This window comes from Gigantopelta aegis, chromosome 2 (genome assembly GCF_016097555.1).
Source record: "Gigantopelta aegis isolate Gae_Host chromosome 2, Gae_host_genome, whole genome shotgun sequence".
NCBI lineage: Eukaryota > Metazoa > Mollusca > Gastropoda > Neomphalida > Peltospiridae > Gigantopelta > Gigantopelta aegis.
The window spans coordinates 4,287,741-4,431,919 of NC_054700.1; the positions used below are offsets into that span (position 1 = coordinate 4,287,741).

The 144,179-nt window shown below is 36.5% G+C and overlaps 3 protein-coding genes and 1 long non-coding RNA gene across 8 annotated transcripts in view; 2 read left to right on the forward strand and 2 right to left on the reverse strand.

Moving 5' to 3' along the window:
* Positions 1-1,891: 1,891 nt before the first annotated feature.
* On the forward strand, positions 1,892-38,700 carry LOC121380111. Its single transcript, XM_041508885.1, has 8 exons — positions 1,892-1,965; positions 6,785-6,888; positions 25,787-25,822; positions 29,488-29,593; positions 30,576-31,497; positions 33,212-33,359; positions 35,715-35,771; positions 38,283-38,700. Exons 2-8 carry the CDS (start codon positions 6,861-6,863, stop codon positions 38,408-38,410), a joined length of 1,425 nt encoding a protein of 474 aa, XP_041364819.1. The 5' UTR covers positions 1,892-1,965; positions 6,785-6,860; the 3' UTR covers positions 38,411-38,700.
* A 5,096-nt stretch (positions 38,701-43,796) lies between these two features.
* Positions 43,797-45,566, reverse strand: LOC121380121. Its single transcript, XR_005958883.1, has 2 exons — positions 44,293-45,566; positions 43,797-44,203 (listed from the first exon to the last, which is right to left on the reverse strand). It is a non-coding gene; the product is annotated as an uncharacterized LOC121380121 (long non-coding RNA).
* A 4,337-nt stretch (positions 45,567-49,903) lies between these two features.
* LOC121380125 (eukaryotic translation elongation factor 2-like) lies at positions 49,904-85,913 on the reverse strand. Its single transcript, XM_041508906.1, has 21 exons — positions 85,785-85,913; positions 83,160-83,374; positions 81,248-81,435; positions 80,338-80,546; positions 79,011-79,361; positions 78,398-78,732; positions 77,276-77,414; positions 73,059-73,178; positions 71,936-72,187; positions 70,905-71,114; positions 70,281-70,463; positions 68,722-68,854; positions 67,977-68,098; positions 57,100-57,128; positions 56,060-56,198; positions 55,493-55,612; positions 54,584-54,835; positions 53,397-53,606; positions 52,380-52,562; positions 51,655-51,787; positions 49,904-50,295 (listed from the first exon to the last, which is right to left on the reverse strand). Exons 1-21 carry the CDS (start codon positions 85,785-85,787, stop codon positions 50,102-50,104), a joined length of 3,720 nt encoding a protein of 1,239 aa, XP_041364840.1. The 5' UTR covers positions 85,788-85,913; the 3' UTR covers positions 49,904-50,101.
* Positions 85,914-90,420: 4,507 nt separating this feature from the next.
* LOC121380133 (amyloid-beta A4 precursor protein-binding family A member 2-like) overlaps positions 90,421-144,179 on the forward strand; it is a 202,846-nt gene continuing 149,087 nt past the window's right edge. For 4 of the 5 annotated variants that reach the window (XR_005958886.1, XM_041508916.1, XM_041508928.1 and 1 more), the window contains exons 1-7: positions 90,421-90,534; positions 97,913-99,484; positions 103,178-103,365; positions 122,299-122,408; positions 125,336-125,425; positions 136,291-136,599; positions 142,472-142,584. Coding sequence is in view for 4 of the 5 variants with exons in the window: in XM_041508916.1 (XP_041364850.1) it covers positions 97,964-99,484; positions 103,178-103,365; positions 122,299-122,408; positions 125,336-125,425; positions 136,291-136,599; positions 142,472-142,584 (2,331 nt within the window). In the remaining variant the exon portion in view is untranslated. The remainder of the gene's footprint in view (positions 90,535-97,912; positions 99,485-103,177; positions 103,366-122,298; positions 122,409-125,335; positions 125,426-136,290; positions 136,600-142,471; positions 142,585-144,179) is intronic. The other variant, XM_041508944.1, reaches the window with a different exon arrangement.

Consider the following 144,179-nt stretch of genomic DNA (forward strand, 5'->3'; position numbering starts at 1 on the left):
GTAAACAACTGTGTGTTATCAAAAATAACGCATGGTGTTTTCACCAACGGGTGTGTAAAAAAAATAAGTTACACTACCTACTTCTAGAATGATTTGTGCTTGTGTGTCGTTAAACATCTACTCGTATTCCATTTTATACTATTCCATTCCATTCCATTCTATTCTAGACTTATATACTGAACTCCACTGAAAACCAGTCAGATAGGTAGTTGTACTACTATCTGGTTACCGAAGTGTTTCTGGTCATCCTGGTGTTTCTAATAGCACGTGCAACTGAGAAGTAACGGTTATGGAGTCGAGTTTTAGTCTATTTTAAAGGGTATTTCACCGTTTTAATGTCACAGACTCTTGTTTCACTCTGTTGTAACGTTATCCAAATGTGTTACAGGTTTGTAATTAATCAAACTTGGTGTCCATGTTTACGGGTTTAAACTAGGGCCTGCCACTTTAAACTGTTTCTGATTTTAGCTCCTTTTTAAAATTATTATTATTATTATTATTATTATTATTATTATGTTTGTAGTAGCCCAAACTGGATATTACCTTCCAATAAGGAAGGAAATGTTTTATTTAACGACGCACTCAACACATTTTATTTACGGTTATACAGCGTCGGACATATGGTTAAGGACCACACGGATATCGAGGGAGGAAACCTGCTGTCGCCACTTCATGGGCTACTCTTATCGATTAGCAGCAAGGGATCTTTTGTATGCACCATCCCATAGACAGGATAGCACATACCACGGCTTTTGATGTACCAGTCGTGGTGCACTGGCTGGAGCAAGAAATAGCTCAATGGGCCCACCGACGGGGATCGATCCCAAACCGACCGCGCATCAATCGAGCGCTTTACTACTGGGCTACGTCTCGGCCCCCTGGTTATTAAAGTCTGCTGGCAAAACTTTCTTTACAGATAGGTCTACTTGCCCAAAAATATATGGTCCTTATATGTTTTAACATATCTATCTTTTTGGATATCTGTTTATATATTTATTAAAACTCAGAATGCAGCTTATATTATTAATCAAACAATTTTACCATTATAACCATTAATTTGCTCAACTTATAACACGATTGCAAGACATAAGAGTTGTTATATTCGTTTTTCTAAAATGTTGTCTGTTAACATTGGTTCTCGAGGACTCCATTTTTAGTTTTCAGTGGCATTGGAAGGTGCCAAAAAGTGTGTGTGGGAGGGGGGGGGGGGCACACTTTTATATTTACACACTTTTGCTTAAAATATTAAAATATCTTTTATAAATTATTGTAAATACATGTTTTGATAAAACACTGAAAAGTTTTGTTGGAAAGTTTTGACTGTAAGACTGTAAACGTTTTACTCGCCAAAACAGGTAACGTAGTTAACAATATTTATGGCTGACGCAAGACAAATGCGGTAAACTTAGCTACTTTAGTGCTCATTTGAAGCGTAGTAATAAAAAGGTAGCTATTTAGATAACAATTGTGTGTTTATAAATATTGATTATCCATATTTATAAACATTCAGTGAAATGCTTTGGAACCGAATGCTTATGCTCACCGAAACTACTTCCCCATTGACGTAGGTCTAATCAAAATTATATTTTAAGGGTGGTTGTAAATTACGATTGTGTTTCGTTAAATAAAACATTCCTGTCTTCCTTCCTTAAATTATGCTTTTAATCTATATAATAATTTTGACCACACCCACGGATAGGAATATTAGATGATATAATAAAAAATAAAAAAAATAAAAAGTCTTTATATACGTATATATCTATTGATAACATAAACACTTCAAAAATCGAGGCTAAACCTGGGGTGTTTTACATTTTGTTAAACGAAGTCTCAATGGTTGACCTCTACACGCCAGCCAATGAAATCCATGTACACATAGCACAATAATAGATGAACTCATAGGGCCAACTGTTAACTTGTTTGCGTTGATATTGGTGTTCTGTTTTAATTACGTTTGTTAATCTGGTGAGTGCTGAGTATTTACACTTTAATTAGATTCTTTAATAATTCGTCTAAACTATAATTAAAACAACAATGGGAATATTTATCATTGTAAGATAATAAACTGGGTCAAACAAGGAAGTACTTTGCGTTGTGGTGTCACTGTCGTGACTGCGATCGTGACAGCGATGTCGGTGTCAACCTGGCAATGTTTATTATTATTTTTGTTTAATATAAATTTATTTTCTTTTAACAAAATGTTTTTGTTAATAACGGGTTTCAACTGTAAATTCCAATGTGTTTTTGAAAGTTTTGTTTTGGATATTCTTTTGTTTTTATCTTAAGTTAGATTTTAAATTATTAAATTGGTTTAAAAATTGGAATTCAGTTGTCTAACGTAACCCTACCTTGTCCCGCCCCACACAAACAACAGAATCATTGAAAATAGCCGAGTATTGTAAATTCAAGACTCACCCATTTCCTTTCACACTAACATTATTGTTGAAAACTGAGAGGAAAAAAAATAGTTGTTGACAATGCCATGAAGTGGAATAAAAATCTTCATATCAAACATAGAGAATTCCACCAAGGAATTAATTTTATTCAGTTTGTTAATGACTGCATACATTTGTAATTGATTTATTTAATTTAACAAATATATGATCTTATTAATTGAGCTGATAATGACATGTACAGTTAGACAAGTGGACATGGAAGGAAGGAAGGAAATTTTTATTTAATGACACACTCACACATTTTTTTTTACGGTTATATGGCGTCAGATATATGGTTACGGACCACACAGATATTGAGAGAGGAAACCCGCTGTCGCCACTTCATGAGGTACTCTTTTTGATTTGCAGCAAGGGATCTTTTATATGCATCATCTCATAGACAGGATAGCATATACCACGGCCTTTGATATACCATTCGTGGTGCACTGGCTGGAGTGAGAAATAGCCCAATGTGTCCACTGACAGGGATCAATCCCAAACCGGCCGCGCATCAAGTGAGCGCTTTACCACTGGGCTACATCTCGCCCCAAGTGGACATGGATTATTAAAGGAAATTGATGTTTAATAGCACCACAAAACACTATTTAATTGATTTGTCACATCATCACACGGGCTACAGATTGCGAAGAGATACCCACTGTTGCCATGTCGGGAACAGGAACTTTTTTAATATTTAAAATAACGATTATTACATGCACTTTATTTGCCAGATTAAAATAAAATTTGCCAATTGTTTTTAAAATTCGTAATTCAGGGCACAATATTTCACGCGAACCGCCGCTCTGTTCGCGTGTCGGTTACGCAAAATTAAATTTACGTGAACCGCAAATCGGTTACGTCGTGACCTGTAGACGTTCAGAAATTAAAACTTGCCGACTTCACAATTACAGTAAGTTTATTCATGCAGACATACTACTAGTATTCCGACAAATGTTTTAGACTGATTTTTAGATACTTGATGTACAGCAAACCAGTAGCCAACGGTATATTGCAACGGTTGTAACTTGTGACCGAAGACTCAGTATAGAGTCGAGCCAAAAGTTTTAAAGAAATGTGCACGGACCGCTTAGGCGCCTAAATTATCTGCTGCTATTCTATCTCTAAAGGAATATATGTAGACATAATACTGGATTGCCTATAATTTTAGAAAGGTTGAAAACGGTTTTAACAAAAACAAAAATGCAAAAATGTCACAAAAGCTGAAAAATACTAACATCGCATAATGAGCTTTAAATAACAAACATTTGGAACGTCACTGTAGTATAGAAGTACCAGCGATAAAGTGAAAGTAGCATCACCACCGCAAAATATCGGTGTCAAATTGTGGTCTTTCTTTTTATGTTATTATAAGATTTATGTTTATTAATCTAATCATGCACCAATGAGTAGCCTGTTTTATAGTTCAGAGGAACTGGACATTTGTTGCTTGGGTTTTTGGTGGGTGTTTTTTTTTTTTTTTTTTTCAGTCTGCTGTATACTAAATTTTACATATCAGTGACAAATGGTAGCCTTTATTTGTTATTTATAAAATAAAATTATTAGTCTAATCATACACCAGGGAATGGGCATTTTTCCTCCAAATGTGTCTATTTTGTTTCAGTACTGGGCTGATATTTAGTCATTTTACAATAGCGTTAACTTCCGCAAGATGCACAGAGGTTATAGAATACGGTGGCCCGATGTCCGAGGACAGTGGTTTTTAGATTTGGGCAACTAAAAATTACTCTTTGCGATCCCGATGGCAAATGGTGAATAATAATAATAATAATAATAAATCTACAACGCTACGATTGTACGAAAACAAAACAAACATCTACAAGTCACTTCTTTCGATTTGCGAGCATTAAAGAAACTGTTCTATAAAACGTTTTCTTTTGTATTTTGTTTTAACTTTATGTTTGAGCTAAAAATTATGTATTTAAATATAATTTCAACGTAACTTTGAGGTAACCGATCAGGTAATCCACAGGTTACGCAAATATAATTCACGTAACCGAACAATTGGTTAACTAGGTAAAAACCACGTGAACCGACTTCCAGTTACCTCAGATTTTGAAATATTGTCCCCTGTAATTGGTGAAATTTGGTGAGAGGCAGAGATAGCTCTGATTGCAGAAGGATTTTTATAAGCTTTTTCAGTCATTCCAGCCAATGCTCCACATATGGTGAAAAAAAGGCTGTTGTATGTACTATCCTGTCTGTGGGATAGTGCTTACAAATGTATAAAAGATCCCATGATGCTAATTGAAAAGAGTAGCCTATAGTCATTATTAGTGTGGTGGCAATGGGTTTCCTCTCTTATTACCTGTGTGGTCGGTCACCATATAACGATAAAGAAAATTAGTTAAATAAGGCGTATCATAAAATATTGTTTGTTTCCGGTTACCCGACCGACCCTAATTTGAACCTGCCGACCCTAAAACCTTTTTTGTATATCCAAAAACGATTTCCACGAAAACATTCCAAAACTATCACAAGCACTAATTTGTGGTCATTTAGGGGATAACCCAACTGTGTTTTCCGATTTGCGGACGTATATCGGTGGTTTTACTGTCGCAAATTTAGTTTTATTGGTGACCCGTTAGCCACGAAATGTTTTCTTCTAACAATTGATTGATGGAGTTACTTTCCTTCAAATTGAAGTTCGGTAACTTTCGTGAGATATCAGGTGAAGAGTTGGAAAATTGTTTTCACGGATATATATGCAATCTTTTCCGATTTACTCTACATCTAGCGTAGCGAGGTGTTCCGATTAATAATAATAATAATATTAATAATAATTATATTTAATGATTTACTCCAGCGACAAACTGGCCTTGTAGAAATTTAGTGACCTGATGATAAACTAGGGAAGGGAATGTTTACCGATACTGATGGAGTTTACTGCCAAATCAAATGATTAAATATGTCAGTAAGATCTCAATGCATTTCGTTATTTTTTGTAAGTGGTCACTGGGAACTTCGCGGGTTTCCGCTAAAAACAGTGTCAGAATGACCATGTGTTTGACGTCCAATAGCCGATGATATTAAAGATAAAAATCAATGTGCTCTAGTAGCGTCGTTAAATAAAACAAACTTTACTTTTCAACATTCGTTTGAGCATCGTGAGCATTTGTACTGCATTTCTATTCAGTGGACCAATTGACTGCTTCAAACCAAGTGTGTACTTTAATACTGGATGCATACAGAATAAAACTAACATTGCAAATTATAAAATTGGTAAGTCTACTATTTCTTAGATACACTAGGAAAGATAATATTCATAACATTTTTTTTAAATGTTATTGTTGGACAAATAAATATAGAACCCTTCTTTTCAGTTTTCATTAAAAGAAATTGTTATAACTTATTTACTGGTTTCTATCCAATTAAGGTTCAACCAAGTCTGTCCTGGACCAGTACAGAAGTTAAGTGTTAGTATGAGAGTAAACCTTCTGCCTATTATTAAACAGCAAGGGGTCTTTTGTATGTACTCTCCCACAGATAGGTTAGCACCATGTTGCCCTCAAAATCAAAATGCCTTGCCTTTTATAAATTTATACGTTGCCCATGTAAAAAGAAGCCTTTATACACACCTATGTGGATAGTACTACATATTTCCTTTTTTTAATTAAGTTATGAAATAGATATAAAAAATAAAATGGCCATACGGTTTTTGTCCTTTTGAAAATTGTATAATGGAAAAAAAGCCCTTATATTTAAAACTGCACATAAAATATGCCCCCAAAACGTCACTTTACCATGCCTTACTTCATTTCTAGGGAAAACACTGTGATGAATGGTATTGTTGGTTTGCATAATGCATTTCTATACATGCAGAGGTTATTTTGGATACCGGTAGTCAACACCTTTATTTAATATCCATAAATAAAATTATTTTCCAAAATAAATCTTTTTCCTACCTACCTACCCTATATTTTTCCAGCATGTAATAGGAAACAAGTTTTAAAAAAATTCCAGCCTTAAAACCTTTCTTTCTTTCTTTCTTTGTTGTTTTTTGTTTCTTTGTTTCTTGTACTTTCTCATGGAATTAAGATGGGTACTCGGTAGCACATCACCCTGTTCAACACCAGTCACAAAGCACTGGTTAAAATGAGAAAATCACAAATGTTATGTTTTCTTTATTGAGGCTGTTGAATTTAAAAGACACACCTTACACTGATTTTAGTTTGATGCATGTAGACAATATTCTATTAACAAAAATTATCTTACTTGTAACAATGTATAATTTATGAATAGGGCTTACAGTATAAATATATTTGACATCACCTCTATTGTGGAACCAATAAGTTAAATAATAAAAGAAATCATAACATTTATTTTTGCAGAGAACTGACCTTCACTTATGTGTCTACCTGAAGTGTAACTATAGATTTTGGCTGCGAGTGTCGTATTGGACAGGACATGGAGCCGAACGAAGTCACTGTTGTTGGTGAGTGAATTTTAAAGCTCTGCATAATAAACTTTTAACCTTAATTTGATAAGATTTGTGTTTCGCCCCAGTGAAGTGAAGACTGAGTGATGTGACATGTCACCAGAGGGTCAAACACCACCACCCCCACCCTTTGTAATTATTATTATTTTTACTTCTTTGTTTTGAAAAAAATATCTAATATTATTAGCCATAAAATGTAGTACATGCAGTTCATTATAAAAAACAAACTTTTAAAAATATTCCATGTGATTCCATGGGTGGTGGGTGGGACATTCGCCTGATGCGTGGTCGATCTAGGATCGATCCCTGTCAGTAAGACCGTTGGGCTATTTCTCGTTCCAGTCACTGCACCACAACAGGTGTATCAAAGGCTGTGGTATATGCTATCCTGTCTGTGGGATGGTGCATAGATCCCTTGCTACTAATGGAAAAAATGTGGCAGGTTTCCTCTCCCAAGACCATATGTCCAGTTTAGACAGGTTTCACCGTATTTGATTTTAAATGATATATTTTACCTGTTTATTAACCATTACTGTAATACGTGAATTTATACACATGCCAGTATACATTGTACAAGTACATACAACCTTTATTAGAATCCTAGAAGGTAGTCTTTGTTTCCCTGTGTACATGATGTATAGGTCAGAGATCACAGGTGGTCGTTTGTTATCACAACATTGATATACACGTAGCTACACGTTTGTATGTACATGTATCTGTAGCTTCACTTCCACTGATTCAAGCTTATAACAAGCTTAGTGAGTGTTAACGGATAATGTGCCATGAAATTAATGTACCTGGGGCCTAATTCACAAAGGTCTCTTAGGCTCTGCTAGACAACAAAGCATCCTCTTTGCAAGTCTTTTAGCATTGCGAGAGTTTAGTGCATTAGGCCCCTGATCTGTGATACTTAGTATAATTGCTTTTTAGTTGATGAAAACTAACCTTATCAAATCCTTATGAAACCATCCTTGGAAGCCATGATGATTATGATCATGATAATGATGTTGATATATATTAATATTCATGAAATCATGTGAACCCAGTCCTCGCTAAGAATGGCGAGTGACCACTTGGTCTCTCTCTCTCTCTCTCTCTCCCCCCCCCCCCCCCCAACACTCACCTGGAAAGATTTAGGAGAGCTGCAAACTGACTACCTTGAAATAACATGCAGGACTTCTAGATTATGGTAGCCCGACTCCCATGGCTACAGTAGTGATATTCAATGTTGGGCTAGTAAATAACATGCAGGGCTTCTAGATCATGGTAGCCCGACTCCCATGGCTACAGTAGTGATATTCGATGTTGGGCTAGTAAATAACATGCAGGGCTTCTAGATCATGGTAGCCCGACTCCCATGGCTACAGTAGTGATATTCGATGTTGGGCTAGTAAATAACATGCAGGGCTTCTAGATCATGGTAGCCCGACTCCCATGGCTACAGTAGTGATATTCGATGTTGGGCTAGTAAATAACATGCAGGGCTTCTAGATTATGGTAGCCCGACTCCCATGGCTACAGTAGTGATTTTCGATGTTGGGCTAGTAAATAACATGCAGGGCTTCTAGATTATGGTAGCCCGGCTCCCATGGCTACAGTAGTGATATTCTATGTTGGGCTAGTAAATAACATGCAGGGCTTCTAGATTATGGTAGCCCGACTCCCATGGCTACAGTAGTGATATTCGATGTTGGGCTAGTAAATAACATGCAGGGCTTCTAGATCATGGTAGCCCGACTCCCATGGCTACAGTAGTGATATTCGATGTTGGGCTAGTAAATAACATGCAGGGCTTCTAGATTATGGTAGCCCGACTCCCATGGCTACAGTAGTGATTTTCAATGTTGGGCTAGTAAATAACATGCAGGGCTTCTAGATTATGGTAGCCCGACTCCCATGGCTACAGTAGTGATATTCAATGTTGGGCTAGTAAATAACATGCAGGGCTTCTAGATTATGGTAGCCCGACTCCCATGGCTACAGTAGTGATATTCAATGTTGGGCTAGTAAATAACATGCAGGGCTTCTAGATCATGGTAGCCCGACTCCCATGGCTACAGTAGTGATATTCAATGTTGGGCTAGTAAATAACATGCAGGGCTTCTAGATCATGGTCGCCCCACTCCCATGGCTACAGTAGTGATATTCAATGTTGGGCTAGTAAATAACTAGCCCGAGTACTCTGACTGTAAGAGAGCTAGACAGACATTTGGACAGTTATACGCTCTCATTACAGTCAGAGACCAACCTATATATTTTTTGGCAATTTCTGACAACCAAAAAGTTGGCAAAGATTCCCGCTCTAATACCACACCAATCCTATGTTTGACGTCAAATACCTTTACATCGATCATTTTCGAGTTAACTGATAAAAAAAAATCCACATATTAATCACTAATACACATACTACAGAAAGAAATCCGACAGCACCCACATTCAGCTACGCTTCGTGACACTCCATCGCCATAATTACAAAGCTCGGCGATCTATTTCGAGACGTAGATCACGTGGTCGCCCACTGGGCGATTCCGCCTTGTGCAGCAGTTACAGGGGCCGTCTCATACCAAGCGACATTACAACATGGATTAGTTTCGTTTTGTGTTTCTGCGATAGAATGTGCATGCTGTAAAGAACGTTTCGAGGATAAAAGTGGACGGTTGCGTGGAACAGGAATTTGTACACAATAAAAAAATTGAAAAGTTAAAAAACCAGCCACCCCAAGTGCCCGACAAACACCAAAGTGACTGAGAGTGGTACACACGCCAAGCAGGCATACCAGTCGTAGATCATAGACTTTTTCACCTGGAGAAAAGTTGAATATAATATTGATTCTGTGTGTGTGTGTGTGTGTGTGTTACCTTTACAAGTTTTAGATTAGTGTAACTTCATTGTAACGTCGCTTGATATGAGACGGCCCCTGTAACTGCTGCACAAGGCGGAATCGCCCAGTGAGCGATCACGTGATCTACGTCTCGAAATAGATCGCCGGCTTTGTAATTATGGCGACGGAGTGTCACAAAGCGTAGCTGAATGTGGGTGCTGTCGGATTTCTTTCTGTAGTATGTGTATTAGTGATTAATATGTGGATTTTTTTTTATCAGTTAACTCGAAAATTATCGATGTAAAGGTATTTGACGTCAAACATAGGATTGGTGTGGTATTAGAGCGTGAATCTTTGCCAACTTTTTAGTTGTCAGGAATTGCCAAAAAAATACATAGGTTGGTCTCTGACTGTAATGAGAGCGTATATCTGTCCAAATGTCCGCCTAGCTCTCTTACAGCCAGAGTACTCGGGCTAGTAAGTAACATGCAGGGCTTCTAGATTATGGTAGCCCCACTCCCATGGCTACAGTAGTGATATTCAATGTTGGGCTAGTAAATAACTACTATTGCCATGCCCGACGGCTAATGAAAAAAAAGTTGTTAAATGCTGGATGTAAGTCTATTTTGTAAATATCCTGCCCCCACATCCACACCTTAATGTTTTTAATATCAATCTCACTCTAATATAGGTAATATATCAGATTATTACTGTTAGTCAAACTGTATTAAGTAAAGTACCCGGCATGTTCGGGACCTGCCTGAAATGAAAAAAAAAAAAATTAAGTAAAGTAGGGCTGGTGAATTTTAAATCGTGTCTAGTACATTTTTTAAATCTTTAGATGCTCAATTAATGTTCAATTAATGTTAATAAACCTATGATTACTCCTATTTACATTAATTTTAAATCATGTTATCATTAGGGTGGGGAGGTCAAATCCCCCTTCCCTACTCTAAGTGATTTGTTTTCAATATATACTCTTCAAAAAAAGAAACGCAAAAGGGTACAAATGGGTTATAACTCCGATTTTATGTTTCCTACCGGTTCATGCTTTGTGAATATACGGTCATTGCATGTCTCAAACACATTCCCACGGTTACATTCGATAAAACGCAGCTACTGTACAATAAAGTTCCAAAATGTGAATATTCGCAAAAACGCAGCCACGTGCAAACCATGTCACCACTGCACGTGCGTTGTCTGCACGTGCAACATGAACACCGACAATATAAAAGTGCAGGGTGTTCGCTTGCCTGGCCTCTGTATCTGGCCGACAGTTGACAATCCAGGACATGCCACGTCTCAGTGAACCGCAGAGAAACAATGCCATCGGCCGACTAGACGCAGGCGAATCCAGAACGGCCGTTGCCAGGGCATTCCATGTGTCCCCAAGCACCATCTCCAGACTGTGGGACCGTTACCAGCAACATGGATCAACACGTGACCTCCCTAGATCCGGTCGACCACGGGTCACTACCCCCGGGCAGGACCGCTACATCCGGGTACGCCACCTTCGGGAACGATTGACTACTGCCACCTCCACAGCCGCAGCAATACCAGGTTTGCGCAGGATATCCGACCAGACCGTACGGAACCGCCTACGTGAGGTAGGAATTCGTGCCAGACGTCCAGTTCGAGGTGTCATCTTAACACCACAACACCGTCGACTCCGACTGCAGTGGTGCCAGATTCATCGACAATGGCCTCAACTGCGATGGAGACAGGTGTGGTTCAGTGACGAGTTCCGATTTCTGCTCCGACGTCATGATGGAAGATGTCGCGTGTATAGGCGTCGTGGTGAACGTTATGCGGCAAACTGCGTGCAGGAAGTGGACAGATTCGGCGGGGGTAGTGTCATGGTGTGGGCAGCCATCTCACACACTGGCAGAACTGACCTGGTCCACGTGCAGGGCAACCTGAATGCACAGGGCTACATTGACCAGATCCTCCGGCCACACATCATTCCAGTTATGGTCAACGCCAACGCAGTGTTCCAACATGACAACGCCAGGCCTCACACAGCACGTCTCACAACGGCTTTCCTACAGAACAACAACATTAATGTCCTTCCTTGGCCATCGATATCACCGGATTTGAACCCAATTGAGCATCTATGGGACGAGTTGGACCGACGCCTCCGACAGCGACAACCACAGCCCCAGACCCTGCCCGAGCTGGCAGCAGCCTTGCAGGCCGAGTGGGCCACCATCCCCCGGGACGTCATCCGTACTCTGGTTGCTTCAATGGGCAGGCGGTGCCAGGCAGTTGTCAACACACGCGGAGGCCACACCCGGTATTGACTCCAGATGACCTTGACCTTGGTGGTGTGTCCTATCACTTACTCACAATGGACTAGAGTGAATTGTGAACAATCCTGCAACATTTGGTAATTATCGAACTCACCATTCAATAATTAAATCAATTCTCCAAATGTTACGACAATGTGGTTTTGCGTTTCTTCTTTTGAAGAGTATATTTCCATGGGGATCATAACTTGACCACCCACCCTACCCCCATCCCTTGAAGATGTGATTGAATAATTTCATAAATTTTATTTTAAAACAATTGGTGAACAATTGACAGTATCGCGCTCACATACGTGCTAAGCCCCGACTGTGGGTGAGGTGGAATGTGTCTGTTTAAATTGAACGTACTGAGTTTAAAGCATTTTTTGGCTACTCCAGGCCCATTGCTAGTGGTTATTGAAAAGTAAGTTCCATATTTTTAAAAATTTAAATTAAACTCATCATTTTTTTTATTTAGCTATGACACAAAATGTAACATGAAGCATGCTTGTTGTACAGGTTGCTATAAAGTTTAAACACAGCTGTCTATCACATTTCTATTTTTATTAAATGGCATCCGTATCCAACAAATTGCATAGGCTTGAGTCCAAAGAAAGAAAGAAGTGTTTTATTTAACGATGCACTCAACACATTTTATTTACGGTTATATGGCGTCAGACATATGGTTAAGTACCACACATATTTTTTTAGAGGAAACCCGCTGTTGCCACATAGGCTACTCTTTTTTACGACAGGCAGCAAGGGATCTTTTATTTGTGCTTCCCACAGGCAGGATAGCACAAACCATGGCCTTTGTTGAACCAGTTATGGATCACTGGTCGGTGCAAGTGGTTTACACCTACCCATTGAGCCTTGCGGGGCACTCACTCAGGGTTTGGAGTCGGTATCTCGATTAAAAATCCCATGCCTCGACTGGGATCCGAAGCCAGTACTTACCAGCCTGTAGACCGATGGCCTGCCACAATGCCACTGAGGCCGGTAGGCTTGAGTCCAATGCCATAAGGTGAAATATTTTTTGTCTGAGAAATTTGATAAAAGCAAGTTGCCTTCGTGCCCCTCTTTTGAAGGAAAAATTTGCCTTGGTGCCCCTCCAGATTGCCTTGCATGGTGCCCTAATCTTTTTTATTAAACCGAAGGCAACATTTGCCGTGTCCCCCCTCCCAAATTGAAATTCAACCCCTGTATATATACTCTTCAAAAAAGTAGGGGAACCTGAAATATTAATGTTAATATCAACTATTAGACCAAACATACTTTTTAACCTCAGACATCCTAGTAAAGAACGTTCAGGTCTGTTTATCAACACACTGAAACACATTCCATAGTTTGCATATGTATCACTCAGTGCATGGGGTGTCATTCTCGATTTTGACAATTTCCAGGAAGGTCCATTAATCACGGTGGAACATTATTTCTGTCAATCGTTTTCATTCTGTTGATCATACAGTTGTTATTGTTTTGTTTTTAGTCATTTTTATTGTTTGAATTTGCAATTTACTGATTACAAAACGTCTACTTTCAAATTTCACTTCTGACCCCAATCGTCTTTCAAGATATTCGGTGGTCATAAAACCTACTGTAATACTGAACTACCGGTTGTAATGTTTGCCCAATTAATTCACTATTATCATATAACCATTTCCCACAGCTAATATACCTTACAATTTTGGCAATTGTAAATTCTTATTAGAGTTCCCCTACCTTTTTTTTAAAGAGTATATATAGACACAAATAGAAATGAAGATTATTGCATTAATGTGACACCATGTGTAACATACATATATTTACCTCAGGAGTTTATCGATTACAAAGCTCTTGGATTAGCAGCATGAATGTACTTTGTTGTTCAATATCGACCCTAAGAGCCGTTAACCGTTTGACCTCTGCTGTTCTGAATACAGTTCTATTCTGCTGACACATAAGTGGTAAATCTAAATGGGTGTTGAATATTGTGGACTGTTTTTTATTGTTTAGAAGATTATTGGATTAGGCCATGCATACATGTATTTATATGGTGTTTAAATATGTCCTGAGTTATAAATATACAACGTACATTCATTTTTCTTTGATTTTGTCTATAAAAACAACTTCTAAACCAGTTTCTAAACCAGTTTCAGTATATATACATTTATGTTTGCCTAAAGGTAGCCATTTAATTATACGTGTATAATGGGCTATTTTTACAAAAACTTGAAAAGGGGCAAATAATGCCAAAAACCACTCACAAAAACATAAGTTTCTTAAAAACTACACTGCATACAACTTTAAGTTGCACCTTTTATTTTATTTTTTTGTCTTTACCATTATATTATCTACAAAAAGGACCAAAAATAAAGATTAGTTTGAAAGTTACCCACCAGATGGCGCTGTCTCATTTAGGTCCAGCTAAGATGTTAAGTACATGAATACTAGCTGGGTATCTTTATAGTATAGGCAAGTTATTTTTAATTGTTACAAACTGGTTTTCAATGTCACACTTATTGTCTGTCTTTACTGTTAGTTTAATAAAGTATTCTAGAAGCATGAGAAACCCATCATTTAAATTTTTTCATTCAGTAAATCTGTATTTAAAAGTCACTTGCATGATTGCATTACTAAGTATATTGCAGATGGCACAAATACCATGTCATGTGTCTTTGCCAAATGTTACAATTTTTGTCTTTACCTTTACCGTTATCTGTGTTGAATAATGAAAAAGACAGATTTGGCACTTTTTCACAATCATCCAGTCAGGCAAATTTAGATCCAAATAAGGTTCAAGCACACTGTCCTGGGCACACACCTCGGCTATCTGGGCAGTCTGCTAATGTCTGTCGATGTAGTGGCCCTACACCTCCCCAATGAGCCATTAAAACTCCCAGGCCCTATACCGATTTGTTTTGTTTTGTGGGGGGGGGGGGTGTGTGTGGTTGTGATGGTTGTATATCTCCTGGAAAAGGACCTTTGGCTTTGTTAATGTTGAGATCGTAAAAGATAGTCACTGTTGTAAATCTTTCTTTTTGAAGTGGACCTCTTGGTCCATGTGTGGGTGAGTGTGGGTGTGTGGGTGTGGGTGAGTGTGTGTGTGTGTGTGCCTTATGCACTCCCTGGATACGTGCTTGGGTCATCCTCTCTCCTTATACATCAAAAATGTTGATTTGTGAACAATATTAATTTTATATTAATCAGTGTATTCAAGGCTGGAAATTCATTTTGTGAATTGGGAAGCATATTAGGTAAATACTTCATCTAACAAAACTGTCAAAAGTTGATTATGAAAAAGTGCAGTATATCTGTAATACAGTTTTTTTTAATAACCAACATTCTGTATTTATATACATACAGGTACATATATACCAAATAAAGTATCAACTTAAGCTTTGAAAAAAACAATTAAATGAAGTAATATACTGTTGCATTGTTAATGACATGGTATGCATGTGTTTGCATAACACAATGTGTGTCTAGAGAAATCTAGTTTCACATGTGAATTAAGTTATTACCAACCATCAGTTCTAATTTTACATATGGTATAAGATATCAATGAAGGTTTTGCATGTTGCCATGGTGGTATATCATTAAGGTTTACAACGGTGTGAATGACATGAGAGATTTTTGTTGTCGGAGCTTGGTTAAAACTGCAGATCATGTGTATTGTGTGCGTATGAGCGAGACATAACCCAGTGGTAAAGCACTTGCCTCATGTGCGGTCGGTCTATGGTCAATCAGTCAGTGGGCTATTTATGTTGTTGTCGGAGCTTGGTTAAAACTGCAGATCATGTGTATTGTGTGCGTATGAGCGAGACATAACACAGTGGTAAAGCACTTGCCTCATGTGCGGTCGGTCTATGGTCAATCAGTCAGTGGGCTATTTATGTTGTTGTCGGAGCTTGGTTAAAACTGCAGATCATGTGTATTGTGTGCGTATGAGCGAGACATAACCACAGTGGTAAAGCACTTGCCTCATGTGCGGTCGGTCTATGGTCAATCAGTCAGTGGGCTATTTATGTTGTTGTCGGAGCTTGGTTAAAACTGCAGATCATGTGTATTGTGTGCGTATGAGCGAGACATAACCCAGTGGTAAAGCACTTGCCTCATGTGCGGTCGGTCTATGGTCAATCAGTCAGTGGGCTATTTATGTTGTTGTCGGAGCTTGGTTAAAACTGCAGATCATGTGTATTGTGTGCGTATGAGCGAGACATAACACAGTGGTAAAGCACTTGCCTCATGTGCGGTCGGTCTATGGTCAATCAGTCAGTGGGCTATTTATGTTGTTGTCGGAGCTTGGTTAAAACTGCAGATCATGTGTATTGTGTGCGTATGAGCGAGACATAACACAGTGGTAAAGCACTTGCCTCATGTGCGGTCGGTCTATGGTCAATCAGTCAGTGGGCTATTTATGTTGTTGTCGGAGCTTGGTTAAAACTGCAGATCATGTGTATTGTGTGCGTATGAGCGAGACATAACACAGTGGTAAAGCACTTGCCTCATGTGCGGTCGGTCTATGGTCAATCAGTCAGTGGGCTATTTATGTTGTTGTCGGAGCTTGGTTAAAACTGCAGATCATGTGTATTGTGTGCGTATGAGCGAGACATAACACAGTGGTAAAGCACTTGCCTCATGTGCGGTCGGTCTATGGTCAATCAGTCAGTGGGCTATTTATGTTGTTGTCGGAGCTTGGTTAAAACTGCAGATCATGTGTATTGTGTGAGTATGAGCGAGACATAACACAGTGGTAAAGCACTTGCCTCATGTGCGGTCGGTCTATGGTCAATCAGTCAGTGGGCTATTTATGTTGTTGTCGGAGCTTGGTTAAAACTGCAGATCATGTGTATTGTGTGCGTATGAGCGAGACATAACACAGTGGTAAAGCACTTGCCTCATGTGCGGTCGGTCTATGGTCAATCATCGTCAGTGGGCTATTTATGTTGTTGTCGGAGCTTGGTTAAAACTGCAGATCATGTGTATTGTGTGCGTATGAGCGAGACATAACACAGTGGTAAAGCACTTGCCTCATGTGCGGTCGGTCTATGGTCAATCAGTCAGTGGGCTATTTATGTTGTTGTCGGAGCTTGGTTAAAACTGCAGATCATGTGTATTGTGTGCGTATGAGCGAGACATAACACAGTGGTAAAGCACTTGCCTCATGTGCGGTCGGTCTATGGTCAATCAGTCAGTGGGCTATTTATGTTGTTGTCGGAGCTTGGTTAAAACTGCAGATCATGTGTATTGTGTGCGTATGAGCGAGACATAACCCAGTGGTAAAGCACTTGCCTCATGTGCGGTCGGTCTATGGTCAATCAGTCAGTGGGCTATTTATGTTGTTGTCGGAGCTTGGTTAAAACTGCAGATCATGTGTATTGTGTGCGTATGAGCGAGACATAACACAGTGGTAAAGCACTTGCCTCATGTGCGGTCGGTCTATGGTCAATCAGTCAGTGGGCTATTTATGTTGTTGTCGGAGCTTGGTTAAAACTGCAGATCATGTGTATTGTGTGCGTATGAGCGAGACATAACACAGTGGTAAAGCACTTGCCTCATGTGCGGTCGGTCTATGGTCAATCAGTCAGTGGGCTATTTATGTTGTTGTCGGAGCTTGGTTAAAACTGCAGATCATGTGTATTGTGTGCGTATGAGCGAGACATAACCCAGTGGTAAAGCACTTGCCTCATGTGCGGTCGGTCTATGGTCAGTCACCGTCAGTGGGCTATTTATGTTGTCGGAGCTTGGTTAAAACTGCAGATCATGTGTATTGTGTGCGTATGAGCGAGACATAACACAGTGGTAAAGCACTTGCCTCATGTGCGGTCGGTCTATGGTCAATCAGTCAGTGGGCTATTTATGTTGTTGTCGGAGCTTGGTTAAAACTGCAGATCATGTGTATTGTGTGCGTATGAGCGAGACATAACACAGTGGTAAAGCACTTGCCTCATGTGCGGTCGGTCTATGGTCAATCAGTCAGTGGGCTATTTATGTTGTTGTCGGAGCTTGGTTAAAACTGCAGATCATGTGTATTGTGTGCGTATGAGCGAGACATAACACAGTGGTAAAGCACTTGCCTCATGTGCGGTCGGTCTATGGTCAATCATCGTCAGTGGGCTATTTATGTTGTTGTCGGAGCTTGGTTAAAACTGCAGATCATGTGTATTGTGTGCGTATGAGCGAGACATAACACAGTGGTAAAGCACTTGCCTCATGTGCGGTCGGTCTATGGTCAATCACCGTCAGTGGGCTATTTATGTTTTAGCTAGTGCTCTACATCTGGTATATCAAAGGTTGTGGTATGTGCTATCCTGTTTGTGGGATGGTGCATATAATTATAAAAGATCCCATGCTACTAAGGGAGAAATGTAGCTGGGCCCATATTTTGGAAGCTCTCTTAGTGCTACGAAATAGTAAAACCATCGTAGGGTGTGACGTCACTACAGCACACGCCATAGTGACATCATAGCTTACGATAATTTTACGATTTCGTAGGCTAAGATTGCTTCGAAAATATGGGCCCTGGTCTCCTCTCTAAGACTGTCAGAATTACCAAATCTTTGACATCGAATAACTGATGATTAATAAATCAATGTGCTCTTAAACAAAATAAATTTTCACTTTGTATTGTATGGACTCATTTATGTTTCATCAATAATGAACACATGTTAAAATCACATATATTGTAAAAGTTGAAATTTAAAATCTCTGTGGAAACAAGTAATTGGTCTGTGGCTAAATTCTTGTATATGTAGTCCTGGTTAAGATTTCTTTCATGTCAGCCAGGACACTGTCTTAAAAGACAATCTGCACATTCCAGGTGCCAGGGTAAACAGTGGTAAACTGATATATTGATACAAGTGTCAAAACTGTTTACTCACTGGATCACACTGCAGTTCGTTTACACTTGAACAGATGACACAAAATATCTGTGTTTAATGAGAAAACCTTTTTTTCTTCTTTAGCTGTTGACTTTGATGCACATTTAAAATTTTCAATATCCGAGAGGAAGGTGTAAAGCCTACATGTATAATGTACACTCTGAGGCCACAATAAAATTAAGCTTTGTTTTGTTTAACGACACCACTAGAGGACATTAATTTAATTAATCCTCGGCTTTTGGATGTCAAACATTTGGTAATTTTGACATATAGTCTTAGAGAGGAAACCCACTACATTTTTCCATTAGTAGCAAGGGATCTTTTATATGCACCATCCCACAGCCAGGATAGCACATACCACAGCCTTTGATATACCAGTTATGGTACACTAGAGCGAGAGTACAATGCACTGACAATCTCATTTTGTAAAACAAAATTAGATCAAAACATACATGTAGTGTTTAGTTTTTTATCGCCTTAAGGTCATTTTAGAAATGATAATATGGCTGCCAGTGGGAAGTACTGAAGATACCTTTTTATTCTGCAATCACTGTATAAGCTGGCAAGATGTGATGACTAGATAAATTTCTATATTTTTGAACACCAAAAATATAGGTCACGTAATAAAAGTCTGACTCAACTTTCAGACTAGATGGTAAAGGAAGGACTCACCTGATGCATGGTCAGTCTGGGATCAATCCCTGTCAGTGGCCCCATTGGGCTATTTCTCATTCCTGCCAGTGCTCCATAACTGGTACATATATCAGTGGCCGTGGTATGTGCTATCCTGTCTGTTGGATGGTGCATATAAAAGACCTCTTTCTACTAATTATGGAAAAATGTAGGTTTGCTCTCTAGGACTATTCATGCATGTCAACATTAATAAATGTTGAACATGCAGTAGCCAATGATTAATAAATCAATGTGCTCTAGTGGTATCAAACGAAACAAACTTTTAAACTTTACGTTATTTGTTTTAGTACAGTATCTATACAAATAATGTTTAGTGTCACAATAAAGATACAAGACTTGTATATTTATTTATGAATTAGTTTAGAACCATATTTGAATGTGACAGAATGTAGCTAGTGTCTTACAAAGAATGATGTCATGTATTATGTATCTTGTATGACATCATACTGCAAAAGGCTTGCTAGGTTGATGATACTTGATTTGCATACAAAAACTGGAATAAAAAATGATTTTCCAAATATTCCAGTTGGATTGCAGAATAAATAAAATAACTGGTTGCTGTTTTAAGATATCAGCTTTATCCTAATGAAGATTAAGTGTCGGGATAAAGCCGATATCTTAAAGGGGAACTAAACTCAAACGTGAACCTTATGTGTTGAAAAGATGCATACCCGGACCACTAATACACACTGACACTTTAAGAAATGAACAACACGTAATTTTAGAGTTAAAGTAATTATTGCTGCTAACTGGGGCCAACCATTTTCTTTTGTTTTCGTTGTGTCCGGTATTCTAGCTTGGGGCGAAGTGATGTCAGCTCCTACCAACTCCTGTATGCACAGTGTAAACAAAGGCAGTCATTTATGACAAGGCACTTCTCTTTCATTAACCTGACTTGTAAAACAACATAAATGACTTTATAATATAATAAACTATTTAACTAAATATATTTCAAGTTGCATTAATAGAATGAAATGGGGTTATAGTATTTTTCTCTCTTTAAAAATGCATACTATTACGTAGGCCTATTGGTAGGGTACGTTGGAGCAAAAACAACCACTCACGATACCCAAGTGATAATGTTCTTTTCTTTGGGACTACGTAATTGGTCAGTTCTGTTATTTTAGATGGGAAAGTCTACTTAATCAAGAGTTTTACAGAATGATTTACAGTAATAAAGCATGATGGCTGATAATGTCCATTACCATTTTAGGGGTGGCAGGTATATCCCAATACCCTGTGATGTTAAACAAAATACCGTCTGTACCTAATTTTGGGTCTAGACGGTGGCGGTAATTAATGGCTTGTCTACCTGCCAAATATACACCTGCCAATCAGGAATCACAGGTGGAGGCCGCTGAAAGTACTGGTGTAGACCAATTAAGAAAACACTCTGGTTATCATTTTACTATGTAGGTTTTTGCATGGACAAAACATGAGACAGTTATTTCAACACTTTGACAATGGTGGTTTATTTTGTATTATAAAATAATATATACTTATTGCTGGCTTACTGGGATGGATATTATTATAGAACATTGCGCAGAAATCAGGTAAATTTGTTTCTTCAGTTCTAAGACTAATTCCTGACGTGATGTGTTAAATATTATGTAACTACCGGCTCGCTAGAGGGTGTATTCACTGGGATGGTACAAAATGGCTGCGCCTGTTATATATAATAGCTGTCACATTTAACCATTTTGTTAATTAAATATAATAATATACTTGTGTTTTTTAGTTGGTTTGTGTGTTTTCCCTTCATATTAGTCAACAAGTTTCTCCTTATATGTGGGTTAGTAATTATAGTGGAAAAACAGTTTTAGCATTTTTGGAATTCTTCATTCTCATTTCTCATTAACTTGTCAGTCACAGTAAATTATTGTGACAGCATTCTCTGGCAATGTTGTGTGTGTAGGTCACACAGCCAACTTTGATGTTTTAATTAATCTGCACTCGCTATTATCATTATCATATACTACCAGTTTTTGTACTAGTATGCATGTATCACTGTGCACATTTCATACAACAGGTATATATACTGCCAGACATTGGGTGCATTGTATATATGTAATGTACCGATATGCATCTATACATTAGCTATACATCTATATATTATCTATACATCTATACATTGACATCACTGAACTGCTGTATTATATATAGATCTGTAAGATCCATATCCATTAACGTAAATTTAAGAAAAATGTAATTTTGCTACAGCATGGTGTAGCTTATATCACACTAAGTACAGTACAGAAACTTTGTAAAATCCCGTTCAATGGAAATATAGATCACATTTTGACACATTGAACTTTATTCTTATATTACACACACACACACACACACACACACACACCTGTGTGTTTGTGTGTGTGTGTGTGTGTGTATTTGTTTGTTTTTGCATGTATATACAGTCACACCTCTCATGTATTTAAGTGTCATTCAGCTCTGGAACGATATAGTTATTTGGATCACAGGATTGACCCCCCTTAGGACAAATATGTCCATCTGTTAGGTATTTGACATCCAATAGCCAATGATTAATTAATCAATGTGCTCTATTGGTGTTGTTAAACAACAAAAGCAAAACCTATTAAGTAAGGACTAGCTGTCCCAGTTTTGATTGCAAGGGGAGCTAGGGCACCACGATTATTATTTTAAATGTGCATGTGCCTGTTCGGTCCACTACCTTGAGTAGTGACACGGGCAGGTTTCTTGTCACATTATCTGGAGCAGGTTTCAGTAAGACAGCCACCAGCTGCATGTTAAACTGTGAACTGTTTGCGTGTTGAACACTCCTTGCCCTTAATTCACAGGTATTAATGTCGCTGACTTGGCAGAAAATTACTCAATAACCTGTTGTCGAGTAATTCCTTGGTATTTGCCTAACAATTAACAATCTTAGTGCATTTCAAAGAACTATAATTTACGTAGTTATTGTCAAAGTGATACTGAAATTATTCGGCCAAATTTACGAAGCCTGTTTATGTCTTACACACGTCTAACTACATGAATTTACAATACTTAGACACCTACAATTAAGAAAAACAAGACTTTGTAAATTCGGCCCATTGTGTGTGTGTGTGTGTGTGTGTGTGTCGGGGTCCTTTAATTGTGTGGTCTACTTCAGATCTGCTGTATAAATTATTAACATGTTAGTGTCTGTTTTAGTGTTATCACTTTGACTCTGCATTGTTCTTTGTTTAACTTAGTACTATATATTTGTAGTGTGGTGACACCTGCAATAAAGGAGAACCTAAACTTCCTTTGTGTTCATGAGGGGTGAACATGGATCAAAACAGTAACTTAGACATAAATTACATTGAAAAATGTAGTTAATTTAAAATACAGCTGTTAACAAATAAATCACAATTCCCACTACCCACAAAATGTATTACAAAATTTGTTAATTTGGTGTGTTTTTGCTTAAAATGTGGGATTAAAAAACCCCACTATTTTTTTGGTTTAATATGTCTCTCGAGATCTCCACTCTACTCCCCTCTTATTATGTAATAATTTCCAGGTTGTGACATGCCATACTTGATTTTACGATTGTTTTGTTTAATATGTCTCTCGAGATCTCCACTCTACTCCCCTCTTATTATGTAATAATTTCCGGGTTGTGACATGCCATACTTGATTTTACTACTGTTTTGTTTAATTTGTCTCTCGAGATCTCCACTCTACTCCCCTCTTATTATGTAATAATTTCCAGGTTGTGACATGCCATACTTGATTTTACTACTGTTTTGTTTAATATGTCTCTCGAGATCTCCACTCTACTCCCCTCTTATTATGTAATAATTTCCAGGTTGTGACATGCCATACTTGATTTTACTACTGTTTTGTTTAATTTGTCTCTCGAGATCTCCACTCTACTCCCCTCTTATTATGTAATAATTTCCGGGTTGTGACATGCCATACTTGATTTTACTAATGTTTTGTTTAATATGTATCTCGAGATCTCCACTCTACTCCCCTCTTATTATGTAATAATTTCCGGGTTGTGACATGCCATACTTGATTTTACTACTGTTTTGTTTAATTTGTCTCTCGAGATCTCCACTCTACTCCCCTCTTATTATGTAATAATTTCCAGGTTGTGACATGCCATACTTGATTTTACAATTGTTTTGTTTAATATGTCTCTCGAGATCTCCACTCTACTCCCCTCTTATTATGTAATAATTTCCAGGTTGTGACATGCCATACTTGATTTTAAGATTGTTTTGTTTAATATGTCTCTCGAGATCTCCACTCTACTCCCCTCTTATTATGTAATAATTTCCAGGTTGTGACATGCCATACTTGATTTTACTACTGTTTTGTTTAATATGTCTCTCGAGATCTCCACTCTACTCCCCTCTTATTATGTAATAATTTCCAGGTTGTGACATGCCATATTGATTTTAAGATTGTTTTGTTTAATATGTCTCTCGAGATCTCCACTCTACTCCCCTCTTATTATGTAATAATTTCCAGGTTGTGACATGCCATACTTGATTTTACTACTGTTTTGTTTAATATGTCTCTCGAGATCTCCACTCTACTCCCCTCTTATTATGTAATAATTTCCAGGTTGTGACATGATATACTTGATTTTACGATTGTTTTGTTTAATTTGTCTCTCGAGATCTCCACTCTACTCCCCTCTTATTATGTAATAATTTCCAGGTTGTGACATGCCATACTTGATTTTACGATTGTTTTGTTTAATATGTCTCTCGAGATCTCCACTCTACTCCCCTCTTATTATGTAATAATTTCCAGGTTGTGACATGCCATACTTGATTTTACTACTGTTTTGTTTAATATGTCTCTCGAGATCTCCACTCTACTCCCCTCTTATTATGTAATAATTTCCAGGTTATGACATGATATACTTGATTTTACGATTGTTTTGTTTAATTTGTCTCGAGATCTCCACTCTACTCCCCTCTTATTATGTAATAATTTCCAGGTTGTGACATGCCATACTTGATTTTACGATTGTTTTGTTTAATATGTCTCATCAGATCTCCACTCTACTCCCCTCTTATTATGTAATAATTTCCTGGTTGTGACATGCCATACTTGATTTTACGATTGTTTTGTTTAATATGTCTCTCGAGATCTCCACTCTACTCCCCTCTTATTATGTAATAATTTCCAGGTTGTGACATGCCATACTTGATTTTACGATTGTTTTGTTTAATTTGTCTCTCGAGATCTCCACTCTACTCCCCTCTTATTATGTAATAATTTCCGGATTGTGACATGCCATACTTGATTTTATGATTGTTTTGTTACTTGTCACTATGTATAAAGTCCTTACAAGATTGTATTCCTCCCTTATGTACTGTTATGACGGTTATTGACGTTGGGGTTAAAAGGTCATTAGGTGTGGACCAACTGCATATATACATACATACATACATACATACATACATACATACATACATACATACATTCATGTATGCACAAGAACATGTATGTTTCATCACCTAAGTGCTGCTAAATTGTACAGCTTACTGTAATTATAATAATGATGCATGGATGGTAAAATGTACTTTACTCGGTGAGCTGTTTTCAGTGTTTGCCAGGACCAAAATCAAGGTGAGCTGTAGATCACTCTCCTAAAACGGTGCTAGGCGAGCAGTCACTTAGTTGAATGTTAAAATAAAATGCATTGTACAATTTGTTGGAAGGTGATCAATTTGACACTCTCCTAAAACAGTGCTAGGCGAGTGTGGAGGAGAGCAGGGGTGATCACTCACCTTACCTGGTGGAGACTGGTTCTTGTATACTGAATTATATACATGTATGTAGCATGTGCTGGCATATGTATTACGCAGGACTTCTAGAATTTTGTTTTTAATTTACTAGCCACAATTAAAAATTCACTAGCCCTACTTTACTTTAAAGTTAATGCAATTTTACTAAATAATAGTAATAATAAGATATGTCACATAAAGAGGGAGATAGAGCTTAAAACACTAACATTGGGGGTTGGGGTGGGTCAGGATATTCATATTTACAAAATAGACTTAACTGCAATATTGACCCCCCCCCCCCCCCCCCCCCCCCCCCCCCGAAAATGCACTATCCGTCGGGCATGGCAATAGTAGTTATTTACTAGCCCAACATTGAATATCACTAGCCATGGGAGTGGGGCTACCATAATCTAGAAGCCCTGCGTACGTACAGCTGATTCGTCACTTTCTAACAGTATATTTTTAATTTTGTCTTTTCAGTTCATGGTGCACGTGGTCTTAAAGGGAAAAAACATGGTACGTTATTTTCTCCATATCTCACTAATGCTTCTGTGACGATAAAGTCACAAGACCATTGTTCTTACAGGTATATTGCTAAGACCAGTTCTAAAATTGGTTGTGGGCGTGAGGAGACGAGGAAATAACAATGTTCCCTGTGTACATGTACCCACTTCTCATATCATAAAATAAAATAATTCGGCTTTTAGTTTTAATATTTTTTTTATTTAAAATACCTCTGCATGTAGTGCCTGAATTTCAGTGACTCATTTGAACCCAACCCATAATACTTTTTATTTTTTTAAATGTTATACATGTAATTACTAAATTGTTAAATTATGTGCATACCATATAATGATGCAGTCTTGTCGAATAGTATAGCTCTCATAGACATATATACTGGTATAGGTTTACGGGATACTATCAGTGGTATTAGTTACAATGACAAGTACTACCAGTATGTGTATACAGTGTTATATAAACAGGTAGCTCTCATAGACGTACTTGGTATAGGTTTTCGGGATACTATCAGTGGTATTAGTGAGGAGCTTGCGTTGTAGGATCAAACCACCTAAGTGGACCCATTGCATCTCTGGTTGGTTTTTCTCTTGTCAAAATCAGTGAACCATGTGTTGTCCTGTCTGTTGGAAAATGCACATAAGACTGTTCTCTAGTGTTGTCGTTAAACAAAACAATCTTTTAACTTTTTCATTGAAGTACAGGTACCTGGCTATACAAACAGCAGGTAACAGAAACATTTGATTTGCAAAAACAGATAATTTATTAGAAATAAGTTGTAAAAATGTAAGATTTGATTTAAACAATATTTATTTTTATAAAGATGACAGAAATGATAGTTGTAAAATAAAATTTCTCTATTGGCTAATAAGAAGGGTAGACAAAGAAAGAGAAGTCGGGGTGGGGGGGGGGGGATGTAAAGAGCTACTAACAGTTTAAATGAGGAATGGTTAATTAATCTTGAAATGCTTGCTATTAATTTAATAAGGATCAATGTTTTGATCAAATTCAAATATAGAAATATTTTCTTGGACACTAAGTTTTAGGTCATCAAATAGTAAAGTATGGTACATGTAGTGAAAATTAATGGTCAGAACGCTGTGAGGGCAAATCTAGGGCCAGTGCCTTTAATGGTCAGAACGCTGTGAGAGCAAATCTAGGGCCAGTTCCTTTAATGGTCAGAACGCTGTGAGAGCAAATCTAGGGCCAGTGCCTTTAATGGTCAGAACGCTGTGAGAGCAAATCTAGGGCCAGTGCCTCTAATGGTCAGAACGCTGTGAGAGCAAATCTAGGGCCAGTGCCTCTAATGGTCAGAACGCTGTGAGAGCAAATCTAGGGCCAGTACCTCTAATGGTCAGAACGCTGTGAGAGCAAATCTAGGGCCAGTGCTTTTAATAGTCAGAACGCTGTGAGAACAAATCTAGGGCCAGTGCCTTTAATAGAAAATCCTGTATAAAAAACAACTCAATAATAATAATAATATAATAATAATAGATAGAGGATTCGTCACGAGTGTCTTTTAATGTGGAAAATATCTACTGAGTCTATGTTAATCGGTATTTGTCAAGGCTCTGCCGAGACAAATATCGATTAACTAGACGAGGTTGATATTTTACATATTAAAAAACACGAGTAGCAAATTCTGTTTATCCTATAAAAAACCTAAACTAACATTTTAATTCAAGTTTTAGTAAACCACAGTACTAAAATAACCACCATCGGTAATATGACGTCATCACGATTCACACAAATTAGTTTGACATCACGCATTTTAACTAAATCTCTGAAAACGTTACGCTCACGTACACAGGTCTTGTTGGCATGTAAGCAAATGACACAACCACAGCAACACATTACCTAGAGACCTTGCAAATTTGCATACCATTATTAACTGGGTTAATACACTAAAATTATCACATGGGTTTATGACATGGATATCATGGGTAAGTTATAGGATAATAATAATGATAATAATAGTAATAATAATAAAATTCTTTATTTTCAGAGGGTAAATATATTCAGTACAAGTTGACTGGTCTCCCATGAGGCCCTCTCTAATCTATACATGATATTATACATACATACATACATGTACATTCATACATTCATACAAACAACATCAACATACATGTAATATATGTATAGCAATGCATGAGAAACACAGTAGAAGGAACAATAGCACATATTATGAATATTTAAATAATATTTAAATACATTTTTTTAAGCAACTTGAGTCAGTGATAACTCAATACATCATAATTATATTAACAAACACATCAACATCAACAATAAATGTACATCTTAAAGGAACATGCCCTAGTTTTTAAACACTAAGGCATATGTTTCACTATTAGAGCCGTTTCTGATCAGTGATATCAAACATTACTTATATTTTATTCCTTAAGGTTATCTATTTCCAATCGAAATGTTTCTGGTTATCCTGGTGTTTCTATACCACAAAATGCTTTTTTCATATTTTTAAAAACGCACATGCATCTAAGAAGTAACTGTTATGGAGTCGCATTTTAGTTTATTTTTAAGGGTATTTCGATGTCACAGACTCTTGTTTCACTCTGTTGTATCCAAATTTGTTACTGGTTTGTAAATTAACCACATTTAGTGTCCATTTGTACAAGTTGAAACTAGAGTCTTAGATGAAAATTATGCCTTAGTGTTTAAAAACTGGGGTCTGTGACTCCCTTTAATTGAATGTTTATGCATTAGCTTAAAATTGATTAACATTTGAATCAGTGCTCGAAACTCTCCCAAAAATATGGTGGCCCAAAAAATAACAATGGATGTTGGCAAATTAAAGTAAGCGAACCATGAACCGCAAGCAAGATTTTAATGTGGAATAATTATATGCAGTACAAATATTAATAGTGGCTCATATGTTATAGCTCTAAAGAAGATCATTATTAACGCCATTATTTTTTAATATTTAAGTCAACCAAACAGGACATTGGTTGCATTTAGCAACCTGGCCACATGCCGTTCCAAGCCCTGTTGAATAGTGCTTAAAATAGCTGGATTTGAATGAGGCAAGGGGTTGAGAATATTTTATATTGGAAGGTAGTGTGTTTCACAGTTTAACACCCCTGCATGAAAAACTATGGCAGTAAAATACTGTTCTTGGTTTTAATTCATAAAGACGACTATGTTGAGTTGACCTCAGATTTAAGGAGTAAATTTCTGAAGTTGTTTGAAACATTGTTTCTAGACATGATGGAGTTAGTTTGTTGAGGGCTTTGTAGACAAACTGGCAGGTTCTAAAGTCATTTCTCTCTTTGATTTTAAGCCATTTCAGAGAGTTCATTATTTCTGCAGTGGAAGTTTCTTTGCTTTTTCAGTAATACGTTTTGCAGCTTGATTTTGGATTTTTAAAATTTTTCTATAGAATGTTTTGAATGGGTTTCCCAAATTGTGGAGCAATAGTCTAAGTGAGGAAAGATATTTTCTGTTTTGTCGAAAAATGTATAACAAATAAGAATATTTTTTAATAATTACATTTATGTGGTTAACCTTTGTCAGTGTTGGGTCAGTGTGTACGCCAAGAAGTTTTTCAGCAGTGGACTATTGCACTGGTATGTAATGAATTCAACAAAAAGATATATTCATGTACAATTAATATATTTATGAGGCTTTTTTTCTATATTTTTTTACAGGTCGTTGCAAATTTTCTGTAATTTTTGGTGTTGGCATTAAGAAGTACCGCACGTCTATAGTGAAGGAATCGAGTGGCAACCCAGACTGGAATGAAGAATCGGTTGTGTTAGTATCTTAATTCTCTTATTCTCTGTGGTGGTTTGGGTTTGCTTTTATACATTTATCATGTAAAAATGAGACATTATGCTCAAATAGATATTGGTTAAATTAGTGAAGTTTACACAATCTATCTCAATGAACACAGCAATAGATGCATAACCCTAGCATTTGAATCCTTTCTAAGCTCATATATTTTCCAAATAATTGTTTGATGGAAAGTTGATCAGTTGATACATGTATCAACCGATGATAACTGGTGGACTAAGCTTAGTTGATCAGTTGGTACATGTACCGACTGATTATAACCAGTGGACTGAGCTCAGTTGATCGTTTGGTACGTGTACTGATTGATTATAACCAGTGGACTAAGCTCAGTTGATCAGTTGGTACATTGTACATGTACAGACCGATTATAACCAGTGGACTAAGCTCAGTTGATCGGTTGTTACATGTACCGATTGATTATAACCAGTGGACTAAGCTCAGTTGATCGGTTGTTACATGTACCGATTGATTATAACCAGTGGACTAAGCTCAGTTGGTAGAGTTCTCACCTTAGGTGCATGAATTGTAGCATCAAACCCACCATTTCCCCCCCATCCCAATCAGTGTCCAACTACATGTAGTGGTATATAAAAGGCCATGGTATGTGCTGTCCTGGTTGTGGGAAAATGATTATAAAAGATCCCTTTCTGTTAATGGGAAAAAAAGTAGCGGGTTTTCTCGGAAAACAACATATTAACATTACTAAATGCTTGACATCCTGTAACTGACAATTAATTAATAAATCTGCTCTAATTGGTGTCGTTAAACAAAACAAACTTTGACTGAAAACAACAGGTCGGCATTAGCAAATGTTTGATGTCCAGTAGCCACATGTTCTACATGTACATATAGTGATTTCTTTAAAGAAAACAAACTTCAGCTTAACTCGAGTACTCCTAAAAACTGATTGTGGTGAACTAAACTTTCTTCTACTCTTTTGCAGTAAAGTTGATAATTCGGGAGACTATGCATTTTTCACGGTCACAGAGAAAGAGGACATTTTGGGTCAGATAGTGATTCCTCTGACCTCGTTGCCCACAGTTCAAGGTCAGGTTAAACGGACCCCTCTGCGGCCGCACAAGAAGTGTCCTGTTCCGCGCGGGGAGTTGATCTATCAGTGTTACGTGTCGAGCAAACGACCCATTTCCGAGGCGCAGCAGTCACCGTCGAATTCTTTACATCAAAACGGACCTCATCTCACGGGTTTTGCACGGCTGCGTCAGAATCTCATGTCATCTACCTTGACCCTGCAACAAACACAGAGGAAAGAAAGAAAAACTAGCACACTGTCGAACTTGAACAAAAAATTCTCTAAGTCATTTCACGACATTTTCAGTTTCGGGAAAGCGGCCGAAAATGAGTCGAAATCGTCATTTCGGTCTTTCAGCATCAACGCGAATATGGACGATACCGGCGAAGCGCCAATCATTAACTGTATAACGCCAAACGTCGTCGGTATAGAAGGCGGAACGCGGCTAGTTATCGATGGCAAGAATCTTGGGCTGGGGAAATCAGATATCGTCGAATTAATACTCTGCGGCTGTGACCTGTTGGACTCTGTAGAGTTTGAATCGTCCAGTCGTATTTACTGCACGACGAAAGCTACCACATCAGCTGGCAAGGGGGATCTGTGGCTAGAAACCATCTCAGGGGGTCAGATCGTGTTGAAGAATGTTTTTACGTTAGTTGACAAGTCGGCACCGGTGAATATCCTGGGTAAAGGGGACAAGGAAGGTGAAGACGACGTGTCAATAGAGAGTGGGGGAATCTCGTTCACAGCTAATTCGGATGAGTCACAGACACCAAGTCCACACCCGAAGAGGATGGGCACTAATCACAGTATCTGTAGCGAGTCCGAAAACCAGGTCAGTACAAAAAAAGGAAAAAAAGGAATGTTTTGTTGAACAACGCACTCGTAATATTTAAATTATGGTTATTGTTTATAGAATATTAAACAAGCTTCTGTTTCCTATCATGCTCATGTCCTAAGTGAAATATTTTTCAGTTACCATGAGCTTTAGCGAGTGACAATGAGAATTATTTCACGATGGACATAAACAAGATATGAAATGGTAGCGAGTTAAACTCAGTTTAATATCCTATTTATTACCCATAATCAATTTTAATTTATATAACTCAACTTGTTTGGTTAATTTTCCTGTAAGTTTGTAGTGTGTCAAACGATGATGTCATTGTGTGTTATAGTGGGAAATATCACTTTGATATGTACCAAGATATTTTTGACCATATGGGTAATACACAGGCTTTCTGCAAGATCCAGTGGTGAAAAACATGTATAGTGTTTTAAAACTAAGATCTGTCACTTTTATCACCTCAGCACATCATTTAATTAGTGATTATAGACAGGGCTAGCTCTGGCATTCGCCAAATTCGCCAGTTGCCAATTTCAAAACCAATTGGCGAATTTTATTTTAATTTGGCGAAATAATTTTATGTAATAATTGATATATTGTTACAATATTTCTGGCTTTCTGCAAGTTTTGAAGTTTTAATACACAAACTGGTGAAATGTTCTGCTGACCCAGAACTAGCCCTGATGTCAAGTGTCTAGGACACCTACATGTTTGTGGTAATTGTAAAACCACTGGTTGGGTGAAGGAGATTAATTCGGATGTATTTTTCACTCTAGCACATTGTTTAGTCATTAGTTATTCTGGCCAGCAAAATGGATCTTTCTTTTTGTTTTCACCGAAAGTTGCCGAGTTTTATAGTGCTCAGTAGTGAGAATTTGAAGTTGCCGAGTTTTATAGTGCTCAGTAGTGAGAATTTGAAGTTGCCGAGTTTTATAGTGCTCAGTAGTGAGAATTTGAAGTTGCCGAGTTTTATAGTGCTCAGTAGTGAGAATTTGAAATTGCTGTAATATTTTGGACCTTATTTTATATAATTTATGTTATTCATTACACAAATGTTGTCAAATAGCACACTGAGCACCTTAATTAACTGACATGAACAGGTTGCCGTTGATCACTGTAGCATTTCGCACTTCTTGGTCGGCTACATGTCACTAGTGACGGAAAATAGAGACTATTGCTTTCATTTCATTATAACACTGTAGCATTTCGCACTTCTTGGTAGGCTACATGTCACTAGTGACGGAAAATAGAGACTATTGCTTTCATTTCATTATAACACTGTAGCATTTCGCACTTCTTGGTCGGCTACATGTCACTAGTGACGGAAAATAGAGACTATTGCTTTCATTTCATTATAACAACGACACATAATTATTAATTATAAAACACTATCACATTTTTGAAGGAAATATTAAATAGTTTGGATCTTATTTCATTTACCAGCCGTTTTAGTATTTCATAACAAAATATAATGCGAACTAATCACACATCATTATTAGTTATTTGACTTTAATGTGTTTTTAAAGAAAATATTAAATGGTTTGGCTGTAATTTCATTTACCAGAAGTTTTAGTATTTCATCTTGAAATATGATTTGGACTGAATATATAATCGGCAAATTTTACGAATGAATATGGAAGCTGACGAAAAACTACAATCATTTTGATTCTGTTAAAATGTATTTATTTGGGTTTTATTTTCAAAGGATTCAAAGTACACAACAAATTCTTTACCACGGCCTAAGAACAGCGGTGAAATTCAAGGCAAGTTCGTCAAGAAGAACTTCATCAAACACATCCGTCAGTCGAGCGAGTCCGTCCTCACAGTTAAACACGAGTCCAAAGAGCAAGAAAGTACGATGAACATTCATCATTTTAACTTTTCACAACACACCACCACTCGTATATCAAAGGTCGTGGTATGTGCTATCCTGTCTGGGATGGTGCATATAAAAAATGTTTTGATACTAATGGAAAAATAAATGTAGTGGGTTTCCTCTCTTAAGACTACATGTCAAAAATGACCCAATATTTTACATCCAATAGCTGTTTAAAATACAGACTATAATACTGATATTTTGCCTTTGCTTTGCTCCTAAGTTGTGACGTCATGTCGAAGGAAAGAAAAAAATATATATTACGTCATACTTTTACTTACTACAAGTGTTTTCATTGAATATCGTAAGTAAGGAGAATAGATAATTAGGTTTTTAAAATTTGTGGGATTTCTTTAATAAAAACACAATAGAATTGCTTACAGATACTCCTAATAGCTGTACTAGAATAGGGATAATATCACTGTGTTTCGTTGTTAACTATAAGGATTTATCACCACATTTTTGGTTTTGTGATAAATTGTAATGGTTAACAATATTATCCCCTAAATAAAAAGAAAATTAACAAGCCGCATTAACAAAACCAGCATGTCTAGAAGAAAAAGGCTCTTTAGGCAGCGACCACATCTCCTGCTGTGCTGAACACCCTCTCCAAAACGGAAATCAAATGAATTTTTGAACATTTCACTGTCAGTAAAATCATGGAAACGATCAAAAAATATATGGGTGTGTTTTTATTTGAGTGCTGGTACTTTTTCCAAATTGCACTCATTATCTTTTTAAAAATAGGATTCCTTGTGTGTGGGTTTTTTTTTTTTCTTCGAAACTAACTCATCAATTCCACGCACCCACCAATTTTGTAATTTTCATTCATTTTATTCATTGTTAATTTCAGCTTCTTGTTAAATGTTTGTTGTTGATTTATGTTGGTAACACATATGCATATATTACGGATAATGAAATTGAAATTCACAGTGGATTTAAAATCCAGCTAACTTTGACAGTTTTGTGATGTTAGTTTTATAAATATAATATTTTATCTTTTGATAATTGCAAACTAACTTTATTCAGTGTATTAATTTACCGACATACACAGGCTGTTCATTTCACACGATCGCAATGCATGTGTGCACTTGACAATGTGCGAAAAATCAACAAATACTGAAATTGGTACACAGAACTGCAGTTTAGTTTCCACTGATGTGAACAATTAATGTTTTTCACAAATGTACATCAAGATATACTTGCCTGCGATCAGTGTGTAATCTGTCCGACTACATGTGCAGTCTCAGATTATTATGGAGTGTAACCTATATTCACAGCTTGGGACACAGTTTGCTATCAGCCTTAAACAAGCACGTGTTTTAAAATTGACAAGCCGTTTGAAAAATGGTTCATTTTCAGGCAGTTTTTATTACTTTGGTGCAAATAAAATTTGAATAACAAATCTTTGTTTTTATACATGTTGAGGTCATGTGATTAATAACTCGATGACATTGGTTTCTTGTTACCATTTGCAAGATAGCAAGTTGAATGTTGGGTGTCATATTTTTAAGGAGGGATAAATTATGTAACCAATCGAAGATAGAAATCGACTAAACCAAAGTTTTAACCACTTGCAATCTCTAATAAACACATAGTAAGATTTTTTATTTTTTTTTATTTTTTATAAGAATAATGACTGCTCAATTTTAAAGCCGTGTTAGACAGTTAACTCTTATTTCATTGAGCATCACACATGGTTTTGCCCTAATAAATTTTGGATGTGGTTATTTAGCCTATAGTAATTTCGGCTGTTACTGCTGTTGATGGAATTCTCTCGTCGGTTAGTTGATTAATTTGTATTATTATCCACATTGTTCAAGATATTCAGGGAAATATAATCAGTATGAACCACATGTGTCATAATGATTTCACGTGCACCACGAATGACGTAATTTTGTGAAGTGATGTCATAACTTAATGTGGCTTCATCAGTGTAAACATTGATAAAAAATGATGTAATTTCAGAAAATGACGTCGTTTCGTCGTCTCTTTTTAATTACATTTCAAACGTTTTGACATGGTCCTAGCTTGTTACTCATAAAAATAATATTTTGGACAATGTGGATAATAAAGAAATTATTACACTCACGTGTGAATCGTAGAACAAAACCTCAAATATATTCGGTTCTTTGGGTACCGAATAAATAATACATATCACAGATCGCCTGTATTTGGTGCATCGAATACGTGAGTGAATCCTTGCAGCTCTACTGAATTGTATTATTAGGACTATCATTAGTTTGTAAGTATGCTCTAAACAGGGATCTTTGTTAAATTACTTCTTAAAATGTTTATTTTAAAATCTGTTTTATGTTTGTATTTGTTTCAGATATGACAGTGGCTGAACTGAAAGCAGAAATAACAAAATTACAGAATGAAAACAAAGGTAACATCCTAACTGTTTTACTTCAGTACATGTTTTGTTTCTTTTCACAGTTACTTTATTAATACTACTTCTCAAACAAAACAAAAATAACAGTTTGTTTAATTTTGCATATATTGATATGAATTAATTTTGGGATTGTACACAATTATCAGCATTTTCAGTAGTGTGTAACCTATATGCTAGGTGGGTAGGGGTTAATGCCAGCAAATGCTTATAAAGCAAACCAAAAATGTTGGTAAAATATTCCTTAAAATATTGTCTTCTTTTTTTATATATAGGGTACCAAAAACAGACTACAATTTGTATGTTGATAAAAAATTTATTAATTGTAAACAATCTTTTATTTATTTATTATTAAATATATATATAATATAATATAAAAATAACGGAAGTGGTAGTGTTCATCATTAAAAGTATTTTTCTTGGACGCCGAATTATATATACACCGCCTTTACAAACACGACACTACTTTTTATCACCTGTCGATATCAGTGCGATTGATTCATTTGATGAAGAAATAAAAAGAACACAGACAAGTTATCCCAATTTAGGGGATCACCTTTATTTTTTTAGATATTTTGAAATCTTTATTAAAATAATATTAAAACAAGGGGTATGTCTTTTCGCAAAATCGACCAATACCCAACGATAGGCCTACACGTAGCCCAAGTACTCGGGCTAGCCTACACGGTAACCATGTTTCCCACCCCTTTTTTTTTCTTTTTCTCTTCTGGTTTCTTTTTAAGGGGATTGGAGGGGGGCTTCCACCCTCCTTTAATTTTTACCCAGTGAGAATATTATGTAGGTCTACATTTCCTTCTGCGCTTTTTCCATTTCCCTCAGCTTCAAAATATGGTCATAAATTTGATTTTCAGATTATTTTCTAAAAGACAATCCACTGCATCCTTTCTGTAACTTGTGCTAATTGGATCAGGTTCAGTGTCATTCTGCTCACTGGTGTTATCATCAAATAAGTGTTTGATTCTATGTTCAGTATTACTGTCAACATCTACTGGACTGTATTTATCATATTCATCCAATACAGTTGAAGTTTAAGTTAGAGAACATTGATTTACAGGTGTTGATCATCGGCTGTTTGATGTCAAACATTTGGTAATATTGACCTGTAGTCTTACAGTGGAAACCTGCTACATTTTTCTATTAGTAGCAAGGGATGTTTTATATGCACCATCCGACAGACAGGATAGCCTTTGATATGCCAGTTATTGTGCCCTGGATAGGATGAGAAATAGCCCAATGGCTCCACCGATGGGGATCGATCCCAGACCTACCACGCATCAGGCGGGCACTTTACCACTGGACTACGTCCTGCTCATCATCTAATACAGATACCGTTTCTTCTGTTTCCACTGTTCTTAGTCTTGGTCTTCTATTTTGACTTCCAAAATGTGCCTCAAAGAGTAGGCCTACTTCAGGCTCTTATAAAATTAAAATATACATCTGTAAGGAAAGAAAACCAACTCCTTCTATACAAATGATGTGAAGTGAGTAAAGTGAACAGATATTATAATAATTTAATATTTATCACACACATGCACACACGCACATACACACACAACAATAATAATAATAAAATTGGTTGAGGGAGAAACAACCTTTAGAGAATTGATCTACTATACATCTGCATGTTAATCTCTAGACCAGCTTATGCATTGACATCATGACGTATAATAAAGGTATATAAATGAAACATTTCTGTACCGCAATGTGTGTGCAGACGACAGTAAATTTGTTTGCAAATGATGGTAAAATAAATAACTAAAAATGTAGTATTGTTATAGATCTATATATATTTTTTTTGTAGGAAATGATTTAGTTTTCAGTATTTAGATTATAAATAGAAATATGAGTAGAAATAGTGGTGTTGATTGTAGTCCACAGAATAGGTAGGCCTAACAGAGTGGTAGACCCATGCAACCCGATACAATCCTAATTTGATGTTTGGTCTAACTTATGAATATTGTATATAACTTCTGGAAAAGTTGCTGAACTTTATGTTATGTATAATCATGTACGTTATAAAAACGTGTTATACTTGCATACCATATCGATATATAGGACTTCTCCATATCATGCTTGTAAATGTGTATCAAAGTACTGATGGTATCGCTAACGATCTCGACCAAGGTACAAAATACATAATAGTAACCAAACACTATTGTACATACAAATATATGTTTACTTCAAACTGATCTTCATGTAAAGAAGAAAATGTCATCTTCTTAATTCTTCAAAACAAACAATGCAAACAGCATGTCAACTTTAACTTCCGCGTTTACATGTGCCGTCAAACTTTGAGCCGTGTTTACTCAGTTTCTGACGTCATGCTAAGTTGTAGGTTTTCGCGTGTGACGGCGCATATATATATATATTTTTTTTTTTTTTTTTTTTTTTTTTTTTTTTTGTGTAAAAAATTGTTTTATTATTATTATTATTATATATATTATTTAGTTAGTTAGTTAGTTATGTGTATTTCATTTTGTTTTTCAGGTCTAAAAAAGGACTTTTCTGCTTTACAAGCTCAGAATCGCGACATGAAGGGTTACATTGATAGACTTTTAACCAAGGTGTTAGTTCACTGCCCAGAAGCTTTGGAAAATGACCCACCCAGATTTTGATTATTATAGGAATTTACATCATTAACCCTCACGAAAAAGTCTGTATTTATAGGAGTGAAGACATAAATATGTAAAAGTCTGTATTTATAGGAGTGAAGACATAAATATGTAAAAGTATGTATTTATAGGAGTGAAGACATAAATATGTAAAAGTATGTATTTTTGATATTCAGGGGCGGGACGTAGCCCAGTGGTAAAGCACATGCCTGATGCATGGTCGATCTAGGATCGATCCCTATAGGTGGGCCCATTGGGCTATTTCACTTTCTAGCCTGTGCACCACGACTGGTGTATCAAAGGCTGTGGTATGTGCTATTCTGTCTGTAGGATGGTGCATATAAAAGATCCCTTGCTACTAATGAAAAAATGAAGCGGGTTTCCTTTCTAAGACTAAACAAAAACAAACTTTTAGATATTTATTGCAAGTTGAAAAAAAGAAAGATCAAAATAGGATTTTTTTTTTTTTTAATCTTAAAATTGTAAACTATGAAAACAGTTTTAAAAAAATTATTAAAACGTTTTAATTAATTTAAACTTACTTAAAAAAATATTTTATCAAGCACATATATGTTGATTTGAGGAGCTGAATTTAACCATGATGTTCTCTTTAACAATAACAAATCAAATATTTGTGTGCAAGTCAATTCCGATACTTTTCCATACAACGATAAATTTGCAGCAGAAATATGTGGTGTATCTTTACATTCTAGCTTTGATTACTATGTATTATTATATAACATTTACTAAAATATCTTAAAATATCAATGATATAAAAGTATTATCAGTCACTCAGTGACGATAACACATTTTAGAGTGAAATTTTCACTAGTTCACTCTAAAATGTATTATCGTCACTGTAGAAAGTGTTATCTTCACTATAAGAAAGCCAGAACTATTTTGCTGCTGTCATTTTAGAAATAAAGGTAAATTGCCAAAAGTTATATAATAAATTGAACATTTTATGTTTTTTGTCAAATATGATTTATATCTCTTCTCGTGAAGTTTGCAATCATATCACAAACATCAAATATCCTCTATATCTTAAACTTATGTAGAAAAAGTCACATGGTTGTATCAAAAACTATTTCTTTGATAAAATAATGGGCGTTCTTCACCCTCTGTTGCTTTTTTGGCATGCTAAGACTGTAACAAGAATGTAAGAATGTTATGTTAATATAAATCAGAAAATCATGAAATACATTCTATAGGCAAAAATTTCAACTAAAAAACTAAGATATAATAAAAATATGCGTAATTATTATAAATAATTTTAAAATCCATTTTACAGTGTTATTACAAAAGATAGTACTATATCATTGAAATAATATTTTAAAAGGGCAAAATTACACAATTTAGGAAATGTGTATTTTAAATACGTTTCTGTATATTTTAATCGTCTTTTAATGGTTTTATACATAAAAAGTGATATAAAATTATAAAGCGAGGAAAGAAGTTAAAAATTCAACAGTTCTAATATAGATTTATATAAAAAGCATAACAGGCTGGAGCAAACAAAACACGTCCGAACCGTGTAGAGCGAAGGAGAAAAAATGAAGTTGAGGTCACGTGACCAGAACTAGGAAGGTGTACATCGGAAGATTCCGTAACCATTCGGCTGTTGAATGTTCGGACCGTAAGGTGGAAAAGAGGGGGAAATGCCACGGTCAGAGGTCAGGATAAATATTAATAAAAGAGAAAACACTTTAAAAATTTCTTCATATTTTACTTCATTTTATCATTTGGTTCTGAAAATGAAAGGGAGATAACTTGTTTTCTCTGGGTCTTTTTTTTTAAACTTTTGTTTGCTGATAAAGATCTGTTGTAAACAGCATTTATTTGAAAAAGCTAATTGATCTTAAAAATAAGAAATCTCTGTATTTTATTGGTTGACATTTACATTTTGAATTTTACTTTTATAAACCAAAATATTTACATATGCTCCTACATTTATACTCCATTCACCCAGTTTTTCAAAACATTGAAAAAATTACCATTACTGTAATCATTCATGTAGCAAATATTTGGTAGAGGGACCATTTAAAAAAATTAAATCCTTAATCATAAGTTTGTGAATATTTCTGTAATATTTTGAGAAAAACTGCAGAAATACTTTGATACATCATTTGGTGAACCACTTTGCCTTAACCTGAGATGAAACAATTCAAAAGCTTTCTCATAAGACAGTAATAAAAATAGTAGGGTTTTTATATGCCTGTCTATGGTGGGTTTTATTATGGTACGGCGCTGTCCGTCTGTCTGTTAACTACTTTCTTGTCCGGACCATATCTTGCATACAAATGCATACATGACCATCAAACCTCACATGTAGGAACAACTTAGGATGGCACTGTTTCACATACTATTACTAGGTCACTGTGACCTTCTTATCACAGTCTACTGCACATAACAGTAAATCCTTGTCTGGACCATATTTTGCATACAAGACCATCAAACCTCGCATGTTGGAACAACTTGGGATGGTGCTTTGTCACGTACTATTACTAGGTCACTGTGATCTACTTTTCATGATCTACTGCACATAACAGTAAATCCTTGTCTGGACGATATCTTGCATACAGGACCATCAAACCTCACATGTAAGAACAACTTGGGATGGAGGTGTGTCACATACTATTACTAGGTCACTATTACACGGTCTACTGCACATAACAGTAAATCCTTGTCCGAATCATATGCTAAACAAAATTTTCCTTTCTAATAAAGAACAATAACTTCATTAATCAGACAGCACCTTCTCCAGTGGATACAGTATCATCAGTAGTTGGTCCAAAACAAATTGTTATCCATCCCATTGCAAAAATTAAACATAATTAGAATTGAATCGTACCCGTAACGTATTGATTAATATCTATGGTTTTCCATCAAACTCCTGACGGGTCACCGGCACTCTAGGGTTTTTTTTTTGTAATCTTAAAATTCAAAATTAATATTTTCTTTGATAGAAATACTGTGAACTGCCAAGGCAGTTGAGCTGCACCCTTTTGGTGATGTATTCATTTGTAGAATTAATGGTTTGTGATCAATACTTTTTGTTGTTTATTAATATTTATTTTTTATTATGTTTTGTTGTTGTTGTTTTGGGGAGGTTTTCTCATGTAAATTTGTATGTTTGTTCCTTCACATGTTTTATATGTATGTCTTAGGGATTGTGCGCACAGATGTGTGTTGAAAGAATTGTTAAAACAGGATATGTTAGTTTTAGACATAGAGTGGCTGTGACTTTTTGAAAGGTAGACTTCACAGGTGTCACGTTTTGCACCCATTGTCATTGCACAGATTTAATTTATTTTTGTAAAATGTTTTACAACAATCAAGTAATCACCGAAATGTTGTTAAAAAAACAATGTACACAGCAAAGGTGGCGAAGATAGGCTTGAAGAATAATAGACCATTAATCATGTTGGTGAGGAAAAAGTGTTATGTGAGACCCATTTGCAAATTAGTGCTTCCTCAAATTGTGATGTATTTTTCTCATACTATGCCAGCTACATGTATATAGTGTATGCATACAAGTAAGAAACAGTAGCTATACTTTGTTTTGTTTCCACACATGAATATCTTGGCGATATGTCAGTTTTTTTAACGTTGACAAAATAATTGAACAAACAAAATGAATATTTAAGTTCAGCCATTTTCAATAAGGGACACTATTTTAACATTGTTAAAAAATTAATGCATCTAAAACTTTGTATCAGGACATTTTCACCCAGGTCATTTCCCCTCTTGATCATTTCCTGGGATGGGGGGGGGGGGGGGGGTTTTACTGGGGGAGGGGGTTGGGGCAATATACCGGGGGGAAATGTCAAGTGGAAAAATGCCCTAGAATTCTAAAACTTGACGTGTTGAATAGAAGATAGGCATTTTTATTAATAGTAATTTTATATAGTATTTTGCTATTCAGATTTCATTATAATTATATACATTATATATAATTTTTACAATAGCCAGTATGTGTCATAAAACTGCTACATCTGCAGGCCTAATGTAGATAAAACTGGTGCCATAGAACTCAGCCTCTTGTATTTTGATGAATGTTTTTTCACCCTTTATATAATTATTACATATCTTTCTATTTCTCAGTAATATATATTTGTACATTTGATATTATAAAAATATTTACAAAGTTAGGTCTGCCAGCAATAATTGAGTTGGTTTCATCCAATAACCTTTTCTTAGATTTATCACCCAACATCTAAGAAGGGGTGTGTGTGACTTTGGGTTTCATCTAAACTACTATGTGGTTGTGTATAGACTTTTACCTTTGAAATAACGCTGCTTTAAAAGTGTTACACATGTTTAGGAATATGGAATGGAAAAAAAAGAGTAATAAAAATTGGAAGATTGAAAGATTAATTTATTCTTCGATGGGATGTGTTAAAAACTAAATTGAAAAAAAAAAAGAACAAAAGTAAATTCACTTCAGAGAGTTGGCCTATGGCTAAAACCTTAAGTTAGTAATATTCTAAATGCAGGCTTTTTAAACTGTTAATTTTCTAGGTTATTTTTGTTCATTTTTCTTTAAATATCTTATGTTGTAATTTTTATAGTAACTTATAATGTATGAATTAATTTATGATTTATGGTTAGAATCATTCTAGTAATTATTTCAAAAGCAAGGTTTGTTTTAACAGTTAATTTCCAAGGTTATTTCTGTTTTATTTAAATAATGGATCATGCTTATTATTCAGTATATGAGAAATGCTGAATCCTTTTCATTACAAATCTTTTATTCTCATTTTATAGTAATTTACAATGTATGACTAAAATTGTTTTAATAATTATAAATGTCACCATTTTCAAATGTTAATTTCCAAGGTTACCGGTACTTTTGTTCATGGTAATGTTTTTAAAAAATAGTATGTTTTTAAATTTATAGTGAATTAATTTTATAATTTATGGTTAAAATCATCATAGTAATTATTTCAAAATCAAGGCTTGTTTTAACAGTTAAATTTCCAAGGTTGTTTGTTTTATTTTTGTTGGAATAATTGAATTGTGCTTATTATTCAGTACTTAAATTGGATGTTTTATGTTAACTATATTTACTGGTATGTGGCCAATAAACAATGTAGTGTATTTAATAATGCTGTATATACACTTATCTTTTATTGCTACTAACTATAATTAAGAATGTTTTAGTCTGTGTAATGTTTCTCCGTTATTTCTTAAAATATGTTTAACAGTAGAATGAATGTAGAAGCTTACCTTTTATTTTTGAGTTGTCAGATACTGATGAATGTAGAAGCTTACCTGTTTAAATGTTTGAGCTGTGAATATTTCACCTTTGAGATACTGATGGTATACCAGAGACAGCTGTTTTGTTTTACCTTTGTGTGTAAATGTTTCAGCTGTGAATATTTCCACCTTTGAGTTGTCAGATACTGATGGTATACCAGAGACAGCTGTTTTGTTTTACCTTTGTGTGTAAATGTTTCAGCTGTGAATATTTCCACCTTTGAGTTGTCAGATACTGATGGTATACCAGAGACAGCTGTTTTGTTTTACCTTTGTGTGTAAATGTTTCAGCTGTGAATATTTCCACCTTTGAGTTGTCAGATACTGATGGTATACCAGAGACAGCTGTTTTGTTTTACCTTTGTGTGTAAATGTTTCAGCTGTGAATATTTCCACCTTTGAGTTGTCACATACTGATGGTATACCAGAGACAGCTGTTTTGTTTTACCTTTGTGTGTAAATGTTTCAGCTGTGAATATTTCCACCTTTGAGTTGTCAAATACTGATGGTATACCAGAGACAGCTGTTTTGTTTTACCTTTGTGTGTAAATGTTTCAGCTGTGAATATTTCCACCTTTGAGTTGTCAAATACTGATGGTATACCAGAGACAGCTGTTTTGTTTTACCTTTGTGTGTAAATGTTTCAGCTGTGAAATATTATTGAACATTTCAGTTTTGTAGATCTGTAACTTTACTTTAAATATTGATTTACCTAACAAGATATTTTAAAATAGTCATCTTTTTTATGTTAAATAAAAAAAGGAAGTTATTATTTTTTCTTCTCAGATTTACATGCAGCTGTTAATTTATTGTATATTGTTTATATAAAGGAAAACATTTTAAAATATTTTTGTGGATGTTTCCATTGATACAAAATGTAGGTCACATATTCCGACTGCATTCATAATGGTGCATGCTGTGTAAGTTTTGTGTATCTGTGATATGAATAGATTTTTGTATGTTATTATTATAAGCATTATTCAGAGATCTGAAAAAGGGCTGTACACGGTGTTTTGTGTATCTGAGGATCAGGAATTACAGTATGCATGAACAGTCAGTCAACGTTAAATTGGATTTGTAATAATTCACAAATTATATCTCTATTATTTAGATGTTTGCGGTTTTCAAAATAGCTAATATTTTCTTTTTGATGAGGCTTACTTGAACATCCAGTAATTTCCTTATTAATAAAACAAATTATTATGCTGAATTTTTTATAACCATTTTGATTTTACCCAATCCCGAACATATCAACATAAGTTACATTAGATTATTCAGAATGCATGTAAAAGATGCATTTTATGATGTTGTGATGTCGCATATTGCGACGGTTTGTATGCAAGGAGTGTACATGTATGTCTTTTTATATGGTTTAGGACTACTACTTATTTATTTCATGTATTGTTTATCTTTATGTATATGTGGGAAAAACATCGGTAATTGTATTAAAATCGGTTGTGTGTTTTATTTATAGTCCGTTTTCATTGTAATGTACATACATGTGTTTTCAGCGTGCTCCTAACTTGTAACTTTTTATGAAATCTCCAAGGCAGATTTAAAAAATCAATTTATCATTGATAAATTCTGATTTTGGATTTGTGGCATACCAAAATTTAAAAAAAAAAAAATGTTTTAATTTAAATGTAACTTTTGTCATTCCTGGAATAGATTTTGTGCAGATGTGATTTTCTGTTTAACAGCTTCACAGAAAATGTTTTAAATTTGTTTCTTTATTGAATGGTCAGTTAATATTGTTTATTGAATGGTCAAGCTGTGACTGGTTAGGTTGTGCATTACAAGTGTTTATATAGATTGTTGAGGTAAACACTAATAACAATGACTCATGTATTGGTTATGTATGTTCAGTCTTCCAGACATCAGCATTAAACTTATGTAGTCATTTCAACTGTTGTTTCTTTGTTTTTTTAAATCCTCATTTAATATTTACTGAAGTCTGAACCACATTGTTAACAACTATGATAATTTACTTTCCTACCTTTAATTACCATTCAATTTTCTTCATTTTGTCTTGATATAAATTGCGAAAAAAAAACACCAATGACACAGATTCCACATATTAGACTGAAACCACATATCATCTATATCAACTTGGCTAAGAGTTCGGGGCGGGACGTAGCCCAGTGGTAAAGCACCCAATGACACAGATTCCACATAATAGACTGAAAGCACATATCATCTATATCGACTTGGCTAAGAGTTGGGACGTAGCCCAGTGGTAAAGCGCCCAATGACACAGATTCCACATATTAGACTGAAACCACATATCATCTATATCGACTTGGCTAAGAGTTGGGGGCGGGACGTAGCCCAGTGGTAAAGCACCCAATGACACAGATTCCACATATTAGACTGAAAGCACATATCATCTATATCGACTTGGCTAAGAGTTAGGGGCGGGATGTAGCCCAGTGGTAAAGCACCCAATGACACAGATTCCACATATTAGACTGAAAGCACATATCATCTATATCGACTTGGCTAAGAGTTAGGGGCGGGATGTAGCCCAGTGGTAAACCACCCAATGACACAGATTCCACATATTAGACTGAAACCACATATCATCTATATCGACTTGGCTAAGAGTTAGGGGTGGGACGTAGCCCAGTGGTAAACCACCCAATGACACAGATTCCACATATTAGACTGAAAGCACATATCATCTATATCAACTTGGCTAAGAGTTAGGGGCGGGATGTAGCCCAGTGGTAAACCACCCAATGACACAGATTCCACATATTAGACTGAAAGCACATATCATCTATATCGACTTGGCTAAGAGTTAGGGGTGGGACGTAGCCCAGTGGTAAACCACCCAATGACACAGATTCCACATATTAGACTGAAAGCACATATCATCTATATCAACTTGGCTAAGAGTTAGGGGCGGGATGTAGCCCAGTGGTAAACCACCCAATGACACAGATTCCACATAGACTGAAAGCACATATCATCTATATCGACTTGGCTAAGAGTTAGGGGCGGGACGTAGCCCAGTGGTAACCACCCAATGACACAGATTCCACATATTAGACTGAAACCACATATCATCTATATCGACTTGGCTAAGAGTTAGGGGTGGGACGTAGCCCAGTGGTAAACCACCCAATGACACAGATTCCACATATTAGACTGAAAGCACATATCATCTATATCGACTTGGCTAAGAGTTAGGGGCGGGACGTAGCCCAGTGGTAAAGCACCCAATGACACAGATTCCACATATTAGACTGAAAGCACATATCATCTATATCGACTTGGCTAAGAGTTAGGGGCGGGACGTAGCCCAGTGGTAAAGCGCTCGGTGGTCCCATTGGGCTATTTCTCGCTCCAGCCAGTGCACCACGACTGGTACATCAAAGGCCGTGGTATGTGCTATTCTGTCTATGGGGTGGTGCATATAAAATATCCCTTGCTGCTAATCGAAAAGAGTAGCCCATGAAGTGGCGACAGTGGGTTTCCTCCCTCAATATCTGTGTGGTCCTTAACCATATGTCCGACGCCATATAACCGTTAATAAAATGTGTTGAGTGCATCATTAAATAAAACATTTTCCTTTTCCTTCGCTAAGAGTTCCTACCCTGGTACTAGACCTAGGACAAAAAACATGCAATTTTTCATGGTATGTCATTTTGCTTTTTTTTTATAGAATACTTTTGTATGTGGTTTGTTCTAGGATATCTTAGCAAAGTCAATGTAGGTGACATGGTTATAATCTAGCATGTGGAATGTGTTATTGTAATGATTTTGTCACGATCTGTGTGGAGACCATCTAAGACTAATGGTAATTAAAGCATAATAAAGGCAGAGTGACTTATACCAAAGAAGCGCATGTCATGACATCGTTTGATAACGTGGTACCTATCGATCCATCACTCTTGAAGAATAGCCATAGATGGCAGCCAGCATAACATTTGTATGTGGTTTGTCCGAGGAGATCTTAGTCAAGTCAGTTTAGGTGACATGTTTATAATCTACCATGTGGAATATGTGTTATTGTTAATTGTAATGGGGTTTTGACAAATGATTTTCTGAAATTAAATCATTATGATAATTTAAAACTAATTTATTTCTATATATACTTTGCCAAAAACGTTTAGCAATTCGGTAAATGTTCTTAAATTAAAAAAAACCTCAAGATTTTCGTGTATGGACCCCCCCCCCCAAGCACCATTTAACGACGTGACGGTCACACATTTCAGTTTGTATTGAAAATGTCCTTTTACTACCTAAAACAATAATTTTTAAACCAACTGCTACGTTTTAAAAGTAAACCAATTTTTTTTTTTAAATCGACATACAAATTGCTGTGATAAATGGGCATAATAATTATATGCGCACAAGTCGCTAGAAATTATACGAAGGGTGGCCGAAAAGTGCTGGTATTAATTATGAATGATGGATTGTACACTCACAACAGTTTGCATATATTAAATGCAATATATTTTATGCTCACATGCTGCTTTTGAACCAAATACATAATCTTGTAGCATACCTCTACATTTATCAAAGTGACTAGTTATTCTCTGTTAATAAAAAATGGACAAAACTGGCTTCTGCGCTGTCATCAAGTATCTCCAACTGAAAGGACTAACTCCAGCAGCTATCCATGCAGCATTGGTATCAACTTTAAGGGGTGACGATCGTTTCTTTGTCACTGTTAACAGTTAAGAGGTAGGCAGTGGAGTTCAAGAGCAGAAGACTGTTGAAAACAATCCAAGACAAAACATAAACATCTCCAAAATTTCACAATTAATTTTACTCATCTGCTGCATGACACATTGCCGTCTGCTACTAGTGAAATAAACACAAGGCAATTAGATCATTTCATCGATTTGGTTTTGGGGTGAATATTGCAAACGAGTCAATTTTATTTATTTTTATTATTTTATTTTATTTTATTCTTAATTTTTTTGAGGGGGGGGGGGGAGGGGTATGCTAGTGTTCTTACATGTAATATATAAATTGATCCGAGTGTCTAACATTGAGTTTCTCATTGTAAAAGGTCAAAATTCAAGGTCACAAGGTCAATATCCAAATTAACCCTAATTTCTGTGATTTTTTGCATAATTAAATTTTTTCTAATGTACAGTCATAGTGACAAACAGTTGTGATGATATTGTGAATATATGACAGTATTCTACTATCAAAGTATAATTTGTATTCGCCATTAATAATGTGTGGATCTTCATGCTGCAATATGCAGAAAAAGCGAGGATTTCAACTCTTTACTATGAAATGGTTGTTGCCCTTGGCAACCATTGATGAAAACTAATAATTTTAATGAACTAACTAGATAATCAGCTTCTTTGTATGTTCCCTATATCAGAACTACCTAAAAGGTCATACATTACAATGTAGTGGCTGTTTGTTTGATGGCCATCTATTGTGTAGATGACCAAGGAGTAACAATGTGCTATGAAGTTTTATTGGATGGTATAGTGCATCTATCTTTTGGTGTATTGTTTAGAGTTCATAAGTTACACTGGTCTTGTATGGCTTTTCATGGTGTAAATGACCTAAATTATCAAACTGACTTCAAACCAAGTTTGACAATATCTGTTAATAGACTTTAAGGTCTCACTACACAGTTGACTTCCAGGTGAGAGTTAATTGATCACGGTCCACTGTAGTTCCTAATTGTGACACGTTATGCTTTACATATTCACTTCCAGGAAATGGTGAAGAATTAACACAATATGTCTTCTGGCTGTATTTTGCCCATGTTATTTTGTAATATTGTGCATTGACCTCTTGGGACATGGGTGCATAGCGCAAGTGACAGCCGGAGTGAATCGGTTAATGAACCAAATGTTCGGACCGGTACTACAGCCAGATGTGGTCATATAGCAAAAAACTGAGACGAAACTGAGAAGGAAATGTTATCAATTTTGGAGTGAAAGTAAATGCTCACATAATGTATGTTCGTAATGGTGTATGTTGTTAGTGCGAACGAGAACCCGTTCTACTTGCAATTTTCATTTGAAGTTGGGCAATTTAACGTGGGTTTCAATGGCAGATGGCATCTGTGTAGTGAGACCTTACCTTTCCCTTATCCGCCATACTTGTGACGTCATATAGGCAAGGCGATCGCCACTTGTTCCATACGTCTTTTAAACTTAAAGCAGCATCTTTGGATTCATTTCTTCTTGGAAGCTACCCACAGTAATACGTATATTGTGCTGTCAAGTTGTACAGCAAAACAAAACAAACAATTCATTAAAGATAATTTATTTATTTTTCTTCTTTTGTTTTCCCTTGCCAAAATGGTTAACTGATCTTGTCTGTTATAGCTAGATATTAAAGATTTATCTTTTTCTTGTCGATCAATCCAAATAAATAAGTACTGTCAGTAGGTGGCAACTGAAGGATTTAAGTTAATCTTTTATAAATTAGTCCTTTGATGGTGGCTGGCGTCTACAACTTGTCGAGGAAGTTATCAAGCGGTGGGATTCCTTCTTTGAGACCTTTTCGTTTTCTCGTCTTCGTGACAACCTGGCCTGGCCTGGAAGAAGGATCGAACGGATCTCCACTGAGAATCTGCCAGTGGTCGAACACGCACTGTGGGAAAGCCTGGCCTCCGGTGTTGGATCGCAGATCAGCTGTGAAACCTTCAAAAAAAATATAATAATAATAATAATAATAATAATAATAAACCCTTGATTTATTAATCATTGGCTATTGGATGTCAAATAATTGGTCATTCTGACATAGTCATAGAGGGAAAACCCGCTACATGTTTCCATTAGTAGCAAGGGATCTGTTGTATGCACTATCCCACAGCCAGGATAGCATGTGGGACATCCTTTGATGTACCTGTCGTGGTGCACTGGCTGGAACGGAAATTAGCTAAATGGGCCCACCGACAAGGACTGATCCTAAATCAAGCGAGCGCTTTACCGCTGGGCTATGTCTCTCGCCCCAAGTAAGGATTCAAGATTAAATTACGACAATACTTAGTATTTCTGCTGTTGTTTATATTCAAACCAAAGATAGACCATGACTATTAAATTTAGGAAAGTTCACAGGTGCGTGTGCTGGAATGTATGCAGGGAGGTGTCTAGATGGTTGGCGGGTGATAGCCTGATCGCCGGGAAATATATTGAAGAAAAGAAAATTTGCTAGAACAGGGAAGGGTTTCGACCCCCAAAACCCTCCCCCTGATTCAGGAGGACAAGTGCTCACAAGACTGGTTTTTGTGTTTAATGTTGAATTAATGTGATAACATAGAACACAATGGTACCAAATATCAAAATTGTTCATGTGCACCCACCCTTCTGAACATGCTACTGATTTTTCAGTCAAAAGTTCAGTTTGATTTAAAAACTTTTGGCTAGTTGATATTAATGTCGGGTCAAGAAGCAAGAACCTTCTATTTCTCCCATCCCTAGCCATGCAAGACGGCATATTCCATGACGTCAGCCCATGCGGAATAAATCAGTCTTGCATGACCACGTGACATCTGTTCTTTGAGCTGATATTAACGGCAAAATAACCCAAGAAATGCTTTTTATATTTCATAAAAACAAGCAAACCTGCTGTCATAATGAAATTATACTATTATTTTCGGTACGACCATTTTTGGGTACGATCTTTTCATTGATTATGATTATTTTATTATAAGATAAAAAAAAAAAAATTGTATGTTTTTCACGTTTTCCCAAAATGATTGTTTTTCATCTACTGGATGGGAGAAAAATAATCCTTCATTATGTATCCATGTGGGACAGGGCTATTCCACCCTCGGGTACATAATATGATGTCAGGGACTCGGCAAGCCTCGTTCCTGACAACAAATTATGTACCCTCGGGTGGAATAGCCCTGTCCCACATGGACACGTATGAAGGATTTTTTAAATATTATTATTGGTGCAATTATATAATGTTGCTATTCCTGTGTTAAAAAAATAAAATAAAAATAAATAAATAACCCATTCAGTAAACTGTCAAATGGTATAAAGAAAACTTACCGAAAGACTCATTTACTGGCAGATATGCCTTGGACAACATCTGTGGTGTGCCGATGATCATCTGGTTATCAATCACGGTTCCACGGCGCCTGCTGAGTACACTGAACACTCCGCCAACGGCAGATTCTGGCACCTACAACATGCAACTCAGCATTACAACAGACAACTCAGCATTACAACAGACAACTCAGTAGTTCAACACACAACTTACTAGTTCAAGACACAACTCACAATTACAACTGGTACTAACTATAAACTCCAATAGGACCATAAGCGTACGAGACAGGGGGGTGCAAAACATCAAATTTGGGCAAAAATTATAGAAATATTCCGGCAAAATGTGCTAACCTGAGACCTTTTTACCATGTATATGTATGTGTATTTCAATCATTCTACCCTCAAAATTAGTTGTAATCCATGTAAACATGCGCAGTGATTCATTTGCAACCCTATATAGCTGTTTTGATTATAATGCTAATATAAATGCTGTTTTTCAGATTTGGGCATTTTCGAATAATTCGGGCAAAAAGAAACCTGCCCCACCCCCACCCCCCTCTACAAAAATGGGAGCTCATACGCCTATGAATAGGACCCGAACGCCAGTAAAAGAGGTATTACAACAAACAGCTGCACTTCTAGCTGGGTGCTTGACTTCGATACAGCAAACTAGAATATTTTTAAGAATGTCTTGGACTAAAAATTTTTTTTTTTTTTACAAAACTCACGCTAATTTCCACGAGATAGACTGGCTCAAGCAGTCTTGGTTCGGCCGTCAGTTCGCAGGCGTACAGTACTCTTCTTGTTGTGGGGATGATCTGTCCACCGCCCCTGTGAATGGCGTCGGCGTGAAGCGTCGCGTCGTAAATGTTGAAGCGCACACCCCTCAAGTTCTCTTCACACAATACACCCTGAAATTGTGAGATAAATAATAAAATAAATTTATGGAGTAGATGTAGGTTTACAAATGAATATTTACATTTGACTGTGTGCTACCAAAGTATACACGCATTCTGAGAGTACTGCTAAAGCAATACATGTCCCCTTCTGGTCACAACAAAGTTCAACGGCCATAATTCTGTCAAATATAGGCATATTCCCATGAAAGTCAAACTTGATCCATTATTCTACAGATATACCCAACATTTCAGCTCCAGTTGAACCATAAGGGGACAAATAAAATGTAGATTTGTCACATGACCTTGACCGTTGCCAAATGAATATTAATGTTTCCTTTTCCACAATCAATATGATTATAAATTATTCCATTGCCTAAAACATGTCTTAACATCGATAACGTGTTACTAACAAGACAAATTTACATCCATTTATAAGTGTTGCTAACTTGCATACATTTTGTACATACTAGTACCACATACAGACTGGCATAGCCAAGAGGGTGGGCATGGTCCCCAATCACAACTCTTCTCCCCCCCCCCCCCCCCATAGCGTAATATATTTTCTTGTACATGTATCTCCATAACCAGTGTGAATGACCCACCCCAGTATAAAATCATGGTTCTACCAATGCACATACATTGTGTTTATGAAAAACGTTTGTTCTGTTTAAGGACACCATTAGACCACGTTGATTTCTTAATCACCGACCTGCTACATTTTTCTATTATCAGCAAGGTATCTTTTATATATGCTCTTTCCCACATCACGAACAACACATACTACAGCCCTTGATATACCAGCTCTTGTGCACTATGTTTATAAAATAGCCATGCTTATATTTTGACCTCTTTTGTCGCCCACTGGAATCCGGCAACAACGCTGTCCTTCACTTCGTTCAGGTACTGCACGGCCTTCGTGCAGTCCACCAGGAGATTGGGTCCAGTTCCTTCAGGGCCAAAACACCACAGCTTCCTGGCTTCAGCATTATCAAACCCGTACTTGTCAACCAGTAATCTGGCTCGCTCTTTGACATCCTGTCTCGGCAGAATCTCTTCCTAATAATAATTAAAAAATTGAATGATGAAACTAAGTGACAGGACGAAGCTGTAAAAATCAAGTAGAAAATCGTCCAAATATATGAAAAGTATAAAAATATGTGGTGAAGAGAGTGATACCATTTATGGAAAATTATTATTTATTTCACATGAGACAAAACTTTAAAATATAAATTAATAAAACATTTCTGCTACTTAACTACTGTAAACCGAATGAATATTGCGACATGGGGTTTGTTCGTGAATACGCACCTTAGCGCATGTTCACGACGTTTAAACTTTGCGAATGACACAATTTTCTCCCAGTTTACAGTACTCATGAAAAGAAGCACATTGAGAATATTTTCTTGTTAATTTTTAAGGTCTTCATTATATTTAAAGTAAGATGACACTTGTTCAAAGTAGCTGGCTACACCAATAATCTTCGTAAACCTTGTAAGTAGCCTAATTATCTGTAATGTAATTTGTAAAAGGTAGCTGGCTTAAAAATCACAAAAGCTGCATGATAAGGTTTGCTAGTGCTAGCTAGTTGGTTTTTTTGTTTTGTTTTTGTTTGTTTGTTTTTTGTTTTGTTTTGTTTTGGGGTTTGTTTGTTTTTTTTGGGGTTTTTTTGTTCTTTTACATTTGACATTTAATTAATGATAAATTCCCCCAAATCCCATTATTTAGTAAGCATTCTGAGAGTACTGCTAAAGCAATACATGTCGCCTATAGAGCCCAACAAATTTTAGTATCTCATAAATTCAAGGGACATAACGTTAAAAAAAGGTAAATAGCCATGAAAGTCAAACTTGATCTGTACCAGTACATGACACAGTTTAACACAATATTCCAGCTCCATATCTTGAGGCATTGTGAAAAAACAAAGTCCGGAAAACTATATATCGGATAGACCGATAGATAGACGAACAGAAAGACGAAGGCAAAACATATAGTCCATTCTGGTTGGACTGGTAGGGGACTGATTACAAACAAACCTTCTCCATGGCTTCCAGCAATTCACCAGATAAAGGGGCAGCCCTCATGTACAAGCGGTTGTGTTTGTTCTTTGACTTGGCGAGACAGGTAATGTTGGACTCTGCCGATACGGTTTCTCTGTACGTGACAACCGGGTCGGACACTTTGATGGGGATTCCTGCGTAATCCTCTTCCAAGTCCTTCAGACAGATCTCCAAGTGAAGCTCCCCAGCACCGGCAATAACGTGCTCGCCAGACTCCTCAATGATACACTGGTAATAAGAACAACAAAAAGTTAATTAAATGCAACAGTGCCACAAAGCTTGACTTCTCTGAGAATTTAAAACACCAATGGTTTACACCAAAAACAATACAAGTCATGCGTAACCTGTGTAACAGCATTAAGAAGACAACAAACAGCCGCAAAAACTGCTTAAGGAATACCCGTACCCAATTTTGGCAGAATTATGTCAAGTCAAGTATATGGTGTTTAAAACTGAATGCATGAATACAAGATGGTTTACATAAAACTAGACTTATAAACGCCAGCAAACAAAACAATCATTATTGCCGTTTTAAGAGGCCTACTGAAGCAACTTTGAAAAATAAAATTATATGGATGGTGGAATGAAGTACTTTTGGAACAAGTTAAATAGATACATGTATATATTCAGTCAATACTTGTTGTGGAGTACGTTTCATGATACCCTGTCATTCTTAAGCAGAGTCTATGGAAAAAAGAATATGTGTAACACCAAGTTTATCACATTACGACGACGCAGTTGGTTGTCAAATGTGCTTACCTGAACCATAGAATCAGACTTTGGCAGTCGTTTTAGTCCTTCAAGTTTCGGTAACTCTGATATGAATATGTATAACACCAAGTTCATCACATTACGACGATCCAGTTGGTCGTCAAACGTGCTTACCTGAACCATAGGATCAGACTTTGCGAGCCGTTTCAATCCTTCAACAAGTTTCGGCAACTCAGACGGGTTCTTGCATTCCACGGCCACTCTCACGACTGGACTGACACTGAACTTCATCATCTTTCAAATATAATCAACAACATGCAATCAGTCCTCTTTCAGTTGGTACATTTTCAGGACCAAACATATCTCTTTGCAACTATTTCAGATAAAACTCTTTCAACTTACAAAATTTAATACAAGTTTAAATGTAACGGAGTTGATCAAAAGAAACATTTAGTAACTCGGTGAATTTAAGTATTTTAATTTTGTGTAATGTTTAGACAAAAAAGCGAATTTTCCACAGACTATCCAGAACTCTTCCTTTAACCCCATGCTGTCTTATTGAACCGTGGAGACTACAATTATGAAACCAAAGATTGCTTCCTACTCCACAAAATGAATGTCGAGTTATGAACACTATATATATACCACAGCCTCTGGTGTACCACTCCAAAATCACTCCAACGTATAGACTCATTAGATAACCTACTCCAGTTAGCATTTAGTCAATTACTGTGCTCTTACCTTCATGTTGTGTGCAGTATCACAAGTTGAGATGGTTCCCGTCTTCACAATGTACGAGTCGACTCCAACCAGACCACAGATGTTTCCACATGGCACATCTTCGATGGCTTCCACGTAACGACCCATCATCAGAATTGTTCTAGGATAGGAAAAGAAAAAGGCGGTATAGTTACTTTCAAATTATCCAAATTATTCACATTACAAATAAACAAAAATAACTGTCAATGTATATATGACATATTATACATATTATGCAACGTCTTTTCAACCTGCAATGACGAAATGCATCAAGCCTAGATATGTTATACATTTTATCAAATAATATTGCACACAGTAAACTGTTTAATGTTTTCATCAAATATTCATATATTTGAGTGTCTGTTTGAATCTACATGACACATTAATAAATAAAAGTTTGTCGTTTAGTCTTGGAGCTACACATGCCACTGAAGCACCAACTTCCCTAAACTATTATTTCATTCAGCAGGATCATTCGAATCAATGGGGCAACCATCATAAAATATATACATGTAGTTATCTTTTGTGAGGTCACTGCAAACTAAGAAACGTCTATGTCTTAAAGGGACATTCCTGAGTTTGCTGCAATTTTTAAGATGTTATCGACTAACAGAGCTTTTAGGACGACTGTAATTACATATCAAATATATTTTTCTGCTTAAAATATTAGTGACTGTATATTAAACGTGTTTCTGATCGTTCTAATATTTGCATTAGGTTAAATTTCATTTTATTTCCTAACAAAGATTTTTTTCGTACGTACGAAATTATTTCAAGACAAAATCCAGTTTGGGCTTCTTACAAACATTAAGACGATCAGAAGCACGTTGAATATACAGACACCGATATTCTAAACAAGAAAATATATTTAATATGTAAGTTTAATCGTAGAAATATTTTATTAGTCGGAAACATCTTACAATGCAGCAAACTCTGGAATGTCCCTTTAAGACTGTAGTCACTGCCACTGAAACACCACCCATATCTCATCCTCTGGCTGGTTGTTACAAGATAGAAATTACCTCTGAATGCCTTTCTTGTATAAATCATCCTTCTTGCCCGGAACATAGTTGGGTCCCATGATTCTGACCTTCTGTCCTGTCGCAACAGTGCCAGCGAAGACTCGGCCGAAGGCGTAGAAACGTCCCTTGTCACTCGTGGGCACCATCTTCGAGATGTACATCATAACTGGCCCTTTAGGGTCGCAGTTCTTCATCGCTATAGCAGCAACATCATCAGGAGGGCCCTCGTACAACAGTTCTATTCTGTACTTCTGCGCCGTCACTGGGGATGGGAGATGGATGACGATCATCTGCAACATAGCATCACCAGCGGGAAGCCATTTCCTCATGATAACCTGCAAATGAAAGTTTTAAAATACCATAGAAAACACTAAACCAAAATCGGTGCCATGATTGGGAAATGGACTGTGTAAACTAAGAATATCATACAGGGATAATAAATATCTTCAATTGATTTCCGTCTGCAAATTTTAGGCTCTAGATGCAATCCAACTCGGCAAATAAATTGCCAATAAATATAAGCCCACTTACGTAACAATTGTTTAATTAGCTTTTGATGAGGAATGTAAATGATGCAAGACCATATCTGCACAATGCTGTCAAACGGGCATTTCGCAAAATAGTAGAACAAGCACAGAAACAGGTTGTAGATAATGCTAAAATCTTAAGGATTTTTATCCAGTTGACACCCATTCTGAATTTTCTCTCTTTTTAAAAAAAATCCATATGTACAATTCAGATAGAAGGTTGCACATCCGCAACATCTTATGCTATTGTCACTATTAAACTCAGTGTTTGAGGGATGGGTGGGGAATATAGAAGTTTAACATAAAATGTGTACCTTGAGTAGAGGCTTCTGCATTAGTTCTCTCTCTTCAGCTGTCAACTTGATGCCCAGTTTGTCTGCCACAGCCAGAGCCTTTTCGTTTGTCGGACTCTTCATACACTTGTCGAAGATGTCGTAGATTGGGGTCAGGATGTACTGCACAAAGCCTCGGATAACACCTGGGGTTTCCGATTTCACCCACTTCTTTTCATTCGTATCGTAAAAGTTGTCTCCCCAAAGCCGTTTCATCATTTTTTCCTCCTCAATGCCAAATTTGTTGCAGTACATTTTGGCAAAATCTTTCAAAGTGAAAGCCCAACCTTGCAGACCAGATCCAAAGCCGACAGTCATGTTCTGGGGACTGACCTGTAATATTTAAAAACATAAAGTGTCATTTGGCAAGATTTGAACTTACTGCACCGATTCACATGGCATTTGACAGCCCATAACCGTAACCGCTCGACCAATGGGGGCATCCACAAAAATGGAAGCCTAATTAACCGTAGTTAAGAATGTGTGCTGCTAAACGCTTGGTTTATAACGACAGTAATGTAACAGTTTGATATTTATATACAGCAATTTTTGAATTGCAACGGGGCTAATTAATAATATAACCCAATCATTTGTCATCAGTATACTGCACTGCTTTATTTAACTGTTTGGTATTTGGAAGGTGTTAGCTTATTATGACAAGTTTAGGCGTTATATTAAAACATATTTTAAACAGGTGCACCCTTTGATATGTTTGACAAAGAACCTGATGAAGTAATGATGCATTATTACAAAGGATGCTAGCGGTTGATGCCAGTTTATATGGAGTTTATTCATCTAAGAGGTGATATTGCATACGGTACTTTGTGTTATACGGTAAATGCTTCAAATGGTCAAAACGTCTCAAATTGTAATTGTGAATGGTAGCCAGCCATTAGCTACAGTGCCATGATCTTTGTCAATGGAGCCAAGCCCACATGGATTTCACCCATAGGCCCACCATCTTCAATTGCAAGTGTCGTGATCTTTGTCAATGGAGCAAAGTATACCTGTATTTCTCCCATGGGTCCGTCATCTTCTCCGTACGTCCCAATAATCACGTTGATGCTCTCGATGATCCTCTGGAAGTTCTGGTACAGAGGCTCTTTGTCCAGCTGGAGAGTCAACAAGGCAAGGTCCATCTTGTTCATGAAAAGCACTGGCTTGATTCGTTCAGCAATCGCTTGTCGCAGGACAGTTTCAGTCTGTACGCACACACCTGGAAACATGAAAACTATGTTCTTGAGACTGATTCCTGTGACAAACGACCGAGTTTGAAATTTCATTTTGACTCTAACAGAGTGAATTTGAATGACAAAGTGATCAGGGCTGTATCTCCGCACAATACACACTCAAATGGGAATTTGGTAAAAATAGTGGATGATTCCATAAATCTCACCAGTGCCTCGTCTAAATGAGGACAGCCACACCTTCACCCGTCTTGCATCGCCACAAAGAGGACTGCTATTCCCAGACTAGTTTACTAAATCATAACTAGTACTGGACAGATCTCATTAAAATAAGTACACCTGTGAGGACGTGTTTCACACCAAACCATAGGTTACAAACATGTCACTAATTTTACAGTGACACTCGTTGCAAGTATGGATGTATAATTGTTCTGTTTTAACATTTCTGATAAATTAAGGTGCACTTAAGAACTGACCACAATGACATGTATTTTCGGTTCATGAAACTATGAATTAAAAAAACAATTGTGCACATTGTATAACTCCTTGTTTTTTTGTGTTTTTTTGTTTTTTAAAAATCATCGATATAATGAATACAATAATATTGTTTTTGTATACAGTTTGACCAGTCAGATTGCCGCAAACTGTATTAATGGAAAGAAAATTGAATTATAACAATAAGTGCACAATATTAAAATTGGTCAATAATAATATTTTTTTAAACTAAAAACAAAACAAACAAAACTGATTACCTGTATCAGGGGCGGAATCATGATTTTTGTTTTTCGGGGAGAGGGGTAGGAGGAGGGGGACTAAGAGAAAAACGGTACATGAACCAATTCGTGAAATGGGCAACTCAGTGATACTGAATTTTTAAAAAAGCCAGAAAAAAGATAGTCTACTAACCTGAGACACAGTCGACGACGACGAGGGCCCCGTCAGTGACTCTGAGGGCAGCAGTCACCTCCGAGGAGAAGTCCACGTGGCCCGGGGAGTCGATCAGATTGATCAAGAAGTTGAGGTTCTCTTCATCTTTAGCCTGCTTGATGTACTTCATGTCTTCCTTCTTCAGCGTGTAGTACAGAGAGATCGCTCTGCAAAACAGTAAGCACAAAGATGAACATGAATATAGTCCAAGACAAAATATGTGAAGACTTCCTTACTCTTATTTACAACATAATTAGAATTGGATTTGAAACCTAGACTATCTATTTTGTGTACGTCATGTCTTCGTTCTTCAGCGTGTAGTAGAGAGATCGCTCTGCAAATGTTCAAGTAGAAAGATGAACTTGAATATAGTCCCAAGACAAGATATGTAAAGAATTCCTACTTTCATAACACATTTAGAATTGGATTTGTGACCTAGACGATCTATTTTATGTTCTTTATGTCTTCCTTCGTTCAGGGTTCAGTACAGAGAGATCGTTCTGGAAATGTTTATCCAGAAAGATGGACACAAAATGTGCAAGATAAAAGATGTAAAGACTTCCTACATTCATAACACAATCAGAATTGGATTTGAGACCTATACTATCTTTTCTATCTTTACTTCATGTCTTCCATATTCATGGAGTATTAGAGAGAGAGAGAGAGAGAGAGAGAGAGAGAGAGAGAGAGAGAGAGAGAGAGAGAGAGAGAGAGAGAGAGAGAGAGAGAGAGAGAGCGAGCGAGAGAGAGACAGACAGACAGACAGAGAGATCAATCGCACTGAAGACGTCTAAGCAGAAAATTAACATGAATAGTCAAAGACAAATATGTAAAGATTTCCTATTTTCATAACAGAATCGGAATTCGATTTAATACCTAGACTATTTTTTATTTACTTCATATCTTCCATATTCAGGATATAGTAGAAAGAGATCGCTCTGGAAACATACAAGGAGAAAGATGAACACAAAAAGTCCAAGACAAACTTCTTGATACCCTTCTGTACTGTATTCTCAGAATTAAGAATGGATATGATGCAAGCCTCTAACAACTGATAATTTTAGCATAACACTTCTTCTTTTTCTTTTTTCTTCAGGTAAACCATTACATTTCATTTTGGGTAATCCACTTCAGATGGGTGGGGAGGGGCAATTAAAAAACCCACTAAACAAACCCCAATAATAACAACAGGATGCTGCAACGACAATAAAAAACAGAAAAAGAAAAAAGAAGAAAACACATAAAAACGTACGTCGACTTGATCGTAATACAGCGTTCCTGTTCATCTTTCCTTGTATCCGTGAATCTAGTTTCACCTGCCTTGGATCCAGCAATGATTCCGGCTTTACTGACCAAGGAATCAGTCAGTGTTGACTTTCCATGGTCAACATGAGCAATCACAGACATGTTACGGATGTTTTTCTTATTATCCATGATCTCACGGATCTCGTCTATGGTGAAGTTCACCTGAAACAAGCAGAAGAAGAAACAAGAGAAATTATTGGTGAAATTCATCATTGGTTTTAGTGGGAAATTTGAAAAACAAAAAACCTAAGGAATTTGTTTTAATATAGAGTTAGGACACCGTCCGTCACAGCGCAACGACCCCACCCCACCCCCTTCCCAATAGTCATAAAAAAACACAATGTAAAGATGTTCAGCTTTAATGCGAGTTGCTAATAACATTCACTGAAGCTCTTAAATGGTGTATGGCACCCACCCCAAACCTGATTGTCTTGCAGATAGATTAAATGTGAGGTGCACACCTTTTTATTGGTTTACGGCCTGTGTGCTGATACGCTGCATGTATAAGTTTTAATAGTAGAAGAGGAAGATGTTTGTTTTGTTTAACTACACCTCTAGAGCACATTGATTTATTAATCATCGGCTATTGGATGTCAAACATTTGGTAATTTTGACACATAGTCTTAGAGAGGAAACCCACTACATTTTTCCATTAGTAGCAAGACATCTTTTTTTAATTGCACCACCCCACAGACAGGATAACACATACCACGGTCTTTGATATACCAGTCGTGGTGCATTGGCTGGAATGAGAAATAACCCAGTGGGCCCACCGACGGGGATCGATCCCAAACCGACCGCGTATCAAGCGAGCGCTTTACCACTGGGCTACGTCTCGCCCCTAATAGTAGAAGTTAACATTATTGCCAATAGGAATTGATTTGATACAAAGGAACCTAAAACACCAGGGTGTCCAAATCTCACGGTCATTTTAATTTCATTTCAACTTATTGTCGTGTTTATAATCCATTTAGGGTTCAAGCACGCTGTTCTGGGCACATACATCAGCTATCTGTCGAGGACAGGATGTTAATGGTTAGTGAGAGAGAAGATAGTGTTGCGGTCTGTCCATTGAGTCGTTAACACTCGCTCTGGGTGCGAGCCGGTACCGGGCTTCGAACCCAGTTCCTACCAGCCTTATATCCGATGGCTTAACCACGCCATCACCGAGGCCGGTACCTCACGATAATTTTACCCTAGATCGTTAAACATGCGCGACAATCGTATTCGCTGTACCGAGACTAAAATATGGAAAAGTAGGTTCAGTGGCAACAGTCGATAACAACAACAAACACATATAAATAAACACCTACAACACATCGGAACTCAGGCGGTCGCGTGACCATTGACTTACATCTCAACATTTACACAATAATAAAACAATAAAATAAAATAAAATAAATAAATAATTTAACAACAAAACACATGATGACACTTACCATGTTTGGATTAAGCCTGAACTGAAAGACACAAAATATATCAAAACTGACCAAAGAACACGGTGCGTATTGATCACATCTCGAGTATAGTAATGTTTTTTTATTTGTCGCCCCACGGTTTTATAGGCCCATAGCTCGGGATTATTTATAGTGACATAATGTCTTTTATGATACAGTTAAGAATTAGTTATTGCCCTATGTGGTGCAATACTTGCTATAGCAGTGTCCAGTGGGATTTCCAATCTAGTGTTAATACTAATCTCTCTCCCTAATCGAGATTGCACAATATGTAGGCAAGTGGTAAAGTACTGGTCTGAGATTTGATAGGTCGCAGGATCGAACGCCCTAAGTGGAATCCATATTCCCCCACCTCCTTTTTTTTTCATCTACTCGTCTCAACAAATGGCTCACCACTCGTACATCAAATATCGTGGTATGTACCGTCCTGTATAAAACAATGTATGTTTATATTTAGGATATCTTACTGCTTTACCCGTAGTAGTCCAGCAGGCAGAGGGTTTCTTCTTTCCCTTTCTCTTAGTTAAGGCAGTGGCGTATCTAAGGGGCGGGGGCGGGGGCGGGCCCGCCAACCCCACCCCACCCCCCAATTTTATGACAGTTATATTTTAAATTTTTTTTTTTTTTTTTACGTTGGAGAATCCGAGGAATCCGTTCGGAAACATTTGTGCTCTTCGGTCACATGCCATTACCCCCACCCCATCCTCACCCCATGGATTTTCTGAAATAACCATGACAGACAACTTAATTATATTATTTACTTTTTTATTATTATTTAACGACGCCACTAGAGCACATTGATTTTTGTATCTTATCATCGGCTATTGGACGTCAAACATATGGTCATTCTGACACTGTTTTTTAAAGGAAACCCACTGTCGCCACATAGGCTACTCTTTTACGACAGTCGACAAGGGATATTTTATTTGCGCTTCCCACAGGCAGGATAGCACAAACCATGGCCTTTGTTGAACGTTATGGATAACTGGTCGGTGCAAGTGGTTTACACCTACCCATTGAGCCTTGCGGAGCACTCACTCAGGGTTTGGAGTCGGTATCTGGATTAAAAATCCCATGCCTCGACTGGAATCCGAACCCAGTACCTACCAGCCTGTAGACTGATGGCGTAACCACGACGCCACCGAGGCCGGTACCAGACAATTTAAATTGCCGTTTAAAAATGTGCTTAGTTGCCGCTAAACAAATATCCCTCTTTAGTTGAATAGATTTGACAATGGGATCATGAATGGGAATATTTTGCAGACACGGTTTCAGGAAATATTATTTTGCGGAATGTATGTGTGTGTGGGGGGGGGGGGGGGGCTAAATGGGTACATGGACTAACTCGTCAAACGTGCATCCCAAGGGGAAAAAAATTAAAAGAGAGAGAAAAAAAAAGAGGGGGCATTTCAATATGTTTAGATGGTACGGGTGCCCGTTTTACTGTTCATACATGGGGTGGGAGGGGGGAGGTGGAGTTGAGAAAATGTGTAGCATATGAATACAAAAAAATTGTAATTGGTCGATTTTTGTGCGTTGTTTCAAGTCTGAGGGGATACTGTAATAGATGCGCTGCACCGGGGTGTACTGAAATGTACAGTGAGAATTATAGTTTCAATGAAATTTCCATACCTGTATAATGGCGTATGAAATCAGCAAAGTATTTTCAATAATGTATCTCTACATATTGCAATTCTTAACTGTGTTAATCTATAATCTACAATACATTCTCTACTTTTAAGTCAGTTCTCATGAATTAATGGATTGTACATCCAAATGGGTAGCTCATGGAGAGCCGGTAGCGGGTTTCCTCTCTAATTCTCTGTGGGCTTTAACCATATTTCCGACGCCATAATGTTTTGTGCGTCATTAAATAAAACATGTCTTTCTTTCCTTTTACATTTTCTTCTTAAAGACAGAAGACACAACGATAATAAGCGAGAAGCTGGCAATGCACAATAGACATTTGTTTTCCTCAATAATATCTCTCTATATTTCGTTTTTTAAAAAATAAAAATTAAGCTAGTCAAATGTGTAATTATATTATTACATTCCTTGCCCCTACAAATGTTATGTTAGGCAAAAAAAAATGCGATCCTAGGTGACATGCGTGCTGAGATATTGGCACTAATATTTGTTTTATATGGCGGCCATCTTGAAAATCCAATTTAGCCATCATAATGTAATTTGGGCAACTGGTTCATATTAAAAGTTGATAATTATGGCAATGGGCAACTTGTGGACGAAATTGTATGCTTTTATCTGGAACGTCTACATCATTTCACTGGGCTGCTTGAAAAATATACTAAATTCGGTCGCCATTTTGATGACGTCGTTTGAGCATGTTCCCCAAAAGGAATTCTGGGTAATTTTCACTTGTGAGATCAGTCCATATACTATCAAGAAATACCCAAATTAGCTGGTAGTACGGTAGTTGCCACTTGACCCCCAAAATGAGCCTCAATCTGCACAACTATATCAGATGACATTTCAACCGAATCAATAATACAAATTCCTATCCCATTTGTCGACTATTTTACAAACTAATTTTTCATATATCTTATCTGAAGATGGTGTAAATGATCATGTTAGTCATCAATATAAAACACCGTCCCAGGTTTTCCGTTATTGTTTACGAAGACGTAGCCCAGTGGTAAAGCGTTCACTTGATGCGCGGTCGGTTTGGGATCAATCCCCGTCAGTGGGCACATTGAGCTATTTCTCGATCCTGCCAGTGCACCACAACTGTGCTATCCTGTCTATGGGATGGTGCATATAAAAGATGCCTTGCTGCCAATCGAAAAGAGTAGCCCATGAAGAGGCGACAGCGGGTTTCCTCTCTCAATATCTGTGGTCTTTAACCATATGCCCAACGGCATATAACAGTAAATAAAATGTGTTAAGTGCGTCGTTAAATAAAACATTTCCTTCCTTCCTTCCTGGTTCAGGAAAAACTTTTAAATAAAAAAAAAATCAATTAAAATTACCTCAATATCCCCGTCAAAAATATTGCAGTGCATGATTATTGCCGTCTTACGTTAGGAGCGATTTAAGATATTACCATATAAATTGACATGCCAAGGGGATCTCTTCTTGAACAGCTCAGGCGATCAACAGCTCTCCGTAAATCTTAAAAGTCCATTGCATACATTTTTCTATTTTTAAAATATCAATATCTGTAAATATTCAATTTATTTCTGCCTTCGATATACCAGTCGTGGTGCACTGGTTGGAACGAGAAATAGCCCAATGAGCCCACCAACGGGGATCGATCCCAAAACGACCGTGCACCAAGCGAGCGCTTAACCACTGGACTACGTCCCGCCCCTTATTTCTGGTGGTCCTAATGTTCGTAGAAAGCTGTTCAACTCCACGTGACAAGGTATTGGTGTACAAAATTCTTCAAAGGTAAAATCAAGTTGCTACATTCACTAATATTACAAATATGAATGTTCTTCTAACCTAGGAATAAATTCAGTTTCCATTACAGCTTCATACCACCCATCACACCAAGCCTAGTTTCTATATATAGATCAACGTTCTAAAGCCAGGAACTGTTTCGTCCAAAAGCAGCATACTTCCTTTTTACCAGGGTTAGACAACTCCACTAACCCTTGGACCTGGCTAATAGAATATTGAACTGTACATATATTACTATAATACATAGCGTATTAGCCAAAGCTTCTGCGAGGGCTAGCGACCTTTGTCATACACAGACGGAGTTTGCAGTCATTCTAAAATGTTTTAAAGTCGTTTGGTGACTAAAATTACATGTCCAATACATATTATTTAATGTTCTTCCAGTCGTAGTAATATTTGTATATCCCAAACTGTTTTCACCTCACAAAAGTTTTACATGCACCAAAAAATATGCATAAAGTAAAACGAGCTTTACCCTACTATCGACCTTAGAAAACCCGAAAAACATTTATACACATACCAATATTCCAAATGAGAAAATATTTGTAATCTATAAATTTATTATATACACAGCAATGAAATATATATATATATTATAAAAATTACATCGAATCTGGTAAAAAGTAATATTTTCACTAAAAGTTCATGATTAAATTCTCGCTTTGTCTAGTTTTTTTATTTACGTTACAATTACAAATCCATCGGATCGTATTTGAAAAAGAAAAAAAAAATGCAATTTAAACTACTTATTTTTTTATATATAAAGTGCAATTACGATAAAATATCTCAAATGAATTGAATACGAAGCTAAATAATGATGACAATTTCCAGTCATTAAATGTCAATTTAATAATTAAATAAAGATGATTTTTATTAAATTTTCTTTTAAAAAAAAAAAAGACTGGTCAAGTAAATTTTCTGGAAAAGTTCTAATGGTGTTACATGTTTTCGTTAAAGCGAAAGATATAGTCAAAAATTAGGAAAAATGTATACAATACATAACACCATTTCATGGCACATTTTTAAAATATGATTTTTATGTCAATTTGCGACGAGTGAAAAACATTTTTTTCACTCGGTGCTTCGCAATTTGTGAACATATGGTTTTCACCCATCACTCGTGGACATAAAAATCGTATTCGAAAAAAAAAAACCCCATGAAATAGCCTCTATTTAGTCCTGGAAATCTGCAATAGGATCAAACTCCGAACAGTTTCGAGGTTGGGCTTTCATGGAACTCAAATACTACCCCAGCACAAAAATAAACACATCTGCTATTGGATGTCAAAGTTAAGTATATGAATAGCAATCGCTGGATTTATTTTTTCCCCCCTCACAGAAGCCATCATCAATGATGCTTGTGCCAAGCCATTAAGTTGAACAACAAAAGAGAACAAGCATTTCATTAAAGATTTATTTTATTTTTTATTTTGTGTTTTTTTTTAATTGTTATAATCCATATAACTTAATATGCCAAAATGGTGAACTGATCTTGTCCGTTATAGTTGCTCCAAGTTTTTTCCATTTTTTTTTGCTGACCTAGTCACAAGATGTCGCAATAACCAAATAAATAAGTACAGCAGGTGACAACTGAAGGAATTCAAAGCGGTTGTGAGCTTTTATAAATTAGTCTTTTGATGGCGCTGGTATCTACATCTTGTCGAGGAAGTTATCAAGGGGTGGGATTCCTTCCTTAAGACCTTTTCGTTTTCTCGTGTCCACAACAACCTGGCCTGGCCTGGAAGAAGGATCGAACGGATCTCCACTGAGAATCTGCCAGTGGTCGAACACGCACTGTGGGAAAGCCTGGCCTCCGGTGTTGGATCGCAGATCAGCTGTGAAACCTAGAAGTACAAAGTTAAATTAAAGCACACTAATCGGCCATAGAATATCAAACATTTGATCATTCTGATTTTTTTTTTTTTTTAATTTTTTTTTTTTTAAAACAAGAAAATAAAAAATGATACCATTCCCACATTGACACCAAGTAATTTGTTTTATATATGGACTTTCCCAAAAAAAACAAGACAGCACATACAACTGACCTATTGGATACCAAGATTAAATTGTGACAATACTTAGCATATCTGTCATTTATATCCAAATCAAAGACTTAAAACAGACCAAAAACAGATGAAGGAAAACTTACTTGCTTAGCAACAGCTTGTGAATATTACTTTGGAATTGAGCAAATGATTCGTTACTGGTACAGATAGAAACAAAACCCCCACAAAAACCCACCAGGTTAACTTCATTGATTAATTATTTCCAACTGGATGTCAAGCCTTTGGTAATTTTGATCGAAGTTTTCAGAGAAAACCTGCTACTCTTTTAACGTTAAGATCGAGGAATATTTTATATGCATATTCCCACAATCGATGGATCCTAAAATGACTGCACACCAAGCGAGTGCTTTACCACTGGGCTATGTCCCTCCCCCAAACATTCAAGTATAAAGAAAACTTACCGAAAGATTCGTTGACTGGCAAATGAGCCTTGGACAACATCTGTGGTGTGCCGATGATCATCTGGTTATCAATCACAGTTCCACGGCGCCTGTTGAGTACACTGAACACTCCGCCAACGGCAGATTCTGGCACCTACAACACACAACTCAACATTACAACTCTGTTAATAACGTGCCCACCTACAACTCACTATTACAACTTCATTAATAATGCCGAGGTCGGTTTCCCCACTGACAAAAGTTTGCAATAATCTGTATAACCACACAATTACAACTTTGTTAATAATGTTACTCACACCGTCACTTTTGTACTTGTAGATAATTGGGCAAGTTTCCAGTTATAATTTTTGCATTTTAAAAATCATCTTTAACATCAGCATCTTTCATTTACAGTTTATTTCTCAACCATTTACCGGGAGCATTTTGTTCAGTACCACATGGCACCTTGCTATGACATTGTAAGAGCACAATTATTTAAGAATTGACCGCAATTGTATTTTGGTTCATGCAAGTATAAACCGAAAAATTGATGTGCATACTATATGACCCCGCTTAGAGGGTCATACAAAAGTGTGCATGTTTTTTCGGTTCATATTTGCATGAACAAAACATAATTAAATTTATATGCATACTTAACAATATATAACTGAATTTATTTTGTTTAGCTTTAAATACACCTGTAGTATTGTTTGTGTAAACTTCACTGATACTTATGTCACGTAAGAATGCAAATGTTCATTCACTATTACTTTGAATCAGGTGATTTTTGTAAATGACATCATTTTGATAAGCGACGCCATTTCATCTCGCTTCTGTGCATTTTTACGGACAATATCGTTATATTAGAAGGAATTGTCCTATTCGTGCTTAAGTTTATTTTTATGAAAGTGAATGAAGGGAACGAGTCTAACATTTATGCTGTCTGTGGAACCGTTAATTTTCGCGAACAGCTGTACAACATCGCTTACAAGTTACAGGCGTGAAGTTTCCTACATGATTTCTTTCGCCACCGACCAAGTCTTATTTCATGATTAGTGAAGGGTTTTTGTTTTGTTTTAAAACAATGTGTATAGATCTACATGTCTACTCTGCTACAGCATTTTCTATTAATTTATCGTATAAATTTTTTTAAATTTCTTTTGTAGCTTTCAAGTTTTTTCTTCAAAATAAGTGATTGCCTGAATAATCCGGCTAGTTGCACAAAAGTAGTGTCAGTGGTGTGTGTGTCTGTGTGTGTGTGTGTGTGTGTGTAGTAAGTAGGCGTGAATTCAAAATAAAATTCACTTTGAGATATGAATGAAAACAAGTAAGCACCTCTGGACCAATCAGATTGCCGTAAAGTGTATAGATGCAAAGAAAATTTAATTATTCTAAAATGTTAAATAGTTTCTTTTTTCTAAATTATGAATGCCTGGAACAAAACACCAATACTTACGATAAACTTTTACACAAAATGATACGAAAGGATATTGCTTTAAAAATAAAATAAGTATATGCATTTTTAGCAAGGTGATTGGGTTTTGGTAAACGAGAATGTTGTAAACAAGAACGGAACTCACGCTAATTTCCACAAGATAGATTGGCTCAAGTATTCTTGGTTCGGCTGTCAGTTGGCAGGCATATAGTACCCTTCTCGTCGTGGGGATGATCTGTCCACCTCCCCTGTGGATGGCGTCGGCGTGGAGTGTCACGTCGTAAATGTTGAAGCGCACACCCCTCAAGTTCTCTTCACACAATACACCCTGGAAAAACAAACAATTCAATTGTCATCTAAAACAAGTAACCGGTTAAGGAATAAGACAAGTTCTCTACTCGCAAAAAACATTGGAACAAATGAATTCGAGACTACATATAAATCAAGGAACTGCTTAAGGAACAGATAGCAATTAAAAACTAGGCTACGTCCTGCCCTAAACAGCGATTTAAATATAAAGGTTAATGAATTAATGAAATATAGGAAGCTGCATATTGTCAAATCAGCACTTTTCTGTCCTACAAGGAGTATGTTGATGTACTGCTACCACCCAACATTCAAGCTTTAGTTGGAAGACAAAATAAATTACATACATTTGTCCAACAGTCTGGTCACTTTCTATCTATTATTATGGACATGTAAATAGTGCTTTCAACATCTTTACATGGATAAAGACATTAAGTAGACTGATCCATTTAACCGAACCAACCTCTTTTGTAGCCCACTGGAATCCAGCAACAACGCTGTCCTTGATTTCGTTCAAGTACTGCACAGCCTTCGTGCAGTCCACCAGGAGATTGGGTCCAGTTCCCTCAGGTCCAAAACACCAGAGCTTTCTGGCTTCAGTCGGGTCAAATCCATACTTGTCGACCAGTAATCTGGCTCGCTCTTTGATATCCTGTCTTGGCATGACGTCGCCCTAATAAGAAAAAGTTAATAGTTACCCGAGTAAAATTCTGAAGACTCGCGGAGTGCACAAGACCAGTTTTCCTCGAGGCTCAGAATGACCAAATTCACAATTTTATTTCCTGACAGCTCAAAACTGCTTCCCCAAAAATTCATTTGGAAATTGTCTAGTAGCATGAAGAACGAAATAGTTTAAATAAATTTCTCTAAAAAAAAAAAAACTATGCTAAAAATAAAAACCCAAATATGGTTAGAATTGGTCAAATGGTTTTGGAGCAAACAAAAAACAAAAAGAAGAAGAAAAAAGTGAAAACAGATCATGAGAGGTCAAGTGACCTAAAAATCTAACTATATGATATACAAGTCAAACAACAGATACAAATTAAAAAAATTCAAATATTAAAAAAAACCCCAACTTAATCTTCAAAACAGTTTTCAGTCAATACAAAAATAACACCACTAGAGCACATTAACCTATCATTGGTTATTGAATGTCAGACATTTGGTAATTCTGACTTGTAGTCTTTAGAGGAAACCCGCTACACTTTTCCTAATGCAGCAAGGGATCTATTTATATGCACTTTCCCACAGACAGGAAAGTACATACAATGGAAAGTACATACAATGGTTCAGAGTTATGGTTCACTTGTTGGAACGAGAAAACCCCCAATCAGTTGAATGGATCCACTGAGGTGGCTCAATCCTGCGACACATGTACCTCAGACAGGCACTCAAACCAGTCAATTAAAGACCCATTAATAGAAATACATTAAGAATCCTGAATTTTAAACATTAAATTACCCTTCCCCAAACCGTATCTAGTAATAAACACACATTATCCATAGCTTCAGGCAAATCGTCCGGTAGTGGTGCAGCCCTCATGAACAAACGGTTGTGTTTGTTCGGCGACTTGGCGAGACACGTAAAGCTGGACTCTGCTGATACGGTTTCTCTGTACGTGACAACTGGGTCGGACACTTTGATGGCGATTCCTGCGTGATCCTCTTCCAAGTCCTTCAGACAGATCTCCAAGTGAAGCTCCCCAGCACCGGCAATAATGTGCTCACCAGACTCCTCAATGATACACTGGCAACAAGAACAACAAAAAGTTAAATAATTATCTTTAGTTAAACCTAAAATGCATTTAAAACAAAAGGTGTTTATGTGGGAAATAATGAAGTCACAGAAATTGAAGTTAGGTTGTATTTTTGTTTACAATCAGGGATTGCACTTGGTGGCTATTCAGGCAAAGGTCGCTATTTTTTTTACCAACTTCACCATGTGTGGACAATATGATGGACAAAATGCATGGCTGGTACCAGTCCAGCAAACTATTTTCGCACCCTGGACATAATTCAATTATATACCAACGTATCAGTAACAGAAGGGATGTGACATTATGTAGTTGGTGGAACAAAGTAAATATTTTAAGATCGTTTTTTGTTGGGTTAATTAACAAGTCACTTGCCATGTCACTGATTTCAGCCCTTGAAATAAGCTGTATAGTCAGAAATAACCGATTAATAGGTTACTTGGTGTTTTTCAGTCACAACTGATTCAGTTATTACTTTTAAGTTTCAAAATTTCAGCTAGAAGGCAAAACAGGTTGCTGATCAGAATGAACTGTACTTAAACACTGGACGAGTGAATCGCCCCAAAGGATCATACTTAATGTTTAAATTACGGTGCATTTGGATGTTTAGCTGGACCCATTTAATTGCTATGAAATGATAAATTAAAATGTTATCAGTAAAAACTTTCAGTACAAGAAATATTATTTGTTACTGTAAATGTCGTCCCAGAAAACCCCCAAAATGTAACTGATACGAGACCTGACCCATCTGTCAATACTTATTTTATGGGCTGTGACTAAATCATTAAGCAGTCTAGAAAGAAATGTGTGTAACAACTGCTTCGTCACATTACGATGATGCAGTTGGTCGTCAAACGTGCTTACCTGAACCATAGGATCAGACTTTGCCAGACGTTTTAGTCCTTCAACAAGTTTCGGCAACTCAGACGGGTTCTTGCATTCCACGGCCACTCTCACGACTGGACTGACACTGAACTTCATCATCTATCAAATACAAGTTTAAAAATATATTCCCAGTTTTTAAAAGCAGCACAGATTTCAATTAGAAATTAACACGTCTCAATTTTACAAATATTTAAATTTAAAAAGGTTGTTCTGTTTAACACCACCACATTTGATTAATTATCCATCTGCTACTGGACGTCAAATGTTACTACTACTTTTTTTTTCTTTTTTTTTTACCTATAATTGTAGAGGAAACCCGCTACATTTTTCTTTTTTTTTTACCTATAATTGTAGAGGAAACCCGCTACTATAATTGTAGAGGAAACCCGCTACATTTTTCTTTTTTTACCTATAATTGTAGAGGAAACACGCTACATTTTTCTTTTTTTACCTATAATTGTAGAGGAAACCCACTACATTTTTCTTTTTTTTTACCTATAATTGTAGAGGAAACCCGCTACATTTTTCTTTTTTTACCTATAATTGTAGAGGAAACCCGCTACATTTTTCCAGGCCTAGCTCTGGCACTCGCCAAATTTTATTTTAATTTGGCAAAATAATTTCAAGTATTAATTGATATTTTGTTGGGTATTTATAAAATTTGGAAGTTTAATATATAATTTTGCGAAGTTTTCTGTCGATTTTTTTTATATGCACTTTCACAGACAGGGCAGTACATAACAAGGCCTTTTATACATCAGTTGTAGAACATTGGTAGGGATCTTCAAAATATTTATTGGCTTAGACAGATTAGGGAGATTAGCTAAAGTCTGCACACCTAAGCATTTGTGTTGTATTTTAAAGTTAAAATCTATCTTTAAAAATGTACGTTTCACCGACAGTACAATTGAACAATAAACGTGTTACCACTGAAAGTTAAATTTTTTTTTAAAAGTGGCACCCCTGTATTTATTGGTCTGCATGATGGCACTAAGTCTGCACAGCAAACATTACAACCACCACTTGTCATAGGTAATGGATCAGACTTTTTTTTAACTTCTGACAACAAACACTTCCTATTATAGTTTGTTTCAGGTTTATTTAGATTATGCAAATAAAATATAAATGGTGTTCCATGCTCCTTAGTTTGATAACACAAAATGACAATATAAATTTTTTCCCATGAAAGTCAAACTTGATTTGTAACTACACGATAAAACTATACACAACATTTAAGCTCATCATCTCAAGGCTTTGTGAAGTTATTCTGGAAAACAAATTTTCACATCTCCTAAGTTCAAGGGCAATAACTCCATCACAAATGGGTAAACTTGATATGTAACATATGATAAAGCTATACATAAAATTGCAGATCAATATCTCAAGACTTTCTGGGGAAAAACCCCCCAAAAAACCAAACATCATCCGGGAGAACTATGTGGGACGGACAGACGGACGGACAGATGAAAACTATAGTCCCCTCCGGTTGGACCAGTATGGGACTAAAAAAGACAATGTCAAAATGTATGATCATTATTCAACAAAAATTATTAACTGTAAATGCACACAACCAAGTGTTCATTAACCATATAGGACAATCAATGATAATGATTATGAAAGAAACTATAGCTAAAATAGGCCATGATGTAAGCCATATTATTCGTGGTGTGTCACTTGGAGGGAAATTCAAAGTATGCTTAGATGTTTACATTAACAGATAAAATAAGTTATTTCATTTATGGATTCATAAATTACAATAAGGTATGTATTGAAGCTTTATATACTACTCAAAAGAATTTAAGAGTCAAAAATTAATAACCAAATAAGTTTCAGAGTATTAGATTGATGATGTAAACTACACCAATTTTTTTTATTTATTGTTCCATATTTACAAAAAAACACAAATAAACGTCACTGTATACAAGAAAGTCACATGACCTGCTGTCAAAGTTGAAGGTTGTCAAACACGGATTTTACACATTAGAACATTCGTTTAATAGTGTGTGAATCCACCCCTGGCGCGAATACACTCGACACATCGTTGCCTCATGCTGATGATCAGACGTCTGAAGAACTCTTGGGGAATGGCCTGCCACTCTGCCATAAGAAGTTGACCCAGATCATGAAGGTTGGCCGGAGGTGCATGGTTATCCCGAACTCTCCTGCCTAATTCGTCCCAGGCGTGCTCTCTTGGGGCCAAGTCAGGCGAATATGCTGGCCAATCCATCCTGGCGATACCTTGTTGTCTGAGAAAGTCCGTTACCACCCTGGCGCAGTGGGGTCTGGCAGTGTCATCCTGCAGAACTGCCCCGCCGCCAATCTGCTGAAGGCCTGGGAGAACCAACGGCCGGATAATCTCATTCAGATAGCGGATTCCATTCAGATTGCCATCCACCACATAGAGGGGAGGGGGGTCCTGTGGTGGATAGAGATGCCGCCCCACACCATGACGCTGCCACCACCGAACCGGTGACGTCTAACGTTAACGTCAGCGAAACGCTCCCCAGAACGTCTGTAGACACGAACCCGACCGTCGTTGAACTGGAGACTAAACCTGGACTCATCAGTGAACATCACTCGACCCCACTGAACACGTTGCCACCGCAGATGAAGCGTGCACCAGTGATGTCTGGCCATTTTGTGACGTGGTAGGAGTGGTGGTCGAACAGCCTGGCGACGGCAGCGTAGATTATTGGCTCTCAAGACGATTGCGTATGGTTTGATCAGACACTCTAGTTCAAGTCGCAGTCCGCAGATTGTCACGTAATCGGCGTGAAGTGGTTGTGCGTTGACGTAGAGCCATATTGGTGATGTAGCGGTCCTCTATTTGTAGTGCTTCGGGGTCTTCCCGAACGTGGACGATTTTGAACAGAATTCGTTGCTTGGTACCGTTGCCACAGTCGGCCAACGACACTGACTGACACCAAGTCTCAGAGCAACATTTCTTTGCGTATTGCCATCCTGAAGCCAAGCAATAGCCCTTCCTCGATCTTCGATAGTCGGTTGACGTCGTACCATTGTCGAATTTGGAGTGTGCACCGTACACGAACGCAAGCTCCAATTATAAGGAAATTCAGCACTGGGAACATGGAATACACATGCAAAGCGTGCAAATGAACCGCTTTGTGAAAAAGCAAGTTATGGGCACTTAGCAGACCTTTCGCTTTTGCCCCAATTTACGTGCAAATGTAAGCATGTTTTCGCCATTAGAACTAGTCGACAGTGTCAATGACAGTGGATTTTAATTCATTTATGGGTTGCTTAGACCCACTTTCGTCAAAATGGAACAATACCATGCGTGACATTATGGTCTAGCTAATATAATTGACATTCAGAAAATAATGTCGAAAATATCGTCTGACCCTTAAATTTTTTTGAGTAGTATATAAACTTGCTATACAAGTTGATCATGACAGACACGAGTTGACAGGTGATACAAAAACAAGTTGATCAAGGCTGGCAAAATTAAACTTTTAGTGAATTAATTCAGGGTTTTTTCAATCTAGTTGTTATCTATAGTTTTATAAATATATTCACAATCAAGATATGTTATGGTAACAATTGTTTTATGAATTAAATTAATGTGTTTACAAATATACCCAAACGTTTTAGGAAGTAAAGCAACGCAATTAACATGCCCAGACTTGCGTGCCTCACAGACTTGCATGACACGAGTGTAGGTGTATTAATGACTTATTTTGATAGTATAGTCTCCCCTGTGCATGCTGTAACCTCACCGTGGTGCAACATTCTCTTTGAGAATGGCCAATACAGCACAAATTGAAGTTTAGAGTAAAATTCAGTGTCCGTAAAATTCTGTGATACTTGTATTTGTATTTTTGCACAGTTCTTTACAGTTTTTGTTTAAACCTTGAATTTTTATATTGATGTTGATCAACACTTTATTTATTTGCATTACCATAGTTTGACACCCAATAGCTGATGTATTTTTCGTGCTGGGGTGTCGTTAAACATTCATTCATTTAGTATAGTCTATATGGAAATGAAAAAAGGAACTACTGCTACTGTATGCTGCTTATATTAGAGAGCAATAAGGGGTCTTATATACACTATCCAACAGACAGAACAGCACATACCAGTCTTTGGTGTGCCAAATGCAATACATCAGAATTCACTTCAAACTATGGCCCACTAACCTACTCCAGTTAGCATTTAGTCAATTACTGTGCTCTTACCTTCATGTTGTGTGCAGTATCACAAGTTGAGATGGTTCCAGTCTTCACAATGTACGAGTCGACTCCAACCAGACCACAGATGTTTCCACATGGCACTTCTTCAATGGCTTCCACGTAACGACCCATCATCAGAATTGTTCTGGGATAGGAAAACAAATAAAATTTCGTAATATTTTGCATCTCACCCACTGAAGACCGTAATATGTAATTTGTATTTAAATTTAGTAGGAATCTGAACATGTATCAAGATAAACATGCGACAAAGTATAGTTTTCCTATGCATCTCCCTAATTTGGGCACAACAGGCTTTTTTCCAGGTCCAAGCACACCAAGGTCTTTTAGTGCAGCAATGTTAATAATAGCTGGTAGAGTTGTACATATTCAGGAAAGTATTTACAGTTATTTTAATCAAATTACAGCTTGAACATTCCAATGATTTGAGGTTAGGATGGTTGTATTTAATGTGGGCTCGTTTATTTTGAGCACACCCTTTACTTACAATCCGATCAGAACTCCTTTGCCTATTTAATTTATTGTCAATTAGAAAGTCCACTTTTGTAAGGTAATAGATCACAACATCTGATAAAGCCAACTCATTTATACTGTTCATATAGTTATGAAAGAAAAAATGGAATTGAATTAAATAGTGGCTTCTGTAGCATACATAAGAACTTGTTACGGAAATCAACAAAGTCGGTAAAATTGTCTCGATTAGTTCAAAACTGTTAGCCCCCAAAGCTTACGAGAGGTCCCGAAAATTGCAAAAGTAACTTTCTACTTTCTTAAAAAAAAGAAATGAAATTTAGACAAAAGACAATTGCTGCATAAATTAATAATGCTTGGTTTTTACTCGCCTCAGCATTTTGATGAGTGATTTTTCACTCACCTAAAAATTTATGAGATGTGCGGTTTTTTCACTTGCCGTATTTTTTCAAAAGCTTTAAACTACAATGCAAAAGTTGATGCAGTTGCAGTCACTTTAAACTCGGAAAATTAATTCCTATAGATGCCATTTTACTTTATACAAGGCAAGACAAAAACAAAAAAAACAAGTTGACCATGTCAGCACCACTAAAATGGTCATATTTTGCTTTCCAACTAATTTTTATGTAAAAAAATTACCTCTGAATGGTCTTCTGGTATAAATCGTCCTTCTTGCCCGGAATATAGTTGGGTCCCATGATTCTGACCTTCTGTCCTGTCGCAACAGTGCCAGCGAAGACTCGGCCGAAGGCGTAGAAACGTCCCTTGTCACTCGTGGGCACCATCTTCGAGATGTACATCATGACTGGCCCTTTAGGGTCGCAGTTCTTCATCGCTATACAAGCAACATCATCAGGAGGGCCCTCGTACAACAGTTCTACTCTGTACTTTTGCGCCGTCACTGGGGATGGGAGATGGATGACGATCATTTGCAACATAGCATCACCAGCAGGAAGCCATTTCCTCATGATAACCTGCAAATGAAAATGCCATAAAGAGTTTTTTAACAAGAAATCAGCACAATTAAATGTTTTGCCTATCAAACTCATCCAGTGTCACTAACAGTTGAATACATAAGATTAATTTGAATAAGTGTTAAAAAAATAAAAATTAACAATATTTCCATGGAATTCAACGTCTTGCCTACCATAAGCTTATTCAATGTGACCAGTAAATACATCCATAAGATGTTCATCTCAATGCTAATCTACTAGTAAACCGTTGTAGTGTAAGATCAACATGAAATACGTACCTTGAGCAGGGGTTTCTGCGAAAGTTCTTTCTCTTCAGCGGTCAACTTAATTCCCAGTTTGTCTGCCATAGCCAGAGCCTTTTCATTTGTCGGGCTCTTCATGCACTTGTCGAAGATGTCGTAGATTGGGGTCAGGATGTACTGCACAAAGCCTCGGATAACACCTGGGGTTTCCGATTTCACCCACTTCTTTTCTTTCGTATCGTAAAAGTTGTCTCCCCAAAGCCGTTTCATCATTTTTTCCTCCTCAATGCCAAACTTTTTGCAGTACATTTTGGCGAAATCTTTCAGAGTGAAAGCCCAGCCGTGCAGACCAGATCCAAATCCAACAGTTGTGTTTTGAGGACTGACCTGTATATTAAGTTTAACACTGATTAACATATTACACTGCCTTATTTAGTGTATTTCAAAGATGAGTGGTTTTTAACAAGTAATCTTAGCTTTCCGTAGCTGTATGTGAACAAGTAATCTTAGCTTCCCGTAGCTGCATGTGAACAAGTAATCTTAGCTTTCCGTAGCTGCATGTGAACAAGTAATCTTAGCTTCCCGTAGCTGCATGTGAACAAGTAATCTTAGCTTCCCGTAGCTGCATGTGAACAAGTAATCTTAGCTTCCCGTAGCTGCATGTGAACAAGTAATCTTAGCTTCCCGTAGCTGCATGTTAATTTATATGGCAATCAATTATAGCAACATTCTGAAAGATTCCCCATAATCTAAGTTAGGGGAGCAATTAAGCACTCCCCTAATTTCTTTTAATGGAAAGGTCTGGAGCCCTGCTAGGCAAAGGGGAGAACACAGAACTGAAAATCCAATTTAAAAAAAGCAGGAAATAAAGTTTTGGTATGTACTTACAGATATGGAATAAAACGTTTGTTTTGTTTAACACCACCACTAGAGCATATTAATTAATCATCGGCCATTGGATGTCAAACATTTGACTTGTAGCCATCAGAGGAAACCCACAGAATTTTTCCATTAGACAAGGGATCTTTTGTATGCACTTTCCTAAAGACAGAACACATACCATGGCATTTGACTAGTTGTTGTGCACTGGTTGGAACGAGAAAAAACAAATCAGTTAAATGGAACTACAGAGGTGGTTGGATCCTATGATACATGCACCTCAGGCTGGCACTCAAACCAACTTAGCTACACTGCACAATCGGCAATGCTGTGGAGTTTTTAATTATTCTTCACTGCACTTTTTTGGCTGTGAACAATGTTCGATTGCTCTCCCCCAAAGCCCAGTTTTTGCTGTGTACAAATATATAACTACAGGGGCCTGTCTATTCAACCTATGCCAGGGGCTCCACGGAGCGAAGCCTACCATGATTTCTCCCATGGGTCCATCTTCTTCTCCGTACGTCCCAACAATCACGTTGATGCTCTCGATGATCCTCTGGAAGTTCTGGTACAGAGGCTCTTTGTCCAGCTGGAGAGTCAACAAGGCAAGGTCCATCTTGTTCATGAAAAGCACTGGCTTGATTCGTTCAGCAATCGCTTGTCGCAGGACAGTTTCAGTCTGTACGCACACACCTGGAAACATGAAAACAGTGTTCGTGAAAGGAAATGGAATGACAATCCAATGCATGCATGCATTTCGAATTTGGGTTTATTTAAACATTGACAAACACAGGGAGAGACAGGCAGTTGGGAGGGGGGGGGGGGGGGGGGAGAGATACAAACACACAGGCAGTTGGAAGGGGGGGGGGAAGAGAGAGAGAGAGGGGGAAGAGAGAGAGAGATTATATATATATATATATATATATATATATATATATATATATATATATATATATATATATATTATATATATATATATATAGAGGAGAAATGTATATTTTACAGCCACTCCTTTCAACAGTCCATGTTCAGTCATGGGGCAATCCACCAATCAGGGTTTCTGCCAGAGGGTAAAATGGATATGGTGCCATACCCAACATTTTATTCTTTTAAGTTAACTTTTGGACAAAATTTATTACTCTTATCATTACTGTACAATTTTCTTAAACTAATTCTAAACTTAACCCATTTTCTTTCTGGGGGAGGTCCCCCATACCACCTGTTAACTGTGGTTGCATTTAATTCCATAGCGACGTATCTAAAAATGTCTTTCTGGCAGAAACACTGTCAATGTTCGAGACAATGCAACTAAGCTGATCATAAACAGAAGTTAAAATTCCAGTGACAAGTGTTTCATCGTCAAACACAAACCAGACATTTGTCGTCATACTAACCTGAGACACAGTCGACGACAACGAGGGCCCCGTCAGTGACTCTGAGGGCAGCAGTCACCTCCGAGGAGAAGTCCACGTGGCCTGGGGAGTCGATCAGATTGATCAAGAAGTTGAGGTTCTCTTCATCTTTAGCCTGCTTGATGTACTTCCAGTCTTCCTTCTTCAGTGTGTAGTACAGAGAGATCGCTCTGCAAAACAGTAAGCACAAAGATGAACATGAATATAGTCCAAGACAAAATATGTAAAGACTTCCTACTTTCAGAACAATTACAATTCAAATTTAAACAAGTCTCCTCAAGTGACAGTCGCCAAATTTCCCAATAGCGAATTTAAAAAAACAATTGCAGGGCACAATATTTCACACAAACCGGTTCTGTTCGCGCATCTGTTATGCAAACTTTACAATTACAGGAAATAAGAAATGCTTTATTTAACAACGCACTCAACACATTTTATTGACGCTTATATAGCATCAGACATATGGTTATGGACCACACAGATATTGAGAGGAAACCCTGTTGCCACTTCATGGGCTTACTCTTTTCGATGAGCAGCAAGGGATCTTTTATATGCACCATCCCACACAGGGTAGTACATACCAGCCTTTGAAAGACCAGTCGTGGTGCACTGGCAATAGTGCCACCGACGGGGATCCATCTCACACCGACTGTGCATCGAGTGAGCGCTGTACCACTGGGCTACGTCCCGCCCCTCGATTACAAGAAGTTTATTATACAGTTGCATATTGCAATTCCTAGACCCTAAAGTTTGACTAGTATTCCGACAAATATTTTAGACAGATTTTTAGATACTTGATGTGTAGCAAATCAGTAGACAACGTTATATTGCAACAGTTGTAACTTGCGACCAGTATAAACTAAAATGCTCAGTAGAGAGTCGAGCCAAAAGTTTTAAAGAATGTGCAGAGACCGCTGGGGATGGCTAAATTATCTATTGCTATTTTATCTCTAAAGGAATATATATTAGACATAATATTTTACAAACGTTGAAAACGATTTTAACGTAAACAGAAATCCAAAAGTGTCAAAGTTGATATATATTAATATCAGACAATGAGCTTTAAAAAACAAACATTTGGAACGTTACTGTAGTACAGAAGTACCATTAATAAAGTGAAAGTAACTTGGCCACCACAAAACGAAAAAAAGGAATTTGGAAGTGTATTTGGTTTCAGTACTGGGGCCGATATTTTGTCCTATTACAATATTGTTAACTTTAGCAAGCATTAAAGAATTTGTTTTATAAAATGTTTTCTTTATTACGTTTTATAAAATGTTTGAGCTAAAAATTATGTATTTAAAATGTAATTAAAATGTAATTTCAACGTAACTGATCAGCTGACCACAGGTTACGCAAATATAATTCACGTAACCAAACAATTGGTTACCTAGGTAAAAACCATGTGAACCGACTTCCCCGGTTACCTCAGATTTCGAAATATTGTTCCCTGATTTGGCAAAATAATTTTACATTTTATTAGAAAATAACTGGTTTTGTGCCATTTGTGAAGTTTGACAGATAATTTGACAAAACTGTTATACCAGAGCTAGCTCTAACTGCCATTTCTAAACTGCAATCTTGCTAAATTTGCAGCACGATATGTTACATACTTGTACATTAAAGGTAGTTTGTACCATTTAACGACACCACTGGATCAGTGATCTATTAATCGGCTACTGGTAATTTATGCAACACACCGCCATCCCAACAAAACACAGGCATATAAAAACGACTAAGAAACCACTCGAAAGCAAAAGATGTAGATGTCACTAAAACTATGATGTAACCCAGATTTGTAGAAATACATCCGAAGACAACTGACATCAAATTCCAACTGATCAATGCAGCTAAACAATATTGTAAAAAAAAACAATGGAAAGAAAAAACGTACGTCGACTTGATCGTAATACAGCGTTCCTGTTCATCTTTCCTTGTATCCGTGAATCTAGTTTCACCTGCCTTGGATCCAGCAATGATTCCGGCTTTACTGACCAAGGAATCAGTCAGTGTTGACTTTCCATGGTCAACATGAGCAATCACAGACATGTTACGGATGTTTTTCTTATTATCCATGATCTCACGGATCTCGTCTATGGTAAAGTTCACCTGAAAGAATAAAGACAGAATTGGTTAAATAATATATTGAAAACGTAACACCAAAAATGTTTAATTCTGTAATAAGTAACACTAGCAATTTACACACATATACAAGTCTATGTTGATGAACATATCACCACCATAGTAAGAAATTGACACTGCCGCCATTTTGGTTTTATGCACTGGTATAGTCTTACTGTACATGAGAGAACCGTTTATTTACTTGTTGCTCCCTCTGTAGTGAAATTAATCAAACAAGATTTCTTGTTTCAAGACTACACCAAACTAAAATGGCATCCCTAAATGAATATTGTTTTTAATTGCAAAAATGGTAGTTTTTTGTTAAATTATTTCCAAAAAACATTTTTATATGATGGGACGGACAATTAAAAAAAACAGGAGCAAAATAAAATCTGCAAAGTGAAGAGAACACACCAGATCAAGGTAATCAATGTTCTGATCACATGACAAATTTCTTTACCATCAAACGAGTGGTTTCTGTCAAAGATTGTGGATATTATCAAAAGAGAATAAAAGATACGTTGGTGCTGGTTAACATCAAAGTTTAATGTTACAAACGGACTCGAGAATAATCAACTAAAGCTCTGTGGCATCAGATTTAGGGATTTTTTTTATTTGCAACCATTTGGTTGTCAACCATTGCCAAAGTATTACATAATTTTCTTTGGCCTTCCCCAACAACATATCAATAAGGGGAAAGGAGGATGTAAAATAATTTATTTAACAACGAATCAACACTTTATTTTCGATTATATGGCATCAGACATGTGGTCAAGGACCACAGATATCGAAAGAGGAAACCTGCTGTCTCCACTTCATGGCCTACTCTTCGATTAGCAGCAAGGGATCTTTTATATGCACCATAGCACATTCCAAATTTCACGGCCTTTGCAACAATAATTGTGGAGCACTGGCTGGAACAAGAAATAGCCCAATGGGAACACCAACAGGGATCAATTCTAGACTGACAAGGCATCAACTTGATCAAATGAAGGCTTTACCACTGGGCTATCAATAAAGGGGTTGCTAGTCACTTTGTACCATGGTCATTTCGTACCTAATTTGGTCGTTTCGTACCCTGGTCATTTCGTACCATTGCAAAAAGTCATTTCGTACCACTGCAAAAAGTCATTTCGTACCACTGCAAAAAGTCATTTCGTACCATTGCAAAAAGTCATTTCGTACCTTAGATATTCCGTACCATAACTGGAAGTCATATCGTACCATGGTATAACAATTTATAACAATCACCCCGGTAATGTCTTTCACAAAATAACATTAAATTACAAATTTGTGGTTAATTTAAGGGATATTTTATCAGCAAAAGACTAAAAATTATTGCCACTTTGTATAAACATTATCAATTGGCTAATTTGGCAATCAGTAAGGTAGTTAATGGTTTAATGGCTGTTATTATTTCTTAAACAAATAAGATGCAAATAAGCAAGTTTTGAAAAGACCTAATAAATAAATAATATTTTGTTGGTCCATTATATTGTTTTGTTGTTTTTGACTAATTATCTGGAGCCATCTCACACAAAATCGAAGTTGGCAGTTAGTAGTAAGTACCATATATGGCTCTTGTCAGGTAAAATGGAAATAACAGTTGACAGGTATTATGGGTATCAATAACGATATGCTGCACAATAATGTGTTCTGGTTTTCAAACTGTCAAAATAAAGTTTTAAAACAAAACCCACTGCTTTTATGCTATAGTCAATTCGTTTTCTATATAATGGAATGAAATGACTAGGGTACGAAATGACTGGGGTACGAATTGACTTTTCACTATGGTACGAAATGACTAGGGTACGAAGTAACCAGGCAGCATGGTACAAAATGGATGGTACGATATGACTTTGGTATGAAGTGACTATGATTCAATAAAGGGACTGGAGATGACTGGATAGTCAACAGATTAAAAAGTTAAAGTTTGATGAATCATTAGTTCTACAATGAAGTTTTGAATTTCAACCAATATACATGAGGATTAGGATTATGTCGGGGTTTGGGGGAATTTATAACTTTGCTGTAAGATAAAAACAAATTAAATTCTGTTCAATTCTAAAAAAAAAATTAATGCGATTCATTTCATTGGTTACAAAAGCTGTTAATAAGCTAACAAACAAGAAAACATTGATATTTTATTTTTATTTATATAAAATTTCATTTAAATGTCCTTCGAGAATGAAAGAAACTTTATTATAAAAGTGTACTTGACGTCACGTTACGGTTTGGCCACTGGCTTATTGAGATGACATGTCTGTCCATCTGGAAGCTATACAATTTTGAAAATATGTCCGTAAATATTTCCTTCAACCACTAAAATACTTAAATGTACATCGAGTAAAAGTTAATACATAATATTAAGACATTACAATACATAGATGACACCTACCATCTTGGATGGAGTCTCGATTGGACAACGTAAAATATATCAAAGTTGCCCTTTCTGCGGACTCGAGCGAAAAGAACGTAAATAGATCACGTGATTGTGTGGTGAAATTTTCCGTCGACTGGTTCCGGGTGGTTCTTATGGTAACATACCAGTATTATAATTGTTTGACAACACTACTACAGCACATTGATTAATTAATCATCGGTTATTGGATGTCAAACATAGTCTTCAGAGGAAATCCGCCATATTGTTGTCCATTAGTAGCAAGGGGGGGGGGGGGGGGTGTTATATAGTTCCTCCACTTTTTATAGATATGTTAACAGAGTGTAACATCTACATTCTCTCTCTCTCTCTCTCTCTCTCTCTCTCTCTCTCTCTCTCTCTCTCTCTCTCTCTCTCTCTCTCTCTCTCTCTCTCAATACCAATATACACATACATGTATGTACATATTTTTTTCATCATGGCGTTGTTTAAAACATTATATGTAAATGTAGGAAGAGGTCCAGGATCGATCCCCGTAGGTGAGCCTATTGGACTATTTTTCGTTCCAGCCTGTGCTCCATGTGTAGTTAGTGTAACATATATAGGCCGTGGTATGTATTGTCTTTGGGATGGTGTATATAAAGGTTCCCTAGCTGCTATGGTGACCCCCACCCGCTTGCTACCGATTCGGTCGGGCTGCTGGTGCTCCCTTGCACCTGCCAGTGCAGGCGGTCGCTCCTCTCCCCTCCCCCAACCTTTCCTGTCATGGACGGAGGAGCCGACCAAGGCCGGCTCTTGTGCCCACGACAGGCGTGCGCTACAACAGCTTGTTCTGAATGTGCACGTAAAACCCTATGACATGACATGACATGTTATGGCGACATCGGGTTTCCTATCATTATCTGTGTGCTTTTTAACCATGTGCTGCACGTATTAAAAATATGTTGAGTGCGTCGTTAAATAAAAATTTCTTCCTTCCAACTTCTGATTAGACAACTGCAAGAAAAACTGAACACTTAATTAAAGTTAAAGTTTGTTTTGTTTAACGACACCACTAGAGCACATTGATTAATATTAATCGCCGGCTATTGGATGTTAAACATTTAGTAATTTTGACATGTAGGAAGTTAGTCTAATGCTAGGATCAGACTACCAGCTGCTAGCAAAAAGTTAGCCAACTCGACGAATGTAATTTCTCCAACTCCCAACTACGACGGGTGCACTGAAATTAACAACTAATGGGATATGAGACGAGAATGGAGTTGTAAGAGCGCCCAGACTAGCAATTGGACAGTCGTAGAAGTCGTGCTGCTGGCAGTTGGTAGCCTTAGCCTAGCATTAGAGAGGAAACCCGCTACATTTGTTTTCCATTAGTAGCAAGGAATCTTTTATATGCATCATCCCACAGATAGAATAGTATACTAAAAGGCAAAAGTTATTGTGACACACAAAAGACAAAGATAATTGATGATAAGTTTTTACTGCCGTGTATGCCTATGAAACGATATAACATGGAAATAAAAGAGAAATGCCCGAAGGTATGGAAACGAGCAATAGTCCATGAAAGGGGCGCACCTGCCATATGCAAATGAGCCACATCACTAGAGTGGGTCAAGAGCGAAGTTCACACAGTCAGTAGCGAGTATGTCCACCTTGAGCATTGATGCAGGCCTGGCACCGTCGTCTCATTGAGGCCACTAAACGCTGTAGAAAGGGATGGTACGGGCTGTGAGGGTTGCTGACTGGAACCTGTTTTGCAGATGCGTGGTTCGGATCCATGTGTCTTGGCAAGAGGTTGTTACGGGTGGTCGGCCGTTACGGGGACGGCCTCTGACCTGGTTGTTACGTTGAACTGACGTGCGACGTCACGCTGCGAGCTCCCAAATTCAAGCATCCCTATGACTCGCCATCTGTCATTTTCACTGGTGCGTGGCATGACGAAATTGCATCAAACAATTCACTAATGGTGCTTTTCTGACTTCTGGACTTCTGAAGGCTGCACAGAGTGGCAATGATTTGCGATTAAATGTCTGGCCTTTTATGGTGAACACTGGGCAGCATTTCTCCCGAATATTCCATGTTTCTTGCACAAAGCATACACTCGCTGCAACAACTGCTTGGTTGCATTTCATTGAGCTGTTACATGCACATTTTCTCTGGTTTACATCCATAAATCCATTCACAAATTTATTACTCCAAACAATCCATGTCACAATAACTTTTGCCTTTGAGTATATATACCACGGCCTTTGATGTGCTAATCGTAGTGTAGTGGCTGGTGCGAGAAATAGACGAATGGGTCCATTGACGGCGATTGATCCTGAACTGACCGCGCGTCAGACGAGCGCTTTACCACTAGTTTACATCCTGCCCCTGAACACTTAAAGCTGCAAGGTGCATGATACTCCAGTGGATCGCTACAACCCAAGTCTTCCATGTCATGCAGTGAAGCAAACACACCTCCAAAACAAAAATTCAAATGTGTTTAGAAGACAAGGAATTATCGTAAGTACTGTAGGCCTACTATTTCAAGTGTTGGTATAAAGTGGAATAGTGTGGTAGGAATTCCCCAATTAGTTGAACTGGTTTGAATCCCCTCAGTGGAGAATGATTATGACCGTACGCGGGCGTAAGAAGGTGCCAAAAAGTGTGTGAGTGTGTGTGTGTGGTGGGGGTGGGGGTGGGGGACACACGCACACATATAAATACATGTATATATAAACCATCGTTGCTGCTACAAAATGGAGGCACAACATGCCCCCCCCCCCTTGCCCCCCCCCACCCGCGCTTTCTACACCAGTGCCGTTACAACAGAATGAAACGAAAATGCCCGAATCTGAATAACAATTTTTTTTCATATTAGCATTACAACCAAACAATTAAATAGGGTTGAAAACAAATCACTACGTATTTTTTTCACATACATTGTAACTAATTTTGAGGGTAGAAAGATGGAAATATATAGTAAAAAGGGCTCAGGTTAGCACATTTTACCCGTATATCTCTATAATTTTTGCCCAAATTTTAGGTGTTGCTCCAGTACTAAGGGGAAGTTACCCCCTACCCTCACGTCTCGTACGATTATGGTTTTCCCATTCCTTATTTCCTTCTGCAGTAGAATTATTAAACACTACATTATCAGATATTACAAACACGACTTCATTAAACAGGTTTAAAATACGAATACCCCCCCCCAAAAAAAACCAACCCCAAAACCCCCCACCCCTAACAAAAAAAAAACCCACCCCCCCCCCCCCAACAAAACAAAACAAAAAACCCAACAACAATAGGACCCCACAGTACCTTACTATTTTCTACAGGTGGTACAAGGCAACATATTCTTCAAAGGCGACTTCGTTTGGGTGCCAGTAATTTAAATGGTTATAATTAAATTTGTCCGACATGTAACTGATAGGCGGTCGTGTACCTGTGGTCATTCATCTGGAGATGCTGAAGTTTAATTATTTCTGTGATTTTTTTATTTTTTTTATCCAATATACAATGTACAGCTCTACATTATTACCCAAGGATTGCAATCATTGCAGGGCCGTAGCTAGGGGGGGGGGGGGGGGGGGTGAATCCTGAAAAAATTACAGAAACTTATAAAAAAATCTCTTCTTAACCGTTTAAGTAATTTTAGACTATTAACTACTCAGTCCCCCCCCCCCCCCCCCCAAACAAAAAATCTCAGCTACGGCCCTGCATTACAATCTTAACTGGCAGTGGGCCTATTTATTATCATCATTTTCACATTTGGGATCGGCCAACAGACGTAATCCTACATTGTGCTTATTAAAGCCTCTCGCTACACTTTTCAATGAATTTTTTTTATACAGCCAAAATGAGAAAACCTTGATTTTGAGAAGGGACGGGATGTAGCCCAGTGGTAAAGAACTCGTCTGATGCGCGGTTAGTCTAGAATCGATCCCCGTCGGTGAACCTATTAGGCTATTTCTCGTTCCAGCCAGTGCACCACGACTGGTATATCAAAGACCGTGGTATGTGCTATCCTGTCTGTGGGATGGTTCATATACAAGATTCCTCAGGCTTGCAACTAATGGAAAAATGTAGCGGGTTTCCTCTCTAAGACTATATGTTAAAATTACCAAATGTTTGACGTCTAGTAGCCTATGATTAATAAATCAATGTGCTCTAGTGGTGTTATTAAACAAAACAAACTAACTTAGCTGGTATACTCTATTATTTGGTGATTCAAACCTTATTGTTCAAGAAACTAGTTCTATATTTACATAGGTTCAGAATTTCCTTATAAATAATAAGCTGAAAATGGCAAACTTTATCACCACAGCCGGATCGAAAACATCACAGTGGACACAGATCCTCCAGTGGTTGTAAACATCCGTCAGAGGGGTGATTGAATGTTAACATTATCGGAAATGGGATTTTATTTGATGTAATAGAACCTGTTGAACGAACTATATCGTAACACCAGTTGGATAACAGTGTAGTAGTATTTTGCCACGTTATTTGCCAATATATATATATATATATATATATATATATATATATATATATATATATTATGTAATATACATTTTACTCAAGAAACAAACGTTTATACAAAAATAAAACCAATTATATATTTTTGGTAATATATATTGGGTAACAATACAATAATTATTTAATAAACTGTGTACGAAACGAATCGGAAGACAGCGCTTTACTTAACACTTTATTATCATGTCTGACATTTCTTTTCTCCGTTATGGCGCATCTGGTGTCATCTGTCCACGAAAATGATCCATAGGTGAGGGTTGTTAACCCACTGCATTTAAAATATAAACAAACACAGTTTTTTTTAAACCGCACATTTTATTTAGCGCCGGGTTGATCGTTTGGTTGATTTTGTGCACTGTTTAATCGCATAGCGAACAGCATCGTTTTGGGTTTGTCATCTTCCTGTCGGCTGGTGACTGGTGTGCGATGATGACCTAATCTTTATTAACGATGTTGTGTAGAAGCATAACTATTAGCTAGGCTGTTAGTACTGCAGTAGGACTCGTGATACAATTCTGTGTTGAAATGTTTTACTGAACAGCTTCCAAGTATACCACGAGAAGTACAGTTTAAAATCCCAGACCTAATTTCGGTTTCTCCGTTTTGTCATTACAAAATGTGGAACATAAGGCTAAGCACAGGTTATGTTTTGGGAACTGGGAACTGTATTAACGTGCCCCTATCCAAAGAGGTTCAGGCACGCCCACTACGGATTTAGCCTCTGACTTCGCCAGTGACTAACTCCGGTACAGGTGGGGGGGAGGTAAGTTTGAGGTGGGCAGAATTTGGAAGAAAGCCATTTAGTACGGTCAACGCGAGTGCGGACCAACTAGCAGACACTTCGCAAACTTGAAGTAACACCGAGTGGGAGCCGTGCTCTGATTGGCTGAATTTCGATTCCTCGGTGAAGCCTGTAATTTACCTAAGTCTACAAAGAGTAACTGCATCCAAAAACATGTCCGGACTCTAAATTTAAAGCCAAAAAGTTTATGACTGCTCGGCCGAAAGGGTTTTAAGGTGATTTTGAGCAAATGAACGGGCGCCAAAATAAAATGCGTTAGACTATTTACCAAAAAATAAACATAAGAATTTAGAACTCGATCGAAAACTCTTAAAGTCTAACTAGCCCAGAAAAAATAGTACTCACGGAGGTGAAGGAGGTTGGCATAGGGGAGGACGTCACGGAGAACCGATGTAGTTGGTCGAGTCGAAATGCGGGATGGCTGGTCGGTATGTGGATCCTGCTATCGCCTTGGCTACTGCGCGATAATCTTCCCCGGCTATGATCTTGATAACTCGATGTAGGGTCGGGTTGTCCATTTCTGGGAGCAGCAGTCCTTGTTGGTAGATCCCGCTCCGGCGCATAGTGAGACAAAGTCCACTGCCATCCCGCATTGTGACGCTGTGTACACAGAAGTCTCCCTCTGTCAAACTGGCTGGTACAGGTCTGAAGGCCGAGAGCTTTGGTTGAGTGAAGAGCTTCCTGACGTCCTCGATGTTAGTTTTGACTAGCTGAGAGTAGCGTGATTGTAGTTTGCCGGCCTTGAGTGACCAATGCTCTTCAGCGTCAGTAGGTGGAATTGGCGGTTGAGTCGGGGGTCCTGGCTTGGCTGGTTGGTCCCCTGGTGACGCAATCGCTTTCCGCTTGGCAACGGCTACAGATCGGGCCTGGGACTCGACTGCGGCACTCTTCCGAGGTGGAGGTGGCATCGCAGGAGTCCCGGAAGCTGAGGTCATCGGAGTTTGTGGGGGCGACTCCATAACCGCCTGGTTAAGGTCTGCCCCTGGTGATTCAACTGTTGGGTCCAGCTGAGCTGGATCCTCTGGTTTCACCGGTGTAGATCGGTGCTGGGGATGTCCATCGTAAGGGGCCGCCGCCGGCAGTTGAGCTGCCGGTTTTGTACCCCCCAGGTCCGTCCCTGGCGCGTCCGTCTTCCTCCTTCCTCTCTTCCTCGGTGGTTTCCTGACCGGGTCACCGTACACCAAGGTCACGGTTGCCCGTGGCCCGGTGTACGTGATGCAGTATTCAAGCAACACTCCATAACTGGCCATGAGTCCCCCCAGGTGGGGGGGGTAACTCAAGAGAGCAGGCGCACACGTCTTGCTTCATCGCTAGCCTTTTGAAAAGTTTTGTGTTGTATTGTTAAGACTGAACATTATTATAGACTCAGACCCTGTGTTAATAACCTTTGCGCCACCTAGCATCAGTTTACACCTTTAATGTGCATGTTTGTCCCTGAACGTTTTGGACCCATATTATATATACAACCGTGTCCGGTGTATCGGTGCGTCCGGTGATTCGGCGCACTTGATATTTTGCTGAAGTATGCGTAGGAAGTTGTCATGTTGTCAGTATTTTTAACGAATTAAAGTTCAATTTCTTTTTCAGTGGTTAATCAAGTATCAACATATTTATTGTTAAAGATGCAATTTTTTTTTTTTAGAATTATCAATAATTATATCATAATTTCAAAATAAATCATTCAACTGTTTTCGTCTATATAAACGCGAAGTAGGTCAGCCTTATTGATATTAAGAATGTTAAAACCAGTCTGAAAACACCTTTCCCGCATTTTTTAAATTATAGTAAACAGTATAAATGTAATTATTTTTGTTCGGTTATTTTTATTTAAACTGAAAAGGAAAACAGACAAATGCAAACAAAACGAAAATTTTACACCTTAATTGACAATTATTCCAGTTCACAATTGTCACATTGTTGTAAAAAATAAAAGCGAAATAAGATCCATGTGTGTGCACAATCTACCCGAGAAAAATAAAATCCATGTAGGCATCTAGCCATGCATGACAATGAACATGTATGCATCTGCAGTACTGTGCCACTCAAGAAAACGATTCCGAAACTGATCATGAGATGGGTCATGTGTGATCGTTAATTTTCATAGTAATATTTTTAACAAGACAAAATAAAAAAGTACTAAAATAGTGTAGAGTTTATGGGCTAAAAATGAGGTCATGGGCGGTCTATAAATAGCGGGGTCAACGATCCACATCTACTGCGCCGAATCACCGGACATGCAAATCATTTTGGATACAAGGGGGTGCCTATATTTATGCACCATTTTAAAATGTTTATTTACTACAGATATAAAACAATTTGTAGTGTATTTCAGATTATGCACTTCTTCATTGGTGAGAGACACATTTTATTAAGTATTTCACAGTGTTCACATAGAAAATGGTCCTTGAATGCTTAGGTGCGCCGATACACCGGACAGCACTGTATACAATATTTAAAGTAATTGTTTGTAATTGCTAAATAATGTATATAATTATGTAATTGCCATATCCAGAACAACGTTTTGAAAACATTTTTGATTAAGTTATATTTAATATCAGTAATTAATGTTAAGATAAATGTAATGTTATGGAAAATAAAATAATAATTGGGATATAAGTAAGTTAATATTACCTACCAAAGCTACATTTCTTTTTAATTTCTAATGTAGTAAAATGTCCTGCTAATATGAATTATTTGCTTACATCTGTGCATATGTAGTCTTTATTCATTTAAATGCATGCAAGCACACTAATGTGAGATAACGTAATTTATTTTTAAATTTCTATCTTCTTCAAATGCACTGATCGCATTGCCATTGATACTGATAGCTGATGAAAGTAGTTTTATTTTTGTAAAGGTGGTGAATATATTACTTGGCACCCAAGATAAATAATTTGAATGATGAACACTACCACTTCCATTGTTTTTATAAGCGTTGATATCGCTAACAAAATTAAAAGTTTCTAATCTTTTATTAGGTATTGCAGAACAAACAAATGACAGTAAGTCATCAGTTATGACCATTTTAATGATTTAATCTGTAATTGAGGACAAAATATCAGAAAAAAGACACAAGACAAAATGACCGTTCTGATCACTTAAAAAATTTAGCACCAAATAAGTGTTTTTTAGCAGAACAATAAAATAAAAAAATTCTTTGCTCGAATAAAATATAACTTTTATTGTGTGCATCAAACATACAAATTGGATACAGTGTTATGGGATAAAATAGAGGCTGTTAAATTACGTAACGGTAACTGTCATAAGTTACTGAAGTTTTTGTCTGTTGCATTTTTGTACACACTGCGGCTTGTTTCCTTCGATATCCAGTGTGCAAACTGATAAAAAAAAAATTCAATATGTGAAAAAAGTGTGCATTTAGAAATACCGGAGATGTGTGCTGTAAAATATACATGTACTAGGAAATGGAAAAATAAAGAGGGGCGCAGAAGAATAAAGAGGGGTGGGGTGGCAGAATGTAAGTTTTACTTATTTGAGATGGTATGGGTTTAAAACTTAATAAATTAGTATGCTTTTATATGAATTTTATCATTATTTATTAGTTAGGTGCTGTCAAATTATAGAACATATTCTGTGTCTTCTGCTGACAGATCTGCAGTTCACACAGAAATTGACGTGGCAGGGGTAGAATTTTATGCTATTCCGCAAATAGTAAATTTTGAAACGGAATAGTAAAACAATTCTTCCAATATTCCGTCAGGAAAGTGAAAATAAAGCACACCTGCGACTATTCCGCTTATGCTTTTTCTTCAGCTACATTTTTCTGCAGAACAAATCCTCGCACTACTACGTCCTTTCTCATGCACTTACCGGTACAAAATAAACGTCTTTTTGATCGAGACTAATATTTAAGAGTGAGTTCGTTTGTAATACCAGCTAGTACGCAGTAATGCATAGACTGGTATATAAACAATTGTTCGTTACGCAATGTTGTACAGGGCGATGTAGCACAGTCAGGAAAACTAGTGGTACATTAACAATAGAAGGGATAGTACATTTTAAAAACGGAATAGTGTTTTTTGAAATTCACTATTCCTTTGAGATAGTGGTAATTTTTTTTTAATTTCAGCCCCTGCTCAATGTGTATTGTCACTTTCAATTCAGTATCGGTGTGTTTCTTTTTTAACTAATATCATACACACTAGACCTTAAGATCGATGATCGCCCAATGGACTACCTTTGTAAAATTCTTAGTCGCTCTTAGCAAATAAAGGTCGCCATGGGTGACCGGGTGACTGTTAATTTTCAACCCTGAAATAAAATGTAGTGTCGTTAAAACATTTCCTTCCTTCCATTGTTCACAGTGGAATTTTTTTTGATTTAGCCAATTATCAGAATTGTAGAGTATTTCCTTGAACATTATTAAAATGTGGTTACCATAATTTGTGGAATATTTTATTAGTCATTTTGTATAAAAATTAGGATGACTGGGTGAGCCCTTAGAATCAAGATTACATTAAATCACTTTACATAATTTTCTATTTTTTACTGGTAAGTCCTTGAAATAAGTCACAAGTGATAAGTCAGGTCTCATATTGATTAGGTCTTCATATTTTCCAGTGATGATAACTTCATTCATATCAGGTTTCTGTTCGCACGTCGTTCTCCACTAAATCCTGTTAAATAGAGGATATTTCATGTTTTTTGTCAAATATGATTTATATCTCATTGAGTGAAGTTTGCAATCATATCTCATGACGCGACGATTGTGATATGATTGCAAACTTCACGAGATGAGATATAAATCATATTTGACAAAAAACATGAAATTTTCTATTTATTATATAACTTTCGGCTATTTACCTTTATTTTTAAAATGCCAGCAGCAAAATAGTTCAGGCTTTCTTACAGTGAAGAAAACAGTTTCTACAGTGATGATAACACATTTTAAAGTGAAATAGTAAAATGTTCACTCTAAAATGTGTTATCATCACTGAGTGACTGATAACACTTTTATTTCACTGATATTTTAAGATATTTCACTAAATGTTATATAATAAACTATACCCTTAAATTTTGATCAGTTGAGTGTTATTTAAATACACATACCAGTACCATATCAGTACAATGAGAATAGTGACAAGAATGAATAAAAATGTATCGGTGTCAGTGAAGGGATAATAATAGCAATAATGAAAATACAAATAATTATGTGGGAACCTATGGGTTACCTTCAAGCCTCTATTTTGTGGTAACCTGTATATGGTTTACCCGACTCTTTGCTTATTTCAGTGCCTGTGTTTATCATATTTCTTATGATGCTAAATATTCTTACTAATACCATTTTTATTCCATTAATTAACATCCTTGGGGATTTCATCTTAGGCCTAAAAAAAAATATGTGTGCACATTGCCACTGGCCCATTGTCGGCCCATCGTAGGCCAACATAGGCCCATTGCGGGCCCATCGTAGGCCCACTGTCGGCCCATCGTAGGCCCACAGTTGGCTCTGCCAGTGGGCCACTGACCAGTGACATGACCAGCTGATAGCCGTTGGCCCACCGATGATATATACTGATGATGATATATACATAAGCATGCACGCACACACACACGTAGACACATACATAATATATATACCCCATATAGTTTAAACAACATTGTACATCATTCAGTCATGTTTTGAGATTGTTTTTGAACACCCGCAAACACACATGCCACTAATATATTGTTCAGTGTAAATAGTTAGGGTGTGTTTATGTAACTCTGGATTCAACTGAACGCAATGCTGGTTTTTAGTATAATCCATTTGTTGAGCATTCAGTATGATCCGTTCTGATTGCCAACATCTTTTGCCTTCTACTTCTAGTTGAAATTTTGTTGAAAGTAGAGAAGTAATCTAATCAATTACATTTGAGAAATACCATGCAAACTACCAATCAGTTATGGACTACAGTTTATTTTGAGGGCTGTAAAAGAATACCAGAGTATTTTTACAAAAACAGTAGCCATTATGTACAATTACAGTAATTTTATACCATAATTTATACTATAGTTATTTCATATCATAGTCATTTTGTTTTTGTACCATATTTGGTCATTTCATATTCAAACTGATCTTGCAGATGTATGTGATTTCAATTTTGCTTTGCATCTTAAAATTTTCTTTTCTAATATTATTAGTCCCCAACTGGTCCAACCGGAGGGGACTATAGGTTTCATCTCCATCCGTCCATCCGTCCGTCTGTCTGTCCCACATGTTTTCCGGATGTTTTGTATAGAAGGCTTTGAGATATTGAGCTAAAATGTTGTGTATAGCTTTATTATGTATTTTTACAGATTGACAAGTTTGACTTTCATGGCCCTTGAACTTAGGAGATATGAAAATTTATTTTCCGGACTGTTTTCCAGAAGGCCTTGAGATATTAACCTGAAATTTTGTGTATAGCTTTATCATAATACCTGAAAATAATGAGGTGAAATTTAGTTTATAGCTTTATCATGTACTATTACTGATCAAGTTTAACTTTTTAAAGAATTTAGGAGATACGAAAAATTGTTGGGTCAGCTAGGGGACATGTATTGCTATTTAATTATAATTTAAATATAGACATTTTATAGATGTAGCTACAGAAATATAATTGATAACAGAATGCGTACTCATTATTTATTTTTTATTACTTACATGTATATCTTGATCAGTGTTTGTACAAATGAAAAAACCCAACAACCTCAGAACTCTGAATTAAAACCAAAAAAAAAAAAAGGACCCAGTCTGTTAAGTATTTTTGTATATATTGTGACTGAAAAGTTTGTTTGCTCTTGGTATTAAATGCGTTAGTAATTTACTATGATTATGTTTCAGGTTGTCTGTGGTATCAGCTGTTTGAGACTCAGAGTTGTTCCCCTTGTTGACATGACAACTGTGGAGGGCCATGCAATGGTAAGCAAGCATCTTTCATCTGACATGGAGGATGGATCAGATTTAGTGGACGGGGCTTGTGGGGGCGAGACTCTCGGCCCATGCAAGGAAGGATCGCTGGCACCATCTGGTGTTCCGGAAACGCTCTCAGAATCTCTCATTGACGATAGCACAGACAATGTCAGCATGGAGGTCCTGCTCGGGGAGGACAACTCGCGACACCCGAGCGAACTCAGTTCCATTTCGTACCAGAACCTCCTCGACGACGGGGAGCCAATCAGTGCCATGCTTTCACGACGGGACAGCGACGAGAGCAACGACTCCTTTCAGCCTGAGCTGGATGGCGATTTCCCCCCCGATGATATAGAACGGTTCGAAGCGTCTGACTTGCCGTTGACCGATCGTTTCATGAATAAAGAATTCATGGTTTCCAAACCCGTGCATAATTGGAAGCAGCAGCAACAGCAGCATTACACTGATAACGAGGACCGGGATTCGGAGGTGGAGTATATCATGGAAAGAAGTAATATTCCCGTGATTCGAAAAGACGATTCCGATGTGGAGTATTACGAAAACATGTCGCAGAACTGTCAGCCCAGCCTGGTTGTTCAGCTTCGACAGAAGGCTGCGTCAGCGGAAAACGTCCGGGACACCGTAGACAGGGATGACGCCATTAAGAAGCGGTGCAGTCTGGAGATTAGGAATAATATACCGCGGGTGTCGGAGGTGAAGAACTATGACAAGGATCTCCGAGATGTCACTTACAGCAGCCAGGGTGCTAAACCAAAGATGCGGAAGCAGTCTCCAGGACTGGCAAGAAGAGTGTGTGACAGCGAAAACGAGAACAGTGCCACCGAGCGCGACGGTTCGAGTTCGGAGCGGGAGACGATGTCCAGATCTGAATTACAGCATATAGCTTCCCACAAACCAGACTCTAACGGACAGAATGATATCGATGTTAGTAACACTAAAGAACATCTCAGAATTCTGACGCCTCGGAAAAATCTGAGCATTGAAAATGAATATGATTATGTGAAATATGCTCGTGTTCAGCAAGGCAACTCATATGTGGGCATGAGGTTAGCGTACTCGAGTTCGAACGATTCTCTCAATCTGAAAAGAAACAGTCTAAACAGCCAGGGCAGTGCGTCTCTGGACAGCTCACGGGAAACGTCTCCGGAGAAAACCCTCCAGCATCGCGTGGTGGTGTCCGACCAGTTCACACAACAGGAACGGGTTAGCGAAGATACCCTGACGGAAATTCCGCTCAATGGAACGGACAGTTTCATCCCTGAAGACAAGAAGAGTTTCACCCTGTCTCCGGAGAACACCGAGTGTGACAGCGTGGAGGTGGAGAGCGTGACGTCAGACGGGGATCGCTCCACCCTCGGAATGCCGATTGTCGACGACGGCCTGTCGAGTAGTCAGACAAGCGACGTAGAAGATGGCGGGAGAGATTACGCGGAACGGCTTCGGATGCAGCAGAAGATGGAAAGTGAGATCAAAAGACTAAAGGTAAATACAGGTAGTGTCAGGGTTCAAGTAGGAAGTACAATATGACATGCTGTTAGTTTCTTGTGTATAGCAGGTCAAAACAAATATGGCCTGCTTTGAAAACAAATATGGCCTGCTTAGAAAACAAATATGTAGATATGGCCTGCTAGAAAATAAATATGGCCTGCTTAGAAAACAAATATGTAGATATGGCCTGCTAGAAAATAAATATGGCCTGCTTAGAAAACAAATATGTCCTGCTTAGAAAACAAATATGGCCTGCTTAGAAAACAAATATGGCCTGCTAGAAAATAAATAGGTCCTGCTTAAAAAACAGATAGGTCCTGCTTAGAAAACAAATAGGTCCTGCTTAGAAAACAGATATGTAGATATGGCCTGTTTAGAAAACAGATATGGCCTGCTTAGATAACAAATAGGTCCTGCTTAGAAAACAGATATGTAGATATGGCCTGTTTAGAAAACAGATATGGCCTGCTTAGAAAACAAATAGGTCCTGCTTAGAAAACAGATATGTAGATCTGACCTGCTTAGAAAACAAATATGTAGATATGGCCTGTTTAGAAAACAGATATGGCCTGCTTAGATAACAAATATGTCCTGCTTAGAAAACAAATATGTCCTGCTTAGATAACAAATATGTCCTGCTTAGAAAACAAATATGCCCTGCTTAGAAAACAAATATGTCCTGCTTAGATAACAAATGGGGCCTGCTTAGAAAACAAATATGACCAGAAAACAAATATGTCCTACTTGGAAAACAAATATGTCCTGCTTAGAAAACAAATATGTAGATATGGCCTGCTTAGAAAACAAATATGTAGATATGGCCTGCTTAGAAAACAAATATGGCCTGATTAGAAAACAGATATGTCCTGCTAGAAATAAGCCAGCACAAGATGATGGGAGGGTTTGGAATAGAGTGTCAGAGCATTATAGAATTAAAATATAACAGAATCAGGAGGTACATTGCAGATGAAATAATCATACATAGATAGATCTCCCTCTTGAAAAATTACCTTTGATTTTTTTATGATTCCAGCAGGTAAATTTCTATTTCATCTGGTGCTAGAAAAAAAAGAAAGAACTGCTTTTAGCGTTTTGCAGGTCGCTATTTTGAGCCCTGAGTGTAAATGCACATAGCTGGGGTTGTAAGCACTAACCTTATTGTTATTATATTAGGCTGTGAGAAAATATTTTAGCTTTTAATTACTACCAAATTACACCTTACCTATCGCAAGTGTACAAACTGTGAACTTGATCAGGCCCGTAGCCAGCCATATTTGTGGAGCGATACGTTGAGATATTGGGTGGAACTAAATTTTTATCATGGGTGCCGAAGGCACTTGAATCGAGCGCCCGAAGGGCTCGAGCGGTCTAGGGGGTTCGGGGACATGCTTCCCCAGAAAATGTTTAAATATAGATGCTCAGAGGTGCATTCTGGAGTTATTTGTGATGTTTTTTTACTATTTTATTTCAGGTATTTTGAGGTTGTAGCGCATACATTTTTTGATAAAACTTCAAGAGCAGTAGTATAAACTTTAACGACATTAAAACTGTAAAACCGTTAACATTGATGAATAATGTACTTAAATGAGTATATTGCATATGTGTATGCCATAATGGGTAGAAGAAACGTAAAATATTTGGACCATGCGTATGCCTACGTAATGGATACATCTCATACACTATTTTATGATAATTTCCAAATACGCCAATATATACTTTATGTCTGATTCGATCATGCATGTCCAAAGTAGAAATCATCAGTCATGAAATTTAATTTCACGGTTATGTTCAAGTATTTTGTTGAAAAACATATTGGAAACGTCTAGTGATCATTTTAATTAGAAAAAAGATTTCCCATCTTCATTCGTCGATGGTGCAATGTCGATAATTCGGGTATTTAAAAAAAAATCCTATAAATTCGGACAAAACTCAGCCTGCCCACACCCAGAAAAATAATGTTATCATTAACAGACAATGATTCATAGTTTGTAAAAACAGGAATCTACAAAAATAACAATTGAATCACTTAACGCGCACGTGATAAAAAAGACCTCATCAATGTGTTTAAATTTTGGTATTGGACATAGCTTTGTTTTCTATTTGGTGTATTGACAGCATCGGAATCGCTTTCGTGAATAATATTAACATCAGTTTCTCCCCCTTGATTGTTAATTCGACATGGGTATTGCAATCGAAGTTCCACCAATGAATTTATTCGAGATGGAATGAAATGTGGCATGTTAAACATATTTACGGTACCAGTAATATGTCATATGCCAGACACGGTTTGAGTTGAGAATGCATCTGACAGTGTCAGCTGTTAAATAAATTCATCTCTAAACAACATGCAATATAAAAAGCAATTCGCTGAATGCAACAAAGTCAATAGTCATATTTAACTGACATTTTTTCGGGTGATCGTAGTTGATCAAGATATTTCATAAACACATTTATTTTATTGACCAGTTACCTTTTTTCTTTTTCATAAGAAAAGCCTCAATCGTTTGACAGCTCTTGGCTGCATGTTTTTTTGGCTTCCCTTTCTTTGCTCAGGTTGTCCCATGATAGTCGTAGTTTTTAAGTCGAAAAGATAGCGCACCACAATTACTTACATGATAGACTGGTCCTCAATTGAATATACCCATAACGACGCCTTGTAATATCATTCGTGTAACGCATGCACCATTTTAGGCCAAAAAAATATTTATGGAAATTTTCGAATGCTGAAATTAATATTTGAGCTTCTACAGAGACGAACCAAATAATATCAGCAGGCTTCCAAAAATGGTTTATGGCGGAACTCCAATTCTCGCAGGGGCGTGTGTGCATTCGCACCCTTTGTACCCCTCTTGGCTACGGGCCTGTTGATATACCCTCCCCACTCCTAAAAGCTGAATCAAAAATGTAATTTTTATAAAGGATAATTTATAAAGTATAGTTTTATCAACAATTTTTGTAAAAGGGCAAAATATAGGCTAATATAGGTACAGGTATTCAGGCCTTGACTGTAACTTTTTTGAGCGGTAGCCAACCGGGCTACCAGGTTATAAAATCTGGTAGCCCCCACTAAAAATACTATAAAAAATTTAGAGAAAATATTAAAATCATTTATTTTTTAGTTAAACATGTTTTAGGGATTTTTTTTAAATCATGAGAAATATACCGTGAAATACACATTTGTATGTGTTGATTGCATAGTAACTAAACGTGTAAAACAAATATATAGTAGCCTGTTGGACTACCAGGTTTAGACATCTAGTTATTACTTTTTCCATGGCAGTGGTTATAGCATCAGCATTGTGTTTAACATAATGTTAAGGTGTTTAGCTCCATTTCTCCCATACTATAGTCCTAGATCAATCAAACTTGGTTTATAATTGTACCCATGGATGTTCATCACTTCAATGTAAAAAAAGAAATTAAAGTGTTAGTTCAATTTTTTTTAATGGATTTTATTTTTCAAAGTTTATTCTTTTTTAAATTTGATTTTCTTTTTAATAGCTGATCAGTGTAGTCTTGTTTGTAATGTTTAATTTCAATATAAAATCTTATGAAAACATAATTTACTGGTTGAGTAAAAAGGTTTCAGAAAGACATCTATCTAATATATATATGTAAATATTAAGTTACATTTTATTGAGTACTTTCATGTACCTGTAATTACATGTGTGTTTTGTGATGGACCAGGTGTCTTCCGAGCACAAAGCCAAGGACATGGACGCCAAGGCCATAATGAGTGACCTGAAGGCAAAACGCGAGGCGCTAGACCTGGCCATTGCCGACATCAAGTCTGCCATCCAAAGGAGCAAGGGAGTTGCACTACAGTCTTCTTACACCGAGGATGCCAACCCGTCAGAGCCGGTGTGGGTTAGAAGGTAAGAAATTTGTTTTCATACTTTATCCTGACCTCTCACCTCTTGAGTCCCAGGGTTTCACAAATCTACTTTGTCTTCGGACCTAGCTTGTGAATTTTTGGTCTGGGTAGCCTCAAGTACAATTATTTTTCCAGTTAAATATGTAGGTGCTTACGGGTTTCTTTCTGTAGTGTGTGTGTATTAGTGGTTAATATGTGGAAGGAAATGTTTTATTTAACGATGCACTCAACACATTTATTTATGATTATATGGTGTCAGACATAAGGTTAAGAACCACATAGATATAGAGCAGAGCAAACCCACTGTTGCCACTTCATGGGCTGCTCTTTTCGATTAGCAGCAAGTGATCTTTTATATGCACCATCCCAATCTTTTATATGCACCATCCCACAGACAGGGTAGTACATACCACAGCCTTTGATATGCCAGTTGTGGTGCACTGGCTGGAACGAGAAATAGCCCAATGGGCCCACCGACGGGGATTGATCCCAGTTAATATGTGGAATATTGGTTATCGGCAAACTTGAAAATTATCAATGTAATGGTATTTAGCATTAAACATAGAGTTGTTATTGTATTAACTCTACTACAACAATAACCCTATGTTTACAGACCCTACTCTAGAATTGAAAAAGTGGAAGTGACTTCTCTCTTCCCAGAAGAAAAGGGGTGAAGTTTGATAAAAATGGTCGAAGTGAACAAATTTCATTGGTAAATTTCTAAATATTTTGCCAGTTTCCGCGTTCAGCCGGAAAAATTCTAAATTTTACACTCAGTCCTAATTGTAATAATAATATTTTGATATAAATACTACTTGCGGTAATAAAGTTTCAACAAAACACTTATAGGTTTCATTCAAAACGTGATATTATTAAGTAGTTAATACTGTGCTGTTATGTTAAAATTAAAGTATTAATTAGTATTTTCTGGCATTACGGAAAGGAATATGGCCGAGGGTAACAACGCTTGACTGGTTACAGCACACTGTGTGACACACGTCACTTTGAGAAACATTAGCCCAGTTTACGGGTGTATCAGAAGAATGTCAACATTAGACGGCATGTATTTAATCTCTTCACAGCAGAAACTGGCATAAGTATTAATATTTGTTGGTTGATTTTGATAATAAATTGAACACGGTAAACCATTATTTCATCAAATCAGTCGGTCATTACAATGCACGTGTGCAGAAACCATTTCTCGTCACTAGGCAGGTTCACGATTATTCGAGGATACAGTCTGGTGCCAAAGAAAAAACACTGTCTAACATACGGCGACAAGGTGCCAAGTGAGCTATGACAATAAACAAGTCGGGATCTTGACGTCTGTTGTATTATACTACTCAAAAGAATTTAAGGGTCAGACGATATTTTCGACATTATTTTCTGAATGTCAATTATATTAGCTAGACCATAATGTCACGCATGGTATTGTTCCATTTTGACGAAAGTGGGTCTAAGCAACCCATAAATGAATTAAAATCCACTGTCATTGACACTGTCGACTAGTTCTAATGGCGAAAACATGCTTACATTTGCACGTAAATTAGGGCGAAAGGTCTGCTAAGTGCCCATAACTTGCTTTTTCACAAAGCGCTTCATTTGCACGCTTTGCACGTGTATTCCATGTTCCCAATGCTGAATTTCTATATAAATGGAGCTTGCTTTCGTGTACGGCGCACACTCCAAATTCGACAATGGTACGACGTCAACTGACTATCGAAGATCGAGGAAGGGCTATTGCTTGGCTTCAGGATGGCAATACGCAAAGAAATGTTGCTCTGAGACTTGGTGTCAGTCAGAGTGTCGTTGGCCGACTGTGGCAACGGTACCAAGCAACGAATTCTGTTCGAAATCGTCCACTTTCGGGAAGACCCCGAAGCACTACAAATAGAGAGGACCCCTACATCACCAATATGGCTCTACATCAATGCACAACCACTGCATGCCGATTACGTGACAATCTGCGGACTGCGACTGGAACTCGAGTGTCTGATCAAACCATACGCAATCGTCTGAGAGCCAATAATCTACGCTGCTGTCGCCAGGCTGTTCGATCACCACTCCTACCACGTCACAGAACGGCCAGACGTCACTGGTGCACACTTCATCTGCGGTGGCAACGTGTTCAGTGGGGTCGAGTGATGTTCACTGATGAGTCCAGGTTTAGTCTCCAGTTCAACGACGGTCGGGTTCGTGTCTACAGACGTCCTGGGGAGCGCTTCGCTGACGTTAACGTTAGACAACGTCACCAGTTCGGTGGTGGCAGCGTCATGGTGTGGGGCGGCATCTCTATCCACCACAGGACCCCCCTCTATGTGGTGGATGGCAATCCGAATGGAATCCGCTATCTGAATGAGATTATCCGGCCGTTGGTTCTCCCAGGCCTTCAGCAGATTGGCGGCGGGGCAGTTCTGCAGGATGACAATGCCAGACCCCACCGTGCCAGGGTGGTAACAGACTTTCTCAGACAACAAGGTATCGCCAGGATGGATTGGCCAGCATTTTCGCCTGACTTGGCCCCAATAGAGCACGCCTGGGACGAATTAGGCAGGAGAGTTCGGGATAACCATGCCCCTTCGGCCAACCTTCATGATCTGGGTCAACTTCTTATGGCAGAGTGGCAGGCCATTCCCCAAGAGTTCTTCAGACGTCTGATCAACAGCATGAGGCAACGATGTGTCGAGTGTATTCGCGCCAGGGGTGGATTCACACACTATTAAACGAATGTTCTAATGTGTAAAATCCATGTTTGACAACCTTCAACTTTGACAGCATGTCATGTGACTTTCTTGTATACAGTAACGTTTATTTGTGGTTTTTTGTAAATATGGAACAATAAATAAAAAAATTGGTGTAGTTTACATCATCAATCTAATACACACTGAAACTTATTTGGTTATAAATTTTTGACCCTTAAATTCTTTTGAGTAGTATATTTCATTTTTGAAATCGGGATTAGGTCCAAAATATTATGGCCACTTCGACATCTCACTACTGCTAATAACTCGGTGACTTGAGTTTAATGCTAAATACCCAGTGATAGGCAGCAATTCCACGTTTTCACTATAGTTATCTCTGGCTGAGAGCAATCATAACCGTCCAAATGTCTGTGTAGCTCTTGAATGGCAGAGTACTTGGGGTATGGTCTGGGCTACTGAAAATTATCAACTGTATTACTATAATACACAGCAGGGTTTCTGTCAGAAAGAAATTTTTGGGTGTGGCACTGTGGAATTGAATGCAACCACAATCAACAGGAGGTATGGGGGGGGGGGGGGGGGGGGGCTCCCCCAGATAGAAAATGGGTTATGTTTAGGGTTAGAGTTAAGAAAATCATACAATAATGATAAGAGTAATTTATTTTGTCAAAAAGTTAACTTTAAAAAATAAAATATGCAAAAACAAATCTGGGTATGACGCCATACCCGTTTTACCCTCTGGCAGAAACCCTGCATAGGGCACTAGCCAAAGCTGTGAGGGCTAGAGACTTTCTCAAACATTTGTCGAACACTGTGGCTTTAACAAAAACAAAAAATTAAGGAAAAAGAAGGAAGAGGATATCACTTGACTGCAAGAGGGTAGCCTGGATGTTCTGGCAGATTCTAGCTAATCAGCTATTGGAGTGATAAGACTAGTTCATTATAAAAAAGGGGGAAGTATTATAAGTCAGAGGTCAGGTTAAGTATTCATGAAACGAGGAAATGATCCAAGTTGTCTACATCATACGTGATAGAAAAGCATCCATTTTCAAAAGTTACACCATTTATTTATTCAGTTGAGTGGATTAGTGGTTAGGTGTTAGTACATGTGCTTGGAGATGTTGGTCTGGTGACCATGGAGTTGTTAAAACTCTCTCTGGGTGGGAGCTGGTATCATTGTATGAAACTACCAGCCTGATAGCTTAACCACTACACCACTGAAAGCGGTAGCTCATAATATAGCATAACCTTGTATATATGTAACATCTGTGAAAAATCCATACCATGCAATCCAGTGCTAGTGAATATTAAGGAGACAGATTGGAAATGAATGTGCATACTGGTAATCGGGACCAGTGGTCATAAAAGCTGTCTTAGTGTCCACATGCATTTCATATATGATCTACCGGGCTTGGTGGTATTGTGGTTAAGCCATTGGACATAAGGCTGATAGGTACTGGGTTCCAAGCCTGTTACCGGCTTCTATCCATAGTGAGATTTAATGACTAACAGCTTATCCATCCAATTTATTGTTAAATTGGTTTACATTGTACTTCAAAATGATGTCAGCAGCTGGTGACATTTATAATGGCCATATTTACTATAAAAAAATAATTAATTTGTTTAAATAAACCCCTGAAAACAGTTAAAAGTATAATAAGGATAACCCCACAGTGTTTTTCAATTTGCCGACATACATGTAGCAGAGCTAAAAATTTGTCTTTTTTCACGAGAATCCATGTGGATTCCCATGGAAGCATTCCACGAGAATCCATGTGAATTCCCATGGAAGCAGTCCACGAGAATCCTCCAATTCTAAACATTTCCAGAGAAGAACTTTATCAACAGTATTAGTATATAGAATTCTGTGTCATATGCTACTAACTATATATATATGGATTAGTGTATATAAAACAACCCTTCAGTGATAGAAGTAAGCAGACTATTTTACTAGTCCATTGGACAAATACATCTAGAAATCTACTTGTCCTCCAATACTTTCACTTGTCCAAATAAATTGTTTGTTTTATTCAAGTATAGGGGCAGTGTTTTTAATTGTTTAAAATCAAACTGCATTGAACATTTTCACTTGTCCACAGGACAACCACCATGGTACATTTTGCTAGTCCACATAGATTTTCACTTGTCAGGACAAACGGACAAGTGCTTATTTCGAATGCTGCCCTTACTATTTACTGGAAAGCATAATCAATTTGTCAGTAACAGTGTATCCAATTTTAAAGCAAAAAAGAAAAGAAAAAAAGAAGCTTTTGTTTTCCTTCAGTTTAATATGCTCAACACAAGAAATAAAATAACCTATCTGTAATTAGACTTGTTTTTATTTTAAGCATACTCATTAAATTGATACTAATTTAGAATGTCAGTCACTGTCTGTAGTCTTAACAATATTGAAACAAGCTTTTCTTTCTGGTGAATGTGCTCAACACGCAGTAAATAAAATAAGTATCGGTAATCGAACTTATTTTATTTTAGTGCAGGTCGCACATTAAGTAAATGTTTTTCTTAATTAGTAAATTTAAAGTAGCAGGGAATTTTTTTAATGTTGTTGTTGGAAGATTTATTTTGTTAAATAATGATGCAAGTACTTCAATCGGAATTTAGCGAGTACGGTAAGTTATACATTTTTGCTTTATGTGTCCATTTGTTGTACTATTTCGGTTGAGAAACTGTTGAAACATGGTGCTGCAAGTTTTGAATACCAGGTATATATAGGGTATGCAACTATACTTTCAACATCCCTTCAGTCTAATTTTATTCATAAACAGCACATGGGATACTTTTGCCGATGTATTTTGCGAATTGGTTCAATGTTTTTAGGGATATTACAAAAGCACTCTCTCTCTCTCTCTCTCTCTCTCTCTCTCTCTCTCTCTCTCTCTCTCTCTCTCTCTCTCTCTCTCTCTCTCTCTCTCTCTCTCTCTCTCTCTCTGTCCCTGTCCCTGTCCCTGTCTGTCTGTCTCTGCCTCTAGCGCTCTCTCTCTCTGCCTCTAGCTCTCTCTCTCTCTCTCTCTCTCTCTCTCTCTCTCTCTCTTCTCTTCTCTCTCCCTTCCTCCTTCTCCTTCCCATCCCATCCCCCCCCCCCCCCCCCCCAAATTGTTGAAATACATGTAACCATATCAGACACTAAATGGATATTTCTTTCCTTTCCGTCTGTTTAATCTTGCATGGACTGGCAAATGTAGTGCTGTAGACAGACACTCCTTCATCTGTGGAGAAACACCAGTCTAACAACGATATGGTTCTTCACACCTTTCCTTTATCGACTAACCTTTCTGTCATTGCTTCGTTCGATGTCCAGTGTGTTGGTATGGATTATAATAACCGAAACACAACCAGATGTTAATATTTCAATTCCCCAAGTCCCCAGAATCAATGTTTAAATGACAAAAATGATTACATGCACATTAGTTTATGACACAGAAAAAAAATCAGTTAATATGTTTTGTCATGCAAATTGTTAGCAGCATTGACTGTAATTCCCTACACCCAGTCAAAGGGGCGGAACGTAGCTCAATGGTACAGTGCTTACCAGATGTGCGATCGATCTAGGATCAATTCCCGTCGGTGGGCCCATTGGACTATTTCTCGTTCCCGCTAGAGTTCCACAACTGGTGTAACAAAGGACGTGGTATGTACTATCATGTCTGTGGGATAGTGCATATAAAAGATCCCTTGCTGCTAATCGAAAAGAGTAGCTCATGAAGTGGCAACAGCAGATTTCCTCTCTCAATATCTGTGTGGTCAAGTCAAGTTAGAGGGGTACCAAGGTAAACCTGTTTCTTAAAAAAAGGGACATGCAGACACTCATGCATACTTTCTGTCAAGTTTTCTGACAAAAATGATTCCATCTTGGTGTCTTTGGCTCTAGCCTATGCAATTTGTTGAATATGGATGCTGTATATTATATTACATGTACCAATAATAATTTTACTATTTCTTACAAAGACAGCAATGCATGGAATGTATGGGAAGGGCATGGCAACATACCAATGTATTTTGTTGCCAATGACAGTGTCTTATTTTGTGGACATAATGGCAAGTAAGGAGGGTAACCACAGCAATTGCTGTGATTGTCATTGTAAAATTCGAACCCAGTGGTGGTAAAGCACTCACTTGATGCATTTTTGGTTTTGGATCGATTCCCATCAGTGGGCCTATTGGGCTATTAAATGCTATCCTGTCTATGGGATGGTGCATATAAAAGATCCCTTGCTGCTAATTGAAAAGAGTAGCCCATGAAGTGGCGACAACAGGTTTCCTCCCTCAATATCTGTGTGGTTCTTAACCTTATGTCCGACACCATAGAACTGTAAATAAAATGTGTTGAGTGTGTCATTAAATAAACCATTTCTTTGATAATTTTGATACAGTCATTAATTAATCATCAGCTATTGGATGTCAAGCATTTTATATTTCTGATATGTAGTCTTCAGTGTAAAACCTACTACATTTTTTCATATTCAGCAACGGATATTTTATATGCACTGTCCCACAAACAGTACAGCACATACCACATCCTTTGATGTACCAGCTGTGGGGCTCTGGTTAGGATGGAGAAAAAAACAAACAATCAGAGAATGATTCCACTAAAGGGTTTCGATCCTACTGCCTAAACATCTCAGGTAAACGCTCCAAAGACTAAGCTAGATCCTAGTTTTAAAGGTGTATACTACCAAATAAAATCCCACAGACGACAATAGTAACATATGTGGCTAAAACTCCTACCTGCAGCGTATCAATTGACATAAATGCCATGGATATAAATACTACCACCCCTCACCCTTAAAGTGAAACAGAAAAAAGGGGGGTCAAGCTGCTAATTTCTAAGATAACGGGTAGTGTCTATGACTACCCTAGTTTCGAGTACTTTTTTTGTTTACAGGTACCCCATATATGTTTCAAGCACAAGGCTACTTGACACAGTGGTACTAGATGAAATAAAATTGCATACATTTTTTGCCCAGATGAAACACACTCACATTTATCACCAAACACAGGACTTGTGGTGTTCACTTCTCTATGAAAGGTTGGGTACACCTCGAACTTTGACCCAGCCGGAAGTTATTTGGTTTAGTACTACCTTAAATGTTAAAGGCTGGAGCTAATAGACTTAAATTTTAAAACAAATGCAAATGGAATGAAATTGTTACATTTTATTTTATGGGTGGTGCGTATTACACCCCATGTGATAAAACAAACAAAAGAACATTTCATGTCTGTTGGCAGAGTGACACAGTCTATTGATTGATGTTACATAGGTTTTGCTTTATTACTCGTCCCCAGGTCCCAGTCCTCAGCACCAATCTCTTCTTAATTGTTCCACTTCTCGAGGAAATGCCATTTATTCACACACATTTCCATATCTTCATTTGTAACATGTTCTTGTCAATTTGCGTATATGAATGGCGTTGCTCTTTTGTCATCTATTGATCACCGCACGATGTTGGCAGATGTCCAGCATGGAGTGAACTTTATTTCGCCTGAAAAGAATGAGCAAAATGGAAATAAATGAAAGGAAATCATGCACATGATCATTTGAGATCTAGGAGGAAGAGCAAATTGCTGAGATAAATACATGAAACCTGACGGTTTTTATTCTTCTCATTAACGAAGACAGAAATGCTGAACAGCCATTTCTTGAGGAATTTAGGTATCTTATTTCATATTTTTTTCTGTCAAAAAAGAGAAAGAAGAAAAGCCAGTCCTTTCTAATATAGATATTTTTTGTTAATAGCTATCTTATCCCATCCCACAATAGCATTCTTGCCACGATTCACCCAGCTCATGATTCATCCATTCCAGTTATCTATCCATCTATCCATCCATCCATCCATCCTTCCTTTCAAGCTCCCACCTTTCCATCTATGCACACTTTTATCCCTCCCTCCCTCCCCTCCCCTCCCCTTCCCTCCCCTCCCCTCCCCTCCCATCCATCCATCCATTCTTCATCCAAACTCCTACCTTTCCATCTATGCACACTTCCATCCATCCATCCATCCATCCATCCATCCATCCATTCTTCATCTAAACTCCTACCTTTCCATCTATGCACACATTTATCCATTTATCATCCATCCATCCATCCATCCATCCCTTTCCATCTATGCACACATTTACCCATTTATCATCCATCCCGTGGCTTTCTTCTCGATCCATCTTTCTGTACTGTATTGGAAACAACTGCCAACATAATATTTGAAAACACAATGTGTTAATTGACAGGTTTCGAACCTACTGCACCGATACACATCACATTTGACAGTCCAGCATCTTATCCACAAGTCAGTGTAGACACAGTGTTAATCTGGGTCAGATATGGAAATAAACAAATAAAAGAATTGATTTAATTAAAATAAGAAAAAAGTCCCCACGTTATTGTTAAAAGTCTATTCTATGACACTTAGGGACATATTTGCAAAGAGTTTAAAAGACATGTCAATCATTATTCTCCTTTATATCCACTCAGAGTGAGCTTTTTTCTTTTTTCTTTTTTTTCTTTTTCTTCTTTTCTTTTCTTCTCGTGAATCTTCCTTTTTGGCTGAATGTAAAAACTTAAAAATTCACTCCCATTTTGTGTGAAATATTCCATATTTTGGTTGCTGAGTGTCGGACGTGTTTCAGAAACCAGCCTGATCAGTATTCATTGAAAGGAATCTGGTGCCGTTATAAATTGTAATTGGGGACTGTTATATACATCTCCCATTGTTACTCCAATGACCTCCGCTTATCCTGCAATGCATGTATAATACAGATTTTTTCTCCTCCACGCTGTCTGTTTTGTAGCCACTCAAAGCTGCCCCTTATCGCTTAAGCTTCGTCCCATTACCTTAAATGACAGTTACAAGAATTGGGATGATTGCTTTTGCAACATATTTCTTTTTCTCAACAAATCTCGTTGAATTGTGATGCTGCTGGCATCCTAAAACACATAGATGTTGATAGCGGAACATCAGAAGTTCGGACATTTGAAGATATGTTTTGATGTTGGAGTTTTCATGGCTTTTTAAAAAGCACAGATCAATGTGTTCTGATAAGTGTTGGTGATAAATTCTTTGTGTTGCCGTACATGCGTCTTTGTGGCTGTTTGGATTTCAGATATTGTGTGTACAGTGCAGGACAGGTTTCATTAAGGATTGCACTGTACGTCACAAGCAAGTGACAGTTTCATTTTAAAACATCTTCAGTGGATTCTTTACTTCATTTTGTAAATAATCAAGAACAGAATAGTGAAACAAGTTGCGGTTGATTGAAAGAGAGAGAGAAAGAAAAGATTCATTCAAATGAAATTCTGCTGGTTACCATGGAAATTGTAAAAATTATTTTTAATGCTGGATGGTTCACTTTGACATGAAGAAATTGGATCGTTTAGAATCTTCCAAGGCTGTATGTTTTTGTGTTCAAATTGTGTTTATTGGTGGAGATCAGTCATTGATATATATAAATATTTTGTTAATAAAAAAAACCCCAGGATGTTGTTGAAACTCTTATTATTGAGAACTAATTACATGTAGTTCTACAGATTCTGAAGACAAAAAATCAGGTATTTTATATCGGCTTTCAGAAATACTGGACAACAAATGGGCTCTTGGTTTTGGCTAATAAAATTGTTAATGTTGGATTTTGAAGATACATATCAAGTGTAAGAGTGCTATATCGGCTCTAGGAAGTACAGAGACAAACCTGTTTTGGGGTTTGGTTAATATTCACACTAATGGTGTATTCTGAAGACAAAAATCAGGTGTTTCAAATGTATCATCTTTAGAAGATACCAGACATCAAACTTCATTTTGAGTGATGAAATTGTTAATGCTGGATTCTGAAAAAGATAAATATCAAGTGTTATGTCAACTCTAGGCAATACCAGACACCAAATTGGTTCTTGGTTTTGGTTAATGAAATTATTAATGGTGGTTTCTGAAGATAAATATCAGGTGTTATATCATTTCTAGGAAATATGGAGACCAAACTGGTTTTTGGTTCTGGTTAATATTTCTTTTATTGGTGGTTTCTGAAGACAAAAAATCAAGTGTTACATGTTTACCAACTGTAGGAAATACCAGACAGCAAACCGGTTGTTAGTTCTGGTTATTGTTCATGATACTGGTGGCTTCAGCTATGAATTCTTTTAATGGAGAGGTTTTTCAGAATCTGATAGAACTGTTAGAGATGTATGTACAGATTCGATTCTATCACGACCACAGAGTACAAGGTTGTATTGTGAACAGGTAAGATAACTAACCATTAGTACATTTAAACACATTTTGATTCCATTCCAACCCATGCTCTCCATATCTGGTGTATCAAATGCTGTTGTATGTGCAGTTCTGTTTATAGCAAAGTGCATATAAAAAAGGTCTTTCTGATATTAATACTATAGCAGTCATGTGGCAACCCAATAGCCAGGGCTTCTAGATTATGGTAGCCCCACTCCCATGGCTAGTGATATTCAATGTTGGGCTAGTACATAATTATTGTTGCCATGCCCAGCGGCTAGTGAATTTTTTTTATAAAATTTTGCAGTTAAGTCTATTTTGTAAATATGAATTTCCTGCCCCTACCAAACCCCCATTGTTAGTGTTTTTAAGCTCTGTCTCCCTCTTTAGGCGACATATCCGATTATTACTATTTAGTAAAATTGTATTATCTTAAACTAAAGTGGGGCTAGTGAATTTTTTATCGTGGCTATTAAATTTTTTAAATCCCTTGGCTAGTGAATTTTTATATAAATTGTAGAAGTCCTGCAATAGCCAATGTAGTTTTTGTGCTGGGGTGTCGCTAAACATTCATTCATTCATTCATTCATTCATTCATTCTTGTGACAAAATCAGCTTTCCTTTTCCATTGTTTAGACCAAATGTCACAGATATATGTCCAACTGTAACAGCTGTGGATTAACCAATATAATGAGGTATTATTTAACTAACTCAATCCCTGTTGGTTGGCTCATTGGGTTATTTCTCATTCCAACCAGTGTATCGTGACTGGCATATCAAAGATTGTGGTATGTGCTGCAGATGTGGGGTGGTGCATATGAAAGATCCCTTACTACAAATGAAAAAAAGTAACATGTTTCTTCCCTAATACTATCAGTCATCATTACCAAATGTTTTAGACATCCAGTAGCCGATGTTTAATAAATCATTGTGCTCTAGTGGTGGTGTTAATAAAACAAACTTGAATTTGAACTTTTATTTGACTAACATTCCAAAACAGTTATATCATGGGCCTAGTTCACTAAACTATTGCAACTTTGTGATTTTGCAGTGCAATGCAAAACGACTTGCAAGAACGATGTGATGTTGCATTAGCGAGCTTAAGAGAGCTTTGTGAATTAGGTCCCTGGTGTAGATGCCAAAGACTAGAGAATGAATGAAATTATCTGTAATATAGAATGCCAGAAATTAATCTCAAACAAATATATTTCTTCGTACAAATGGTCAACTTTGAAACAGTTATGCCATCAAGCTTTAATGCTTCTAACTGGCAAATATCAGTTGCTATGACCTGTTTGACATGAGCTCCAAGATGTTAATAGGTACATGTAGTGAGTTACCCTCCCGGTACTGGCTCCATCTGAGAGTGTTTTCATGCAGAGGTATATATTTTAAAGCTATTCATTTGATTCTCTTCAGTTTATGAGGGTACGAGTGTACTTCTGTAGGCAGACGATTTTTCAACATTGTTTTTGACTAGACAGGAAGTATGTAGCTTGCCTTGCTACCATTTTACACTTGACAGGTGGGGATAGGGCATAGGCTAGTGGTAAAGTGCTCACCTAATGTACGGTCAGTCTAGGATCAGTGCCCCTAGGTTGGCCTATCAGGCTATTTCTCGTTCCAGCCAGTGCACCACAACTGGTATATTAACAGCTGTGGTATGTGCTCTATGGTTCATATTAAAGATCCCTTGCTACTAATGGAAAAATGTAGTGGGTTTCTCACTAAGACTATAATGTCACAATTACCAAATGTTAGACATCCAATAGCCGATGATTAATAAATCATTGTGCTCTAGCGGTGTTGTTAAACAAAAAAACTAATTTCTTCTTTATACTTGCTATATGGGTATGGGAACTCTTTTTACTTGCCCATATTCAATGAAGGTTCAGGCACGCCCATCCCGGACTTAACCTCTGACTTCGCCAGTGACTAATTCTGGAACAGGAGGGCATGTATACTGGCTATAGCAGGCGTCAACAATAGCCCACCCTAGGGGGTGGGACGTAGCCCAGTGGTAAAGCGCACACTTGATGTGCAGTCGGTCTAGGATAGATCTCCGTTGGTGGGCCCATTGGGCTATTTCTCATTCCAGCCAGTGCACCATGACCGGTATATCAAAGGCTGTGGTATGTGCTATCCTGTCTGTGGGATGGTGCATATAAAAGATTCCTTGCTACTAATGGGAAAATGTAGCGGGTTTCCTCTCTAAGACTATATGTCAAAATTACCAAATATTTGATACTTAATAGCCGATGATTAACAAATCATTGTGCTCTAGTGGTGTCGTTAACAAACAAACAAATGTTTTAACCTACCCTAAAACACCCTCTGGACCAAGTAAACAGTCCAGTTTTAAGAGATATCTGGTTTAGAGAGGTTTTCTTCTGCATAGATATTTAAACAGGGACCATGAAAAACGTCCGGTTTTGAGAAAATTCCAGTTTACAGAGGGTCCGGTTTTGATAGGTTTCACTGTATATCACTGGAAGAAAGTTTAACTTTATGATCAATTAAAAATTGAATGTGATAATTTGTGACATTCATGGAAATATGAACCACAGAACCACTTTATACACCGTATGAGTGGCATACTGCATTCATATAGGTATATAGATGTTTTATGGTTTGTTCTTCCACGAAGGTAAAAATATGATCACGTTAATTTTTTAAATAAAATTACATCAGTATAAAATACTATCAGATAATGATCAAATGGTTTCTTGAGGAAATTAATACACGGAATAAGGGGAATCCCCATTCTAAGGTTCAGCCTTTTCTGCCAATAGTGGGGCGAGACTTAACCCAGTGGTAAAGCACTTTCTTGATGCACAATCGGTTTGGGATCAGTCCCTGTCGGTGGGCCCATTGGGATGTTTTTCGTTCCAGCCAGTGCACTACGACTTGTATACCAAATCCTGTGGTATATCAAAGGCTGTGGTATGTGATATCCCGTTTATGGTACATATAAAAGATCCCTTGCTACTAATGGAATTTTTTTTAGCAGGTTTCCTCTTTAAGACTATGTCAAAATTACCAAATTTTTGACATCCAATAGCCAATGATTAATAAATCAATGTGCTCTAGTGGTGTCGTTAAACAAAACAATAGCCAATAGCTGAATAAGAATTCTTACATGTTTACGACAATTAATGTTTTAAAAAATATGTTGGTAAACATTAACAGTGCTGACAGCTAACAAAGAAAGGAAATGTTTTATTTAACGACACGCTCAACATACTTTATTTACTGTTATATGGCGTCGGACGTATGGTTACAGACCACACAGATATTGAGAGAGGAAACCCGCTTTCTCCACTTCATAGGCTACTCTTTTGATTAGCAGCAAGGGATCTTTTATATGCAACATCCCACAGACAGGATAACACATACCACGGCCTTTGATATACCAGTCGTGGTGCACTGGCTGGAGCGAGAAATAGCCCAATGGGCCCACCAATGAGGATCGATCCCAGACCGACCGTGCATCAAGCAAACGCTTTACCACTGGGCTGCATTCCGCCCTGACCGCTAACAGTTAATTAGAGTATTTCGTCGTCAGATCCACTGACGGGGATCGATCCCGGACCAACCGTGCATCAAGCAAACGCTGTACCACTGGGCTACGTCCTTCACTGACAGCTAACAGTTAATTAGAGTATTTCATGATCAGATCCACTAACGGGGATTGATCCCGGACTGACCGTGCATCAAGCAAACGCTGTACCACTGGGCTACGTCCCTCACTGACAGCTAACAGTTAATTAAGAGTATTTCATGATCAGATCCACTAACGGGGATTGATCCCGGACCAACCGTGCATCAAGTAAACGCTGTACCACTGGGCTACGTCCCTCACTGACAGCTAACAGTTAATTAAGAGTATTTCATGATCAGATCCACTAATGGGGATTGATCCCAGACCAACCGTGCATCAAGCAAACGCTGTACCACTGGGCTACGTCCCTCACTGACAGCTAACAATTAATTAGAGTATTTCATGATCAGATCCACTGACTGCTTCACGTCCTGACCCCTGAACTTGAAAAGACATTTTGTCTTTTAATTAAAGAGAAAAGTCAATGAATTTTGCCCTATCTCCTCTGTGTGGCTCAGATTTGTTTAATATGTCAGTTGAAATCTTTTAAACAAGTCAGAAATGTCTTATAATCAAAATAGTTGTAGAATGAAGTGAAACGTAGTTATAATATTAAATTATTATGAAAGTGGCTATTTCTCATTCCAGCCAGTGCAGCATGACTGGTATTTCAAAGGCCATGATATGTGCTATCCTGTCTATGGAATGGTGCATATAAAAGATCCTTTGTTGCTAATTAAAAGGGTAGCCCATGAAGTGGCGACAGCGGGTTTCCTCTCTCAATATCTGTCTGGTCCTTACCCATAATATGTCTGACACCATATAACCGTAAATAAAATGTGTTGAGTGCGTCATTAAATAAATCCTTTCCTTTCCTTTGTTATGAAGGTAGAAAACAGCCTGAATAAACATGAATATATCCTCTGATTGGAAAAATAAATTAATTTCATTGAACGAACATTAATTGTAGCTCTCATGTAATAGAAATTAATAAATATACTACAGTAAGCCTTATAATCAGTTATATGGATCTGTAAAACTTTGAGAAAACTTTCAGTATCCTAGCAACTAGCTACAATAACTACTATATATCCATTAACAAACAGAGTTTGTTTTGCTCAAGGACACCACTATATCACATTGATTAATTAATCATTGGCTATTGGACATAATTCTAACACATTGTCTTCAGACTAAACTCTCCACATTTTCCCATTAATAGCTAGAAATCCTTTTTATGCACTTTCCCACATATCACGGCCTTTGATATATCAGATGTGAGACAGTAGTTGGGACGGGGGTAAAAAAACCTCAGTAGTTCCACTGAGAAGATTCGACCCCTCGTTTCAAGTGCCTCAGGCGAGTGCTGTACCAATCGAGCTAGATCTAGGGCTTTGGATCTCACTAATTTGGTCACACCAGGCTTTATGTCTGTTCTGAGCACACCAGGCTTTATGTCTGTTCTGAGCACAACAGGCTTTATGTCTGTTCTGAGCACAACAGGCTTTATGTCTGTTCTGGGCACACCAGGCTTTATGTCTGTTCTGGGCATACCAGGCTTTATGTCTGTTCTGGGCACAACAGGCATTATGTCTGTTCTGGGCACAACAGGCATTATGTCTGTTCTGGGCACAACAGGCTTTATGTCTGTTCTGAGCACACCAGGGTCTTTTTAGTGCAGTAATATTCATAACAGCTGGTAAAATGATGAACATATTCAGAAATGTATTTCACTTTATTTTAATAAAATTACAGCTTAACATTCCATTGGTTTTGAGTAGTGAAATGTTTTGAGGTTAGCATGTTTGTACTTAATTTAGGCTTGCAAATTTTGGGCATATTTATTTTGGGCACCCTTTATTGTGTCAGCTTTGGCACAATCTAAAGCCCTGAAACCACAGGCCAAGTCCATTAACAATGTGTAAAAAAAAATTATGAATGAAAAACTTAATATTTCAGTAACTCTAAAAGTGTAGGTTTTTCTCTCCACATTTTTACATCAATCGATATACCTTTTTCCTGATAATGTAGGTCACTGTTGCAGTGTAACAGAATGTCACATGTATTTATTAACAGGAGATTAAGCACTATCTTCTTATTCATTTGTAGTTATTTGTGTGCTTATATCAAATTAAGGTTTAAGCATGCTGTCCTAGGCACACACCTCGGCTATCTTGTCTGTCTGTCCAGGACATAGTGTTAATAGTGGAGAGAGAGAGAGAGAGAGAGAGAGAGAGAGAGAGAGAGAGAGAGAGAGAGAGAGAGAGAGAGAGAGAGAGAGAGAGAGAGAGAGAGAGAGAGAGAGAGAGAGAGAGAGAGAGAGAGAGTGAGTGTCACACACACACACACACACACACACACACACACACACACACACACAGACAGAGAAATGGATGGACAAGTTGATGGATTTATGGACAGACAGACAGGCAGAATCATGCATACATGTACACATACAATAATCACATGCACATGTATTTACAGTGTAAACAAGAATGCACCTCATCATCATCGATGTGATTTGTCTCAATGAAGTGAGAAATATATTCGTTGATGCGTGTATGTTGTAAATACTTTGCAGTACTTGGTAAAGACAAATCTTAAAAAAATAAAAAAAGGAAAAGAAGTGTTTGCTGAAAAATCAATGTTATATTTAAAGCAAGTGGAAATATTTAATATACAGTGTAAGCCTAAGACGTCACACGCTTAAATGATGCACCAATTCAAAGTTAATCATTACTGAAGTAGACAAGTTATTACATCCTAGTAATTTAATAAAGTAGGTTTATATGTTACATTGTGTGATGTACCTATCGAAATGTTTATACAGGTTATATTTGAGTACATGTCCTTAATTTAGAGATTATGTGTCCTTAATTCACAGGTATATCCTTAATTTGTAGATAATATGCCCTTAATTCACAGAATAGTGTTTCTGCAAATAGAAAAAATAATTAACATTATGTCAGAACAAAGTGATTTGTCATTTGTCTTGAGTGTTCTGAACGTTTGAGCGATTATCGAATTTGGACCGACTTGGATTCATTGAGTTTGATCCATTGTACACAGAATACCAGTTGGCACTGACATTTACAAAGCACAAGTGAAATAAATGCAATTTATCTGTCTGGTTTGGAAGTGTTTTGAATGTTTGCAGATTTTATTTGAACTGAAGGAATATATGTCAATTAATTAAGCCATCAGAAATACAGTTATAATCTTGTTTAAAAAAAATCTTTTTGGCTGCAGTTATTAGTTTGCAGTTTGAATCCAGATGATGTGAAGTATTTATGGAATAAACTGTGGTTTGTGCTGTAAGTGCTTATAAAAGATCTCTTGCTGCTGATGAAAAAATATTTACAGGATTTCTCTGAAGACTACATGTATATGTCAAAATTACTTTAATTAATGTGCTCTAGTGGTGTTGTTAAACAAAACAAACTTTATGGAGTAAAACATTGAGGAAATATCAAGCGTGAGTCTGAATTTGGAAGTACATTTAAAGAAAAAGGGAATATATTCTTTGTGTAATGCACAGGTATGTGTATACTTAATTTAATAGTAGTGTCTATTTGACTGACTGTCAGTAAGTCTATATTCAAGTTTTTTACTTTAAAAGTAGCAGACCCTAGTTTCAAACAGTGAAAATGGAAACCAAGTTTTGTTCAAATCTACAAACCTACAAAATATTTGAATAAAGTTAAAATAGACTGAACAAGTGTCTGTGATGATAAAATGGGAAAATACGTTTACAAAAATAGAGCTCATGGATCACCATAACCGTTACTTCTCAAAGGTATATGCATTTTTATTAATATGAAAACTTCAGATAGTGGTATTAGAAACACCAGTATGACCAGAAACACTTTGGGTATATGAAAATGGATAATGTAAAAAATTAAATCTTAAGTAATGTCTGATTTCAATATGACACCAAAAGTAAACAATATGCGGTAATGTTTAAAAACTAGGGTGTGCCACTTTAAAGTTTTGTTGGTACCAGATAGATGTGTTAATAGGTTTGCCTTGTTAAGAATAACAGATGTACCTCATTGGTGTTGCTGGATCAATTGCCCTCAGTGGTCTTGGGAGTTTTTCCCATCCCAACCAGTGCCCCGTGACAGGTACATAAAAGGCTGTGGTATATCCTGCAGGTTTTCTCTCCATCTCAAATTTCGAAATAACCGTATGTTACACTAAATAGCCACAATAACCCATCTACTCTTCTAGACACAGCAGCGATCCACTCTTGAAGATTCATCAAACATTTCAGGATTTAAAATATTTTTTTTTAACTCCAAGAAACTTTTTATCACTTCTACATGTATATAAAAACCAGATAGCATGGATGAGTTTAAGAAGACATAGCTAACAAGACTTCTAAATGTGTTTTTCAGAGACAGTCATGCCCAGAAATTGCAGCAGAGACAGGAAGAGATGAGACAAGTAAGAGAAGAAATCGAGAGACGACAAGAGGAGGATTATGCTGAGAAGGAACACAATACTGGTAACACTTCTATAACATCACTGGTACATGTATTTGCTGGGTGTATGTATCATGCCTGTTAAGCTTACACTGTATGTATGCTATCATATATACTGATGGAAAGAAATCAGGGATCACACCAACACTAACAGCAAACGGTGACTGCAAGCCAGGGCTCTCGTCCATAGTGTTCGGAAGTTAACTGTATTACTGACATTCAATGTCATATTACTGACATTCAGTGCCATATTACTGACATTCAATGTCATATTACTGACATTCAGTCTCATTACTGACATTCAGTCTCATATTACTGACATTCAGTGCCATATTACTGACATTCAGTGCCATATTACTGACATTCAGTGTCATATTACTGACATTAAATGCCATATTACTGACATTCAATGTCATATTACTGACATTCAGTCTCATATTACTGACATTCAGTGTCGTATTACTGACATTCGATGTCATATTACTGACATTCAATGCCATATTACTGACATTCAGTGACATATTACTGACATTCAGTGTCATATTACTGACATTCAATGTCATATTACTGACATTCAGTGTCATATTACTGACTTTCAGTTTCATATTACTGACATTCAGTCTCATATTACTGACATTCAATGTCATATTACTGACATTCAATCCTGCATTATCTCTTTATACTTTACACAAACATAACGGTTCTAATAGTGACTAAAATGTGGTCTACAATACGAAATGTTCACTGATTTCTTTCCCTCAGTATATGTTTATTCACCATGTGAAATAAGTAAGTATGGTAACATATTCAGGCATCTGAGAATTGAACATTTTGTGTAAACATATTTATGGGTTACGCATGAACAAATTCAGGTAAACCATTTCGTTTTTATGTAACCTGTCATGAAGATTAAATGATGTCATAAAACAATGGGTTACGTAAAACTATCACTCTCGCTATTTTCAGATGCCTGTATATTGAAAACACCTCCTTTGCTGAATCTACTTCGTAGCATATTACTCCAGCTGAAATAATGTCATTTCTAAACTCATTATTATTTTTGGTTGCTCATACCATCTGACCAAAACAAATTGTCTCAAATTGTCCATTGCTGCTTTTAGTGCTTAAACCTGAAGCTAAGTATGGTGCATATTCCATTGTTCCGTAATCTGTATGCAGGATTTCTGCCAGAGGGTAAAGAGAGTAAAATTACAATTACACATGTGGATATACGTATAGATATATGGATTATGGATTACAAACTATTATATACATATACACATGCGGATTATGGATTATATATACATATAGACATGCAGATTGTGGATTACATAATAAGCATATACACATGCAAATTATGGATTACATGTACATATACACATGGATTATGGATTACATATATACATGCAGATTATGGATTACATATACACTTGCAGATTATGGATTACATATACACATGCGGATTATGGACAGATGGAATTTACGCCTAACTGATAATGCACTGCTTCTTTTGATGATTTCATAAAGATCAAACTGAAACCAATTAAAGTGATCATACTTTTCTGTTTAAATATGATTATAACGCTTTTGGTGTTTATGAATGTAATTTTTGTCAGATGCTACCAGAAATGGTGTGGATTCATCAAAACTATATGTCCACAAGAATCCAAATATTGAGTTTCAATTTGTTGCTTTTTTCAGGTGTTTTTTTTCAATGTGCTAAGTTGCTAATTAATTTGGAATTTGATGCTAATAAATAATATAATTATTATTTGGACATGAACCAACATTTCACCAGTCAGTGGGAAGTTCTTGTACAAAGCATTCATTGATACTGAACCTAACTGACAAAATAAATATTTCATAGTTAAAACCATATCTCTGCACAGGGCAGAGTCAAAAGGGGGAATTTTAGCGTATTCCTGTGAATCTATCAGGTACCGTGTCTACAGGAGGACAGCCACTCCAGGATATCCTTTACCGACTGTCACATCCTTCTTGCATTGACAAACAGTATTTGAAAAATGAATCCTTAGTAGAGGAATGATTAAAACATTTTAAAATTATTTTCTTTGTATATTAGTAGTAATTGTAATTATTTTTCTTAGGCAAACTTTGTGGCAAATGAGGATTGATGTAAGAAAGGGGTGCAGGTAACAGTGTATCAAACATTGACCTTGCTCTAAAATGTCAAAACTCAAAATTTATTTTGTGAAATGGGAAGTAATTTGTGCTGCTCAGATTTCAAGACAGAAGCAAATGTTACAAGCTGAGCAGCAGTTCTAGAAATTAGACTCAGAATTAGACTAATACTGTATGAGACAAACAATGGACAAAAACCTAAGATTTATATATGATTGCTTCTGAAAAAAAAATTTCTGTCAAAATAAGTTGATAAACAAAAGTTGCCTGTGAAGTTGATTAATTATTAGAAAACATATTTTGCACTTACAGTGGCGGGGTGGGATGTAGTCCAGTGGTAAAGTGCTTGCTTGATGCGCAATCGGTCTGGGATCGATCCCCGTCGGTGGGCCTATTGGGCTATTTCTTGTTCTAGCCAGTGCACCACTACTGGTATATATAAGTCCATGGTATGTGCTATCCTGTCTGTGGGATGATGAATATAAAAGATCCCTTGCTACTCATGGAAAAATGTAGGGGGTTTCCTCTCTAAAACTATATGTCAAAATTACCAAATGTTTGACATCCAATAGCCGATGTGTTCTAGTTAAACAAAACAAGCTTTAACTTTTTTAACTTATAGTGCCATTTGCTGTCTGCCCTATGCCAATTCCGAGCCTTGGATATTGGCATACCACTTCATTACTGTAAACAATACATACATTTAAAAAACAAGAAATCATGGGTGCTGAAACTCGGTTGATCATCATAGAACATTTGCCACATTAGAAAGTACCCATGATGCACTCTGTCTGTCTCTTTTGTACAGCTTTTGAACAGGAAGGACAAGCGCAGGAGCAGGACGGGTTGCTAGACCACGAATACACCGAAAATGGGAAAGTCCCTCCTCTTCCCAAAGGTAAGGTGTCACCATCAGATCCATGCATCCTCATTGGTCTTAGATGCCTGGTTGTAACATGAAATATGATATGTGGAGTGGGTTCTTCATTTAGCGTATTTATTCTAATTTCTGTCCTCAGATTCCAGCATTTGGGCCTCCCCCATCTCCAAAATTCAATCTATTATTAAAATAGATATAACTATAAATCATAAATTAAAATTTAGGGAAATCAGGGAACATTTTGTTTTCAAAATCTTGATTAGCGATATTTCTAGCCAATTGAAAATTGATTAGCAACTACTGTATAATGTTTTAAAATTGTGTAGCAATCTCTGAAACTTGCGTAGTGAATTGCAACACAATACTAAACAAAATGTTCCCTGCTATGAAAATCCAAATACATGTGTAAGTGATATTTTAGTGACATAAAACTTTCAAAAACAAACAAAAAAGAAAAAAGCTTAAGTTGTAGAATCAGTTAAAATAATACTTTTGATCAAGTTTGATGTTATGAAGATTCAAGCTTACAGATGTTGTTAAATAAAACAAACTTTAATATCCCATATTTATTGTACTGTATTTCTTCTGTCTTGGCACAGGCCTGTTTGATCCTTCCTATCACCTTAAAAATTCATTCCATCTTATGAATAGTCATACAAAGGACGGTTGGTTTTAATCAGTTTTCTGACCCCTTAAATACAGACTGAGATTTATTTTATACTCTTAATGTCACCTTTTATTGCTACATTTTGCATTAAACAAAGTCCCTGGACAGAAATTACAATAAGTACGGTATGTGTCTTTAACTGGTGGTGGATGGTTTGTTCTGCCGATCAATTAAACCTAATTTTTATTTCACAGCTAACTCGTTGCTTGAGGCTGGTGGAAGATTTAGCAAGAGTGGCAGATAATCTGGCATTTGACTGATCCTTTATTCAGAAAGATCAAACCTTTTGAAGTGAATAGTTTTATTGAACATACTACAAGTTTTTATAACAGAAGAAAGTATATTTAAATAGGTAACTTGCATTTGTTTTGATTTTGACGACAGCTGTTCAATTAAATAGGAATTGTTAAATAATGCTAATAAACACGAAGATCATTGTTAATAGTTAAATTAAAAGAGAAGGCAAAGTTTTCTAATCTGATTTTTAGAGCAAAAATACTATTTACAGGTTGTTTAAAAAAAAATCTTTTTGATGAAGTATATAAAAGATTTACAAATATTTACCAGATTGTTTAATTTGCATTTGCCACTTTGTCATATGACAGCTTATGTGTACAGCTTGTGTCCCCATCAAAAGTCAAATTACATTTTATCTGCCACTTCATATTTGCATAACAGTTTTGCTGGGAATACGTGTAAGCCAGCAGGAAAATAATATAAAATAGAATCATGTAAAGTATACACATACTGTCTTTCTCTCTTTTTACAGTTTTCAAACATTCTGGTATGGAATATTTCGTATTCACCTGGTAGTGTTATTGGTGTTGTAAATACACTCACAGATAGCACTGTTATTCTTCAGGCTAATTTAAAATTAAATTTCAAAAAGAAAGGAAAATGGGGTGGGGAATCCTTACAAAACACATTTTACAGTACCTATAGGCTTAATACATGTAGATAGTGATACCAATATAGAATTGATATGCATTTCTAAATATTTTAGTTTTTAAAAATGTATGTTTTTAATAGTGTGGGAGAAAAAACCCCCCAACAAAATAAACATTCAAAAAAGACCCCCAACACCCAAATCACTGATAATATTAAAGTTTTAACAGCACAACTACTAAAAGAATATATTTTTTACATTTTTTAAATTTTTTTAAATGCTTCTGTTAAATAATAGATCTAAAAAAAAAAAAAAATGATTGTTTAATTTTGACAAAACATTTACTGGGTAATAATTGTAAAATCAGTTATGCTACATGTATCTTTTTAGCTCAAGGAATTAATATTTACTTGAATCATACTTTAAATTTACTTTCCCTGAAACACAGTCTTACATGTATACTGTACACTCATATTTGCTGTTATAATAAATCTACTCAAGTGCTGTCTTCTGTGTCCCAGTGTGTAACTGTTTTATGTAACCTTGAACCACACTATTTTCTTGACACATTATCTTCACTGTGATAGCTAACCAACATTCTCTGATCACCAGTGTTTTCATCTGTTTCCTAGTTATATAATTATGGTCATCTGGCAGACTTAAACCATGTCTCTGATTCAAAAATTTTAAAAAATAAAAATAAAAAAAAGAAGGAAAAAAAAGGAAAACCCCCACAAAACCTGGATGAACAGAATTTGTGACATTTTACTCGGTAAAAATAGATACTAAAAATAAATTCAAGTTGGTAATACATGTACATTTGTCAGTATATGTATACAAGTTGTTTTTGGGGCATATGCATTCAATATATTTATATTTCCTACATGATAGTTGTACTTGGCGTGGATGTCAGGCAATGGGAACCTTTGTGTCTGTATATATATATGTATGTTGGTTTGCATACGCTAAAATAATGCAAGTAAACAATGTTACCAGGAGGTTACTGAACAAGTATGTACTTCATTCTTGACAATATTTAATGAAAAAAAAAAAAAAAAAACTTCTTTTTTTTCCAGTATTTTATTCAAAAGTAAGATACTCATGTTATGATCAATACTGTGAGAACTAATATTCCTATTTTGACCATCTTTGCCCTGCATCAACAATGTTACATACATGTACCCATACCCAAACTTTTGTAGTAGATCATCTAATATTACCATATATTAATTATCATATTAATTAAATTAGAAATTCTTGTTTTAAAATATCTGTTATCTTGAAATCACAAAATCACTACATTTTAATGTTCTGCCTATTTGACATCATCTCCCAAGTACATTATACTATTATTTAGCACCACACATTTTCTTTTGCTTAGCATAAAGGAAATTATGTTAATGTAAAATTGTGTTTAGTTGAAAACTTCAGAAATGCTTCCTCTGCCTAGAAATGCACATACTGTTTTTTTTTACCTCTGTGTGTGTATTTCTGGGATGGGGCTACATTTAAAAGAAATCTGATCAGAGGATTCATTGAAAACCTGTGTACTCTCTACCAGATGATCATGACTCCATCTTTGTTAAAGGTGCTATGTCAAAGTTGCAATAATGGTGGTTCTTGCCAAAAATATTTATTAGTTATTACTTTTTGCTTTGAAACGTAAAGTTTATACGTTCAGATATATGCCAATAAAAAATTACAACCAAATAATTCCATTTACTAATAGAAACTAAATTATTTTAGTGGGGAAATCTTGAGAGTGTGTCGCACACATTAACTAGTGATGTCACTGTTTTAGGCATACATATTCAAAACACCAAATTTATCCAGAATTCTTTGTAGTCAACTGACAAAAAACCCCAAAGATGGTGGCCATGCTGTATATAGCCACAAATTATTCGGGAAACCCTCTTGTTGTCCAGTGCAAGACTTTAAAATTATTATTCTAGAGTTAATTATGGAATAAATTTATGCATGGGATTGATTCATTTGTAGTTATTTATTACAAATAAATGAAAAAATTATGAAATATTTGTAGTCTCAACTTTGAGGTAGGACCTTTAATGTAACTACTGTGACAGTAGTTGTTGATCCTGTGTGTAGGATGACACCAGATCGTGTTGTCAGGTCTTTGTGCACCTAAACATGTACCACCATACTTCTTCACGAAACTCTTCAATCTTCTGATCTCACTACTCTATGATCACTTTATCCTTCTCGCATTCTCAAATAGTTGTAACACGAAAGCACATAAAGTGTATGTTACTGCAATCGCACATTTAGTGTCCTGGTAAACGTGTGTCTCTGTGAACACTTTCTTTAGCTTTCACAGCGCACCAACGTGGAAACATGTCGACGCCTTTCACACTTTGATGTCTTTCATTTTCTTTCAGCTATTTAAAAAATAAAAATAAAAATTAATTAAAAAAACCCTACATTTTTATTATTTTTAAATTACACATTAAAAGTGTGTGAAAATGTAAATTAAATTCTGAATATCCTATGATACTATGAACAGTTTATATTTTGACAGTAAAATATTACCATTATTACGGATACTTTTTATAGCATTTATCTTTGCAAACATGTTAAAACACATGTTCAATGTAGCTAGTCCTTTGCATACATCCATGCCCGTCTCCCTATGCACATCCTTCCTCGCAATTGAATTTGACAATAAACCGCACCCCATCACACTCCACCCAACCCATTACACCCCACCCCACCCCACGCCACACCAGTACATTCCATCTCAGTTTTACTTAAGTGTTTGTCTTGCTTGGCTCATAAATTTCCTTTGTTGAACTTTGTTTTGACCAGTCCAATTCTCGTGGATATAAAAATGTTTAATGTGATAAAACTTGGGTAATCTGACTTTGATAGAACATAGAAAAACATTTAATAGTGAGCATTCAACCTTGAATATTCAAATTTATGCTTATTTTATTTTATTTTATTATTATTTTTTAACATCTATGCAAATGTATACCTCTTTGTTATTTAAAATATTTTGCAGTTGATACTTTGTCATTTTTTATTTTTTTTTCATAAGTTAGTTCTTAATTTTTCTTCTTCTACCTTTCAACTTCTGTTATGTATCTTCTTTTTCACATGTACATTTAAAAAAGAAAAAAAAGAAAAAAAAAAGTTCTTGCTCCAGACAATTTGTTCGCTTTAGTCTTTTCTGCAATCCCTGCAGTTGCCCATGGCAATCGGTAATGATGTGGAGATTGCCATCAAGTTTTTATGTTTTTAATTTTTCACAGCACTTTTTTTTTGCTGTTTTCTATATTCAGTTTTTATCCTCATTGCATGTTTTTTTGTTAAGGACATTTTCTTAATTGCAGGGGTTACTTCTGTTTCTTCTTGACATTAAAACTCGGAAAAATGGTGGCACTTCACAATGTTAATTAAATCCACCTTTATTTGACCAGACGACTCAGAATTTTTTACTTTTTTAAAACCTGGAAAGCACTTACTTCACAATCTTCATACTCATTGATTTTGATGCATAGTTGTATGAAATGAAGCTGAATCATTTATTCAAAAATAGTGTCCATTTGTGTTGAGCAAGGTTGGAATAAATCCATTTAGCTTGTTGGCTGTAATTAATTGTGATATATCATAGATATCTTTCAACAATAATTTCGTAGACTTTTTCACACAAAGATATAGTTGTGTAATTCAAGGATTTAACATTTAGTAGTTCTCTACATTTCTTGCAAGATTTTTCTTAAGTTGAATGTTTTAAAAATAGTTGACACAGTAACATAAAACTGTCAAAAGAATCCAAAATGTTTGGGTCTTTTTATATACACTTTCTAAAAAAATTTACACACTGTATCTGAAGTTCTGCTTGTGATTACAGTGAAATAAACTGAGATGCCTGAAAGTTACCAATCAAATTTCTCACTTCAGCCAGTGCACCACGACTAGTACATCAAAGAACGTAGTATGTGCTATCCTGTCTATGGGATGCTGCAAAAAAAAATATCCCTTGCTGCTAATGAAAAGAGTAGTCCAAGAAGTGGCGACAGCGGGTTTCCTCCCTCAATATCTGTGTGGACCTTAACCATATGTCCGACACCATATAACTGTAAATAAAATGTGTTAAGTGCATCGTTAAATAAAATATTTCCTTCCTAACCTATCAATTTTCTACAAGTATACTGAACACCAAAAGAAACATGAACATAATTTTCAGTTGTTACTTTAAATTTAGTTTGTTTAATAAGAGATTAACACATATTGAGGTTCAAGAGAAATACAAATTGATATACTATATATCATTTCACAGAATAGAGCGTTTGTAATCTTGTAAACCTATAGTCCGTCTCATCTTTTGACCAAAAAAAAAAATCTAATTAATTTCAGTTTTGTTTGACAAAAGAAGAAAAGTAAAAGTGTTTTGGAAATAACAAAAAACCCAACTATTTTTGTGTCCAATTTAGAAAACAATCATCTCAGAAATAAAGAACTTGTAGTAAATTCCATAGCTTGAAAAAAGAGTTCCCTGTGGGATGAACTGTAGTCTGAATTACAAGAACTAACCATAACCCTGATTTGCATTTCTTTTCACTTCAGTATAGAAACTGCTGAAATTTCACGCTGCATGTAGTACATTTTATCTGGTTTATTGATTGATTGAAAACATAGTTTACTGCATAAACAAAAGTATTATTGGGCACAAGTTTGCCAACTTACCCTCTCCTATATGCATACAATATAATACTTTTGGTGTCAATTACATAATTATAATATACTAGCAATGTACATGTATATACAAATATGTACATATAAAATTTATGTACAAATTTATTTTGATAACAATCAAATTGAGGAAAAGAGGATATTATATACAACAGGATTTTGAAAGAAACTAGAGATACATGAAAAGAATCAGATATACCTGTTCAATCAAACCATGAACTGGTTTATAAGCAACATCCTGGCTGTATGTATTTTTATTTTACTAACGTCAAAACCTGACCACAAGGATACAAATAATGTCAGCTATGATGATTTGTGTGAATGTAAACTTTTCAGTTCTGTCTGACCTTTGGCCTCTGTTTCGGAGATGTTCTCTGTAGCAAGAAAATATCAGCCAACAGTGTAATTAATGAATTTTAAATTTTCAACTCTCAGAAAGGGACACTATGTGTAATTGATGACTTGTCTTCATTATATAATTTTAGCTTCGCATGCTTTTCTTTTTAAAATAGTTTTACAAATCTTATTAATTAAATATTGCATGATGGAAGAAGAAAAAAAGTAGTTAAAAAGACGAAGTTGCATTGAAATTGCCATAACTGTATCTTATGTGCATCTTGAGCATTATGTTAATTAGCTTGTTTGTTTTGTTTTGTTTTTTGAAAAGAATTTTTTTTATCCAGTAAGAAAGGAGATTTCTGTTTTAATGGTTAAACTTTTAATGTTTGTGTTTATTGCAAGCATAATGAAAACAGAAAAGGAAAAATAATGATACCACAAATATGAAGTTGTTCTTTCTTTTGATATCAACTCTTTTTATGATTCTACTGCATTTTGTACTGCTCTGACTTGTCATTTCTGAATTTTCATTTTCCACCTTTTGTTTATTTTTTGTTCTATCCATTTTCTTATGAGATACCCGTAGCAGTAATAATTTCTTAATATATTTAATATGAACAGTATTTTTCACATGGCCAAATCTAAACTCTCCTAGCTCTCTCACTTTGAACTGTTCTCAGAATATCATTAAATGGATTTTTTCTGTTTAAAAACAACTGGAAAATTGAAGCTAATCTATTTATTTGATAATGATAATAATCATAATCATAATCATAATAACAACAACAGCAATAATAATAATTTTTAAAATATAAATATTCATGGTGTTTATTATTTACAAAGTATAGGATGGGATCCATGTTATAGAAATTCTCGGTTGTTTGTCAGTGATTTACTAATTTATTATTTTTTCTTTGGTGCTTTTTTCTTGTCTTTTTTACTCATTAGTAAGCAGCATTATTTATCAAAATAGTTGATTAACCCCTGACCCTTCACCCTAAAAACCCAAATCACACAATTAGCAAATAAGAATTCAGATTTAATTAATGTTATTGAGAGGTTATAAACTTGTCAAACAATTGTTTGGGAAATTTTAACCAAGTGATTTAATTACATGACTGTTATAATCAGAACAGATGTATCAAAACATCAATTCTATGGATATCAGTAGCACTGTTTCCATATGAATGGCACCATTCATGGTAGCCACGTCCGCACTGTGCTTTAGACATATCAAAAACAGCACACATGAAAAACATAGAACACATGAAAAAATAGAACACATGAAAGAACAGCCCTTACAAAAGTAAAAACTACGTTTATGTTAATAAGGTTGCATTCAAATTGATAATCTCTTCAATATTGATTATCTTTTATACATTGACAGTGTTTCTGCCAGAAAGAAATTTTTTGGTATGGCACCTTGGAATTGAATATTTACAATGTGTAACAGGTTGTATGGGGTTAGGTCAGGGTTAGAGTTAAGAAAATTATACAGTAATGATAAGAGTTATTAATTTGGTCAAAAGGCAAACTTACAAAAATCAAATCTGTGAAATATGTTGAGCATGGTGCCATACCCATTTTACCCTCTGGCCGAAACCCTAATTGATAGTTGAATAATAGTTAGAAATACAGTTTAATGAATTGATGTGTGGTTGTTTAACACCCCTCAGATTGAATTGACAGCAGGTGCAGGGCTGGGAGTGCTCTTACTTGTACCCTACAAACACAAAATCTATATATTTCTTTACTATTTTACAGAAAAATCAAAATCATCAAACAGATATTTGTAAAATGGTAACCCATGACGAAAACTTGTCACTAGATGTATATTAAAGTCATTTTGTAAGTGTCATACATGTATAGCCAATGATTTCAATACATATTGTAAGAAAGTGCTGTTTATGTTAATAACCAATGATTTGACTACATTCCATATTTCAGGTACATTTTATATAAAAATTGCAATTTTTTTAAATGCACTAATTGATAAATACATATAGTTTGAATTATTGATATTTTTTTGTTTTGTTTTGTTTTTACTGCATATGTCTTAACAACTGATAATTAAAATTGGGTATATCTGGCAAGATGGCAGTATAGTTTGCAGTGCAAGGGCTTTGAGTACATTTAAACTGCAACTTCCTGTTTCTCTGGATGTGACTTCTCTTGAGCATTCCACTCATCTCTCTTGTGTCCGTCTAAGTCGCATGTTAAGTGTTTTGTTGTCATGTCAGCATGCTTGTACTTCTAGCTGCATAGTCCTGCATACCAGTACATAGATTATTAATACATTAACAATTTAATTATTTGCCTACAAATATGGGGAATAACAAATTACTGTGCACTGTATGCCAGAGGCTACAGTGTGTACTATAGTTTATATCTTAATGTACTGAAACATTATATTTGATTTATTCTGCAATTTCATGACAAATCTCTACACAAAATATGATTATAAGTTTATAATTCTGAATTGTTTTTGGAATTGCTCAAACTGATATTTTGGAAGTTGTTTTATATCAGAGTATTAATAGTATGTATCAGTAATTTATTGTCATATCTAGCCAGTAAATATAATTAATGATTGCAGGATAAATTATATTTATGTACCATAATTACAATTTATTTCTGTGGAACTACTATTACACTTCAATATATATAATGTCAATAGTTTTTGGTATTTTGAATTTTTTACCATTTTTGCAGAAACCATTAAACTATAATGTTAATTTGTTATTTGTTTATTAGTATACTAATACATAATTAACGTAGAAAGTTAAAGTAATATAAAAGGTCTTGCTTCTGACTTTTAGGATTGATGAAGTCAACCGTCAGAATCTAGAGTCGAAGATAAATGATATATGTTTAACTCTCTTCATTGATAATGAGCAGTTGTAGAATTTACAATGTGTCTATTACAAATTCATCAGTAAATTATTTTTAAATGAATGGATACCACACACGGTTTGGTTACATATGTGTGTTATTTTTATATGCAGTGATAAGTTATTTTGCCTTAAAACAACTGATGGGGAAAAGGGATTAATATAAATATTTTCATTTTAATGTCAGACATACATGTAGATTCTACATTTGGTTTCCATTTTTATATGTGTATATTTATGTGTTATGATCATAGTAATATGCCAGGAATGTCATGTTTGCATAGATGTGTTTAGAATAATATGTACATTATTTGAGTGAAAACGTGCATGGTTAGGCATGTTTATTCAATTAGTTAATATTTCTAGGTTTTGTTGCAGCTGATTAAATTTTATTAAATGTGATAATGTTTTAATAATCTAAAAGTATGAAAGTTTAAATTGAAAAGCATATATAACTGGATTAAATATATGAATATGTTATTGAGTATTACCAATATTCGGTTTTTATTATTGGTTATATAATTATATATTGCATATAATATACTGTATGTTTGCTTAAAAAGTTAAATATCTATTGAAAAATACTTTATGTAACTAACCCACGGTCATAAGGGTAACTATAAGAGATAAATTTTCACACATTACCATCTGGTATGATGTAGTCATTATGAAGTGTTTATAGAGTTAAATTTAATTGTATTGAATAATTCCTACCTGTAATTCAAATACATATAATAACCCATTTTTATGTTGATTCAGCACAAATTATAATTAATTTTGGACCTCTCCATTTGGAAATAGCATGAAAGCAATCTATTGTTTTTCTGATAATAATTCAAAACAAGAAATTTCAAATAACGAGAACCAATCCACATTTCTAAATTATATAAGTATTTTGTTAACAAATAATAAAGCAACATGATGAAAGATGAGTGCAGGAACACTTGACATCTTATAGCTGATGATCGATAAATCAGTCTGCTTTAGTGTGGCGCCGTTAAACAAAATTTAACTTTTCATATTTGAGCGAGTATGAATGGGAGCACAAACAACTGCTCTCCTCTTTTATGAGAGACCAACGTTTTTAATTTTCTAAAAGATCTCTATAGTTTTTGGAAATTCGTACACCTTAATTAAAATAAAACTATATTCATAAATGTGTAAAATTAAAATGCAATTTTAAACCACTGATGATCTCTTCACTGAATCTGATTCTTCTTTTCTACCAATTTTAAATTATTTTTTTCGTACCGCATGACTTAAAATCTAGCTACATGTACTAGTTTCGACAGGAGTGGCGATTCATTATTATTTATTTTTCCTGTGATAGTCGAGTGCATTGTTCTGTGCATGCTGCCATGATCTGTGCATGCTTCTTTGTTTATAGGCTATGAGTCTGATGATGAGTATGAAGACAGGGAGGGCATTCACTACACGCGGCGAAACAAAGGCAAAAAATATGCCCCGCTGCAAAAGGACGATTCGCTTGACCACGTGTGTGCCCAGAATGGTCAATATGGCACACACGGCTCCAACAGCCTGCATGCGGGTTTTGTGCACAGAGATGGGGGGCAGACAGGCAACTCGAGCCACCATTTGCAAAACGATCACAATTCCGAATATTCGTCTACCGAAGATTACGGCAGTGACCTTGAACCGACCTCACAGAATGCGTATGTTCGGGAGGTGCATGGAGGTATTGTCTGACTGGGTTAATTACTGAATCAGATTTTAGAAAAAAACAAGAAAGAAAAAAGAAAAAAATACTTGTATTTAGGTTATAAAAGTTGGAATGAAAAAGAATGTGAGTGTGGATTTTTTTTTCATTTAACTTTTAAATTATTTAGTATTTTACAAATGACTTGTGAAAAAAAATCGATTTTATTTGTGTTTTTTCTTAGCAATGTTTTTGTCTTTTTGATTGTTTATTGTCGTTTCTGCCTTGCTATGCTGTGAATGCTTGCTTGACAAAGGTGGGTACTTACCGTATTTGACCGGAAATAAGCCCATGTCTTTGAATAAGCCCACCTTCGTTTTGATAGCATTTAAGAAATTAGGCCCTCATTCGTAAATAAGCCCACCCCCAACTTCGTCACCTTATAAATAACATGAAATTGCAAGTTTGCTCAAAGTTCATTTAAAAGGTCATACCTCCTGCAGATAATTAAACACAAATGTAACACAATATTTTACCACCAGTGAGATTTAGCAGTCTAACAATAACAGTGTGTAACATTGTTTTCAATTTCATGCCTGCAGTATTTCTTTGAAGTACACAAGCCCAAGTCTGAACTAAAACCAATGTCTATTTTTACCACTACACTGGGTCCGCAGTTAATGCTAATTAAGCAAATACCGTATTCTGATTGGCTAAGAACAATGACCTTAGATTGATAATTCTTTGTAGTGTAAGTTGGCTGCCTGTGTCAGAAATGTGTGTATGCTATTGAGTTTGTTGTTAATTGCTGTTGTTTTAAGTCTTCTCAGCATTAAATTTTGGATGTAAATAAACAGCACTGGTAAGTAATTGTAACATAGAAGGTGTGTTTCTGATAATTAGATACTAGTAAAAAACACACAATTTAATTAATAAACAATTATTATTTATTAATAACAAACGGATGTGCTACTGAACGTTTTTTGTTTTCTTCCTAGTTTATTTAAGTATTGTTATTTATTTTAATTATTATTATTAAAAAATGTTTCAACAAAACTGGCCCCTTGTCTGGGAATAAGCCCACCCCATGCCAAGCTCACAATGAGTTGTCTTGGCCCCCTGGGCTTATTTCCGGTCAAATACGGTACATGTATTACAACCCAGTAGCCAATAGTTTTGTTTGTTCTAGAGTGCCAGTAAACACTCCGAATATTACAGCCTTCACTTATTTCAGTGCAGTTTGCATACATGTCGATATATACAACTAAGCTTATGTCATGACCTGCATGATATCCACTTCCTTTGTCCATTTCTAGTTAAGTTGTACATTTTCAACTGCTTGACAGAAATGTTACAACCAGTATCAACAAAGCTTGTTGTTATTTTGTTTTTCAATAGACGTGTTTGGGCCGATATAAACAAAACTTGTTAATTATGTTATTGTTCAGTGAGTCAGTGTTAACAAAGATTGGTACTTCAGGGCTTCTCAATTATTTTTTTAAAATCCACTAGCCATGGGATCAATGATTTTTTTAATTTGCTAACCATGATTAAAAATTCACTAGCCTTACTTTACTTTAAGTTAATACAATTTTACTAAATAATCTGATTGTCACCTAAAAAGGGAGATAGAACATAAAAATACTAACATTAGGGTTTGGGGTGGGGTCAAAATATTCATATTTACAAAATAGACTTAATTAACTGCAACTTTGACTTCTTTTTTTCACTAGCCATTGGGCATGGCAATAGTAGTTATTTACTAGCCCAACATTGAATATCACTAGCCATGGGAGTGGGACTACCATAATCTAGAAGCCCTGTCTGGCATGGCAATAGTAGTAATTTACTAGCCCAACATTGAATATCACTAGTCATGGGAGTGGGACTACCATAATCTAGAAGCCATGTCTGGTATGGCAATAGTAGTTATTTACTAGCCCAACATTGAATATCACTAGCCATGGGAGTAGGACTACCATAATCTAGAAGCCCTGTCTGGTATGGCAATAGTAGTAATTTACTAGCCCAACATTGAATATCACTAGCCATGGGAGTGGGACTACCATAATCTAGAAGCCCTGTCTGGCATGGCAGTAGTAGTAATTTACTAGCCCAACATTGAATATCACTAGCCATGGGAGTGGGACTACCATAATCTAGAAGCCCTGTCTGGCATGGCAGTAGTAGTAATTTAGTAGCCCAACATTGAATATCACTAGCCATGGGAGTAGGACTACCATAATCTAGAAGCCCTGTGGCATGGCAATAGTAGTTATTTACTAGCCCAACATTGAATATCACTAGCCATGGGAGTGGGACTACCATAATCTAGAAGCCATGTCTGGCATGGCAATAGTAGTAATTTACTAGCCCAACATTGAATATCACTAGCCATGGGAGTGGGACTACCATAATCTAGAAGCCCTGTCTGGCATGGCAATAGTAGTAATTTACTAGCCCAACATTGAATATCACTAGCCATGGGAGTGGGACTACCATAATCTAGAAGCCCTGTCTGGCATGGCAGTAGTAGTAATTTAGTAGCCCAACATTGAATATCACTAGCCATGGGAGTAGGACTACCATAATCTAGAAGCCCTGTCTGGTATGGCAATAGTAGTTATTTACTAGCCCAACATTGAATATCACTAGCCATGGGAGTGGGACTACCATAATCTAGAAGCCCTGTCTGGTATGGCAATAGTAGTAATTTACTAGCCCAACATTGAATATCACTAGCCATGGGAGTAGGACTACCATAATCTAGAAGCCCTGTCTGGCATGGCAATAGTAGTAATTTACTAGCCCAACATTGAATATCACTAGCCATGGGAGTGGGACTACCATAATCTAGAAGCCCTGTACTTATGTCTTTGTTTAACAGACAGTTTTGGCCCAGTATTAAACATCCCTACCGGTATATGTATACTTGTTAATTATATTCTTTTCAATAGACAAGTTGGGCTTTCCCCCATTCCTGTCCCGGAATTAGTCACTGGCGATGTCAGAGGTTAAGTCCGGGATGGGCGTGCCTGAACCTTGATGAGATGTGGGCATGTTAATACAGTTCCAAGTTCATGTCCATTCTAGCCAGTACTGCACAACGTGTATATCATCAAAGGCTTTGATATATTCCTTTTTAGGGGAACAGCCATACAAAATACCCATGGTTCTTCTGGAAATAATTTGTAACTTAAGAAAAAAGAAAGAAAAGAAAATCAATGTTAAATGTGCCTGCCATAGTATTTAATTAACTGAAATATTGTAAAAAAAAAAAATTACAATTAGTTAGAGCATTAAATGTGAAAAACATATGAAACAATGAAAAATAAGTGAAATTCCATTTGAAAAGGTTTGTCAAAAGTAGTACTGTTTATAGCTGCACGAACCCTACTGAAATATCATTTAACCCAATTAAAATCTAAAGTTAATGGCCTATACACGATACTACGTGTACAATGCAACATGCTGTGAAATTTAATTATATTTGCAAAATGGTCCAACTGATTCATTTTCCAATATCAGTTTTGTTCTTTCTTTTTTTCTTCCTTTTTTTCTTATTGATCCCCTATACCTCCCAAGAAAACCCTCAACGCCAGTGCCAAAAACGAAGAGAGAGAGAAACAAAGCCAACCTCTTCAACCAAAACCTCCTAAAAAAACAACAACCCCTAAACACACACACACACACACACACACACACACACACACACACACACACCACCACCCCACCCCACCCCACCCCACCCCACCCAACAATTCATGATAAATTCAGCAGCTGCAACATTGCAGTACCTTGAATCATTGTTTCCAAGCTAAGATTATAATGAAAACATACAAACCCTTTCATGTATTTCAGAATGATTACACACAATAACATGTACATACAGATGTATATGTACATGTACATGTAATATGTAATTAAGTCTACTTTCACACATCTCTTCACACAATAACTGCTACAACACTTGTTTTTAACAAAACAAATATTATGTGGATGACATTTTTTTTTTAAAGTGGTATAATGGTAAACCAAAATGTTTGCGGTTACATATGTAGGCAGGCATACTATGTATTCCTTTCTTTTGAGTTGTAGTAGCTAGGAACCTGCAGCAAATAGCTAACAGTTGGTTACAACATATAAACAGCACATCTACCACACTAAAATGACAAACACATCATTTCAAGGATGTTATCACTTTGTAGTTCCAACAAAACCAATTCACTGAATTGTGTTTTGATATGCATGTGTTTATAAAATTAATATAGTTTGGAAATTTAAAATGACACATTATGTAAGATATATGATGCAATTTAACTTGGGTGAGAACAAATGTGACAAACATGTCGTTGGTGTCAAATCTGAATGACAAAACTGTAATCAAGACCGTATCTCTGCACGATGCAGTCGAATGGGCGATTGGCAAAATAGTGGTTGATTCCATGAATCTCTATCTAGTGCCTCGTCTGTAGGAGGACAGCCACTCCCCAAAAGATCCTTTACAGGGCCACGTTCCACAAAGCAATTTTGGCCCTAAGATCACCTTAAGTGCATAGCTACCTTATGCACTAAGGTGATCTTAGTGCTAAGATTGCTTCTTGGAACGGTGCCCTAGACAATGCATGCTTCCTGAACTACTTAAAAGAGGACTGCCACTCCCAGGATAGGTTACTAAATCCAAACTAGCACAGGACAGAGAAACAAATGGAATTCTGAAAATAAACCAAATGAAATTAGACATGGGTGTCACTAAGTGAGATGATACATAGATGTCCAAGTGAGACAAGCAGAATTTGACCTAGACAAAACTGAGACAAAATGTAGCATACGAATGTAGGTATTATAATGTGAGTCAAATAGCATTTGAAATATGTGTCACTAAATAAATGGGTGTCATATAGGTGAAAGAAATAGAATTAGATGTGTCACTGAGATAAAATGTAACAGGGGTCAAAGGGAGACAAATGAAATTAGACATAGGTGTTACAAAGCAAGACAATCTTCTGCAATTAAAAAGCGAACATATTTACATGTACTGATATAAATGTATTTTACATCTTACATTCTACACTTTTGTCTATTTGGACATTGTTTTTTATTAAAATTACAACCTTCATACATTAACAAAATTCCCTCAAAATTGAAAACAATTTTATTGTTACAAGCAATACAAATGATCTAACAGTGTATATATCAAAATATACTTAATCATCTTTCCTTCTTTTCATAATGACGTAATTTTCTGCATTTATCAAAAGCTAACATTGAATGTTTTAGCGACATCATCCAATCAAAACCCAGTAAATTGAATGGCCTCAGAAAGTGTATAATTATACAAATATGATTTGACAGCTTTATAACAAGGTAAAACGAGGTAGAAATGGACACATATCTCATGGGAATAAATACTGCAAAGCCAGAAAATTGAATATTCTCGGAAAGTTTGTAATTATACAGATATGATTTGACAGCTTTGTAACAAGGTAAAACGAGGTAGAAATTGACACATGTCTCTTGGGAATAGACACTGTACATCAAGAAAATGAAATAGTTTATCTGTAATAAGCTTCATTAAGTTTCCAATCCGATTTGTCTGGACGGTTACAATTTTCTTGTCTTTGCTCCAAATACATATGATTGATTATTTCTCTTCTGTACGTAAGCAGATTTTTTTTCGTACACATCTATTACCATCCATTTTTTCCCCCATTTCATTTTCATGGGTTTGCGCAAGTTTATTTTAATTTTTCCTTATTTGTGGATATGAATAGAAAAATGTTAACAATTTTTTGTTTTTAATGTTTATATTATATTCAGAACATCCTAATTTTATTTTTAAAAATATGAGTATCGAAATAAGTATTGTCAATTAGCTGTGATTCCCTGACTTGCTTTTTCCGTCTTTCAGATTCAGACACTGATGAAGAGACGGATCGCTTACTGCAGAAACAGTATCAGCGCCGCGACCAGTATGTGGAAATACCAGAACTCACAGAGCCCCCTGTGAACAGAAGTGCTCAGGTAGGATATTATAATGATTATAAAACAGTGGATATTATAATGATTATAAAACAGTGGATATTATAATGACTATAAAACAGTGGATATTATAATCGCTATAAAACGGTACATGGAAATACTAGAACTCACAGAGCCCCCTGTGAACAGAAGTGCTCAGGTAGGATATTATAATGACTATAAAACAGTGGATATTATAATGATTATAAAACAGTGGATATTATAATGACTATAAAACAGTGGATATTATAATGACTATAAAACAGTGGATATTATAATGACTATAAAACTGGATATTATAATGATTATAAAACAGTGGATATTATAATGACTATAAAACAGTGGATATTATAATGACTATAAAACAGTGGATATTATAATGATTATAAAACAGTAAAACAGTGGATATTATAATGATTATAAAACAGTGGATATTATAATGATTATAAAACAGTGGATATTATAATGATTATAAAACAGTGGATATTATAATGACTATAAAACAGTGGATATTATAATGACTATAAAACAGTGGATATTATAATGACTATAAAACAGTGGATATTATAATGATTATAAAACAGTGGATATTATAATGACTATAAAACAGTGGATATTATAATGACTATAAAACAGTGGATATTATAATGACTATAAAACAGTGGATATTATAATGATTATAAAACAGTGGATATTATAATGACTATAAAACAGTGGATATTATAATGACTATAAAACAGTGGATATTATACATGGATATTATAATGACTATAAAACAGTGGATATTATAATGTGGATATTATAATGATTATAAAACAGTGGATATTATAATGACTATAAAACAGTGGATATTATAATGACTATAAAATATTATAATGACTATAAAACAGTGGATATTATAATGACTATAAAACAGTGGATATTATAAAATGATAATGATATAAAACAGTGGATATTATAATGACTATAAAACAGTGGATATTATAATGACTATAAAAACTGATATTATTATAATATTATAATATATAAAACAGTGGATATTATAATGATTATCTATAAAACAGTGGATATTATAATGACTATAAAACAGTGGATATTATAATGACTATAAAACAGTGGATATTATAATGAGTGGATATAAAACAGTGGATATTATAATGACTATAAAACAGTGGATATTATAATGACTATAAAACAGTGGATATTATAATGATTATAAAACAGTGGATATTATAATGACTATAAAACAGTGGATATTATAATGATTATAAAACAGTGGATATTATAATGATTATAAAACAGTGGATATTATAATGACTATAAAACAGTGGATATTATAATGACTATAAAACAGTGGATATTATAATGACTATAAAACAGTGGATATTATAATGACTATAAAACTGGATATTATAATGATTATAAAACAGTGGATATTATAATATCTATAAAACAGTGGATATTATAATGACTATAAAACAGTGGATATTATAAAATGGATATTATAATGATTATAAAACAGTGGATATTATATTATAATGATAATGACTATAAAACAGTGGATATTATAATGACTATAAAACAGTGGATATTATAAT

Coding starts and splice junctions, on each gene's coding strand:
- LOC121380111 (XM_041508885.1), top strand. CDS start 6,861: ATGGAGCCGAACGAAGTCACTGTTGTTG. Junction 29,594..30,575: donor TGGAATGAAGAATCGGTTGT/GTTAGTATCTTA, acceptor ACTCTTTTGCAG/TAAAGTTGATAATTCGGGAG. Junction 35,772..38,282: donor ATTACAGAATGAAAACAAAG/GTAACATCCTAA, acceptor TTTGTTTTTCAG/GTCTAAAAAAGGACTTTTCT.
- LOC121380125 (XM_041508906.1), bottom strand. Junction 78,733..79,010: donor CGCAGAAACCCCTGCTCAAG/GTACGTATTTCA, acceptor TTTCATTTGCAG/GTTATCATGAGGAAATGGCT. Junction 56,199..57,099: donor TACAAGAAAGGCATTCAGAG/GTAATTTCTATC, acceptor TTCCTATCCTAG/AACAATTCTGATGATGGGTC.